The sequence below is a fragment of the Chrysoperla carnea genome, chromosome 1 (assembly GCF_905475395.1).
Source record: "Chrysoperla carnea chromosome 1, inChrCarn1.1, whole genome shotgun sequence".
Classification (NCBI taxonomy): domain Eukaryota; kingdom Metazoa; phylum Arthropoda; class Insecta; order Neuroptera; family Chrysopidae; genus Chrysoperla; species Chrysoperla carnea.
The window spans coordinates 92,182,434-92,312,410 of record NC_058337.1 but is presented as its reverse complement, the minus strand read 5'-3'; the positions used below and the strand labels follow the sequence as shown (position 1 = coordinate 92,312,410).

General features: G+C 29.4%; 4 protein-coding genes across 4 annotated transcripts; 1 reads left to right on the top strand and 3 right to left on the bottom strand.

Annotated features, from left to right (window-relative positions):
• Window positions 1-18,987: 18,987 nt before the first annotated feature.
• Window positions 18,988-29,254, bottom strand: LOC123292161. Its single transcript, XM_044872724.1, has 5 exons — window positions 29,230-29,254; window positions 22,362-22,705; window positions 19,500-19,709; window positions 19,231-19,377; window positions 18,988-19,155 (listed from the first exon to the last, which is right to left on the bottom strand). The coding sequence occupies exons 1-5, from the start codon at window positions 29,252-29,254 to the stop codon at window positions 18,988-18,990; spliced, it is 894 nt and encodes a 297-aa protein (XP_044728659.1).
• Window positions 29,255-30,869: 1,615 nt separating this feature from the next.
• LOC123305581 (carboxypeptidase N subunit 2-like) lies at window positions 30,870-36,391 on the bottom strand. The gene is made up of 7 exons (XM_044887353.1): window positions 36,230-36,391; window positions 34,652-34,805; window positions 34,276-34,419; window positions 33,589-33,914; window positions 32,310-32,703; window positions 31,944-32,069; window positions 30,870-31,511 (listed from the first exon to the last, which is right to left on the bottom strand). Exons 2-7 carry the CDS (start codon window positions 34,792-34,794, stop codon window positions 31,259-31,261), a joined length of 1,386 nt encoding a protein of 461 aa, XP_044743288.1. The 5' UTR covers window positions 34,795-34,805; window positions 36,230-36,391; the 3' UTR covers window positions 30,870-31,258.
• A 10,568-nt stretch (window positions 36,392-46,959) lies between these two features.
• Window positions 46,960-50,927, bottom strand: LOC123292151. Its single transcript, XM_044872712.1, has 5 exons — window positions 50,857-50,927; window positions 49,558-49,695; window positions 48,406-48,575; window positions 48,094-48,330; window positions 46,960-47,154 (listed from the first exon to the last, which is right to left on the bottom strand). Exons 1-5 carry the CDS (start codon window positions 50,915-50,917, stop codon window positions 46,960-46,962), a joined length of 801 nt encoding a protein of 266 aa, XP_044728647.1. The 5' UTR covers window positions 50,918-50,927.
• A 1,993-nt stretch (window positions 50,928-52,920) lies between these two features.
• Window positions 52,921-120,527, top strand: LOC123292140. Its single transcript, XM_044872700.1, has 9 exons — window positions 52,921-53,055; window positions 53,539-53,639; window positions 54,059-54,358; window positions 54,776-55,018; window positions 55,159-55,411; window positions 56,056-56,300; window positions 74,311-74,488; window positions 81,426-81,544; window positions 120,297-120,527. Exons 1-9 carry the CDS (start codon window positions 52,953-52,955, stop codon window positions 120,525-120,527), a joined length of 1,773 nt encoding a protein of 590 aa, XP_044728635.1. The 5' UTR covers window positions 52,921-52,952.
• The last annotated feature ends 9,450 nt before the right edge of the window (window positions 120,528-129,977 follow it).

Here is a 129,977-nt window from a genome sequence, read left to right as displayed (position 1 = left end):
ATATGGAAATGTTTTAATATGCAGTGTGATCATGGTGAACTTGTGAAGTAAGAATTTTTGGCATTAGTGTTACGAAGGAAACGCATTCTTTTTAAAAGTTTCCTTTCCAGAATATTTTTCCGAAATTATGAAAGGTTGAAGGTTTAATATGTTCAGACGTAGCTTCAGGTTTTAGATTTGAATATTGGTTTTAACACGCAATCGGTTTTTAAGCCCAATTGAAGTTAGTTCGACCAACCCGGTGAAAAGTGGCAGGGAATAGTAGATACTTATTGAAAGTATATGTTTTCGAAAGAGCAATAAAATTCCATCCAGATCGCATCATTTTTCTTGAATACAAGTGCTTGAAATAACGAATTAAGTGTTTTGATAATTGTGCCTAGACGAAGTTCTGAGGTCGTGAATGTATTTTTCGATATATCAAAATTATTTTTCAAGTAGCTTTATCGAGTTGTTAGAGAATCTGTTAATAATATTAGAATTAATTAATGATCGCAAATAGACTTAGTAAGTATTTTCTTGGAAACTACCTCTACCTAGAAAAATGTATATTTGATTTGCAAAATATTATATTTTTTAATGTTTATTCAAAGAATGTTAATTATTTTTCATTTTTTATAATTAATTATTATAAAACAAACCTAATTAAACATTATATGAATTAATATTTTCAAACAACAGTGATGTCTGATGAAATCACTTAATTATTATTTATATTAATCATCATTATTATTATTTATAATATGTATTAATTAACCCGTTCAATTAATTTTTAATGATATAAATCCATCATATATATCATATATAATTATATGAGCTATAAACAAACAATCATAATACATAATAATCTTTTTTTTATTAAATGAAATTGACACAAAAAATGTTATTATTTTATTGAAAAATACAAAAAAAAAATTATATCGATATAATTTTAAAAAAATACAAGAAGTAGCAAATGCTATCGGTAGTACAAAGTGATATTTTAAAATGACATCATGTGAATTTGTGCATTTTATTTTCAAGAAGTTAGATAAGTATCTTGAAGTAGCAGGTTTTTTAAAATTTCTACGTACTCTTATTCCAAACATGTAAGTTTTGGCTCTTGGTCTTAATGTATCGACGTGTATTCGTGTGGCCCTCACCTAGTGTGACTCTGGAAATAATTGTATTTTTTTGAAAACTTGCACTAACAATCTTTTTAAACCATGTATATATGTAATATATATATCAAGTTTCTAACGCTTAAAAATATTAATACAACGAACAAAATTTTGGTATAGATGTTCATAAAATCACCTTAGTAGTCCATTTCCGGCTGTTTGACTGTCTGTCTGTCGTCCGTTAGTCCGTCTGTCATCGCTTTAACTCAAAAACGAAAAGAGGTATCAAGAAATATTTATAGCGTGTTCAGGGCATCAAAAGTGAAGTCGAGTTCGTAAAGGAGCAACTTAGGTCAATTGGATTTTGGGTCTGTAGGACCTATCTTGTAAACCGTTAGAGCCTGAACAAAAGTTTAAGTGTAAAAAATGTACCTTATAATAAAATAAACAACTTTTGTACGAAACATTTTTTCGTAAACATCACTATTTACTCGTGAGGGCGCAAATTGTATGAATTATATGGGAATATCAGTTATGTTCGTGTGACATGTATGTGTGTGTAATGTAAAAGTGTAATTAACACTGTCTGTACATGGTATTTTAACAACTAACTCAGTCAATTGTTTGTTTTCACTAGATTAAATGAAGTTCAGTCTATTTGTATATTAAGTATACATGCATTTTTTACAAAGTGGTTGAGTGACAATTTGGTTTTGCAAAGAGGTTGTGAATCTTAAATCTAGGCGGTCGCTAGTTTTCTTCCAGATACTTGAAACGTCGAAAGATTGCATTAATTTTTTAGCAAACAGATTTTATTCGATGTTTTCTAAATGTTATGGGCCCTAAGCATATAAATGTGGTAGGGTAGTATTTTAAACTTCTGATTGTCTATAAAAGTTGATTTTAAGATCCGTTCGTAATATCCAACGACAATGCCATGTTGCGACTAAAATGCGAGAATATTTATTGAATCTATCTTATAGAGCTATTTTATTTGTACATCTTGTACGCAAATACAGTTATAAAAGAGAATATTTACAAATAAAAATGATGTTATCGCAAATAAATATATATATTTATAAAATACAAGTTTAATATCAAAATTTAAACAACTTACTAAATATAATAAAATAATAAATATTTGTTTAAAGTTGAAAATGTCATTAATTTAAATTGACATCAAAACACCAAAAAAAGGCAACGAAAATATCAACAACCAAAAAAACAATATTGGTACATCTATACAAGTACTAGCGACCATATGTTGTTGTTCTCATCATCTATATTTTACATTGATGATGACCTCTTGTTTTAATATTAAAATTTTAAAATTATATAGGTAGGTAATACCTTTATTTAAAATTTGACCCATACTGGTTTACTTAAGGTAGTACCTACACGAAAGTGATATTTCAAGAATTTCTCAAAACTCAGAATATAAAATATTTAATTCATAATACACATGCTGTTAAAATTAGAAGATGATTTACCATGTCATACATGAGATATTAGCAATTAAAAGTGACGCAATTTGTACGTGTACATGGGAGAAGTGTATAAAAATACACAAATTTACAAATATTATATTTATTTATCAATGAATGACGTTCACCATCTCTATGAAAAACTAATATAATGTAGAATACTATATTTAGAAAATATATAAAAAATAATAAAAATTATTTACCATATAGTTTCGATAAAAAACTTAAATAAATAACTCGTTTTAGCGATGTTTTTTTGTGGAGAGGATATAAAAACTAATGGTAAAGGTATATATCATAGTGTGTGTGTGTATACGTATAGGAGATATAATTGTGAGTAACTACAGTCTTGTGAAAATAATATATGGTATATGTATAATAGTCATAGCACAGTTAATGCATTGAATGATAGTATTAGTCCAAAACTTTTTGACTGGACTGTCGCGGAGGAACTACCTTAATCGGATTATTTATGTAATCAGTAATGTCTATATCTTATGTGTCTTTTCACTAGTCACCAATTCAGTTGAATATTAACTTTTAGGTATTTAAATATTTTTTATTGAAAAATGGTCAATACAATAGTTATATTTGGTCCATCAAACGACTTTTTTATTTTATTTTTTCGAATAGTATAGCAAAGTTACAAAAATGATATGTACAAATGGCGCTTTCGAAATTTTCTACAATGCTGAAAGTTTCAAAGTTTCAGGTTTTTGTAAGATAACCCCGTGCAAGTACATGGAACAATACCTGCTTATACTTACTTAAATTTGTTTTTCGCGCTACGCTCTAGTGGCGAAAATTATAAATCAAGAAAAAATATACATTGAAAATTTTCACCTCAAAAACTTAGGTTGGGAGAATTTTTTCCATTTAATGTATAGTTTTTGAATAAATTTAAAAAATAAACGCCAAAAACTTGGAACACTTGGAACACTCTAAACTTTTCGAAAGACTGGAAAAAATCAAAATATACAAATCGAACGGAACGCTCGACAAGTTTGAACTGACCAATTTTTTTTTTAAATTTGCATATGTAGTAGCATTGCTGCTTTTCAGATTTGTGTAAATCATATAATTCTCGGATTTATGTAAATCAGAAGTTTATAAGTACTAGTGCTTTATGGATTAACATCCAATGATGAACTATCATTCTAAACCAAAAAACCCTATGAACGTAGTATATTTTAGAATGAATTGTGCTTTAAATTTTAAAAAAAGAATTTTTTGATTAAAATGTTAAGTCTATCAAAAATTATTAACTTAATATCTTAGAAGTCTGTCTCAATCAATTTTTAACTGACAAACAATATCACATAAAGGCTACGAACTGTAATAATAAGCTGAACTTAGATGTATTAAATTAAACATTCATATCGTTGAAAGTTTAGTGTCCTTACGTTTAGATAATACAAACAAATTGTTTGTACACATATCGAAAACAAATATATTAATCACTAAATTGTAAATTCAAAGAAACAACTTATTTTAATTAAACCATTGTCTGTCTGTACGCATAGACATGGTGGTAATACTAGGTAAATCATAATACATCTAGAGTGTAAGCCACTTATTAAAAATAACACGTGAAAACAAACAATTGATAGAGTTAAATATTGAAATACCATGTATAGTACCATGTTGATTACGTATTTTATTGTTTTTTTAAGTCGTATAAGTAAGAAAGATAAACAAACAAACATATACATAATGTATGTAAATTATAAATTTACATAATAAACAATAAGTACCTGAATATACCTCCTATATAATTTTTCTTAGCTAACTTGCGCCCTCATGGGTAAACAGTGATGTTTACGAAAAAATGTTTCAAACAAAAGTTGTTTATTTTTTTATAAGGAACATTTTTTACAATTAATTATGTATGGCGGAGGGGATGGGTCAGATGTTCGGGCCATCCAGTACCTTTGTGATTGGTCACGAGGGCTAATCATGGTACTGCCACTGTCTGGTTTGTTGTTCGACGTAGATGTACCGCGACCATTGGATCGTCTCCGACACCATCGAGCGAACCATAGTTTGCATATATCTCGGTGCTATTCCCAAAGACTTCGTAATCCCATAGTTATTAGCTTACCAGGACCTGAGCGAACTAACGACAATGCATCCAATGAGATTCTGTAGCCTTTCGTGGCTGATTCAGCAGCAAGTTGGTTATATTTTTCGAACTTTTGCAGTCGAGTAAGCTCTAGAGCACCAGAAGCATCCCAAAATGGAATGCAAATGTCGATGACCTTTACTTCCTTGCTAGATTCATCAGAACGACCAGGTCAGGACGAAGAGTACTCCGTACACCGGGTACCTGTCCATTGATGTTTAAGGCAGCACCCGGTGGTAGACGCGATCCGCGTGCAAGACAGTCTTGAACGGCGTTATGCCACCGTTGCCACGCCACTAAAAGGATGGTTTATTCCCGTGCCCGAATCGCCATGTTCCATTTAATGGATAAATAATATTACAGTATTGAATAACTGCCAGAAGTATTGTGAGTATTGCCAATCAGTATGAACTGACCCAAGTAGTAAATCTACATTGTACTTTTTTAACGGCGATAAAAGCTTGAAAAATTAACTATCATTATTAGGGACTTAACCAACTCTTGGACCATTTGCGTTTATTAAATTTGTATTCTGGATGAATATTTTGCCTATGACGCAGTCAATATGAACATGATGTTTGACTCAAACTATATTATACTCTGCAGATGTATATAATAATATACATATATGTATATTATAAAATGTATGAATGAGAGATTTTATCTTTTCAAAATAATTCAACATGATGTCTTTATATTTATTATTAAATAAATTTTATTATTATTATTGTTAATATAATATGAATGTTCAATTCTAATTGTATATTATTATTATTATTAATATTATATTGAAGACATAATTGAAACATTTGGGGTTAATATATTCAAGTTAAATAATCTCTAATTTATTTACAAATTAATTTTGTTATTTTATTTATATTTCAGACAAACTTCAATTACAAATCAATTCGTTTTCATTCATTATCTATTGTTAAATTAAGGGCAATTGATTTTTTGAAATAATTTATATTGGTAATGAAAATTATACTATTTTTCAAGGGTAATTGATTGATATTTATAGCTTTTCATTTAGTTTCCTTCAAAGCGACCCACACGTATGTTTCAATTTCAGTCTACCATACAATATAATCTTCTATGAATGAAATAACTTAATTGGATTAGGGACCTGTACTCCAAAGGCATTGATTATTATAAAAAATATTTCTAGTGAAATATGTTTTTATATTATATGGGAATATCTTTATATAAAATTGGAATATGTTTTTAAAATTAATTTATTTTATACTAGTTTCATACCCGCCCGCTTCGCTGGGTTTAAAAGTAAAGATTGGTAAAAGACCACTGCGTTATAGCCTTTGTTAACCTCCTTTGCTCTCTTTTATTCCCCTTCCATTTACCTGAAAGCGTAACAATCAAACATCCTTTCTTGCACATTTATAATATATAGGGATTTTGACAATTAATTCTTAAGAGAAAGTCTGAGAAGTTTTTGGGACTGAATTAGTTTATTTCACTTTTTACATAATACTACAAAGTAAATGCTTTTGTTTATACTTATTAATATATTTGGTTTATTTTCAAAGATTCTTAAAACGTTAGATGGGATCGGCTCATAAATTGCTGGTTGCTCAGTCAGCAATGTACGGTAGTTGCTGCATGTTACGATAAACATTCGTTGAAAACCATATATTCGATGCAGTAATGAATGTATTATGTTAAATTATTACATACTTTTTGCTGAATAGTTCCTTTTGCCACCATGTAAATTTATAAACTCGCGCTTAAATTAACACGCACTAGAAGAATCGAGCGTTAAAAAAAACCCAATATTTATTAAAGCTACTTGTTTGCAAAATGTAGAGTTTGAAAAAACATACTATTGATATATTTTTTGATATTGATGAAATGTCATCTCTAATAACAAATGATATATTAATTACCTGCCGAATTCAAAAAACAAAAACTGATTGAATATTTGTTCGTTCAACCATTGTCTTTTTTTTCAATCGTAAAATCACAGAACGTTTAAACTTGGATAGAGAATATCCTATTTAGCATACATTGTCTACATTTACTAAAGGCATTCAACCCAAAGATATAAGATATCTTATATTCAGGAAATTTTATGTACAGGAAGTGTTGACTCTTCTTTTATATTCAAAATATGTTAGAATAGAAATATTAATAAGAACTAAATTTACGTGTTATGTTAATCAAAATTTGTTTGCAATATATTTTGAAAATAAAACTATTCATCAAAAGAGTAGATTTAATATCACTACCAAATTTTGAGCATGAAATTGACCAGAACAAAGAGACTATGACCGGAAGTCATATTGAAGATATTTGTTTAATGAATAGGATCACAATTTTAGCAAGACAACTTTTATTTTGTTATTGATTATTTGTCTTTTTATGTTTTATAGTCGTTGGGTGTTAGACACTTTCAATAATTTTGTACATTCCACAATTAATGGACTGTAAATTTTTTTGTATTTTTTTATATCGTCCCTGTTTCACATTCAAGCATACAAATAGTGTGTATACAATAGGCAAGAATCCAAATATTACCCTTTTTATTGGATGGGTGAGTGGCGTTTTGATGGAATATTTTACATAGATGAAATGCATCCACTATAAAACAATATTTGTGATCACGATTGATTGATTTTCCAATTTGTGAATACACTCCTATGAAAGAAAGTCAACAAATTCATGCACCTCCACGTTTACACTCAATTCCGATTTTTTGAATAAAACTTTTTAAAGCATATGAGTGGTTATCCTTAGTCCGACCAAGGCGTGCCAAGTTTAAAAAATCTTAAAAAAAGTCCTTTTTTCCATTAACTTCAAACTGACATAGCTCGATCAATTTTAAACTGAATTCAATTATTCATTTTTTATTCAAGGTGTTTTTTTATTATACGCAAATATTTTCATGCATCTGTTATCAGTGACTTTGAAATTATTTCCGGAAATCCCATTTTCATCACATTAAGATACTAAAGGGAGCTTTGTACCAAAAATCAGCGATGTACATGGAAGTAGATATAAAAAACCTTTTTTTAATAGTTTTTTAATAGTTTTCATTTATATTTATAGGATTTATATATTTTACAATGATGTCAATCAATCATTTAATAGTTAAATGGTTGATTTGAAAATTTAATTGAATAATTTAATGTGAGGACACTTCAAAAATACTGTAGTACAGTGAAATACAAAAGTAACTTTCCGTGTCGTGATTCATATAAACACGTAATGTACGCCATTCACTGGCGTGCACCATCGCCTAGTAGTTTTTCAATTTGACACATTAGCGAGTAGGCTCTCTGAGCCTAACTAATATACAATATGATTAGTTTACATCTTGACATGGGCATCTCCCACGAGGGTGATGGACTACATTCGTTAAGCAATGCTTGTAAGAAAGAGGTGTTTTAGGTGTTATATGTTCCTTGCAAGTGTTGTAGCTTCGATTCCTTTTAAGCTGTACGATGGTTTTTCTGCTGATGTGTGTGCTGTGTACAACTCAACGCGTACCGAAGCAACATTCAACACAAAACAAGAAAAAATGCCAGAACACGTCTTTTTTGTACGCATTGCTTAATGTACACATACGTACTGGTGGCTCTCATACTGGTGGGAGATGTACCATGAAAAGATGTAAATTAAACAACCAGTCAGGGTGGCCAGATGGGGCGATTTATCGCGAATTGGGCGATTTATTTCATGGATACGCTCCTTTTTTTGAGCTTGGGCGACAAGTCGCAAATTAGGCGCTTTTCATTCTGCATGAAAATCTGCTGTACTCTGTATTTTTTAGTGTGAAAAGTAATAAATTTCACTTATTTAAATAAAGATATATATCAAATTCATATTCTTGAGTTTTCCATTGACTCTGAAATTATTATATTATAAAAGAGTATACAAAAATTTATTTTAGTTCTTCTCAGCATTTTTATTTAGAAAAAATCAATTTCAAATTACCTGGTAAATTCAAGTCTGTTATGTCTAAGGTATTTTCAAACTTTTATTGGACGACTGTTCAGAATATTTTGCGACTTTCGATCACAGATGGGGCGACTTGAATGAAAACTTTCTGGCAACCCTGCAACCAGTATATACAAAATTATACATATACCTAAGTCAGTCTCCCCAGCTATGAATTAACTATCAACACTGTTTTAATTATTTTACGATTCTGAAAATCTGACTCTGACAGATCAAACGAGAATTCTTTGTGAAAAGTTCTGTTTTTTATGTTTGTTTTTTAAATGTTTTTTAAATCGGGCCAATTTGCCCGAAAACCCTGCACTTAAAACATACTTTTTTCACATAAAATATTGGCCACAGGATATGTATAATTTGTATTCTATAATTTAAAAAAAGGAATAATATGTGATTTATTTTATAATTCAAGACGAGGAGTTTTACTAAATACCATATGTATCCCAAGCTTACGGAAAAATATTGAAAGATACGTAATAATATCTTGAAAATTGAATATTCCAACATTTAAGGGCATTTGGGACTATTTGTTAAAAAATGACAATTGTCAATGAAAAACTGTGTATAAATACAAACTGCACAATTTTTTGTTAATTTTTTTTACCTCTAAAATGAGATACAAAAAGTTTTTTTTTATAATATTTTTGCAATAACGCAAATATTTGGTTCATTAAATAAAATTAAACCGTAAGATAATGACAAGTCAAGGTGCCCCATTATTTCGAAATAGTAAAATTTTTAATGGTTTTGAGTAATTGAAAGAATTTCACAAGATATTTAAACACCTAGAATTTTACATAAAAACGAATTTTTCTATAAAAATATTATTAAAAAAAACATTATTTTTCGTTTTGAGTTTCATTAAGTGCCGAGATAGAGGCAATAAAATAGGCACCATAGGTTAGTTTACAATAAACTAACAAATTGAGTACAATAAAAAAGTAAATTTAGTAGTTTCGATGAGGAATAAATAGCGTATAGAGCAACTGTTGTTGTACAGTATGACAAAGAAAAGCATAATAAATACCTTGTTTACCGTCTCGAAGAGCCTTAAATATTTAATATGCACTACGTTAATATATAGACATTCAATAAAGAAAATTCAATAAACAGGAATACACGATACGCTTCAGTTAAAATTGAAATGTATTTACTCACAAATTATTGCGACGAAGTAGAAACTTGAACTTTATCTGATCTTACTGCGGGTAGCAGCTTATGTTATCAAAGTTTCCTTTTATAATCCTTTATTAATATTTGTCTCTGTAGCTACTGATAATAATTTTCAATTTCTATATGAATGAATTTTCTATATTTTATCTTCATATTTGCCTTACATATTATGCTAATTTTCAGATATTAAGTTGCTAAATTATGCTGCCATATGTGATGAGTCATTAAAACTTATATAATCTTTTTTTTTTTAAAGAAACAATTTTACAATGCGTCATATTGATAACCCTCAGTTGCGGCCAGACAAAACACGAACAACAACGAAAATTGGCAAGTATCCGGTATATCATATCGTATAATGAATTATACTATTTGGTATTCATCTATTTTCATTGATATTGGAGTTCGCGTTAATATTTAGCATACCAAATAAGTTCTAATTCTAACAAATTTTATTACAATAGTCTTTTTTGACCAATATGTACTCTTAGGTATTTTGTTTTTGCATACATACACTCTTTACATTCGTTGTAAATAGAAAAAGATATTCTCTTGTAAAAAAGATAGCATTATCTGTTTTTGCACGGAGAGACTATTGCCTGTCTGCCTGCTTGTCTGTTTGTCTCAATATCACGTAAAATGTAAAAACTACTGGAGCTATTTTGATGAAAATGAATTTTCTTTTGGATATCAATGGCTCAATTGCCGGAGCTTGGTCCACTACTAAAATATCTTAAAATATCACACACACACACAAACACAATATAATAATATTAGTACCAAATGGTTCAAAAGTACGTTTCTTAATTGAAAGGACACACAAATGTTAGATAAAATGAATTTGAGTTAAAAAATTTGACTTTCCTCCTATTTATTATCTTTTGTCTTCAAACAAAATATTAATTAGAAAGATTTTTAAAATTTTCTATTTTTAAATTTCACATCCGAGCCAATAAATTTTCTATTCAAAATTCATTTTACTTTTACGTCAGTTTTTCGCTAGCTATCCCTGATGTATTTCATTTTGGGATCTTGGTTTATCAAAATTGAGTAAAATTTGTGTGTCATAGAGCAAAGATATTTTTTGGATTCTGGTGACGTCATAAAGTTAAAAAGTTCAATTTTTTTGACAACAAAGACAATTATTGAATTTTTTTTAAATTAAATTTGGGTCATTCTTTTTAGTTCAATCACTTTGTCCTTAATTCTAAAGCCAGAACTCCACATTCATGAAATCTATTAAAGCTAATTTAATTGTGATCACCAATTTTAAAAGTATGACCCAAATTTGAAGCATACAAAACCAGTGGAAACAATAATCAAATTTTTGGGGTGTGTGGTACCAATTACCTAGATTAAGATTATTAGTTTGGTTACTATACAGAAAATAAAAGTACCTACTTGAATTTGAGAAAATCTTTTTGTCAAAATAATATTTCATTGACCCCAGAATAGTTTGTTTTGGTTTTCGGATACAAACCATTAAACAATTAAAAATTAAGATCAGTTCTGTTTGTGATTTATTAATGAAAAAATATCCATCAAAGTCAACATTTTTTGTTATAAGAGCACCTTCATTTGGTTAATACTTTCTTTGATAGTTAATTTCTAACAAACCGTTCAGATAATCGGTATGCATGTTTTACATAAGATGTATAAACGGGTGATACTTTGATTAAAAAAAGTGTTGGATATCGTTTGAAATTTTACATGTATAACGGGTCTCGAAATATCTTAAATGTACTTAATTATAATTTTTCTACCTGTTAAATAATTGTTGACATCATTTTCGTTCTTAATCTAAAAATAAATTTCCAGTAATATTACCAAATATGTTAATAAAATATATTTAAGAAATGAAAACCGCACAAACATAATCAATTAATTAATTAGTAATCGATAGTTGCACATTATAAAAAATTTTATCCATTCAGTAGTCATCTATGAATTTCTAATTATATTGACATTAATTAAAATTCCAATCTATTATTTAAATGAATCGGAATATATACAAACAGCTAATGTTTAATTATTTATTTGTAATTAGTATGTACAGCCATTATATTAATGTAAACATTTTAAATTTAATTTAATATACTCACATCACTTAAATATCGATGTTGTGTAATTTTTTTAACATTTAGATACATATTCAAAATTTCCTCATAAAGTTAGCTAGACATAGAAAATTTCACACAGGCATACTTTTGACTAAATAGTATCTAGTCTAGATTAATTTTATGAGAGAAGATCTTTTCGAATAATACATATTCTTCTTTTGTCACGAAATAGAAAATTTGGGAAAACAGTTGCGTCAATTTATCAAAGCTAATGAATTGTTTCCATACCACAAGGGACTAGAAAACAATCAGAAACAATGAGTTTTAATTTTTACCGTGTTCCCGTGAACTTTTACACATTATATAGACCGTGAATGACAACAGTTTATGGGTCAAGGTACCACATTTTCAAGCTTCAGCCTCAGTAGAGGCTGATAAGCATTTTGCGCAAACTAGAAAGATGAAACATAAGAGTATACCGCGTGGATAACATATTGGAAAAAATTGGTTTTCATTTTTCAAAACTAGCGGGGATTGTCGGTTCTTCCATATTTACCAATTTTATTGATAATGGAAATTGATTAGCAAATAGGTTGAATCCCATTACCTCATTTCATAGATGAAAGGGAAATTAGAAGATTATATGTTTATTTCAGAATGTTTCGATTTAACTAGGAAAAGTTAAGAGGGAAAGAATGTGTGCTCCGCTCAACAAAAGTATTAAAAATAGAGAGCGTATTTTAGTTAAATATTGAGACTCAGAAGGAACAGAATGGAAAATAATTTTTAATATACTTAACAAAATTTTTATTTCTGGTAAAAAGACGACCTACAGATTATGCATGTCTACATAAATGTATTAGAGTTTTTTTCTGTGGTCGCTAAAAACCTAGTTATTAAAAGGCGTAGTTAATAATAATGATAATGGGGTTTAACCTCCGTTTCTCTGACATATACGCCTATAACAGAGGCCACCCATACCATTATTTGTAAATCTTTATTTATTAAACTACATTCAAAAATACAATGACATTTATGATATAAGTGGAGCCAGTTACTTCGTTCTTATCCAAGCGCCGACAATTTAATCAATTCGACCGCCCCATTAATTGTAATTGTTCACTCTGGCGCTGCCTGGATTCGAACCCTCAACCTAAGACTAAGTAAACAATCAGTTATAGTCTATAGCCTTAGACGCAGCTCGGCCATTGAGGCTCTAATTGCCCGATCCTAAGCTTCCGTACATAAAATAAAGAAATAAAACAGAATTAGAGTTAGTTGATCTTTGTCCCAGATAGGAGGTATAATAAATGAAATATTAGAGTTTTTCTCCAGAATGTAAATTCTCTAAATATATCATCTCTCTGTGCCATGAATGTTATAAATGGAATTGAAACCTTGCAAGTGTATTGAATTATTTGATCAGCCTGGTGGAATATCAATAAATAGATTTAATTACAACTGAAGTATAAAGTAGAATTTATAGCATAAAAATACAATTGAGAAAAAGAAACAGATTTTTTAAGAAAACCTTGCAATTCTCTGCGTTTTAGAAGTGTTCCGTCAGTTGAAAGCAAACAAGTGGATATTTAAGGCCTACGAAAGATATTGTCACAAGGTCTGGGACCAACTAAGATTAAAGGCCTAAAAAATGAAGACCAAAATTTTCGATGTGTTTTCAATGTAGAAACCTTGGAACCAACCAATGTAGAAACCGTTTTTCCATGGAATATGTTCAGTCACACTGAAATAATTTTACTTTTAACCGCTATGTGTGTGAGACTGTGTTATCCGTCTGTGGTATCGTAGCTCCTGAACGGATGAACCGATTTTAATTTTTTTTTGGTTTCATTTGAAAGGTAATTTAACGGAGAGTGTTCTTAGCTATGTTTTAAATGAGAGCTCATGTTTCTGTATCCGAAAAAACTAAAAAATTGTGCGATGATCTAAAAAATCGATTCAGTTTGGAAAAGGCATGACATATAAATAATTACTATGGAAATGAATGGTCAAATAAACCTGGTTCAATTAATTTCGAAAAGTGAAATGGTAAAATAATTAGGTAATTTAAAACAATAATTCAAAAGAACAAAGTCAACTCAATTATTTCAATTTCAATTAAAATATTTCCAAAAATTTGTCCCAAAAAATGATTGCTCTCTAAGTATCCTTTTCATCTCATCTGATGTCCTTGACCAACACTTTGATATTGATTTAGGAAGGAGTGTTATAAGTTTTAATTGCGTCTGTGTGTTTCTCAGTGGCATCGTAACACTTAATCGGTCAAACCGGCCCAATTGAGTACATTTCATAGCAAAGTTTCCAAAAATCAGTTTACAAGGAATAAATCGCTTTGTCGGGGGGTTTTTTAAATTCGGTAACTTGCACTTGTATTAAATCATATTGTAAGTTCTTATTTATTTCATTAGTTAGTTCCTCAATTCAGACAATTCATTTGATGATATAATATGAAAGTATTTTAGTAATCACACAATAATGTGATTCTTAACTTTTGGTTGCATTTTACTATGAATACACACACTACACATGAAACATTATTACAACAATACACATGATTTGCAGTATATAGTAATAAATATTGAAAATTAGATTTTCTTGCTCGCAGCAAATAAGTATAAAACTACTAATTAAATTAGATTTTACACCATTTATGATGCAATTACTTAACTACTCACCTAATAAGCGATTGTGATCAAAGCGGTTTTATATTATCACAACAAAACCAAATAATTATGTTATTATTTCAATAATTATAGTATTGATATTCCATATGGTTCTGAAAATTATTTAAATACAATTTTAATGGTGGTGTCACTTTCATCACCATGAAAAAAAAAATGATGCAAAATTCATTTTGCCAGGAACTCTATATACAAGTGAAAATTACAAAATTTAAAAAAACCCCGATAAATGTGATTTATTCCTTGTAACCGATTTTTGGAAACTTAGCTAAAAATCTAGTCAGTTCGACCGTTTAGGGGCTACGATGCCACTGAGAAACATACAGACGAACAGATAAACACTTAAAATTATAACACTCCTTCTTAAATCAATATCAAAGTGATGGTCAAGGACATCAGATGAGAAGAAAAGGAGACTAAGAGTGCTATCATTTTTTAATTGAAATTAAAATATTTGAGTTGGCCTTGTTCTTTTTAATTATTGTTTTGAATTACTTTATTAATTTACCATTTTACTTTTCGAAATGAATGGAGTCAGCTTAATTTGACCATTCATTTCCATAGTAGTTATTTATATGTTAAAGCTATAAAACATGCCTTTTCCAAACTGAATCGATCGAGATCATCGCCAATTTTTTAGTTTTTTGGGTACAAAACACTAATCTCGCACTTGAAACATAGCTAAGAACACTCTCCGCTAAAGTACCCCCTTTATATCGGCTCATCCGTTTAGGCGCTACGATGCTACAGAAAAACACACAGACAGACGCATAGCGGTCAAACTTATAACACCCCTTTTTTTAGTTCGGGGATTAAAAACAGGGTGTGCGTTAAAAATACAGCACAACGCTTACAAAATTTTCGTAGAGGATAATTCAACCATGTAAGAATTATCCTGGACTAACTATTTCTGCAACTGTGTAATTTCTATATCATAAAATTGATTTTGATTAAAATCCTAAAATATAAAAAATTCCGTATTGCCATCTTACATACGCTTTGGTTGTACATTTTGAAATTCCAATTTTTTTTAGTTAGATAAGAAATGTACACGTTCAATATTTTCCTGTTTTTCTTGGAACTGAAAAACTATGACACCTAAGGTTACTTGTCATGATTAACTGGTTACGGCGATAGTTAGCTATCGAATTGCCCTAATTGAAAAATTAATAATTATAAATTGATCATATTAAACCATATATATAACTTTTGTTTTTAACCCCCGAACTAATAAAAGGGGTGTTATAAGTTTGACCGCTTATGGTGTGTGTGTGTATGTCTGTCTGTGGCACAGTAGTGGCTAAACCGATGAACCGATTTTGACTTTTTTGGTTTCGTTTGAAAGGTAATTTAATGGAGAGTTTCAAGTGAGAGTTCAGAGTTGCGTAACCGAAAAATAATGGCGATGATCTTCAAAATGGACTAAATTTGGAAAAAGCCTTAAAAAGCCTTTAAGGAAAAAGGTAATTTAATTGAGAGTGTTCTTAGATGTGTTTCAAGTGCAAGTTCAGGGTTCCGTAACCGAAAAATTTGTTGGGGGTTTCTAAAATTTTGTAAATTTCCCTTGTATGGTGGATTGGTTATGCAAGTTTGTTAATACAGTAATGAGAAATAGTTCTGCTTTTTTTTTTCGTTTAGTTTAATCGAAAAAGTACTCTTTTAACAATTTATCAACTTGTACGTTGTATAAAGTCTGGACGTCTGTAAGCCATTTGCAAAAATAAATCACAAAATATTATATAGATAAAATGTTAAAAGTGGCTTTTTATGGGGATAAACTATGTAATAATCTCTTATCCAAATATATTTACGTATCGTATTTTCGCAATGCATAAAAAAAAAAATGCACCAACTAACTTAATCGTCACGAAAATGAGGATCAGTGTCAACCTTAAATTACACACGAAAAAATATTTTAAAAAAATTTTATTTCTGAAAACTATTTTTGCAACTGTTAAATGCAGAATTTATTTCAATTAAAAAACGAAAATAAAGCACGTTCATTAATGCATAGTTTTAATAATATTAAGAAAGAAAGTTATAACTTAATCATCATTAGACAAACATGTATGTGGAATGAGAGTAAAATCTAATTTTAGAATCAAAATTTAAAGAAAATTTATTGTATGAATTTCAATAGAAAAGGATGTATATCGTCTTTATGAAGTATAAAGATGTATGAAAACGAGATAAGTTACGTATTTTTATATCATGTGGACATAAAATATACATAAAAGTACCTATATAAAGTTGATTCTCAGGTTTTTCATTCTTGATTCTACTAACAACATTATACAGCTATCAATGGAATTGCCTAGTTTGTCCACCCATGAACAAGAAACACAAAAACGAGAAGAGTTATCGAGCTGTTATTCTTTAACCATAGATTAAGTGGGTCCGTGATAAACTACCAGTAAGGGCAAAACTTCAGTTGAAATTTATAGGTAGATTCAAATAGTAGTGTGTGTGTTTTGGGGGAGGGGGGGGGGGGTATGATGTAGAGAAAGTATAAAGAAAGTAAGAAAATAACGATAATAATATGTAGTTAAAATTGTTGTGTTTTTTGGAGTCGGTCCAAGGAAACAACTCTGACAGAGCAGTTTGCTACATTAGCTTGGCTGACACCGACTCCAAAAATAACAATAATTTAGCTACATTATATTATCGTTATTTTTTTACTTTTTAGTGCTTATTAATTTGTTTTGGAAAAGGTTTTCTTTTGAAGTCGGAAAGTTTTTTTTATTTTGTAATTTTTAGTGAATCTGAAGTACACTAACTAATTCGTCACTAAAAAAAGAATCATCGAAATCGGTTGGCGTGAGTTATTCGAATCGAGTTATTCGTCCTCTTGTCGTGCATACTTAATGCAAATTTAAGACTTTTATGGTTTTCTCATGGTTTTCAATCGGTTCACTCAGTCGAAAGTTCTGAGTTAACACACATATAAAAAAAAGCAGTCGAATTGATAACCTCCTCCTTTTTTGACTGGGTCAAAATGAAATGAGACCACACGGAAAGCACCAGCTTTCAAAGATAAAGAATCATCAAAATCGGTTCACTCAGTCGAATGTTCTGAGGTAACACACGTAAAAAAAAGCAGTCGAATTGATAACCTCCTCCTTTTTTGTTTGAAGTCGGTTAAAAACGTAATATCTAAATATCTGTAATACTTGCAAATTAAAACATCATTGTATAAATGCACAGTTTATATGTGGTTTTGTGAAATGTGCGAGAAATTGTGGTCCATAGGTCTCTTGAGAATTTATACACCCTTCAGGTTCTATTACACTTGTATAAAATATGAGAAATTTCTATGTGTATATATGATATACCGTTGGGGGTAGTGTAAAGCTAAAGACAGTAAATATCGCTTATATTAGTTTCTGTTATAGTTTATCTTTATCATACAAATTTACATATTATATTATTTATCTTTTTTTATTAGTACTATATGACAACGTTACTAATACATTTTCCATATATTATATACAAATTTAAAGATATAAATTATTTTGTATAAAATAATTATTAATTCTTTACTCATTTTAAATATTTGTTAGAAATTCCAAACTATTTTCAGTACCACTCATCAGTTTTTAGAAAGTCATTATTGGTGCATTAACACTCACTATTTTAATTTATTTTTTGAATTCATTACATTCCAGAGTTTCTATTTCTAATTTTTTTTTTTTTTAAATTACAGTTACAAAGTTTCATCATAGATACTCGACGTAACGTAAGGCGGAGAATGGTTAATATCATGGATCACTAATTGTTTGATTTTTGATAAATACAGTCCGCAGGACAGTAAGGGTGCTTTTTAAAATGATACATACATACTTGAAATTTCGTGAGTTGCTTGCCTTTGGCGATTCTATTCTCTTTTAAAAAAAAAAAAAAGCGCTGTGTTTTCAAATGAGCACGATGACGTCATATTTAAGCTATCGATTTGAAATAACGCACCAAGGAATTTGTCGGACACTATTATCACTCGATAACATTAATAATTATATTTGACAATTCAGCAAACATGAACTACGTATGTATTGAAAGGCAAAAAAACTTAATTACGGAATATTCTAGGTCGTACGTAAGCTCAGCAGTGCAGTATTTTTGTCGAACAAAATATTTTATTGCTTAATAGTTATTAAAGTTAACAGTGGTCATGATGTCCGACAAATTCCTTGCTGCGTTTTTTCAGATCGATAGTTTAAATATGACGTCATCGTGCTCATTTGAGAACGCAACACTTTCGAAAAAAGTCGTAAAAAGCACCCTTACTGTCCCACGGACTAAAAATAATAATAAATTCGCAAAGTAATAAATTCGATATCAAACGATTTATCGAAAACTCCTCACGATGTACGTTAACTATTAAGATACAGAAAATGCTTCTGGAACAATCGTCGTTACTTCAGTATCATTATTCTCTTCAATACTATTGACTGCTGTAGCGGTTAACCGTTCAAATTGTGCCACTTGTAAAGCATTCGTTATAATTAATGGTTGCGTATTGGTACTGCTTCCACTAATAAAATTATCCTAAAAATTAAAAAAAATGAAGACATATTTATTTAATTGCAAATGATATTACAATGAATTCAGTGATATAATTACATTAGTAGATCCACATCGAGCGTATAATGAAAATGTGGCAATACGTCGACCACTCACAGCCATATAACAATCCATGCGCCATCGTTGTCCTGGAATCTGTTGTGGGACGACATTTAATGGAACATAATTGACAAATTGATAGGTTCCCTGAAAAAATAAATAAAGCAATATTCAAAAATATATAACAGTTATTATAAATAACAGTTATTATTGAGAAAGAAAGAAATTTCAACTTCAATAGCCCAAATGTATGTAGGAAAATATTATACCTCTGGTAAACTGCAACCATTTTGTTGCTGTTGATATGGGGGCGATGAACAGCTTGATCGCCCTTGTATACCATAAGGTGATGAACCTCCATATTGTTGATATTGTTGATAGCCGATTAAATACTGACACAATGGTCTTCGTGGTATTTCGGATAAATATTGCGGATTACATTGCTGTTGACTTTGGCAACTATATAAGCGTACAACCAACTAAAATATTTAAAAAAATAATTATTTAAAAAGTAATTAAGTTTCAATTTTTTACAAATTTACATATATTAGAGGTTTGCTGGAACGACAGGGATGTAGATCCGTGGATTGCGATAAAAAATAATGTATAAAGTGTTTCAAAAATATACCGACACACTTCTAGAAATTGTAGTGTATATAAAAAAATATTTTAGAACAAAAATTTAGTTACCCAATTTCATCATTTTCTAGTAACAGGCACATTAATTTTTAACACAACCAGCCCCGGGTAGGGTCTTGTGCGACCCTTAAGATCGACACGATTAACTTCCCAGAGTAATAATTAGTTATACAAAATTAAAACTCGACTGACTCGAAACGGCTCGAGCGAATTTCATGAAATTCTTTTCGGATCATATTGCCGTTAATACGCTTTAATCAACACATCAACGAAGGCGATATTATTTGTTGACTGAACACACATACACACATATTTCTTCTTTTAACTGGAGTTATAATCCCTTGTTCTGACCATGATATGTTAAGATATTTTGAAAATTTCTATTTCGAAAATCGTATCCCTTACAATGACGTCTTATACTGGGATGTTAAATACATCATGATGAAAAATATGATAAAGGAATATGATGAATATGATCATATGAAGAATATGTAAAGTAAAATATTTTTCTTGGAATTCGTTACAGAAAAATAACAAAATGATGATAGAAAAATCCTATACTCAAATACTTTTTATTTTGGAACAATATGATTATAAAATTTTTTATCATATTATGGTTTTAAAACATTCATCGATAAAGAAGGACTAAAAGTATTTGTTTTGGTGTTTCCTACAATATCTAGAAGTTTCTCTGAGTGTTTTTAAAACACCTGTATAAAAAAAGAACTGTTCGTTGTAATTTCCATTAGCATTAGTAACTAGCTAAACTAGAAGTGAAACTAAAATTGGGACAGTATACCTCCTTGTGTCTAGTCGCTACTCTAGATCAAGTAGGTCAAAAAGAATTATTATTTTGATATAATTATTTTTATGTAACAGATATAAAACAATAATTATCTTATTTTACACGTTATAAAATAATTATAAAATTATTTAAATTAATTTACTAAAAAACCCAACGGCATAGAATTTATTTGCTTACAATAAAAGGTTAATATTTATTAACGTCAAAAGAGCAGATTGAATTGTAGTGAGTCATCTTTAACAAATCTTGTTTTCTATATTGTAAAATTAATTGCATTTAATAATCATTAAGAGTAATTATTTCAAACAGAAACGTGTTATACCTGAAGCAAATACTATATTACTTATATTTGCGTTATTTGCAAATATTTAATATTCTAATTTTTTTCTTTTTACTCAGACATTTTGTTTAAGGTATTTCCAGCATGGTATTTGCAGTTTCTATGTTAAAGCAATGGTACAATTTTTTTTTCGACAGAATTTAACGAAAAATTAAATTTAAGAATTTAATAATGCTTACTATTAATTCCCAAAGTTTCAGAAATTTTGACCGTTTAAAATGGGAAATAATTATGCCAACGTCCCAATTTCGATCAATTTACGTCAAAATTAATATCTCGAAAGTGAAAATTAATTTCTAAATTTTTTTTTTAGAATTTTATTGTATAAACATTTTTTTCTACTTTTTCTTCAATATATAATAATATCATAAAAAATAGTTGGAGAGACCGGACATTTTACATGCTTTAAATGGGACATGACCCTCAAAATCGCGAACTTTGTCTTTAAATATCTCGCGATCTAAACGGTCAAAAATTATGAAATTTTAGGAATTCATAAATAAAGCTATTATAAACCCGAGAAAAAAAATTCGGCCAAATCTGTCGAAAAGTGATTTCATGCTGGTACTACCTTTAATCGTATGGCATTACCAAAGAAGTATTCTATGCTTTAATATTAGACTAGGCTTACTTCACAAAATAATAAGTAGCCATTATTCAAAAAAATTCTAATAAAACTTTAAAAATCACCTCATGCCAAAATATGTGTAACAAAGAAAAAGGTAATGATGCTAAAAATTAGGAAATGGGTTAGTTAATTAAAACTAGTAATTAAACAAAGAGAAAAATATCGACTAGTGACGTCATTGCATAGCATCGCCATAGAAATTACATATAAAACTTTGTTTTTCAAAAAAGAGGCAGAGACAACAATCTCTGAATGTTTATAACTTCTTCAATTTTTAATCCATTTTAATTTAACTTTCCAATTTTGTTATGGTATCAAGTCTATTTTTGCAATTTTCTATAGCAAATTCGATATCAGGAAACCCTGTTGCGTATCTATTTTTATAAAGGTTACCTGATTCTTGCTGTATTGAACATTTGCTGAAGCCAATTTTAATAAAATAAGAAAGGTTTACAGACAAGGACAATTGTAGATATATAGTAAAATGATTTATTAAAATTTTGTTAAATAGGAATCCACGGGAAATTGTAGTTAAATCTTCTCAATGCAAGAAAATATTCGTTTTCAATTCAAAAAAATTTTCGGGTCATTAAATACATTTTGTCTGTTTAGAAAGACTATATTCTAGGCTAAGACGAAATGTAGTTTAAAAATTTCTTTATCATTGGATCATTGGATAAGTATTATTATTTGTTCTTAGCCGAAAAAAAAAGACTTACTGTTGCACCCTGTACATGCTGCCGTAAATTGAATGTTCCAACACATGCCGCCACTGTAGAATTAATTCTTTGAATTTGAAACTGAACATTATTTAAAAAATTATTATTTACATATGGAACTTCAGTACGTTCCAATACCAAGTAATATCCACCATTATTATAATTCTGATTATGTTGATGATGATGATGGTTCTGATAATGATTTGGGGGTGATGGTTGATTAATAATTACAATTGGACGGACAGTGGTTGTTGTTCCAAAAAAAGGTAAATTATCCAACGATGGTAATTGGGGTAACGAAATATTAAAGGTTCCATACACTGACACAGATTTCGCGTTTAAAACTAAAACTATTAATAAAAAATTGGTTATCATTTTGTCAAGTTGTTAAAACAAGAAAAAATTTTAGCACATATTTTTACTTCAAATCGTTATGAAAACTAAATTTGGTTACATTAAAGTTCATTAAATTTATATCATTTGATATTAGCGGAAACAGGAATCAAAGATTTTTATCAATATTAAATAATAATTTTGTTCTGAGTATTGTCAATAAAATATTATTTTTATTTTTTGTTTATATTTTTCAAACTTGAATTTATATCATGCTCACCTCTATATATTATATAGCGCTATTTCTTCGATTCGATGAATCTAATTAACTTAATAAGTTTTTTAAGATTGGTCAGAAAAGATAGAGTTTAGGTATAAATAGCTTCTTTTAGAATTTTATATTGTACAATTTAGTATTCAACCTAAGTATATTGTGAAACTCTTCTCTCAGTTATTATTCCATTATCATGGATCTTATGTTACATATTCAATTCAATTTATTCATTCAATTTTAATCAATACAATATGTAGTGAACATATCATTAATATGTGGAAATATGGAAAATATAGAAAAATTTAATGGTAATTGCTGTGCAGGCAGTTGCAATCAAAAGTTCAAATATTCAAATACGAACAAGGCGAAGTCATATACCAATATAAATAAATGTGTACTTAAGAAAGCGTGATTCATTTACTCAAAAAATAATTTCAATAAAGAAACGCAAATAGGCTGACGATTATGTATCAATTAGTCTATCGGGAAAAAATCCACAACGCTCATAGGACATGAAATTTTTTTAGCTTAAAATTTTCTGCACCATGTTGAATAAATATGGCCGAATTTTGAAATATTATAAACTCAACAGTGAAAATTCGTTGTTGACTTCAGTATTCCACTTTTAATAACTGCTGTTAGTTGTCCCTTTGTAAATGTTTTTTCGTTGTTAATAATAGGGAATATCAATGTATTTTTTTAATATTTTTAGTTCATTGTTTACACCGTTATTACTAAAAAAATATAAATACTGGTTAAAAATGGTGTAACAAAGTGTAAAAAAATATTTAAAATAGAGAATCATTTTGAGATGTTTAAACACAGTTCTTTTGGCGCTCTCTGTTGATGACGTATTAGTATGTGAGCTGTCACTTAATGACAGTTCAATGTAATGTTTAATACAGGTGTAATATCCACGGATGTAGTTACTATAGTATATATCCATGGTAATACCATAATATAAGTAAATAATAACATACAGAGTGTCAACAAGTCTGACAAGCCACATACTATGATGTCACCGACGTTTTAAAAATTTGAATTGATCTCACTGAATTTCTACTTTTATTAATTAATTTTAACTAATTAAAAATAATGGTATCAATTACTAAATGGTTTAGCTCAAATGTCCTGCCAATAAAGTTACGGAAAAAAAATATTTGAACCATATTTAAATTTCATGAATATATTGTGCTGCAAAATTGTCTGATTTCTTAAGAGAATGATATTGAGTAGATATAAAAGTTTAAAATTTCAGTTTCATTTAATATTAACGAATATTAATAATTTAAGTTGTTTAGGATATCATTTATTATTTAAGGCAATACTACGGCTATATTTATTATTTAAGGCAATACTAAGTATAATTTAAGGCAATTATATGCTACGTTTTACGTAGCTTAGTTTTCTTCTAATATTCAATAACGCACATTACCTTATATGGTGTAAAAGGCATTATAGTACAGTTAAATACTTTGTTGCATTCCAGAGATCAGCTATCTTATTCTTCTCTTACTTAAGCCCATCTTTTCTGCTATATAAGTAATATATTAATCTTAGAAATGTCATAATGTATTTGACTATAAACTATACTTTGCAAGACAGATAAATTCAAAGAAATATTATAAAAATTAATTCTTTACTTTCATTATTTGACTTAAAAAAGGAACATTGCAACAATTCTTGGAAAAAAATTATATTGTATTATTTTAGATGCCCAAAGGTGTACCTAAATATTATTACTATATGTCAATATTTATCTCTTTGTGGATATAGAAGTCAAATGAGTCTACTGCATACCTACATGATTATTTTATTGGTAAAATTAATTAATTTTGAATGATGGGGAAAATCCAACATCTATTTTATATGAAGGTTGTTATCTAAATATTTCGGGAAAGTTTTATAATTAGGGATTACCCTTATAGATTTTATTCCTAATACAAGATAACTGATAAAATTGATAATTATCTCTTAATTTAGACAATTATATTTAAATCGTCCAGAAAATTTAGAAAAGATAAAGAAATTAAAATTCGTTTATTTTATTATTTCTTAAAAATAGAAATATTTTTTCGAGTTATTTAACGATAAAGACATTTTCTTGTATTTTTCGAATTTTTTTTTTTTTTTTTTGCATTTTAATTGCAATATTTCAAAAAATATTCATCCGAAACGGCTAGAACTTCTTGAGCCTGTTGCCAGTACCTAAATAAAGTTAATCCCGTGGTAAATTCATCAGTTTTTGTACTGAATTAAACAAAAAAAGAAAGGTTCCATAAACTGTTTTCATCATAACTCCGTCAATTTTTATACAAATGACTTAAAACTCTTTTCATTTTCAAGGCTTTTATAGTATTTTAAAAAGTGTACGAAATACTTTTTTCAAAAAACGTCAAATTCTTCTATTATTTGACATTAAATACTCCGAATTTCATTCGTCAATAACTCGGAAAGTATTGACTTTTCGAAATATGTTTTAATGACACTTTTTGCTTAGAATTCATTTCTTTATCGATTTCCGTTGTCATTCTTTGCATAAACTCACCGAGAAGGGGTGACCCCCACTCCATGAGCAAGGTCACACAAATTTTTGTTTTTAACTTCTTTAAGTTAGCTTTAAACAATACAGTCGCACAGTTTTCATAAAGATTCATTGACTTTCCCTGGATTCCGAAATGTTAAGATATTTATACCTTCCGGCTTTCTGTTATAGCCTATAAATTATAAAAAAAACTCAAATCTATTTTACTTATACTCTTTATTACCTTGAGCTTTGAAACTTGCTTGTTTTTGTAATATTTACTTGTCGTTACTGCTTTAAACTTTTTTTGAGCGTGCAAACTGCAATTAATTAATGATAATCATATCATAACTTCTTGAGTACATTCTATAAGTAAATATAGTGTGAAAAAAGGATCCCTGACCTGTAATAACATTTACAAAGTAGATATGGGTTATGATGTCAATATAATGGAATATAAATATAATATTACCAATAATAATTATGGTAACAATGTATTTTTATACATCATAAATATATTTTTGTAATTGATATAAAAATTGATAAAAATATTGTTATTACACCATTTTTTTTTTATATATCCTAGTAATTAAATATTAGTAATCACTATCGATTGACGTAATAACATTATACGTTTAATAAGAGAAGTAAAAAAGGATATTACAAAATATTTTTATGTTTAATAAAATGGACAATTTGTATTTAAATAAAATAATTATTGATTTAATTTATGGATTAGTTAAGTGTTGTGAATCATGAACTTTGCCATTATTTGCATATTTGATTAGATTTTCAATTTCAATCAGAGAAGTCTTAACTGGGGCAGTGTGACTCACGAAGCACACATGTAGCCTAATACGCGTAATCTAATAGTTTTGAAAATAATCTGATAACTTCGGTTTTATCAATTGCGAATTTCGTTGTACAAGCCAATTTAAGTCTCATTTCTACAAGAATTCAATTGATTTTCCAACAAAAACGCACGGAAAAGCTGAAACGAGCGTGATTTCGCACGCACCTTTTGACAAACGACGCCCACTCTTTATTTTTTAGACACATCGCCACCCGTTTGGAGCTTGTATCTAGTCACTAACACAATAAATATAAACGACTGAATTAATTTTTCGACAGCTGTGTCTTTTTTACTTCAAGCATTTTCAACCAGTGAAAAGAATATGTTTAATGGTCTATTTTACTTTAAGGGCCATATCGTTTATTTGTATACCTACACTATTTATTAGCGATTTTCCGAAGGAAATGGAGCTATTGTTTTTGTACTGATGATGGTTCAAATGTTCATCGATCGAGTCTATCTAATAAATGTCAAAAATGACCATCGATAAAATTTTATAATTATATATATATATATATATATATATATATATATATATATATATATATATATATATATATCTGTACACTCTCTAGCGGTCGCAATTTAAGTCCGATTTGAATAAAAGTTGGTATCAAGAAGGGGGTTGGTATTTGAAAGGTCAAGTTCGTTAATGAAAAAAATCGACCGATAAACAAAAGGTGGAGGGATGCGCATAGTACAAAATTTTGAATTTTTCAAAATAAAAAATATTTTTGTATTTTTTTATCAGTTTTAAGAAAAAAAATTACTCCTGTGATTTTTTCCCTAAACGCTCAGTTTTCAAAACAACAATCCTTGATCAATTAAAAATGCAATATTCGTTTTTAAGAAAAATGTGTTATGTTTTCAGTCTCTGAACAAATTCGCTTATCTAACGCAGGTCCTTCGATACTAATTTTTTTATATTGAAAGGAAGGTAAATAACGTGTAGTAAAATGCTAATTTTATGCAAGCAGTTTGTGTAAAATTGTTGTTTATTTATGAGTTGGAATTGCTGTCTTTACTTTTCATAAATAAAGACAACTCCTTTCGATGTATTTAATTATATTTATTCGATGTATTTCATTATACATTTTGATGTCTGCTAATGTTTCAAGATTCTTACGCATACATTTCTTCCAGTGATAGTAGCAAATGCGAAAGGTCTTTTTCGAAATTGAAAATTAAAAAAAAGGTAAATTCATAAATTTAGCAATAATAAGTACTGAATTCTACAAATAATTTCAAAGTAGATGAAATCATTAAAAAGTTTCTCATCTTAACAGGCAAAAAGAGTTAAATTCGATGTTTGAAAATATACATAACTTTATTTTAGGGTAGTAATTCAGATATTATTAACTTTTCACTATAGGATGTTATTGTTATGGGTTCGATTTTCGAAATGTTCAACATATCTGTAAGTTTCATGGTTAAGACGAGACATTAACATAATTTGGAGAAAAAGTATCTGTGTGCGTGTGTTTGTTGTATTTTTTTTTGTCATCGATATCGCAAAAGATGATATCGACTTCTTAGAGGTGTCGATCGAAGCATAATATCAGAAATATGATCCGAAAGGAATTTCATAGCATTCGGTCGATTCTTATCGATTCGGAGGAGTTTTCTTTTAAAATTCTTTCCTAATCGATATCGCGCGAACAAAAAATGATATCGACTTTGTTGAAGTGCCGATCGAAATGTATTAGCGGCAATATGATCCGAAAATTATTTTTTAACATTCGGTCGCATAGTTTCGAGTCGGTCGAGTTTTTATTTTTTAGAACTTTTTATTATGCTGGGAAATTATTTGTGTGAACCTCAAGGGCGCACCAAACTCTATCCACGACTTATTTATTTTTTACTGGCATAGGATGCGCAGACTGATTTTGAAAATCTAGCGTCCAATATAGTTATGACAGCCCAAACCAAAAACCGTGAAAAATAAACCGTGATTATGAAGAGAAAGTTCTATGATTCGTTTTACTTTTCTTTTGGCGAATTTTTATGTGTAAGCTTGGTAATAAAAAAGGAGGTTTTAACCAGGACGTCGGTGCTAAATTTATGTTTCTGTTTTTCTAGTAATTTTCTTGTCTGTTGTTTTACGGTAAGATGTCGTACCTTAGGGACAATGTTATTGGAATCATTTTCGGCTTCTTGCAAGAGAAATCAACTATAGAAAGACCAAAAAAGCAAGCAGTACAGAGATTGATTGTTAAATATAATTTAAAATGTTCAGGAGCTAAAGTTTAAATTTCATCATCCTATGCCTTGAATCGAAGAAGTAAAATTTTCGCAAATATCATTTTGAAATTGTTTTAATGTGCTTAAGACTTTTTCCTTATAACTGAATCGAGGTTTACTAATACTTGCATTTAAAAACGTACATACATAGATTTTATTGAACTGTTGAGCATAATGATAAATATTTATGTTATTTATTATTTTTCAAATATAATAAATTACTGAATACAAATATAAATAATTTACATTTCACATTTATAATAATAATTATAATAACCAACATGTCATAGAATATTATTGCACTCAATATATTCTAATAGTTGAAAATAGAAATGCAATTATTAAAAGAGTTTTATGATCTTTTAATTATTGCATTTGTTCATATTGCGTCATTAAAGATAACAGTACTTTTGATACATTCAACAATTACATCATTGATGGCTATCACCACATCCTGACTTCTTGGATACCCTGTATTAAATCATTAAGTTGGGTTGATGATCAAAACACGCAGTCTTATCTTCGAGAACCATATGATATCGCAATCGCATCAATAATCTGTCTTAATCTCCGTTGCAATCTAATGTGAGAGCATTAATTTTTTTACATCTGCTATTGCGTTTTCTTTATAACTCGGTATTACCTTTAGCAATTTTATCGGGAGTCATTATGTTCTTCAATTAACTTATTTCCCCATTTACCTATTACGTTATATGTTGACACTGACTCCACAAAGCTTGGTTGGTTGACGAAATCAAGGATAAGATTTCCGGGATTGCCACAGTTCTAGGTACGAGCCGTTTTAATTTAGTAAAGATCTCTCTATTTATTTCTTTATTCAAGGCTCTACTTTCTTAAGAAATATAACGTACCTTAATAAGGCTATAATAACCGTAAGAAAATTGTAAAGAGCTTTAAATTTCTTACTACCTCTGTGTATCTATATAAATAATATTGTATTTTCACGTAATGTTTTACACTCAATGATCGTGCAAAACTATCTTACGATAAAAAAAGTTCTATAGCAAAAATACTCGGAAAAAAAAATATTTTTGCAAAACGAAAAAAACTAATGCTTTGTTTTAAAGAAAGGAAAACAATTATAAACAACTTATGAAGATGTCAAGCAATTAAAAGTAAATTGATTGATCTAGTAACGGAATCACGAATTGGCAAATATTTTTGAGACAAGAATATGCTGCTATGAGGAAAATCTCAAAGTCAATTATAAATTTCATACGATACCGTTTCAATCAACACTATTATTGTACCTCAAATTATGACTAAAACATACTGTATAATTTTTTAAGGTGTATACACGGACATGTTTTTTGACCCAATAATTTAATGTATAAATGCAATTGACATAATAATTACTGCAATTAATAAGCCTATAGCTGTTCCTTCAAAAATAATATCTGTGGTGCATTTGAATGTGAGTTTATACCGATTTAAACAAATTACTTTAATTTATTTTCAATTTAATGTCCTTTTATTTTGCTATTATGTAACAATTTATCAATCATTAAGTTTTTACTTATTCTAAATTATATAAATGCCTTTGTAAATTTTTTACTGGATCAAAACACTTCACTTACTATATTAAAACACAAACAATGTATTTTTTTTTTTTTTTGTATTAAATTAAATTAATTTCTTAATACCTACCTCGATCTCTTCTTTCCAAATGTTTTTGGACGAGCCTCGTCAAGGCACTCACTCCAAACTTTAAGAAGTAATTAAAATATGAGCGCATTTTAAACTTAAAAAAAGATAAAAGATATAGAATATAAAGATAGTGAAGAAACGATAGAGGATTAATTGTAATATAGAACTTTCATTTCTAAAAATAAATATGGTATTCTATCTATGCAGTGTGATATACCTCAAGAAGGGCTATGGGTGGAGGAGGATACTTCGGCCTCTGATGCAGCTTCGGATCACAGGTTCTGATCCAGCTTCAAGAATTTGTGTTGACAAAACAAATATATTGTGTGGAATTTTTACTTGAATCGGTCAAGTCTTTCAAAAGTTACATGCTTAGAAACAGACATATTAACAATTTTATATACACTGGTGATTTTTTAAAAAGTTGTTATTTACATGCAATATACAATCTGTATATTTTCAGCTTTAATAAATTCATTTCAATACCACGACAATCATAACTGAATCTTATTTATTTAATGCACAAATATAAGGGCTGACTGACCAGCCCTGTTCTTACATTAAACTGACTGACAGTCATAACTGTTATTTAAATACAATATACAATCTCTATAACAATTTTCAACTTTAGTAAAGTCGTTTAAATTCAACGGAAATGACACGCGTTTCTATAGCAAATAGCTGAAGGAGATGATACTTGAAATCGTGTGGATGCCTCGTGTTTTCTTTGATTCGAGCACAAAAAACTGAGGTTTTATTGAAGTCAGGCAAGGCACTCTACTTCGTTCTATTTTGCGAAAGTGTCGAAAGCAAAAGGAAATTTATTATAACTTGAAATATTTATATAAATCATTTTTAAATAAACTTGACAACATAATAACAAATGTACCTCTGTGTCACAAAAAACGCAGGGATTTACGTAAATACTTTATGTAAATCCGTGCGTTTTTTGTGATACAAAGTATACCTAATAATAGTAATTAACACAAAAAATATAAATTATCTTATATTGTTTCTACTTTGTCTTTAGTTTGTTCCATACTGCTAAAAATATTTGACCCGTTCAAAGTTTTATTTACACTTGGAGGGTATAAACTTTGTATTGGAATACGTGGTGACAGTCGAACCATACTAGCCCATTGTCCATCACATAGATCATCAAAGGTCATAATTTCCAGTGTTTTGCCACCTAAATCACCAGGACCGCGGCATGTTGGTGCTGTATCCCAAATTTTTGGTTTGTTATTTTGTATCCACCTGAAAAATAAAATACAACATTTAAAATAAATTTTTCAAAGGAACCTCTCCATTATGTAAAATCGAGTTTGGTCAAACATTCTGCAATTTAGGGAAAATTTGGGGAAGATTAGAAGAACAAAGACGTAAAACAGACACTCATACAGCTCCCGCAAGGCAGCCGGGACGCGCTGGAGTACGTTTTTTCAAATGGAACGGAGGGTTAAGTTATGGCTCATTTGAAAAGACTCTCTTTGACTTTTTTCAGGACCGTATGATATTTTAAAAGCAGTTGGTGTTTGTAGTTTATGTGACATCAAGCACAAAAATTAATTACGCAGAAAATATTCGAATATATTCCCAAATCTTAAGAATGTTTGATTTTTTTGCCAGTTTTGCATATGGATTACAAAAGTTTATTTTTCCTAATTTAATAATATTCGTAATACTTACGCTGCTAAGTAAGAAACTGCACAATCACAATGCCATGGATTTTTCGCTAGTTTAATTGAAATTAATTTTTCTAGACAATCAAAACATTTTGCTGGTAAATATTGAAACTTATTACTGTCCAAATGTCTAGAAAAAAATTTTATTTTATTAAAACAAATTTTAATTAATAATCCTGAAATATAAGGCAAATTGCTTATAGCTACATACTTTGAACAATGAATTAACTTCATACACTTGTAATCAGAAATGTGTCCCTATGTCCCGATCTTTTATTAAAACTTCGAGAGAATTCATTTAAGAGCAACATATGAACACTATAAACAATTTTTCCTTGAAAAAAAGTTATTTTTCAATTCTAAGACTTACAATTTTTCAATATTTGGCGTATCTACAAACACATATTCATTAATTTGTTTCAATAAATTGTTATTTAAAAGTAAGAATGTTAATTTTGTTAATCCTTCAAATACACCAGCATCTAATTGTTCTAGATTATTCGCAAATAAATATAATTTATCTAAATTAAGTAATGATTTGAATGTACCCGCTGGTATATGTGTTATTAAATTTAATCCTAAGTGTAATTCTTTTAAATTTAATAAATTTGTAAAATTTGTTGGTGATAATGTCATTAATTTATTTGCTGTTAGCTCTAATACTTTTAACTGTGTTAAGTTCGAGAATAAATGAGCTGGAATATCGTACAATAAATTACGCCGTAATTTTAATATATTTAATTTGTGTAGATTTCTAAAAATTCCTGAAAATATTAATATATTTAAAGAAGTCAATAATATGTTGTATATTATAAAATTAAGTAAAATTGAATCAATCTCTATTTAAATTTAGAATGTTTTCAGAATATTACGGAAAACTTGACTATGTGATGATTATGGAAGCCTGAATGCCTCACTGTCAATATATGAGAAAGTGGCGCTACACTAGCTTATTTTTTAAATGTGGAATACCCACAAGTATAAAATCAACTTTTAAAAAAGTCACTAGTTCACTTTCAACAAGTGCACTTGTGACTTGAGGCATTATAGAAACGAGCCCTTTTGAAGATGTTGGTATTTTTTCATGTGCAGATTTCTAATTATAACGTCATAGTAAACATTTAATAATACTTTTAAAGGTTAGAAATTAGAAATGTGCAGTTACAAAAGAAAAACATCGACATTTAAAGCATTATATTTTTCAAATAATAATAAAGAAAATTTTGAACTAACTTCATAAGACAAATTTTAAACATTAACATATTATTATTAAATCCGGACATATAATTACTAATAATTCCAGACAGTTTCGGTGGTGTCTAATTAAAGGATAATCATCACCGACTGACATCTTCAAAAAGGTTCGTTTCCATAATACCACAAGCCACAAATGCACTTGTTGAAAGTGACTTTTAAAACTAATGACTTTTTTTAAAGTTGGGTTTATACTTGTGGGTAGTACACATTTAAAAAATAAGCTAGTGCAGCGCATCTAACGAAAATTATCTTGTAAATTCTTACAAGATCGTTTTCACTGCTACTAAATATGCGTACCGCACTAATATATCTTTAGATGAATTTGCTATTTCTGTATAAAATTGTTCATTTTCAGATCGATTCAATTTTCAATATCGGAAAAGTAGTTATACCTTGAGGTAAAATTTCTAAACTGTTTTCACTCAGCTTCAATTTTTTCAAGCCAGTCAAATGATCAAATAAATTATGTGGTAAAAAGTTTAATTTATTATCACTTAAATCAAGTTCTTCTAAACTATGTAATTGCCAAAAAATATCGTCGGGTAAATCACGCAAGTGATTACCAGATAATTGTAAGAATTTCATATGTGAATTTCCTCGAAATAATCGTGATTCTAAGTATTTTAAATCGTTGTATGAAATATCTAGTGTTTGTAAGCTTATAAGTTTTAAAAATATATCTTCATCTAGCTCTTCGAGATTATTGCGATGTAAACGTCTAAAAAATATAAAAGGATTTTTAATTTATAGAATCAACGAACAGTTTTATTTCTAAATTATTTTACGCTGTTTGCCACTATTAATGTATGAGATTAATATTTTATTTATAAATGTTTATAAAGGGCCTTTATGCCCGACAACAGTTCATTTTAAAAAAAACCCAATACTATTTAGCTAAAATTAGCTCTAGCCTTAAGGGTCATAGGCAGCCGAAAATAAAACTTTAAAGGAAAATTGTATCTGTAGGCACATTTTGTTAAACCACGTATTTTTTTAAATTATGTATTTTTAAAATTTTATTATACTGCATCTCAAAATATTTTAAGATTAAAAAATATAAACACTTTTTTATTACTTACAGACTGGTTAGGCTTTCTAGGTTATCGAAAATTGTTGGTGGCAAAAAATCAATTTGGTTATCGAACAAATCAATTTCTTGTAAATGCGGTAATATTTGAAAAGTATCTTTGTGTAACGTACTTAAGTGATTAACACCTAAATCACTGAAAAATAAAAGTTATCCAAGTATTAATTGAATTAATCATTATTGCAAAATCTCTTTCCAATTTGCTCTTTCAGGGTCATAATATATTTTGCTCGAGACGACTATGTCCGGTCTCAGTAATGTAGTATTAGTATTCAACTAACACCATTAAAGATTGTCGTAATAAACGTCCCGGGCAAAACTTACCATAAATCTGAAGAGTTGATAGCTCAATAAAAACAAATATTTACATTGATTTAATATTATTTGGTATCACTTGTGATGCTGGTATCTTATTAATTCCAGATTTCCAACAAGTTAAACTCAATGTTTCTGGTCGACATTTACATGGTCCGTGTGAACAACCTTCGAAACTTCTGGAGGATGTTCGCATTATTGTCCATACTAAAAATGAAATACAAACTGGCATTACATACAGGTAAGTAGATGTAAACAACAGTCTGCTCTTAAAAAGCGGGAGGTATGAGGGCTTTTATAAAGTACACAAAAAGAAATTGAAACAAATATATAACAATTTGTTTATTTGTCTTCCTTTCTACTCTACTAGGGAGCATCTAATGTACATGATTTATGGTATAGAATTAGTTAAAAGTCCCGAAAGTAACCAGTAATGAGTTAACGCATAGCCTAAACTTCAATAGTTTATCTTTATCTTACACATTTAGCCTTATACTCAAGCTTTGCTTGCATGCTTACACACTTAAGAATTTGATCACTTGCAAGATTAAGATCTAGGTGTATCTATTTTTGTGTAAGACAATATGTTTTGTATTAATGTTGGTCTTGCTCTTGCTCATCACGGTACTATTCCTATTGCTCTCAAGACGCAAGAATCTGCCCCTAAACGGAGAGTGTTCCAATTTTAATTCTCACTGTTAGACTCCAGCACAATTTGACGCACAATTTATACTTTTCCTAAAGCTCAAGCAAATATCTCTTTACTACCCAAGAATTACCTACTTCTAAATATAAAATACATTATATACCCAGTTTTTGGTAATATATGCATTAAAAATTAGAAAACCCTAATAATATGTGTTTTTAACATGGGTTCTTCACGTTATTTTTCACGACAGCGCAATTGATCTCCTTAAAAAAAACTATTTGCTAATTTAAATACTCGACTATTATATAATGTAACGCTTCAAAGGCTTCTGCTCCGCTTCTAACGTCAGTCAGAAGACGTTTAGATACTAAAAAACTCGGCTCGACAAAACCATTAGTATAGTCAAAACAAAACATTACCCTCATTATATCAGGTATAAATAGCAACACAAATTTTAAGACTTGAGAATGTCTTAAAGAATGATCTGAGTTTGTTTACTAGTACCAAACCAAAGACCCTGCCTGTGTGGTTTTTTGTGTGGGTCTGTATCAAATTTTTGTCACGTAGTACCTAACAATCGAAAGAATTATTGAATCTACTTGAAGTTTTTACTCATGGTGGAGCTCTGCATGAAATTCATCTTGGTAGATTTGCTGTAAAATTTGGGGCAAACAATATTTGGTATTTCACATTTTGCACTACGCGAGAAATTTCTAAATTTTCGTCACAAATGTGTTCTTAGATTTACCAAAAAAAGTAACCTGAAGTACCTATACAGGAATACAGAGATTTGTAGATTAAGAAGGATTTTTCCCCGAGTGGGCTATATAGACAGAATTGTTTTTCCAAAAATGGAATGCGAATGCGATATTGTTTAGAGGAATCTCTTATAAAGTAGTATTAAAAAACAAAAGAAAATAAAAGGGTGAATAAAATTAAAAAATTGAATAATAAATAAATAAAATGAAAATATTATGCATACATGGTTGTTCAACAGCACGTAAACGCCTATCAATATTTCGTAATCGTATAGCGAGCGTTTCTAAATCGGTTTCGGCAGCAATTTTATTTTTAATATCATCAATATCCTCTGTGCATATTTGTAATGCATCACAAGCATTTATTGAACATAAATTAACATATTTTAATAATAGTATTAATATCACGAATAATATTTTAAATATTATTAACATATTATTATTTAAATATATTTTTTAATATTTTTATTTTGTACTTTTTATAAATAGAATAATTATGATTTATACAATATTTAAAAATAAAATATTTATTTATACCCGTTTTTATTTATTGTTTGTTTTATTAATTGTGTCTTCAATACATTATGTTTGAATGAATTTGTATTTTGTTTGTTTTATTCTATGAATAAATTAATTCTTTGCGTTAAATAAAAAACACATAGAACTTATTGTTGTTGATTGTAAAGTACAATTTATATTAATATAAAATGGATTATAAATTTGCAAGGCTCAAAAATGTAGGCACACAATGGTTCTACAAAAAGCTAGGAGACCGATTTACTGATTTTCAAACTTTATTCGTCATACCTATAGATAATAGTGTTTCACGAGGTACGAGGCGAGGCGAGGTTTTGACGAGGCGCGGGCAGTGAACATTCTCCCGAGGCCGAGACGAGGCGAGGTTCATGATGAAAAAAGAGAGGCGAGGTGATACCAAAACCTCGCCTCGTCTCGGCCTCGGGAGAATGTTCACTGCCCGCGCCTCGTCAAGACCTCTGCCGAGGTAGAGTATTGACTAGCCTTTTTTTATATTATTTATAATTTATTTAGTATCTTCTATTTAATTCTTAATAAATAAATATTTTTCTTAAAATATTAACTAAAATTTAGACTCGCCGCACCTCAGTTTTTGGAACAATATGCATCGCTTCGCATCGATTAGTAACAAAGCTTAAAATTTTGAGCCTCCCCTCGTGTTTCGGTTGCGAGGCACCTAGGTGAGGTGGGGCTCTCTCGTAGCCTCGTACTTGAAACATTCATAAGGTGGACTGGACCGAGAAACACGACGGGTTTTTTTAAATGATAAAGACATACTTGAAACTTTGTGAGTGGCTAAGATTACTGCGGATCCTTAGTCTTCCGGCGGGAATTTAGTTCGCCAATAGCCCCAAAAGACTTTACCACATTAATTAAATTGGAAAATCAAATATCATGACACTTTTACAGTTAATGGACCTTCATTTTTTCTTCATGTTGGAATTTTCGAATACATCAAAAGTAAATAAGGGCGGTGTCTACAATCACTCGCGAACCGAACTTTCTACTGCAGGAATATCGCGTATGTAATTAACTTCACGTTTACCAACTGAGCCACTTAGATTGCCTTAGTTATATAAAATCGGTAATGTTTTATTTACATTATGAATATTATCAATAAAGAGGAACACAGGAACACTAACTTAGACTGTTTATAAATAGAAAATCATGCCTTACTTAATATTTTGATGGTACGATGAACATAAATATACGTCATGTTAATGTAAACTGCGTTTTATATAAGTATGTAATTATATTTGATTAATATAAATTGAATAATTTGATAAAATTAGCTCGCGGTTTTTTTGTATTAATTCTTTTTATTTTAAATTAAACCATCCTTCTTAATAGTAATTTATTTTTTGCATATATACAGGTGTGGATTAATAGTACTTAGTTTTTATTTCATATATAGAGAGGCAGTTAAAAACAGAAATTTTGGATTTCATCTAAATGATTGGGTATATATTTACTAGTTTAAACTCAAACTTTAACAAATATAAAATTAATGTAATATATATCTAAATATTAAAGATTTTACGGTTTAAAATGATCAATATTTGAAAAATGCAAAGCTTGTGACTTAAAGGGTTTTGGTTCTTCGCGGATTCCATGACACGAAAACGTAAAACTTAACTCTAATAAAGAATTTATTTCTTAATTACTTCAGTAAGTTAAGGACGTTCATGCGTCAACGATATTAGTAGAGAAATTAAAAACAATATGATAAAGCGATAGTTTAAATGATTTTCTATGATTTAAAACAGGAAAAATATCCTGTTATCGAATTAATTTCAATAAATTTTAAGTTTAAAAAGTGACTAAAAATAAGGTTTAACATGAGACTAAATGGAAAATATAAATCGATATTTTTCAAAAATTATATCGATAACCACACTTGAAACTTTTACCAGTTAACTATTATTTAAACTTTTAATAGAATTTCAAAAAAAAATTCTATTTTCTACTAATTTAAAATTCTTTAAAATTTACATTCTGTTTCCCTATGAACGCACATAGCAAAACAGATACACGCATGAACGTCCTTAAATTTATGTACAAAGAAAAATCATTTTCTAGGCTATAAAGAAAACAAAATTTGCTTTAGACAAGAAAATAATTTCAAATTTTTTTTGCCACACGTAAATTTCTCCTAGCAGCAAGAATTTTTTTGCTTCTTTTTAAAAGCTAATTTCAAGACAAGTTTTTGCTTCAAAAAAAGGTGTTTTTGAGTATTTATATTTTGTAATTAACATAAACAACGCTGTAACAATATTTCTTGTTGTGCTCATTTTGCGCCAAATTTTATGCAAATTCAGTCAATTTTTTCAAATTCAAACATCGAAATCGCTCCTAGAACGGGTAAATTATCAGGATTAAAAAACTTGTATTAATAATTCTAACGTGCTAAAACTTAATAATACTAAAACTTTACGTAGTAAAGTTTTTTTAATAGATCGATGGGATAATATACTTACCACTTATATCGATCGATGGGGTGTTATACCTACTCCAATCTAGATGACACAGCTGTGTCATCTCCTTTCTTATTTAACTTACTAAACCTCTAATATCAATTATATGCAGTGAATCGTTAACTATCTAAACTGAGACAGGAAAGTAAAAACTTTTTTAATTTTCATTTCCACTTGCCGACAGATTGAACTTAAAAAAAAATTAACACCCCCTACTTTGGGGCAATCACCCGAGGTCCTTTCCTTATTAATCTTGAGTAACACTGCCTAAGATGCATAGCAAAAGTATTGAGCATTTTTCTAGTCAATAATAGTTTTTCTAGTCAATAATAAATTTTTTCATTGTTACTACTTTTAGAATTATGGCTCTCCTAAAATCTGTAACTTGCTCGGCCTACCGGTAAATCCAACACTGCTAGATACCGTATTTTTTTTAATATTATTTATTGTTGGTCCAATTTTTAATACCTAGGTATTAAAAAAACTTTCAATTGGGATTCTTGTTAAGACTCTGGTAGAGTATAGACGCATTTGTTTTTCGTCTACAACAATATCAAGAATTTTATTTTTTTCAAATCAAAAACAACAATATTTCACTTATTAATTGTTTACGACAGTTTTGTTTGTGTTTAAATTGTTACCTTTTTTTTACCTGGTGAGTACATACAATAGCTGTTTACTTAGTAGTTAGTTAATTTTTGTTTTGTTTTGTTTTGTTTTTTTTTAAATTTTTTTGTATATAAATTCTTTTAAAAATATAATTTTTCAATATTTTTTTTACTATTATAAACTATTAGGAGGTGGCTGGAAATGAATCTCCACCAGACCCTTCTCGGATGGGTCTGGAAAACCCTACTCCTAATATACCAAAGAATGATATGCCATTAGTCCTACCTGATAATTCCACAATACCTACCAAAGAAAAACCCATTTTTAAATACCAAAAAAATGCACTCGGGCCTTTTAAGGTATTTGTTGAATCCAAGGATCAAAATATAGGACGCTTACATCCTTTAGCCGTTGGTCGTATTTTATACACAAATAAAATACCGAATATAGCCAAGATAGAGAATTTGGGTCGCAATAGGATTTGCGTCCAATTTAAAACATGTACATCAGCAAATGAATTTCTCGACAATCCTATCCTAAAAACCGAAAAACTCCATGCGTATGTTCCCACCCATTGCGTAACTCGGGTAGGTGTTGTTAGAGATATTGATATAAACATTGATGAACAAACTATTTTAGAAAATATGCAAAATAACAAGCAAGTAAAAATCTTGAAAGTACATCGTATATCTCGAAAAACAACATCTCCCGAGGGCGCCCTGTCCTATAAACCTACCACCACTGTACTTATCACATTCGAAGGTACCTTTATTCCCGATTACGTAACAATGTTTTACTGTTCCCGCCCCGTTGAAACATACATCTTCCCAGTGACCCAATGCTACAATTGTTGTAGATTTGGTCACATTACCAAAAACTGTAAAAGCTCTCCCCGCTGTGCCATCTGTTCCGATTCCCACAAATCCTCCGAATGTGATAAAGATGATTCCCTACTAAAATCATGCATAAATTGTAATGGGGCTCATTCAGCCACATATAAAAACTGCCCTGAATACAAACGGCAAATTGCAATAAAGAAAATTATGGCCTCTAATGGGGTTTCTTATTTTGAAGCTTGTGGTGAAGTCCCCAAAATCCTGAGTAATGATACCCTTCCGAATCCAACAATAAACGTTAGCTCAACTCCCCAACAATTTCCCGCACTATCCTATTCTACTTCTCCACTACCCACAACAAAACCTATTATCAGAAGAACATACGCTAAAATAACATCCCCAACCTCTGCTCCCTCGAATCCCAAAAAACGTAAAGATTCCTCTTCTCCTTCAAATTCTATTGCGGCTCAAATTGATAATATTTTGTTAAACCCAAATGGTAGATCCAATACCCCTATTAATTATAATTTTCCTTCTTCATCTACTGGACCCTCTCCAACTGACCCATTCTTTACTATTCTCATTTCCGTTTTAAATTCTGTTAATCTCGACCCAGCTATCAAAAAAAATATCTTACAAACTTCAATTAATTTATTAAATCATGGATCAGTTGGCTTCACAGCTGAACCTGCTTCAGTGGAACATCCGCAGTCTAAATCAAAATAAAGTTAACCTTTCCCTTATTTTATTCTCTTATCCTATTGACATTGTACTTCTAAGTGAAACTTGGTTAAAAGAAAATTCAACAACAAAAATTCGTGGTTATCAAATTTTCCGAAATGATAGATATGACGGTTATGGTGGAACTGCGATTCTTGTAAGAAGGGGTCTTTCTGCTCAAATCATTCCTGTTGAGTCGAATGACCGCTTTTTCCAGGTAATCGCGGTTAAAGTTGCTGGCATATCGATAGTTTCCATCTACAATAACTCCTCTCAAAACATTGTACCCTTAGATCAACTTAGCCTTATGTTTCGTAATGTACCTGAACCCATACTAATTGCTGGTGATTTAAATTACCATCATCCTTTATGGGGTTGCCATGCATCCGATAGAGGAGGTGATATACTGACGGAATTCATGGATTCCAAAAATTTGGTTTGCATGAATGACGGATCACCAACAATTATTCCTTCACCTCAACATAGATCATCTGCTGTTGACATCACCTTTTGTTCCCCCCAACTCAGTTTAATTTCCCATTGGAATATCCTCAATGATAGTTATGGTAGCGATCATTTTCCTATTTTAATAACCCTAAATCATCGTCACAGCCTATCCCAACCCAAACATTCACCTCGTAGACAGTGCGAGAGAGCAAATTGGGATTTGTACTCTCGTAGTGTAGACGATTCCCTTCCAACCTTCATATCCGTAGACAATCCCTTGGAATGGTATTCCGTCTTTCAACAAACTATCACCTCTGCTGGTGATCGGGCCATTCCATATTCCAAACCTCCTAAAAAGTCAATTTCTCCTACACCCTGGTGGGATAACGAGTGCAGTATACAAATAAAAACAAGAAAAGAGGCCTTGAAATCTCTCAGGAATAATTTTACCCCTGAAAGATTCTGTACCTTTAAAAGGCTTCAAGCACTAACCAGGCGCCTATTTAAGGAGAAAAAGCGAAATTCCTGGAAGATTTTCTGTGAAAGTCTATCCAGGAATACGCCTATCAAAGAGATTTGGAATAAAGTCAAGATGTATAGCAGGTCTATTAACCCCTATCCTCAGACTCCTGTAAACCAAAACTGGCCGTTATCTTTCTTAGAAAACCTGACTCCGGATTTTGCTTCAATACCTATACAAATCCCGTTTGTCCAGAACGATCATCCACTGGATTGTCCGTTCGAAACTTATGAATTGGAGGGAGTTTTGTCTGGTCTGGCGGATTCGTCCCCTGGTCCAGATAATATTTCCTATAGCATGTTGAAAAACTTGTCTGACAACGCTAAAAGATCTTTTTTGTCAGCATTAAATCAACTCTTTATACATTCATCTGTTCCGAACGAATGGAAACATACGACGATCGTTCCAATACTTAAACCTAATAAGGATCCTAATTCACATCAATCCTATCGTCCAATTGCGTTAGCCTCGTGCGTATCTAAAGTTATGGAACACCTGATAAAAAACAGGTTGGAATGGTGGTGTGAACACAACAATATTATCCCACCGTACTCGCGAGGCTTTCGCAAGAAATCCTCTACCCTTGATAACCTGTCTATACTCATGACCGATGTTCAGATTGCTCTCTCCGAAAATGGATACCTGGTTTGTTGCTTTATAGACGTGAAAGGAGCATTTGACAATGTTGATATTAACACCTTAATCAACATCCTCACGTCTTTGTCTGCTCCTCCTAGACTAATATCGTTCATTTATAACTTTCTGAAAGCTCGTTATCTCACTGTAAAGTACCAAAATCATTTATCTGGCCCTAGAACTGCATTCTTAGGCTTGCCGCAGGGTGCAGTTTTAAGTCCCCTCCTTTTCAATATCTACACCACTGGTCTACAAATCGTAAATCAGCCTCCTATCCAGCTCCTGCAATACGCAGATGATTTTGTCCTATATTCGTCCTCCAAATCTTTACAAACAGCTGTCGATAATGTTTCAAACGCTTTGTCCACATTACAAAACCATTTAATTTCTATCAATTTGGAAATATCCGTTACAAAAAGTTCAGCCATGGTTTTCACTAGGCACAGATGCAATGTCGAATCCATTCCCTTTCTCAATACATCCATTTCCTGTCAAACGAACGTAAAATTCCTAGGAGTCATTTTTGATAAAAAATTGAATTGGAATTCGCATGTCGACTATATTATAAGTAAATGTACCCCACGAATCAACATCATACGTGCTCTCACCAAAGTTTGGTGGGGGGCCGATCAGAGTACTTTGCTTATGATATATAGACAAATTATTCGAAGTTTTATCGATTATGGTTCCTTCCTTTTGTCTCCACTTTCTAACCAACGATCTTTAAGGTTAGATAGAGTCCAATTCCAAACTTTACGCATTGCTCTTGGACAAATGCGCTCCTGTCCCACTAACTCCTTACTGATTGAGGCAGCGGATGCTCCACTAACTGTCCGTCGTCTGTATTTAGCTAAAAAGTTCTTCCTCAACCAATATTCTTCCTTATCCCACCCCTTAATTCCGAAACTTATCCGATTCAACAACCACTGTACAAACTCCCCCTATTGGAGAAATAAAGAACTTCCTCTCCTTGTGGTGGCTTATCGTGTCTTTGGTATAATTCCCATTTACCAATCCTTATTACCACCCTTTTTTTCCTTTGAGTTTGTATCCCGTTATTCAAAAATCCCGGTGTTTGTTGATTGTGGCCTTGACAAGAACGATGCCGTTTATGGTTCTTTTTTTGTCAATTCCACATTTAATAATTACCTGGACTCCATTCTTCCTAATTATACCTTCATCTTTACAGACGCCTCCAAGTTGGACGCAGACTCGCGTGTGGGAGTTGCGTATCATTGTTCCTCTAGCGCACATTCTGCCTCTTTAAGCATATCAAAATTTTTTTCCATCTTTTCAGCAGAATGTGTAGCTATTTTGGAAGCACTCTCATACGTGGAGTCTGAGGGTATCAGAAAAGCAGCTATTGTATCTGACTCACTAAGCTCCCTTTCCCTTCTCAAACAAAATTCCATCTCTTCCAAAACTCCATTTCTTATAGTATTGATAAAAAACACCGTACTAAAACTAATTCAAAATCGTTTCTCCGTTGCCTTTGTGTGGTGTCCATCACACATTGGTATACGCGGAAACGAGTTTGTTGATATGTTGGCTAGGGACGCAGTTCAAAATGGTGCAGAAGATAACTCACCACCACCAGCACAAGATCTTTGGGCCGTCTGCAGAAAGTCTATGTTGAATGATTGGAACCAAATATGGAGAAATTCAACAAAAGGTCGTAAACTATATGCACTACAGCCTGCTCCAGCACTTCAAACATGGTTCCATGAATGGGATGTGGGCAGGAAAAATATTACAATGATTGGCCGCCTCAGAACGGGGCACAACAGTTTACCCGCTCATCTACATAAAATAAACGTTGTCCCCGACACAAATTGTAGATGTGGCTACCCATACTGCGACATAAATCACGTCATCTTCGCCTGCCCACTCTTTAATCAACATAGACCAATGCTCCTAAGCTCCTTAGCCCGTATGGGTGTTTTTGGTCCTTACTTTATACCCCATCTCCTATCCTTAAATAATTATGATATCCTCTCTACAATTTGCAGCTTCCTTAATAAGACCCAACTCCCAATTTAAACATAAATAAAGTGTTCTTTGTGTATCTTATGTAAAAACCCTACATACTTTCTCTACTGTAAACCTTTCCGTGGCCCCCAACCTATGTTATTATTGTCAACCACCTTTGTTAAAAGTCTCGATGGGCCCCGACGACGAACATCCTTCTAATCTCCTTTGTGTCCCCGTCTCTATAATTACTTATAATTTCTTGTTATTACTCTATAATTATTTCCTCAATTAATAAGAATTTCCCTTTTTGTTTTCAAATTCCAAAGTCCTAATTAAGAATATATATTATTATTTGTTTGATTTTTTTTTTATTCTTGAATTTTTTTTTTTTTTCGAATTAAATTTTTTTTTTTTTTTTTTAGGACTTAGTAGAATATTATATATTGTTTCATTTTATTTTATGACTTAGTAGAATATTACATATTGTTTCAATTTTTCTTTTAAGTTTTGAATTGTATTTTAATTGTACTTTGTTAATGGCTGTATGGCAATTGCTGAAGCCAGTTTTTAAATAAAAAAAAAAAAAAAAAAAAAAAAAACTTTCAATTGACATGGTGGTTTGTAAATAGAAACGTAGGGAAAAATAAAAGCATGAGTCATTTAAAAAGTCTGAGAGGGTCAGTACGACTAGCTTTCCTTTTATCGTAAAAACTCATTTAACGTTAGAAATATTTAGTTTTTATCTGAAAATCCTAAACGGGTGGAAAATATAATTATTCACAAAACAAATTTTTCCATTTCACAATTTTTAACTCCAGGGAACTTTTTTAACAAAAAATGCAATGCACATACTCTTCTGGTAATAAAACAAAAATTAATAATTGATTTTAACTAATAATATATGATATGAATATTGAATTCATTAGATATTGATTTGTGAAATCTATTAATCTAAACAATTAGCTATAGGTATACCTAAACATAATTCAACGTAAATAATTAGCATATTTATATGAATACAAACCTGAAAGTATGTACTTATTTCAATAACTTATAATTATATGCATTACACATTCAATATAATCTTAAAGTAGAAGTGTTTCAAATTTTTAATAATATGATAGCGTAAAATATTCAAACAATGACATAATAAATAGTGAAATAGGTATATTAAAATTAAAAATTAGTTAATTTTATATTCATAGTTATTTTTTTACTCTTATTTTACAAAATGTAGGTGTACATAAAATAATTTAAATATTAATATAATATTTTATTTTTTATGATTCACTTGTGAATAGTAATAAGGGTTTATGTCTATGTATAGTAGAATAAATGTCTCATAGATGTCACTACCAATGTTAAAAGAAATTATGCATCGTAAAAAGAATAATTGAAACGATTATTAAAACTAACACGGAATCTGAAAAACAAATCATCAATCATTTATCAGTATAGGGTTCATCTGGCATTAGCGATTGATACAAAAATGCGGCATATAAATTACTGACAAAAAAGTAACATATATCCCTTAAGCCCACATGAAAGAAATGCAGGGGAACATTTTGCTACTGGTTGCTGCATCCAGCAACCTGACTTCCACCAAAAATCCCAAGCAGAAGCCGAAATTCATAAATCATAAAAGTTCTGCAGTTCCCTTTAATGAGAAAACTACTGCAGCTTAGAGAATCTACTAAGGAAAATGTTTAATGAAACTCATAATTTCTATAATTTAATTTTGTATTAATTATGAATGTAACCTCTGATTATCCGATTACCCGATACCCACGAAATGAGTGCCAATAAAGGTCCCATTAAACGAATAGGAGCCAATTCAAATTGTTATAGGCTCCAGGAATAAAAAAGTTTTGCGATGGGACAATGAGAGCTCCATGCAGCTCTCATTACTGGCTTTAAAATTTCAATAGCCAAATTAACGAACGTTTATTTACACAATAACGAGCATTAGAGACTTTTAGTGTGGCCGTAAGTTTACATATCTTGCATTTTAATTTGCCATACAGAAATTTGGTTCCATTGCTGGTGTGAATCCATCGTTTATTAAAGTAACCTTTTAAGATTTAGGTTGTACTTCATCCCTTCCTGATTTCAACAAGGAATAAAATATCCGAAATTAAATATTTCTAAAGTTAAATTTTTAAAAAGTTGCCAGCTCTCGTACCATTAGAAAAACCATTTTTGATCTAACCTTCATAATACCGCATACCAGACGAAGTAATTGAAGTAATATCATAATCATTGTTATAATAGATTCTTTCAGTTCTTTGATTGGAATAATTCACGGTAGTGAAATACCGAATATCTTCTTCGAAAACTGGAATAATTACAATAGTTGCACGCTCCTTAATATGTTGATTGCCAAAGGCATCTGGCTCATCCTGAAAATTAGTAATTTAAAATTTTGCATAAGACATTCACAAATTATAGCGATGTTAAATTGAACATTATTACTTTTTCTTCCCAAACCCTACTCTACAGCGGTAAGTTAATATGAATGAAGGTTTATACTTCAGTTGTACTTTTTAACTTTGAACATACTATATAAAAATTACGGTGAGGATGTATCTCCCGTTCAAAAACATGGACAATTTATCAAAAATCCACCATTCACTCATAGTGTAGAGTATTATAGTGGACATTACTTTACACTAAACCCGAATTTTGTAATATAAATTTTAAAAGATTATTTCGAATTCATAATGGCTCTTGATACAATAACGTTAAAAAAACATTTAGCTTTTTTATTATTTTTTCAAAACTAAAAGCCTTGATAGACCTGTTAATACCAAATCAAATTTTAAATCGATGAAAAAATTATACCCAAGAAACATGAAAAAATATTTATGTGCCATATTCTGCAAATAACGACGAGTAAAAATTTTGAAAAGTACTAAAAGATTAGAAAAACTCTATTTCGATAGTGTGTAAATGAATTTTATTATTGCTAGTTCGCTATATAATTAACCAAAACTATTTATTTTAAGTTATAAAGAGCCTATTGTATTCAAATTCCATCGTAAATTATCGAAATCGATTTTTAAAGATTCATTTTTTATTTTGTATCAATTATTAGAATAGGAAAATACATGAGGCCTTGTAGCTCTTAGTCCTTGCAGTTTTTATGAATACTTTTTCATCGGATACTCATATATTAACCTCCAGTTTATAAACACAATCCCTCATACAATGTGCATAATAAAGTGTGTGAGCAACCTTTTAATTTTGCTGGTAAAAAACGATAAACAACTACTTACTGTTGCAAAAATATTAAATTCATGTTGAGAAACAAACATTAAATCCTGTTTTAATTTAATTGCAGCCTCATAAGTTTTTTCCATTAAATTTTTTGATTTTAATTCAATTGTAAAATAATTGTTTGGAACTATGTCAAATTGAATGTGACGATTTGAGAAATCTAAATCAGTTACAACAATATTTTGAAGTAATGTTAAATCCATTAATTTTGGCCATGGCATTTGTAGATCAAATACATATCGCTTTTGTGAAAACCTCGGTTTGTATGTGTTTATATCTTGAATTCTTTGATTGAATACCTAAAAAAAAATATTGTAAAAGTTTATACTTAAAATAAAAGCAGTAATTTCTATATGCAATGCATAACAATTTACCACTGTTCTCGACATATTATTTCGACAATAGAAGTTAATAATTAAAGTTGTTGTATTTGATATTTCATTTCGATCATACATTCGCATTGCACGTTTTGTAAATATTGTTAATTTAGTTATATCATTGTTTAATACTGCTCCTAAATATTTATTACTTTTAACTCGAACACCTGAAAATAGATAAATAGTTATCAGAAGCAATCCAAGACCTTATCACCAAATTAGCGACTTAAACGGCACATTCATGACTCAATTTTGTCTGCCATTTAGTAAATACATTTGGAGCTTTATGTTTAGCCATATGTATACGACGAATTTCTTAGATAAAAAGATCTGGATAAATCTTTTAAAAAAGTTACTTGTTTGGAGTCTACGGTAAGTTTGGTCCCAAGTTTGTAACGTTTGTAACCATCTTAAAATATTGGTGCTGCGAAATTTTTGTTTCCAATTTCGATAAAACTCTGTGTGTAAGGTAATTTTGACCCAAAAAATACAAAAATCTGGTTTTTGTATCGATTGGATGCATAGTTTCTGAGCAAATCGCTCTTTGTGACCAATTTTGGATTATATCTCAAAAGCCACAAATCCAACCATTAATAAATCCGATTTTTAGATTTTTTAGGTCAAAATTACCTTATATAATGAATTTTATCGATATTGGAAACAAAAAAAATTTACGATTTTTTGCAATTTTCTTAAGGGGTACCCTTAGAAAAAATCGGGAAAAATTTGTATTTCCGATTTCGATAAAACTTTGTATATAAGGTAATTTTGACCTAAAAACTACAAAAATCGGGTTTATGTATCGATAGGATGCATAGTTTCTGAGCAAAAAATAATCATTCTTCGTACTTGCTTAAACTATTAAGATTGAATGTGATTTAAAACACAAATGTCAGTTTTTAAACATTCTATACCTGAAACATTAAAAAATGTTTTTTTTTTAAATTAATTTGAAAACATAATACACAGCGATTGATTCTCCCGGTTGCTTCTAGTCAGCAAACTTTGTCTTCATATCGTTGTTATTTTATAAATAGCCAATATCTGACGAGAATCGATATAGTCATTCAAGATAAATTAATTGAATCCAGGGTATGTACTACAACTTTATAATACCTCTTATTTAATATTATTAAGTTAAAAACTTACTTAACACATTTTCCACTTTAAAAGTTTTTAAATTACCACGGAACGTATCATTTATTATTCGATTATAATAATATCCATTCTTGGCAATACCATCAATCTTACAATCTTCGGAATCATTGTCACCAATATTACCTAAAACTATATTAACTATTTTTAAAAAATGATTTGTCAGAAAAAAGTTCTCAAAGACCTAAACTAAACAAAATATGATTGAATTCAAGATTTGAATATGTATTAAAGCCCACAAATTTGGCAAAGTTAAAGTTATTTTCAGCAGATTTTTTCCCTTAAAATCTTTTTCATGAATCTATTTGAACTAATAGGTTAGAGATTATTCACCAGCGAGCTAATTTTGAAATCCAATTATTCATTTACTGTGCCCTAAAAATTTCTACAACTCTCAACCAGGTAAAACACAACTCAAAATAAACCAATTTTTGGTTGAACCCTAAAGTTAAGTATCAGAAAGTTTTTTATTAAATTAATTGAAAACAGTGTCTTTGATTTTGCGATTTTTATTTATAGGTACACCAAAATCATGGTTAATATTAATTCAAGAAAGAACTACCCTCTCCCCTAATTTCTATGGCGATTGAAGCAAAGTATAAAATGTAGATTCAGGTTATTTACTACAAAAAAAGGACTCGTCTGGTACAAAAATAACAAAAGGATTACCTGGTATATGAATACCTGACCATCTTTATATTTTCTGTTTACTAAAAGACGACAGCCGCCTTAGCCTCAGCTCCCCCACCCCGTGTACCTAATGTAACTAAACCCAAAATTGCTGTTATGTGTCACTGTGTCTCATACCAGTTTCTAGATAAAACCAAGCTTGAATATTATAAGGCCTTAAAAGTTTTAATTTTACTATATAAAATATAACGGGAAATATGCACGATTTATTAAAAAAATTCACCGCAAATGAAAAGATTTCTCAAAAAAAGATACACTTTTTGTGAAAATTCATCCGAATTCATAAATCTACGTTTTAACAACAATCAAACAACAAGTTATCAACAGAAAAAGTGAAAAGTGTACTAAAACCACGACAAGTTCACTTACTAATTCTGTGTTATATTCATTCCGAAATATTCTTAATAAGATTAAATTTTTTAAATGTTTCACTATACCCCAACTTCCCTTCCTCAAAACGTTAAGATATCTTATTGTTTTAAATTTTGATTTTCGAAGAGAAAAGCATAAATCTCGAATCCAAAAGTTAAAAAAACACTATTTTTCAAGAAGTCACACTAAAGGAAAATATATTTTTAAGAAATTTAGTAAAAATATAAGTACCTTTTTGATTTTTCAAAACTATTGAAAACACAATAAATATATGTAATAAACACTTGGACATGATTATCGAACATGATTTGGAACATGAATAAAGGTTATTCAAAATAAAAATATTTTAAATTGTAACATGAACTTGTTATTCTTATCAGACATATTTTATAAATATGATAAATTATGTTCACATATTTGATAAATGTTGATAAATATTGGGTGCGTTGTCTTGCAACCTTATGAATTTAGAGAAAGTTTCATTAGTGAAATTCCCTTTAACAATATTATACTCTTCCAGGAACTTTGAAACGGCACTCAAGTATTCAGTATTCTTCGACTCCAGTATAATACTAGCCGTCGTGCATGTTTAAAAAACCAGGTGCATTTTCCATAACGTCAGTCTCTGAAAACTTGTGTAAACATAATTATTCAAATGAGAGTAAATGGAGTAAATATTTTTAGTAAATATTAAAAATGACCTAAGAATTGATAAATGAAATTCATCATAAAATTTCTTTGTCCGAAAAGAGCAATATTAACTTCGGAAGCATTATTATTGTTAAATACGTCATGAAGAATTTCAACTTGCTTACTCGAATTTAGAACCTAAAGGTACATTGAAAATTTCAATTTTAATAATACCAGTTTATACGAATAAATGATCAATAATCAACAGACTGGTAGAATACGTCGAAACCAGCATTTTAGTATTAGATCAGAAGTTGTTGGTATTTCAATGAGAAATATTTGTGTAAATTTAGATAATGAAAATGGCTTTATTTACACCTTTTTAATTAAAACCATGATGTACTACGTAGCTTTAATTAAAGCTTTTCGCTGTCTTTCCTTTGTTAAGCAAAATAAAGTTTTACTTTTAAACTGCTAAGTAAAACTGTTTAAGATGGAGCAAACCCTTTCGAAAACTGTAGATAGAGTAAAATATTTAGAACTTCTGATCGAAATTTTTTTTTTTTAAACCCAACGTTTGTTTTGCAAATCTGAAACTATATGCAGTGTTTCTGACGACTGTAGATTTATGGTAGGCGTTTTCTGACGCATAATCCTTATACCCAAATAGTTCATTCCCTGCCACCTCCTTGATTGTTGACAAGTATCTCGCCCGGTATATTCTAAATCCTACTTTATTATTTGTGCAATAAATCACCCAAGGGAATTTTACTATTTTATTTTACCAATGTTATTTTATTTGTTGGCTACAAGATTTGAAACAAATAAATATATAAACGCAAAATACAGGATGCATTCATATATATGGTCTTTACAACACTCTAGCTGAGTGAGTCTAGCAGGTAAAGCGCAGCTAAAAATAAATCGATTAAGCTAAACTTATTGCATTGCTTTTAATCCAACAAAAGAATGTTTAATAGCAATTTCATTGCCAAAGGAACTAAAGAATTTTGATAGTAAATTTTTTGGAGGACGAGGCTAATTCTAAGACCTTCTATATTCTATGTTTGTGAACTCATATTAATAAATTTTTTGCTGGATTTTGTAAGTCTGATAAATCAACGTCGCCACATCTATCATTTTTAAAATCGCCTAGCACCCAAACGAAGTAATTTTGTACTGACGAAAATTTAGTTATGTCGGCTTATTTTAAGTTGAACCAATTAGATCGTTGTCAAAACATTTTGGAGTTACTGCGAAATAGAATAAAAGCGCAAAAAAAATCGAGTCAATTCATTCATATAAACCTATTTTTGGCCTATGGAATTTATTTTAATGCATTTTACTTTCTTTTTTGAATCTCAATCTATATGTAATGTTAATAGATATTAATTAGTTTATAATTTGTTAAATATTATGATTATTTAATTAGATAACATTTTATATAAATTTTGATTTTAAACCTTATTACAATAATAATAGAATTTTTTCCCAACTATACATACAATATGCAGACTTCTTGTTTGCTTTCTATTTAATTGTGAGCATAAACCATGGAAACCAACTTCACCCCAAATGACATTCACTCTTTTCGCTCAAGTTTACAAGAGAGAATTATAAACATTTCACTATTTACTTTAAAATAATGTTGAATAGTACATCAAATATAGGTCAATTATTCATATTTGCAACTAAACATGTACAATTTAACCAAGAGTCACCAAAGTAATAAAATTTTGTCATCCACTCCATGTTGGGTGGCACCAAACACATATGACGTTGAAGAAATTCGTGACTCAAGTAAGTTGTCGATACAAAACATTATGAATAAGAATAATATTCAAAGTTGCCTACCATTTAATAAATCTTCGTCGTAATATAGCGAAAAACACAGCCTATTATTTTAATTTAAATAAATATCTACTAGTTACGCGGGTTGAATATATATCCCTGCAATAGGGTCGACTATCACGGGCTTGGATTTTCCTTTACGTTAACCTTTTAATTTAAATGCTCAGGCAATATTATCAATGCAGATATTAAAGTAAAATAAATGGTTTTGGTAAAATTCAAAAGTACTTCCAACTCCCGCAATGTCTCTGAAATTTTATCCCGAAAATAATTGTATCATCATTTTTCGTAAAAATATATCAATTTCACAAAAATTCCCAATTTGATTATGATTTGCTTTTTCTGTAAGGTTTTGTTTTATATAATATAATAATAAAACTGTTTCTAATTTTCAAATGAATTTTATCCAATAAAACTATTTCTTATTTTCAGATGAATCTTATCATCCATTTTTATCATCGAAACCCAGATTCGAAACTAAAAAACCATTTTGTAATACTTTTTACAATGTGAAAAATACTGACAAAATAAAGGTAAATTATTTAAGATTGTTGAGGCGAGAGTTGTTTTTAAACATGTTGAGAAGTCACAATCAATTTTTTTAAAAGATTGTTTGAAAATTATGCAAGTTTGCAAGTTGCCATAAAAAATAACATTAAATTTTATAACATTAACTTTTGAACACGATTTAAGGTTTTTTAAGTTGTTTAATTTTAGTCAAAATCACTCGCAAGTCATAAAACAATAGCTCAAATGATGAAGTATTCAGTAGTTTTTGAAAAACGCACACATACACACGTCGCGGCATAATTTTTACATCCTTATGGCGAAAATATTCTATTTTAATCGCATACTTTCTATTGGTACATTTCAAATCATATATATTATCTTTATGCATTAAAGTAGGTAATCTTGACAATATAAATAAATTTAGTATTTTAATTTCTTTAAGGGTGGAAAATTTTTGAAGGGTTTACGGTTCGAAATAGAGTGTAAGCGTGAAGTTGGGCCTTGCAATTTTGACTATAGCGATCGACGATCTTCATCAGATGTTTCAAGCCATTCTGATTCGGTCAAACCACAAAAACGTTTACCAAAATTGTATGTTAATAGACCAAAGCTTACATCGGGCGTAAGTCCACCATCAGTACCAACAAAAATTGATGAATATGGATATGATTTTGATGAAAATGGGAACTTAATAAAAAATACTTTGAGTATGGTGGATATATGCGGTTGTAAGGAGAAGGAGGTTAGTAACTTTTGATCTTTTGAGAGACAAAAGAGTGGAAAAACGAATCTGTAAATTGTGTGAATGTTCCTTAACCTTAAGAATTTCGTGAATTTTAGCTCATTTAAACTAAATGATGATAATAATCCCCTAAGCACGGTTTATGAGGCCGTATGGGATGGATGCTATAAAAGTTTTTTTAGCAATGTGATGGTAATTACCTGTCAATTTTATGGATACGCAGCCTCTCAAAACTCAACTTGAGAGTTGAAAATTGATATGCAGGCTGGGGTAATATCAAGGAGTTATCTGACCAATAAACCAGTTTAAAATATTAACTAAAGAGATTTTTTTTAAATAAAATATAGGTAACAGTGGGATCTACTCATACTGGTTGGTAGGATAAATTTATAAAATTACTATTAAATCTGTCTTTAGGGAACACTAAAAAAATCTAAATGTGAACCATGTAAACCTTGCAATGAATGGAGAAAACCAACAAAAGAACGAATAGAAGAACAATACCAAGTGAATGATGTTCCATCCCCTGGAGCTTATGATCCTGTCGATTTAAACAAGCTTTGTACAATGAAACCCGACTACGCAGCACAACAAAAAAATAAAAAGTGTGCTCCTATTATTCGATATACAGACGACATCTATAGAGATGCTTACCGTAACGTAAGTCTATTTCATATTACCATTTCACATTGTTAATAGTGGTTTGAACCTTGACTATGGCACTATGTAGTTATTAGCGTTTCACCACAGAGTGCAGCACTTTAACAATCATATTAACGAACCTTTTATTTGAATTGTAGAATTATCCAGCTCCATGTGATTACAGTCCAAAAATAAAACCAAGAAATAAAATTCAACGACTTGTACCATTCGGTATTTCAAGTTCTGAAAGAAGAAATACATTATTCGGTGCTACCAATTTGGAATCACCAGCTCCAAATCTTTATGTTATAACGGATAGAGTTGCTTGCGGTTATCAACATCTGAAATGTGATCTAACATTTGGGCATGAGGAAAGATTTAGAGGAATTGTTGTAGATAATGATGTTCCACGTAATATTTGAAATTTTTTCAAATGCCAATTAGATTTTATAAAATTAAAAAGTGCTCTAAGTTGCTTTTGAAACTGATTAATTAGAAAACAGATTTTCTATTTTCATTTCAAAAAATCGAAAATTTAAGTTAAAAAAAAGGAACCAAAAAGAGTTTGAATCCTTTAGGAATTTAAAAACTCAAAGACATAAGTTTTTACAGAAGAGTACTTTTTACACGCAATAGGTACTTTTTCTTTTACCTCTGAAATTCTTCAATCTGGTGGATAATATATTTCCCTTACTCAGTTGCTTTTGAAGAAAATAGAAAAGTACATAGAAGTTATTCAATCCCTTGGACTATTACCTAATTAAATTTAGGCAACCATGCCATAGTTTAATCTTTAATTAAAGAACAAATAGTTATCTAAAGGAAAAAATAGGTAAAAGTTTGGGTTAATGAAAATAACCACGAAGAAGTAACTTAGAAACAAAGTAAATTAAAAACAAAGGACCTTTGAATTAGTGAAAATTAACTTCGGCTTTGTTTTAGCAACTTTAAAATTTATAATACGAATTCAGGCAAATAGCTCTGAACCTAATTTCTAGTTTTTGTGTGTCAACGTTTATTCTCATAAAAATAATGTAACTTTTTTTTCATTGTAGCACCGGGAACATATACTCCGAAAGTTACTATTCAAGACACTTTATTGAGTGAAATTCGACGAACACGGTATTTAAAAGGTGGTTTTGGTGTCACCTCTCCTTTACATCCATGTGAACATCCTGATGCCTCACCAGCCCCAAATCAATATTGTACACAGGAACCAAAGGACACTTGTTGTTACTCCAAGAATATACCAACATCAAAATTCATTTCCAAAACTAAACGATTTGCTTGTAACCATTTAGTAAGTCTATTAAAAAATTTTCTGAAAATAGTATATAGAATAACATAAATTAAAAACTGGTAGGGGATTGCTCTATCATAAACGTGCCCTGTTATACGTGATTTACTTATTAATTTCACCGTTTCCGAGATATTGACAATTGAATGTTACATGATTAAATCATGAATATCATTCTCAATTTTGGATATAGCAGGTGTATTTGAAAAAATGGTCAATATTCAAGAGTTTAATTGGGCATTGATAACTGGGAGTTGTAACCCCGTCAACTGGCGGTAATAATTCGTACTGATTAAATCAGGAAGTGGTGGTAAATAAGGCCAGAACTTTTTGAAATAAAATACTGTGATATACATTTAAAAACCTGTAACAAGCTACGAAGTTTTTGGTTTTAAGCAAACAGTTCGATTCTAGCTGTTTACTCCTTGTGCTTCTAGCACAAGCAAAAATTATACTATTTATGATGGTACAAGCTATATTATTTATTACATAAACATATATTTTTTGCCTATACAAAGAAATAATTTAATATTTTATTAGTGAATATAAAAGTAATATTTTATAGAAGGCGTTATAAAAGGTGTATATAGTAAACTGTCTGTTGTGCGATTATTATTACTCATTTGAGTCAGTAAATTGTGCGTTGGGTATTTCGTGAATAATGTATTTTAATTTCCGATTCATTTATTTAGTGTATTATAAAATATGTACCTACCTTTATTACATACATTATTTTATTCGTACGTATACGTATTTATTATCTGTATATATTTCTTATTGTTTCTATTATTATTTGCATAAAATCAAATGATAAATAAGCCTTGTTTGAGGAATAATATTAGTCCAGTAAACTTTTATATTTATCCACTTCAAAATTGTTTCTTATGCTGTCTGTTTTAGTAAAATCTTGATACTTCGATATTCAGAATAGATCGTGAATAACTAAACATAAAAATTTATCATTAAATGATTTTTTTTAAAATACTTGCTACGACGTTATACAGTAGAATCTCGATAACTTAAACCTCGGTAACATAAAAACCTCTGTTACTTCAAAAAATACTATGTTCCCTTCCCATCAGAGCCCAAAACCTCTATAACTTAAAATACGCAACCTCTATAACTTAAATAAATAATCTCTGTATAGGCCCTCAGTAACTACATAGAAACATGTACATACCTCTATATTAACTAGCGTACATAGAAACATGTACATACCTCTATATTAACCTTTACCTAACATAGACACTTGATAACTTAAAACCTCTATAACTTAAAATATTTTGTGTTTCCCTTGGACTTTAACTTATCGAGATTCTACTGTATTACCATTAGACTGTCAAAATTATTTGCTGAGAAGCCGCAAGTCCTGATTATAACCACCAAGCAAAGTATGTAGGTGCACCAAGGCCATCGAGAGAAATTCCGGTTCTAGGGGATGAATAATTTCGGTCGACTACCAAGAATCCTTTTGAAAAACATTATGTAATATTTGTTTATTTTATGAGGGACAAGGTTATCAAAATTTGTAGATTTTATATTTTTATTGAATCATTGAAATAGTCATTAGTTACAATGTATATGAATTTTTGTAAAACTATTCGTCAACTTCGTCTGTTTAATCCGAACCCTGGAACAATAAATCATTAAATATTAAATAATTTTTTCTCATTCATATTCAAACTCGTTCACTTTAGAGATGCACTTTTCTTGCTTTCTGGGCTGCAAAATTTTTTACGCAATACCAAGAAAATAAGGCGAAAATCTTGAAAAGAAATAACGACGATTTTAACACGGTCTCTTATTTTAGAAACTCATGCTTGAAAAAATTGGTCAAACCACTCGTTTTTTTAGTAAAAACGTACTCGGAGTTTTTCTCCCTTCGCCCTCGCTGGAAAGAGAGGAAAGCGGAGGAACTTTTTTCAGCTCTATTATGTTCAACAGAAGACTGTGGACATTATTGTTGAAACAAAGACATAATAATGATACATTTTTGGCTTTAGATGAATTTTATAAGTTTTCTGGGAAGGAAAACGAATTTTTTCGATTATTATCTACACAGTTCACTAACAAGTCTCGCTTCGAGTAAATTAATATTTAAATACTCATCGATATAAATACGATTTCGTTCCAACGTGTCGATCCATATAAAATGACTGCAAACTTCTGTTTTGAGAAATGAATAAGTGTTGAGCATCTATACAGTGTTTGGTGTTTAATTACCCATGATGGCTGTACGCTTTCATAATATTATACAACATGGCTTTTAAATATCATGAATTATATAATATATATCGAATTAATTAATGTATAGATTTTTATCTTGAACTCCATAATAATATTCCATGTTTTTTAATGACATTGTATCATGTAGGCAATTTGTAACATTTATATGCAATACAAGTTGCCATACATACAAACGTATGATCATTCTATTACCTCTATACAGACAATATCACTAACAAGTTTCCAATTGTTTAAAATTTATAAAATAGATTTAAAAAAATGGTACAAACATATTTCTTCTAAAAGTTTGACAAGAAAGAGTTTTGCTAAGTCTTTGGTCGAAAATTTCGTAATGAAAGACGTCATGTTAACATAAAAATTCTTAAAAAAATATATCATTAAAAAATATACCTCGCTTAAATAAATTACTATTGTACTAAATATTATTAAATGATACCTGTAAGGGGAGTTTTCCTAAAATAATTTCTTGAAGGGTAATTGTAGTTAATATTATTTTATTCAACTAAAAGCTAAATAAAAAAAAAATTGAAATTATAAAATTTCAATTTGAATTATATTTATTGCGAAATTTTCAACATTAGAAGCGACAAATAACGAAAGCGTATTTTACTATTAGTGTATTGGGACTGTAAAGTAATTTTTGGGTGGATTTTCGATATAGTACTTATATTTTTTTATCTTATTATCTCAGACACCCTGTATAAAGATCAAATATGCCACCTTTAGCCTATCTTTGACTTCGTTAAGGTTTCACCTTTCAGTGCTCGCTTCGAAATTTGTGAAGCTTTCGGGTTTTGGGTACGGATTTCGCTGCGCGAATCATGTTACGCTCAACGATAAAATATGGCACAGGCCAACGTTTACTAACGTTAACCAAGAAATTTAAGTTTTCCTTGAAATTTCAATTTCTTAGCCTCATATTATTGACGCCAATTTTACTGATTAATTACGAACTTATCTTCCAAATACTAAAAGCATTTAAAATTCCAATTAAAGATTTTTCAGTATATAGTAGTTGTGTGGCGTTCGTATAAGGTTTTTTTTTCAGAAAATTTTAATATTTATGTTTTTCTGATTTTAACAATAAGATAATAATTGAACATTTGTAATTTGTTCTTTCTCCCTTTTATATTGTTATCATTATTGTTGTGTGTTAACAGGCGGCAAAGAATCTTTACAATCACTTTTTTATTACATAATTTATTTACTCTTTTTTGTTGTTTAAATATTGCGTGTTAATTCAAATTAAATAATATTCACTGCGTGATTGATAATCATTTGTTTTTTGAAGGGGTTGGTTGGTTGGTTGTATAGATTATAGACAAGACTGTCAAGGATGGAGAACATTACTTCTTAGGTACTGTTAGTCGTACTTCAGGTTGTAGGCCTAGGGTAACAGATTCAATTCCCGCATCACAACAAAAATTATGGAGGAAAAAATTGTAGTTACCCTCTCAAAATAATTGAGGAACTGAAATAATTTGAATAAAACGTGGTAAAACACATAAGGTAGCTCACTGGCCCTCAGGCCTTCGAGTGTGTGTCTGCATTGTCCTTGCAACTTATCTACTACCCAATCTAAAGTACCTAGCTATTATAAACATTTGTTATTTAATGTTCTTTAAATTACTTATAAGCAATACTTTATCTTTATTTAAAAATAATTTTGATTGGTAATGCGAAGAAGACCTTGCGTTCCGTATTCCTCCGTCACTTCCATTTCGCACTGTTGTCGCACCTTATTCATTAACTGCCTAGCTATTTCGAGTTTTTTATTCTTACATTACTCTGTATGTGGATTAGCCAGGTCATAATACCGTTCTCCTACCATTCAACATTGTCATCAGCATCTGTTTTACGACTATGTAGTTTCCATGTTTTTACATTTTATTATTCGATATGAAATTTATATAATATTTTAAATACAAAATCATCAGTATATTTATGAGGATAAATTTTCTATAAATTCATAGTTATAAATATTTTAAAAGTTGCCAAAACTTTTATTTTTATTTGATAAAATTTATTGGCATTGTATATTATAAATATTTTATCACTTTTAGTTATAGTGAAATAAACAGAGTGCAGATTTCAAATTAGGAAAATTCAAGAAAGCCATAACTTTATAGAACACATGACCGACCACGTTAGGAGAAGAATACTACAAGTTATAAGCAACAGTCCTTCTGAGCCATTTTCTAGCCGTTTCTTTTGTTAGCCGCTGACCGTTTTTTGTTATTTGTCTCTTATGATAATTTTTTCTGAAAAAAATAGCTCCATTTGAATTTGCTGGTAATTTTACATAAAAAATATATATGTAAAGATTTTTCTTCATTGTAGAATTGTTCATAGTTTTTAAAGGCAAGAGAATGGAATTCAATGACACACATGTACACTGAATAGAGATAAAAAGGTCTCAGGTCCGCTTTACTAAATGTGTTGTCACTTTTAAATTTATCATATTTTGCTAAACTGTCTTAATGAAAGAAAAAATTGGTCAAAAGATGTTTTCCTTAACTATTCCGAAATATTGCATACTTTTGTCGCTACTTTTTCTCATGTGTGTTATGGTCAAAAGCATTTTTTAATGATAGTGAAATTTATGGAGAAATGCAGTATAGTTTATGTATAATATATTCTTGGCAACAATATATAATTAAACATATCTATATTATAATAATTTGAAACAATATAACAACACTAACAATATCATAAATCACAACAGAATTATTGTTATTATAATCTGTTCTTGATATACCGAATGTTTCATTTAGAGGGTACAAAGTGGGTAAGAAATTTTAGTCATCCAAATTTTTTAAACTAAATTTTTGGAATTATCTAAAACTAGCGACCCAATCCGGGCAACGAAAATTGCGCAGTTATAGGATACTCGTCTTATTGAGTGTTTGAACAAAATGATTTTGATTTTTGATTTACCTCCTTATATAGGAATAGAAAAAGATAGATATATATTAATTTTAGCCTTGCGACGTAACTAAAAGGGTTCGGGAATGGCCTATTATTTTAAAAGCACGGCATTCTCAATAACCTCGTTTACAGTCGATACTTAAGAATAACACCTGAATTTTTGATTTTTTTAAAAATATTTCCAAATCAGTTGCTAGTCTTATACCAAATATCTACAGATATCTATCTGTTCAATAGGCCGTTTTATCCAAAAAATTTTTCACTTCAGAGTTTTACACTAAAGAGTTTAGAATTCAAGTCGATAAAACAGCTAGCTGAGTCAATCTACCCATTCCAGAAATTCTTACCCAGTCTTATCACAAGTCATTTAAGCTAATGCTTTCTGTTAAGGGAATTTGTATCGTTTTTATATTTATCTAGGAGAAGGAAAGTCTTTGTGGCGTATTTAAAATTATTAAAGAAAAGATCGTATTAGAAAATAACAGTTACTAAAAAGTACTTAAAATTATGCTAATTACGGATTCTTTTTCAGTATTCACACTGTATAAATGCTGAATATTGAATAATGTGGGATGGTAATACATAATATTATAATGAAAATCGTTGACGTTAGTCATTGCATTTCCATCTTATATCACACAGGGTGGCCAGTCATATAATATTTTTTACTGTTTTTAAGGAGTTTATATTGCATTTAAAGTATAGTAAAAATTTAAATAAAATATGTTAAACAGGGTTTTTAATTTGATTCGATTTAAATTTGTTTGTTCTTTTTCACGTCAAAATAAAACTTATTATTAATTCTGTATAGCTTATTATATGTTGCTCATATACGAACTCGACCTCACTTCTTACGACCTCCTTTTTTGAGTAATCGTGATGACAGACAACCGAAAATGGACTAATTAAGTGAGTTAAGGAGATATGCAAGGATTGGAAAATACTAGGGATTTCAACAAAACTTTATAAATACATTTTTTGATTAACAAAGTTTCCAAAAATCACAAGAAATTCCTAGGTCACCGGGCTTTTTATTATTATTTTATTGTTTACTGTTGGCTGAAAAAATGATGAATCATATAGGTTATTCTTTTCAATTGGATATTTCTATATCAAAAAATCTAGATAATGTGATAAAAAACTATCTAAAATATTTAGACAATCTTGTAGGTTATAATAATACCATAAAAATATAAGGTTGTCGATGATATTACAACAAAATTTTAATTTAATTATGAGTTCATTGAAGATCTATCATTTGATGAACTTTTAATTATCTTATTGTCTATAGTTAGAGTATTGATGATTGAAGAGCGATATCTATATTATATAAATTTATAAGCATCACTTGCACACAATATAATATATATTTTTGTAGTTGCGTGGTATTGTAAATCCAAAAATAACTCATTACTTGACTACAAGTATTTGATTTATATGTATGTACCGTGCGATATACCAAAACTTTTTTACAATACTGCAGGTTTACAATCATCTTATATATAGTGTGTAACTTCAGTTGTTTTTGAGTTTTTAACGAACAGAAGAAAACTTATACGATTTTGTTTCAAAAGATTTACAAATTTATTATATTTATTTTTTGAGCGGTCTATCCTGTATTATTATAATAAGATATGAACGGACTATTATATTATTATAATGCAATAACGCGGTATATCTTGTAATGTTACAATTGTTGTTATATATTTAGTTTACTTCGTGGTGTGATGTGTTGACTTATATTAATAATAAATAAATTTCTCGTTGATTTATTATTACTTGAATAATACGATTGTGCTTATTGTTAAATGATCTATAACAAATACGCGTAAAAACATTGTTTTAAATATTATCATTTGTAACTCACGCTGTATGCTTTTTGTTGGATACTGGTCAAATTAGCTGAGAATCCAACCAGTTTGTGGTTTTCTTATGTTAATAATATAAAGGGAATTCGAAAAATAAAGGGAATTTTTTCTCCATTTCCGGGTATGCAAGTACAAGTATATACTAATTTGTATGTGCGTCTTCAGTGCAGCATCTACCTGTAAAGGTAGTAGTCGTTTCTAACGCCACTTAAAAGGTACTGGTGATTTTCTAAACATTTCCGTTGTCATTGGTTTGAATTTCACAAATGATTGGTGAGTTACTATGAGCATTGTTGTATAGTGACCAAGGCACTATCAGTTCAAACCTAAATCTAAAAAATTTTATTTTAGAAAAACTACTACTCAAAATAAAAAAAATAAAAATACATAAGTATGTTGTAAAAAAAAAACGTCTGTCCTGTCTAATTGATCACCCTGTATGAAATTCAGTTTCTTTTACATCTTTAATTTGCATGTACCTTCTGCCAAAAAAACCTCTGAGTATTAAGGATTTAGATCTCGAAAATTCTACAATCGGGCATCATCAGGTTTAACTAGAACCCTCCTCATCTAGCAAACGGCAGCTATATAGCAGCCTGGTAGCAACGCTTTGCTACAATCTCAATCAGCACAACTTCAATTCTTTTTACATTGAACACAAATCAAACAGAAAATATCTTCATGGCTACAGGATGCCACCACTGAAGGAATCTAATGCGCTCAGCAAGCAGCATTCTTCCCATTCCTTATGTGAGAGTCTCGAACAAAGAAGTGTTTAAACATTGTACCCTTCTAAATTCAATGCCTAGCAACTAATTTCTCTTGTTACTTAATTCGTTTGTATGATTTTGTCCTTATCTTCCCAAATCATTTCATTATATTCGCTTCCAATGTTTTCCTATACTGTTTATTGGTCTTTCTGCTTAGTCTTTGACATATAGGTAGTTCTGATAAATCTTGATAATTTTATTTACTGTTACTCACCGAATTTGATGTACGTTATCCTACCTGCAACCTAGGAGTCGCTCAGAAGAAGATAAGAGAAAATTAATTCGTAACAGTACAAAAAACATTAATGATCCATATCAATCCAAAGTGCCAACTACACTTAGAATCGATGAAATTTTTATTTTCAACTTTTCAAAGAGATTGTTGCATAAAATTCAAATGATTATTTTCCTTCAACTAGATCATTATCTTTTATTATTATTAAATCTATTACAAATACAATGACTTCGTAGTAATATCATTACAACTAGAAAATATAACAAAGAAAATCTTCACATTGTGATAGCACACAAAGTAATAACAATTTTCCAATCGAAAACCATATATGTAAGTAGAAAATGAAACTCAAAAATTTATGACGTACTTGGACGATGATATTTTCCTTAAAATGTAAATAATAAAATTCATTTGATTATTTATTATTTGCAAGGAGACAGGATAATAAATATAACATCTCTAAATATTTACAAATAGTGAATATACATAATATAATATAAATAAAAGGATATTTTGTATTAAATATCACAACAGGATACCAAAAACAATAGAAATCATTGCTGCATAGCTAAGTCAAGTTATTATATGGTATACTACAAGTATGTATGGGTACAATGTATGTACATGTATGTATGAGATGTATGTTACATGATTACTTTCAGTATGTTGAGTATATTTGCAATACCACACCAAAAGTCGGGGTATATCATAGATAATTCCATAGAATTATGAAAATGTATCAAATATGGTAGGTAAAAATATTATTTTCTCACCTCCGTGCAAAAAGTGTCAACTATAAAAAAACTGTCAACTGTCAAAAAATGTCAACTGTCGCCCCGCTGTGCAAAACGAAATTGCCGCTTTCTGTTTCCACCTGCAGGGGAGAAAAAAAGATCGAGAGGTGTCGTGAAATGCCCGGTACGAATTATATTACTTACGTAGCTTGGTACATCATTAATGTAGTGCTTACTTTTCTTATTTACAAGATATTTTTCTGAAAATTTAAGGTATTAATTTTATTAGTCAAATACTTGTTGTAGTATTAGTTTAAAAAAGACATACTTCTGACATAGTAGTCAACCCAATATGTGGGATTCATTACGTTTGGTTTGATTAGGATATTTATTATGACATAACATAAAAATTGTATTGTACTTACTTTAAAGATAAAGAACCTGAACCAGTTTTTTCACGTATAACGTAAAATAAGTGACGATATCTACTTCGAATAGACTTTTTCTTCAAGATTCTTTATAGTCATTCATAGACCATTATAAGCACTATAAAATGACAATATCCAGATCTAAAAACAGAAAGGATTTTTTTCCTATTCAATAATACCGCAAGTTATATATACTTTAAATGGTCAATCAAAGTGAAAGAGAATCAACTAATTTTAATAAACTAATAATGATAGTTACTACCCAACTCGCTCTAAAATGAAATGGACTAATTAGATCCTTCCAACATGGACGGTAGAAAAATCAGAAAAAGACCTCTTAAAACAAAAGGAGAGAAAATGGAATCAAATCTTTAACATATTTCGATTGTAACTTGGCTGCCGAATTTGCCAAAGGTTGGACTGAGGGTAAAGCATTACTCGAAAATTTAATGTTAAAAAAAGCCCTAATCGGCCGTGAGCCGTCGTTCATTATTCTCTGGGAAATGATTTCTATAGGGACGTTTTTCTTATTTTTTTGTTTCACTAATAGTTTGGATAAAATTTCGGATTATTTCTTGTCAATTCATTTAAGAAATAAATTTCGATTTTTGCCTCAATTTCCTAGATCAGTTTTTTGTATTTTATAAATACGTATTTCGACTACCAAGTAGTCATCACCAGTAAGAATTAGCTAGTCGCGATTACTCTTATTATGAATGGTACTCTTTGCTAATTTGGTGGCGGATGTGTACGACTAGATAATTCTTACTGATGATGACTACTTGGTAGTTTAAATACGTATTTATAAAATACAAAAAACTGATCTAGGAAATTGGGGCAAAAATTGAAATTTATTTCGAAATATCCTAGAGTTCTCATTTATTATCTTCGATAATATTTATAATTCATTTAAGATATAATTTTTCGTTTATACCTAGGAACCTAGGAAGTTAGCTAATATTTTGGTTAAACAAGCTATAGTTATGATTGGGAGTATTTGAGTTATTGATAGAAGTAGAAATTTCAGTCAGATTTTATTTGATTTTGACTAGTATCAAAATATTTTATAAGTTGGTAGATTTGTATACATCTGAATTAATAGTATTTACTCATACAATAAGTAACAATTGTTAATACATTGTTGTTGCTACAATTCAAGTATTATGATATATTTAATACCAACTGCTGTGATGACAACAATGTAACTAACATATTAAATGTAGATTGTTACTTTATAGGATGTTAATCAAATGATGAGTCAAGAAAATTATTTACTTTAGAAAGCCTTGTTTGTAAAACAAATGACAGTAAACCAGACCAAATGCTGCTAACGTGCTTTGATCAAGGAATGTGAATACTGGAAAAGTTCAGCATTTTTATACTCCTAAATTTGAAAAGCAAGCTTTTAAAAAATTGGCAATTGCATCCCTTTCCTTGATTTTGATCAAACTCTATGAGCAAAATAAAATATGTTCAAGTTCGTCTTTTTTTAACCGAATGTCCAAAAAATTGATTTGTATAAATCTTAGTGTAACGTACACTTCCTGGCTGATAACATGATGAGTCCATTGCACTGTCTTAAAAATCATATTTCGATAGATATTCATCAAACGAAATAGTCGTTTTTCTTATTTTCAGAAGGTTCCGCCAATCTTTTAGTTTAAAAAATGAACCGGAAAATAAAAAATTTATTGTTGTGAAGCAAAATATGTTCGTGCACCCTCTTTAAATTTATTGGATTATTATGGTAACAATTTTTGCTATAAAATGTGCAATGTATGTTAGGTCAGTTTACTTATTATCAGTTTTCAGTTCGCAAGTTCAACATTGACACTCTGTATGAACTTAGTGCGATGATACACAAAACTGTATTAGGGATATGCATAGATGTGTATTGTAAATTGCATCCGTCTATTGAAATAAATCAATTTCAAAATATTAAATCAAGCACACATATCATATTATATTAGATTTGCGAAGGCAAATATCTAGAAAAAGTTAAAATAAATTGTATCTATTTATTAAAAACTTAATTCATTATTTTCTAACCATAAAGCGATCGAGTAGGTAGGAAATAAATTTTTGCATTTCATCTAGAAATAATTGTGTTAGATTGTATCTTGATAATTATACCATGTATATATGAAATATATCAAGATATACTAAGTTTAGTCCCAAGTTTGTAACGCTTAAAAATATTGATGTAACGAACAAAATTTTGGTACAAGTGTTCATATAATCAGGTAATTATTTCATTTTCGGTTGTCTGTCTGTGAACACGATAGTTCAGAAACGAAAAGAGATATCAAGCTGAAATTTGTATAACGTGCTTGGGGCGTAAGAAGTGAGGTCGAGTTTTTGGGTAAATGTGCAACGTAGGTGAATTGGATTTTGGGTCCTAATTTAGCTACCCATCTTGTAGATCGTTAGAGATAGAACAAAAAAAATTAAATGAAAAAAATGTTTCTTATAAAAAAGTAAACAACTTTCTTGTGAAATATTTTTTCGTAAACATCACCGTTTATCCGCGGGGGTGCAAATTTGGTGCAAATTTTATAGTATGTATTATAAAGGAATATCAGTTATGTGTGTGTATCTATCTTAGTGTGGATATTTTTCTTTACTTACGTAAAACACTCTCTATACATGGTATTTCTACAATTAACTCAGTCAATTGTTTGTTTTCATTTTTTTTCCTTTTCAATTTAAATTTATTGGTTAGAAGACAAAATTTTGTTAGATAAATACTTTTAATGAGGCTATAATGGATCAAATCAAATGTAGTAGTACCTTGCGGAAACATGTGCATATTATGACGATTACAACTCTTCAACTTTTTGAATCATTATATCTTAGGAAAAAAGATATTGAGACATTTTTTATATTTGATAATCTGATCTAAAAATTTTGTTAATTTTATGATAAAACTTAACGGCTCGCTGGAAAATCGCGAAAATCCCGCTTTGGTGACCTTCTCTTATGATGGTGTTTTGAACAATCCAACCAAATTTGAGCTTGTGCTAATATTTGTACCTTCACTCCTATTTTTAACCCCCGAAATAAAAAAAGGGGTGTTACAAGTTTGACCGCTATGTGTGTGTGTCTGTCTGTGGCATCGTACATCGTAATTTAAAGGACAGTGTTCTTAGCTATGTTTCAAGTGTGAGCTTAGGGTTCCGTACCCTAAATAAATTGGCGACCGACTTATTATTTTAACATATTAATAATAATTACTATGGAAGTGAATTGTCAGATAAACCTGGCTTAATTCATTTCGAAAAATAAAATGGTAAAATAATAAGGTAATTCAAAACAATAATTCAAAAGAACAAGGTCAGCTCAAATATTTCAATTTCAATTAAAATATTTCTAAAAATTTGTTCCAAAACATGATAGCTCTCTAAGTATCCTTATTTGTCGGGTATTTTAAATTTTGTAAATTTAACTTGTATGGTTCAATTTGACCGGATGATAAATTACAAACATATTTTACTATCGAAATATATCTCCATCAATAATATTCTCATTTTATAACTTTATAAATCACCTTAAAATGGAACACCTTATATATGCATAAAATTAGAAATGTATATATATATATAAGAGAAACAAATTCCACCCAAAATAATGATGAGTAAATATTGATATAACATGAGTGTTATTATTGTGCATAGAAAATTTGACTATATTTCAAAATGTGTTAAACAAGTGGTATAAGAACAGAACTTAACTAACTTTGCATAAACTAACTAACATATTGTTATTGTATTTACAATTATGTTTGAAAATTTTCACACTGTTATCTTAATATTTAAAATAACAGTTCGAACAATATTTGAAAAGACTTATGTGTTCCATACATGTACAGAGTATGAGATCTATATTATTTGCCTTTAAACAAAAAGGTATTGTTTGGATTTCTCATTTATGCGATTTTACTATGAAAAATTAATTAAAAACAAGTTAAAACAAACAATTGACTGAGTTAACTGTTGAAATTCCATGTATAGACAGTGTTGATTACTCAATCACATTACTGATACATGCATGACACATATAACTGATATACCCATATAATACATACTATACAATTTGCGCCCTCACGGGTAAACAGTGATGTTTACGAAAAAATGTTTCAATCAACAGTTGTTTTTTTTATAAGGAACATTTTTTACATTTAAAATTTTGTTCTATCTCTAACGGTTTACAAGATGGTTCCTACGGATCCAAGACTTAATTGACCTATGATGCTTATTTACGAACTCGACCTCACATTTACGTCCTGAGTACGCAGTAAAAATTTCAGCTTGATATCTATTTCCGTTTTTGAGTTATTGTGTTCACAGACGGAGGAACGGACGGACAATCGAAAATCGACTAATTAGGTGATTTTATGAACACCTATACCAAAATTTTGTTCATAGCATCATTATTTTTAAGCGTTACAAACTTTGGACTAAACTTAATATACCTTAATATATATTACATATACTGGGTGTTCCAAACCACCCGTCCAGGCTGATTATTCTGAATAGTTTTTAAAAAAAATTGAAACGAAAAAACACGTATCAAATATTTTTTGAAACTCTATCTAACCATACCAAAAACACCCTCCGCCCTCAACCCCTGTTAGGGGTAGGGGGTGTAACTTGAAAAAATCAAATGGAAACCCCTATTTTTTTCTGCAGATTTGGATTCTTCAGAAGAAAAAACAAACATTTTGTCTAAGAAATTTTTCCCGATTTTCGGTAGATCGCGCTACAATCGACAAAAATCGTTCTTTTAAATTTGGCATAAGAATTGCGCCGTTCAATGACAAAAATCAAAACGAAAAAGTAAAACAAAAAATAAAAACACAAACACACAGAACCAAAACAAAAACAAAACAAAAGCAACACAAAAGTTAGAAATTCAACGAAAATAAAAGAGAAGCGAAAATGTCGAATTGCGGTAATTGAGGTAAACCACTAGACAATTGGGAGGATGCTAAATAAAGCTCTTAGAAAGAATTAGATATGAATCATTTTAGATTTAATTTTTTTTCAGACTTTCCAAAATAAAAAAAAACATTTTTACAAAAATAATTTTTCTAAATCATAATAAAATATGAAAAACAAAAACAGAATAGTCTTTTCTTCAAAAAAACAAAATTGAAAATAACTATTCTCGACTCAAAAAACTTTTCTCGCCTTCACTTGAACTGCAATTCTAATGCCAAATCTAAAAGAACGATTTTTGTCGATTGTAGCGTGATCTTCCGAAAATCGGGAAAAATTTCTTAGACAAAATGTTTGTCTTTTCTTCTGAAGAATCCAAATCTGCAGAAAAAAATAGGGGTTTCCATTTGATTTTTTCAAGTTACACCCCCTACCCCTAACAGGGGTTGAGGGTGGAGGGTGTTTTTGGTATGGTTAGATAGAGTTTCAAAAAATATTTGATACGTGTTTTTTCGTTTCAATTTTTTTTGAAAACTATTCAGAATAATCAGCCTGGACGGGTGGTTTGGAACACCCCGTATACATAGTATAATTAATTAAGAATTTAACTGTTCAGAACTATACTTTCCGTACAGTATATTTATTTTAGAGTGAACTAACCTTACAATGAAATCAAAGCAGTAACCGAGCAAATTAAGGAGTCTTACCTTGCTTTGGCTACTTGGCTGGGAGGTTGCTTTTTATTTGTTGCATTTTTTTTCTGTTTTACCCCCCAACCAGCAACGTGTCATGCAATAAGGAACATAGTTCTAATAAAATTCACGTGTGCGAAGTTGTTGATGCCAGCTATTAATAAATAAAAGCCTAAGTAACTAAAGCATAATGTTATATACAAGCTCATCGTTCATAATATCCTTACCTGAATCATATTCATTTATGAGGAAAAAAAACTGATTAATTAACATGCTGACATGTGTTCATGTGTGTATGTATACCTATAAAAATAACATGTAAATATAAAGGGTTAATGTATTTGACATGATATAAGGGCATATAAGTAAGCACTAAGCACATGTTAAAGGCACATTAATTTTATTATATTATTATTATAAAATGCATGTATTATTTGTATGAACTCATATGCAGATATGTAAACAGTAGTGAATCAGTTGAACACAAGTTACGACACGAGTGTAGACTTTGAGACAAATATGTAAATGCTAATCAACATTTTAATTTAATATATAAATTACCTGTCTCAATAATATCTATTTTAGTCGACGGTAAATATTAAAAAAATCTCACCAAAAATATAAATGTATAATAAGCCGTAGTTGTCACAGAATCCTAATAAACTCAATTACGTCAGCCTAAAAAAGTTGTGAAATCTCGTAAAAAGAAAACTCTTGAAAAAAAATAATTAGGATGATTTAATAATAATAATGGGGTTTAACCTCCGTTTCTCTGACATATACGCCTATAACAGATGTCACCCACATCATTATTTGTTAATATTTATTTTCATTTACAAAAATATTTTACAATTACATTTTGATGAGGGTGGAGTCGGTTACTACGTTCTTATCCAAGCGATGACAATGTGATCAATTCTACCGCCCCCATCTATCTTCTATATATATATAGGAGACTTTCTATAGATCTATATAGATAGTCACTCATCACGATATCTCTGGAACTATAAGACCTAGAGACTTGAAATTTGGCAGGAGTATTCCTTTTGCCAAGTAGAGGTCAGCTAAGAACGGATTTTACGAAATTCCACCCACAAGGGGGTTTGCGGGGGTGTTCATGAATAAAAAATTCATATTTTTCAATTATGGCTTTTAATAGTTCAAAACTTGGTCAGAATGTTTTAAATTACATTTAGAAATTTTTTTAACCTTCGGAGGGTAGAAAAGTGTAGCGAGAAAGTGGGAAGGAAATATCGAATATTTACAAATATACCTAAGTGGGGTATCAAATAAAAGAGCATGACGTGTACATTACAAAAATGTTATCCAACGCGAGGAAATGTGGAGGGAGGGGTGCAAGTGGGGATGTTGCCCAGCAAAGCGGGTATATTTTACGCCACGCAAAGCGGGCGGGTAACAGCTAGTTAATTATATATTGTTCACACTGCCGCTGCCTGGATTCGAGCCCGAAACCTAAGTCTAAGTGGCCAAACGATCGGAGACTAGCGCCTTAGACCGCTCGCCCACTTAGGCTCTCATTAGGATGATTTAAACTAATTTAGTAAATTTTCCGTAGAAGGGAGAACTAACCCACCTCTATAGGAGAAAATCTTTAACCACTTACACCCTCCCTCCTTTTATTTAGACATCATAATATTTAACAAATCAAAGTATTTTTAAGGTTAAAGTCAAGCACCTACTTAATAAAGGTCTAATTTTTTTTAGTAAAGTTCGAAAATGATTGCTATAACTTTCTTGCGCAAGTTTCTTCTTAGTATTTATTATATATATTTAATATTTGACTGGGCAAGTTTTTATTTTTTTTTATTTACAATTAGGGCTTTTAGTGATGCCGAAAATTTCGAATATTTTGCATAACTTAAAAATCACTATGGTAATGAGTGTTGAAACTATGATGTTAAGACTGTTATAACATCTATTTGTGCACTCTTCTTGTATAATTTTTTTGTAATTATCGGAAACGAAAATTTTCGATGTCTCACATATCTTAAAAACCATTAGCCGTTGGATGTTAGCACATTTTAAATATCTAGTTTTTAGATCAATTTAAAATTTGCCAACATGCCAACATGACATTTCCCGTCTAATTATATAGCACAATTTCCAAAGTTTTGATAAATAAAAATGTTGTAGGTCACGAAGTTTCATGAGTTTGTTAGTCACGAAATCATACCCTCCTCTGCACTGTAGACTATTATTACTTCTTTTTTATTACTGAGATTGATTCAACCTTAAATAAAATTTCAAATTAGTGCTTATAAAAGTAATTCACGTTCAGTTTACTGACTGTATTCATGTAACGAAATTCATTTTTCATTCACTTATGGCAATCACTGTATTTCCAGAATAGCATGTAAGGGAAAATTATATATTAAAGGTCATATTATAGTCTAGATAGATGCACAATTAGAAAGAATTTTGAAAAATTCAATCACGTTTTCATCAAAGAGCGATCCATTTAGGATCATTTTCCTAAAATATTTTGAGATTATGACAGTAGTAGTCATAATAAAATTTTGCGTTGAAGTAAAAAAAACTCCTTTAAAAACCTTTTGTAATAATTATGTTTGATAATTTTTTATTCATATCTGCAGGCGACTACAGAGTACATAAATTTGTAGATGTCGGTTTACGTTATGAGGGAATATGATGTAAATATATAATTTAGAATTAGCCACGTGTTGTTTGAATAAATACGTAATACTTGTTTAGCGTATGTTAGAAAATATTCTGCATTTCTTCAATATCATTAAGATTCCAGGATAACTATCGTTGAGCTGGAGTTAAGAAAATAAAAAAAAAACGTCAAAAAATGATATTACTTTTTTTTTCAATTGTCACTGAAAGAAGCTGCAGCTCAAAGTTTCAAAAATCAAAATAAAGAATTTATGTTTTTTCAAAGACTATTTTTTTAGTACCCACTGGGGTGATTATTTTCAATAGTTATCCAGTTAAACAAAGATTTTTATGAAACATTAAGAGAAACTATCTAACCAAATGCGTAAACAAGTTCCTACCGAAAAGATAAAAAGAACAATTTAATTTTTAGTCAATTGTCACAATTCGATTAGTTAATCAAATAAATTATTACTTGCTTGACTTTTTTGGTATAACTTGTTCGTTTTGTATTTTGACAATGAAATTTTTTTTTAGGATACACCAAATCCATTCACATATGATACACAATCATCGTTTAAAGCTACACAAGACAAAAAATCTTTTTTAAAAGTTAAGAAACGAAAAAAGCAAGGATTTTTAGTTGGACTACCGTCACGATTTCATCCGTTTTTTGGATTAGCATCACCATTTAGAGATTTTAACAAAAATCTAGGTAAGTATTTAGCTAGTAACCGTAATCTTAATTTATAGAAAAATTGTTGGTTAATCTTGTCTATATACAATTTGAAAAACCCATTTTTGATAAGTTGAGGCAAAACGGAGCACATTAAAACAATCGTCTTAATATTTGAAGTATCCATCTCTCTTGTAAAGAAAATTTTACGAGTTATTAAATTTATAATTGTACTATAATAATTTTCTAGAAAAAGCGATCTTTATATACCTACATGAAAACAAATCAAAAAAGTGTATTGTTCGAGGCTGTTAATGCAGAACACTGTACCATTATCGCTTGGCGCCGGCTGTAAATATTTTCGCGCTAAAATTACCGTACACAATATCTATCAAATGCAAAGAATAATGCAAAAAAACCAACGACAGTGAAAAAAATCATACTTGGGAGAAAATGAAAAAAATTGTTAAATGGCATAGCAGAATAACAAAATATAATGAATTGAACGGATGAAATTTAGTCATCCTCCCTCCCATGGTGTTGTGTGTGAATTTTATACAGCTGTTATAAGGTAGTTTTCTTTTAACAAAGAAAATGTGTCTAACATTCAGAGAGAAACTTAGAGTGTTGGTATTTTATAACTTATACATACAGGCGTACAAAAAACTTGTCAGATTTCGAATAGTTAAAGAGTGACATGAACTGCAGAGCTTACTATTGAAGTTCCGAGATACTTAAGCAATTATGTGTGTACAGCTCTGCTACATATATTTATTCAATGTCAAAGAGTAACTGGTTTTACTAAGAAATAAAATTTTCACTTGCTGGTGTCATTTTTTTTTTCAAATTAAAATATCAATTTTTAGAAAGTACATAGTTTTGCAATGAAATTCCTCAAATTTTGTAATTTACTTTCTATAATATTTTTAATCCGATAAGGAACTGGCAATTGGAGACAGAATACAGGCTTGATCTCAATTGTTTTTATTGGCTAATGAAGGCGTCCAATATATCTAGTATAAAAAAATCTATTAGCAATATGTTTACATTACACAATTTGTTTAGTAAATGTTCAATCAAGCTTGACGATATAATCGATGTTAGGACAGTATCAGTTCGCCAAGATTTGGCTTGCCAATCCTTACTCAAGTGTACTAATCGGTTTTTTGACGTACATGATTAGTAAATAAAAGGTTTGGTTAACTATCCTAGGACAAAAAGGCTCACGAACCAAGTTTATTGGTTATTCATACTTATACTTTTTGCTGATATGATAGGAGAGTGCAAACTTCCAGTAAACACATGCATTGATCTAAGCATCGATTGTGGAAAAGTTGTTTATTAGAGATACTACCTAATATGTACTACAAATTGTAGTACACATATTCATTAAATACCAAGCGACCAACGACAAAATACCAAACATAACAATAATTATGTTTTTTTCTAGCACTCAAGCTTGGGTGAAGGGCGAAAATTCCCTTAAGTACCCCGAAAGTTTCGAGATTACGGCCGATATACCGCCATATAGCCAAGTGTTAAGATTTTTAAATGTGTTCCTATTTGGAAGAGATTATTTGAATCAATATTAATTTTAGCAGATTCAATTTGGTCATATTATAAAATCGATTAAAAAATTACTCTACTAATGCCGAAACTTTCGGAGGTATTCTTCTACACTCAACACTTTCAAACCTAACGGCCTCTGCATACATGGTTTGCTTTAATCGAAAACGGTATTTTTTTTGGTAAAGAATTTTAACTTCATTTTTAAATTACAGACGATTAATACCGTTATTATATATCTCTAAAATATAGCCGTTACTTGGTTCATACTGTATATGAAATAAAAAATAACAAACATTTTCCGCCGCTTATGAAGTATGAGTAACTACAGTATTTGTTCACTGGTTGAATGAGCATTACATTTAAAATGTCACTAACAGATGATCAGAAGAAGTATTTTTCGCTATTTTTCCTGTGCGCCACGTCTCCATTGTCGCGCGTCATCATTAGAATGTTTTTCTCAAAATAATATTTAACAATTTTTTTTCGCATTAAATTTCTACATTGTTGTTGCCATTTTTTCAGCGCAATATATTATTTCTTTTATGGTAATGTTTCACTGTACTCCTCAATATTTGGTAATAAATTATTCTGTTTTTTTTTTTTTTTTTTTTTTCTATATAACAATTCAGTTGCAAAATCTCTATAAATTATAAGAAGAAGAAACTTTGAACTGATATAATCTGCCATAGACGATGCAAGCTAGCTCGCACACTTCAGTTTTTAAGCTGCTTGCACTTTTCTACAAAATACGGACATGGCTTCAGATCCTTTTTACTGTTATTTAGAATAAATTTCAGACACTACACAATGATTTCAACACATGAAATTTATAAGCGCTTAATGCCTACCTAGAACATTACCCCAATAACTTTTTTCAATTACCTATATACTTTAAAAAACAAGTTTTTGGCAATTGTGGTTAGAACTTAGAATACATTCAGATAATTTTAATAATTGTACCCGGCAGTCAATACATCAGTACATCAGAATTTAATAAAAGAAGTTACCAACATATACACTGGCCGTTATAGAAAAATCTGTTGCGATTTTCTTTTTCGCGTTTAGCATTCAGTATCAATAACCATAGCAATACCACCAATCCATCATTTTCATAAGTACAATCATCAAATTGTTTCTTCGAGGCCCACTTCTATATACATTAATTCCACCAAGGCACTTCTAGCATCCAGGGAGCCTGTTTCTGTTTATTACATTTGGGAAGGGATTCCGACAATCTTTGCATCATATTCCATATTGGCGTAAAAAGCTTCCATTTTTATTATAAAATATAAACATTTACGTGAATATTTTTATTCAATATAATACGAAAACAGCTCAGATTGTATATTGCATCGGTTCATTTCATTTCTTTATAATAGCTTATATGGAACACTTAACGAAGGTAGATAGTTTCATACTTGACCGACTTTTCCATGAACAAGGTAATCTTTTTTATAAAAAGTTTCAGATACTATCATAATTGGGTTTTATTTCTCATGCTGCTTCACAAGTAGTCTCTTTTTTCAATGCTTTTTACTACTCATCCATCTTTATTTAGTAAAATGTAGGTATAATTAATTGAGATTATTCTTTTTGAGACAATGTACAAATTTATATCTATAGTTTTTGAATCAAAGAACGAGCATAGGAAAGAAATGATGATATGTATAATAAAACTTTTGAAAAATGATCTTGAATCTTTTCTATAGTGTAAGAAAATTTATTACAATATGAAGACGTTAGTGTACTGTGACCATATTTAAATAGGATAATGTAAAACGAAGGATAAATAAAAATAAAATTTTTTTTTTAAATAACAATGTTGATGTTAATGATCCTTAAAACAAAAGATGACTATTGTTTTTAAAGATTTAATTACCCTTTGAAAATGTTGTAAAAATTCATTTTGTTCATTTTTTTTTTTTTTTTTTTGAGAAAAGTAATTATTATCAATTTTTGAAAGAAAATTTTTTTATCTAAATGTTTACAAAACAAGTGAAAACAATCAATTGACTGAGTTAATTGTTGAACTACCATTTATAGATAGTGTTGATTACTCTGTCACATTACACATACATACATGTCAAAGATATATAACTGATATACCCATATAACACTACAATTTGCACATAATATGCGCTCTCACGGGTAAACAGTGATGTTTACGAAAAAATGTTTCAAATAAAAGTTGTTTATTTGTTTACAAGAAAGATTTTTTACTTTTAAACTTTTGTTCTACCTCTAACGGTTTACAAGACCCAATTAACCTATGTTGATTATTTACGAACTCGACCTCATTTTTTACGTCCTCAGAACGCTTAAAAATTTTGATTTCACTTTTCGTTTTTGAGTAATCGTGATGACAGACGGGCAGACGACAGACGACAGACAGACAACCGAAAACGGACTAATTAGGTGATTTTATGAACACCTATACCAAAATGTTGTTCATAGCATCAATATTTTTAATATGTTTCAAACTTGGGACTTAACTTAGTAAACCTTGGTATGTTTCATATGCATGGTATAAAAATTGTCATTATTTTAACGTTATCTGCCGTTTGATGAAATCAAGGTGTTATATCTCGGTATAAAATCTAGAAAACAACGCTTCTCTAGCTCTAAGGATATTAAAAAATTGTCATTACTTTAATGTTATTTGCCGTTTGATGTAGACAAGCTGTTATAGCTTGAACCATCCTGTACCGTATCATACAAATCGATAAAAAAAAATCCAGGTTACACCATTTGACACCGGATTATCGGTAAAATACGGAATACCAATTCAAATTGTTTGTAACGTCATTGTTGTATTTACACTATCATTAGTATTGATACAATATTATAGGTATTGGTATGTATATAAATATAGGGTGGTAAAAATGATAGAAACGATGATGTTCAAATTGGTAGCAGGGTTGAAAATATCACGTATCGTGTTAAAGCACTCATTTGTCTTGTTGTCATCATCAACTAAGAGCTTTTTTCTCTTTACTGTGAGCTTGTTGTTCACTTATTTGTATACGTATATGTAAGCTTGTATGTATGCACGTTATAAAGATGGTTTTAACTTTAATGCCACCATCATAACAAAACGAAAGGTCTATATAATATTATACGTTGAATTTAAGTATTTTGCCTTAGTAAAATCCGATATATATATTAGCTATCATAAATTGTCGTGTTATATGTTTAATACATTGTTGAAGTGATATTCACTTGCCTTTACGTTAACAGTTTTTTTTTACAATTGCTAATCCAACTAGATTCTTGTACGCAACTTTCTCTATCCAGAATAAGTATCATATATATATAGAGGGTAAGGCAAGGTGTGCACAATTTTGGAAACACTGTAAAAACAAACCACATCCATTTTTCAGATCATTTTTTCATCACCTTAAATTACGAAAAAGTATATTTAAAAAAATTAAATACTAAAGAAAATTAATTATGTTTTAAAGGATATTGTACTTTTTTTTAAGTACTTTTCAGTAAAAAATGTAGTAAAAATCTGTATAACATTTTGAAACAACATTAAATATCTCACTAAAAAGATAAATATATAAAAATAGCGACCCGCCCCGGCTTCGCACGGGTGCAATGCTGATACTAAATACACTACAGAAAAACTGTGAACGTCGTGTATAAAAACATAGCGGCCCGCTCTGGCTTCGCAAGGGTATAAAATATATAGCCTATGTGATTAAAATCGATCCAGTAGTTTTGATTTATTCATTACTGCCCGTGGCCCGCACGCGTTAAATTTGGAGTAAAACAATCCCCCTTTCCCTATACCATGAAGATTTCCTGCTGAAAATGTATGCGGAAAAAATGAAATTATTTACCACATCACATTAGAAACCTCAAAAATAGCAGTACTTCTCCACTATTTAATGGATGTTATTATACATATAAACCTTCCTCTTGAATCACTCTATCTATTAAAAAAACTCGCATCAAAATCCGTTGCGTAGTTTCAAAGATTTAAGCATACAAAGGGACATAGGGACAGAGAAAGCGACTTTGTTTTATACTATGTAGTGATGCCGTCGTATTTCTCATATAATCCTAATAATCTCAATTACGCCAGCCCAAGAAGTTGTGAAATCCCGTCGATAGAAAATTATTCGAAAAAAATTAATACGAATGATATAAATTTGTTAAGTTTTCCGTAAGGAAGCATTTAAGTATTACGTTACCAAATTTTCGATGACTTCAGACCCGCATCCCACCTCTTTAGGAGAAAATAAGAAAATCGTTAGCCCCTTGCCTCCCATCCTGAAATGATGAATGACCTTGGAGGTCATTGTTAAAAACATATTTGGACGTAAAACATTGTGCTCTTTCCAAATTCGCAATAAAAAATTGAGGATAATATTATGAAAATCGATTTTCGGTTTGCTGTAGCTTTAAGGTTATGTTCAAGGTCAAATCTCCATTGGATATCCAGTTAAAAATTAAGTCGGGTATGGTATTTTTCATTTTTTCTCGGCTGACTCTGCGTTATCTGCAGGTTTTCCATACTTTTGGGACATCATGTATACACTCTTGCTTCCATCAAACTTCACTTCAAACGACTATGATAGATGTCGTTCTCTTTAAGTTTTCATTTTAAGTTGTACAGGAGTGCTTAGAGCATAGTGTGCAGATTTAACAAAGGAATAACTGTGCATGAAATAAATCTGCTATTTGATTAATAAAACAAAATGACTTTATTTGTTCAAAATTTTTAAATGATCTTATCAATGATTTTACTGAAGAACCAACTTACATAATGAAAAGTTAAAAGCCACCCAATTTGAACCAACTTAAACCAAGTGCACTCACCCCAAGATTACTTAAGCTGTTTACCTTGTTCGTAGTGGTCAGGTTACCATTCGTTCTCTGAGCTGTTTCTTCTTCTTCTACTATCTACCATTTCTCTCTTAGCTTAAAAATAATAAAATAAACTTGTTTGAAAACTTTCTTTTATGATGTTATAGTCAGATGAATATAATTTATACCATAATTCTAAAACAAAATGTAAATTCCTTGTAGGTTTCGTTTTTTTGCCTGTATTTATTATTTTTGACATTTTCTTCTATAAACTTATTTATTTACCTATTAAACTGTAAATTATAAAAAGATCAAAATATTAGTCATTTATGGTTCCACATGTTTCAGACAAAAAATTTGTTATTTTAAAATATAAAGATTTTAAATTCAAGTGTTTAAGAATTTTTTTATTTTGTTTATATCAACATAAGAAATATATATAAATGAATAATTTTGATATACGTAATTGAAATTGAAAGCAAAAAAATAAACACTTTTAGTGAAACCTTCGAAACATTTTTTCAAAGAGAGAAAATTGGAAATAAAATGAACTTAGTATGCTGTGGTTCAATTAGTTTAATTTGTTTTACAGGTCCTGGTTCGTATGACTATGAAGACTGTTTGAAGAGTACTATCGATGGATATTATTTACCAGTAGTGGATCGATGGCTGGAACCATCATTCCGAAAACCACCACCAGGTTCATATGAGGTAACTTTTTTAGTTTTACCATAATTAGTACAATAAATATTCAATGATAATTAATTATCGTCAGATCTCATTGATTTCATATAATAACAAGTGGCTAGTACTCCGATATTCTTTTATACCAGGTTCTTCTTGGAAGTATTATAATTAATTAAAATTAATTTTTAATAATTATTTTACATTATTAATTGCAATGCTACCAACCAAATGTTGTCCTTTCGAATATTTTGAGTTGCAGAGAATAAACAATCAAAAATTGATTATTTAATTTCTAACGCCATATCTGGAAGCCAGATCCATTACATCAAAATATCGCTCCTATAATTGTTTTTAATCGCGTGATATAGTTTGTCTACGGTAAATGTAAAAGTAAACTTATTAATACCTACTAATCAAGAAGCTAGTAGCCACCAGTTCCTAATTCTCATAACTTGCACTTCCAAACATATTAACAGTAGGTATATCTGATTTTTAGCGTTCTGAATACAATTTTTGATTATCTTTCCGTGCTATCAAATATCATTTCGAGTGATTATTGATAAAAGATCCTAGGCATTGGTAAGTGTATACATTTTTAAAATAAACAATTGTGGCTCATGTATTAAAGAAAGTCAAGCATTGTTATTAAGGATGGAGAAGTATACATTCTCGTTAATTTTAAGCCCAACAAAGAGTAATTCTTTTTGAAATATACCTATGATCACTTAGTTCCCTACAGTTTAACAGATTTCAATAATTCAGATGACGTTAGAATCGCGGTTTAAGTAAATTAAGATGGTTTGAATTTGACTATGACTAGTGATGAAATAAAATAAATAATTAAAAAAATAAGTAACCTGGCTGCGTCAAATAAAATCTTGAAAGAAAGAAACAAGTCCAGTAGTTTACATAACGACTTTAACAGTCGGGGCCCATTAATGGGAAATTTTGAGTCGGTCTAAATTTTAATGGGTCCCGACTGTAAAAGTTGTTTCGTAAACCACTGGACTTTATTTAACGCAGTCATGTTTTTTATTTTTTTTATTATTTATGTTATTTTTAGACTTTTTAGTGTTCCAGAGCTAAAAAAACTCTCTTATTATATATAATATGTATATCCCAACTTTTAAACCAATTTATTATTCGTAATTAAATTTAAACATATTTATAATTTTGTAATCCCCTTTTAATTTCAATAGGTTTGGGTAATTTATTTATGCATGTATTACTATTTCGCTCTAAACTCTAACTCATTTTAATAAAGAGAAGTTCTAACTCATCTTAATATATAATACATACGTAGGAAATAGGTACTGCTATTGAATGGCCGCATCATATGTGAAATTTTATACGCATCATATGTTATGTTATAATAGTAACACTTAGAATGTTTTAAAACGAGCATTTTTTGTGACATTGAGATACGTAACTTCAAAAAAGAACATGGTAATTTTCAAAAACAATTGCCGGACATAGTACGCTATGTTGTATAATTGCAAGCTACCTAGGCTAAAAGTAGTGTGTGCTCAGAATGGACATTTCGCAATACTTGAGATCTACACCTGTTTTAACAATTTGACCGTAATCAAATTTGTTTTCAATGAATAGTTGATAATTTTTTGGTAGAATATTAATGTAATTAATTTTCATATAAATTTAGGTAATAGTTTTTCGTACCACTTTTCCCATTTAATATCAAATATGAATAACAATAATAAATAACTTAACATAACTCATTAACACTATTGTTATATAGTTATACCTATTATTTATACTTGTGATTTTAATTTGTAATAAATTTATTATCCTATGATGATGATGATCGTCACAACAATATATTAGTGTAGAGGACAATGGTTCAACTTTATTATAAACTATCCAGGGTGCCAAGCTTAGCCTATTCTAGCCAGTGTGTAGTGTCTAGGTGGTACTTAGTGTTTGTTGTTGTTGTTGTTGTTGTTGTTGATGATGGTATCTAGAATATTCTAAGAGGATGTTTGTGTTTTGTTCTTGTTGTTGTTGTTATTGTTTTGTTTTAGTGGACAAATTTATGTATAGAGGATGTATTTTAAGAGGAACTTAACTTTAAGGTAGTGATAGTGGTTTACTTGTTTGGTCGTTTGTTGTATGTATGAGTGCTTTTGGTTGGTATTAATGTGAATTATTATGTGTGTAAAGTGTTTTAAAAATATTAATGGTAGACACTGTTTGTTGAAGAACCAATTGATTATTATGTATATCATATGAAAGAAAAAGGAGTCTAGATGGCTATCTCGTTGAAGGGACATGGTAAGGTTAGGTTAGGTTAGAGTGGTTGTCCTGGGGTGGGACACACTTAGACCATAGGGTCCATTGTGATACCGAAAAAGGGCTGGCCCACCCCCGGTCACTACTCCATGAATCATTTGTAGCTGTTTAAGAACAGCAGAAGAGCTTTGACCCCGACGGACTTTAGGTCGGAGAGGCCGTCAAAGAGAGGCTGGCTCAAGTAAGTTTTCCTTATGACAAGAGTTGGGCAGTGACATAGAGGATGAGACATTATCTCCTTCTCCTCTCCACTGTGACAGCTCCTGCAGTAGTCGTGATACATTGCCAGGCCCGTTCAGCATGCCTGCCGTCCAACTTGCTTTGAAAGCTAATTTCTTTGTTAAAAATGTTTGTACTCGAATATTATATAGCGCATTTTGTTAGAAAAAAACAAGCTTCCGATTGGTTTAATTACATTTATTGTAAAACAACCATCAAGTTTTAAACTTGTTATGAAGTAACATTGCTCACTCTTTCAATTCCTGGTACTCCAAAGTGACATTGGATGATTATGATATGATAATGCAAAGCAGTGTAATGAAAAACTTGGAAGTACAATGTTTGGAAGAAGCTTATGAAGATCCAAATTCTATTTTTTGCAGAAACACGGCTGTTTTGCTGAGTATATTTATCACAAGCAGTGGTGTATTATGTATCTGATAATCATAAAGAAATGAAGGTAGAGAACGCTAGCCTGTAAGGTGCGATATGCGAAGCGAGAGAGAAGACTGCCAGAAAGTTCCCCTGTGTCCTTGTCTAATACATATACTTATACTTACTAATACATATAATAAGTATATTTGTATATACATATGATTAAGACAAATGCACAGGGGACCTCACTGACAGTTTTTTCTCTCATTCATCATATCGCATCCACTCACAAGCTAGCAGATCCCTTGCGTTCTCTATGTATAATATTCTATATCCATCTTTTGATGTTTTAAAATTCCCTGTAAACGTGTATTAATGTTTTGCACCTTGTTTATTTATAGGTTAACATCATAAAACAATGTTTGTTGTATTTTGTTTGTATATTATAATAATTTTATCGTATTAAAATAAGTTTTTAACACTATAAAATATATTGTTTGTGCGCTGCTCCTGCCTACACTGTCAAAACTTAAATAATTATTGTTATTATAAAATTATTATGAGTGAAATTTATTTATAATAATTGTCCTTTGTATAAACTAGAATTCATGTTAGAAAAATTTTCAAAGGAAGATTGTCTATTGTTGATTGTTTACGGGTAGTTTTTGATTAAATATTATCTCCCAACCTAAAAAAAGAGATGTTATAAGTTTGACCGCTATGCGTGTGTGTGTCTGTCTGTCTGTGACATCGTAACACCTAAACGAATGAACCGATTTTAATTTTTTTTGTTTCTTTTGAAAGGTAATTTATTGGAGAGGGTTCCTAGCTATGCTTTTACTAAGATTTTAGGGTTCCATACCCGAAAAAACTAAAAAAATTGACGATGTTGTTAAAAATCTTTTCAGTTGGGATAAGGCTTTAAGGAAAAAAGAAATTTAATGGAAAGTGTTCTTAGATATGTTTCAAGTGCAAGTTTAGGGTTCCATAACCGAGAAATTTCTCGGTCTTTTTTTAAATTTGTAAATTTCACTTGCTGATCACTTGAAAACGGACTTTCTTTTTGAAACGTTTTTTTGTGACTGACTACAATACAAAATTGAAAATATCTTATTAGTGTTAATAAAGGCTTTTCGCTTTATTTATGCTATTCGGGCTTATATTTAAATTCAATAAATATCAAAATTTCGATTATTTCAATAATAATATTTATTTTAATGAAACAAATTTAGAAAAAATACCTGAAGAAATCGTCTTGTTTAAAAATGGATAGTTGTATGTATGAAAGAATAATTGTTTTTTTTGTGGCTTCTTCTTTAGATAAACTTTCTCGTATCATTATTTTTTGACTGTCATACTTATATTTATTTAATTTTTATTTGGATAAATATGACTTGTTCAAGGCTTTTACTAAAATATTAAATACGGAAATTCAAACTGAACAAGATGAATCAAAAAATAAAATTAATGTTTACCTTCTTCGTATAGACTCTTTATCATAACAATTATAATTTATTAAACTACTTCTCTTATTCCATTCCATGATTATAAAATTGTTTTTCATACATAAATAAAACTTTTTAATTGTAGTGTTTTGTTATATAGGAACTATCTATATAATGTAATACATTGTTGTAACACTCTATTATTATAAATTTATACTATAGAAATAATAATATATTGCAGTCACTAGTTTTTAGTCACTACTTACTTATTTCACTTCGCATCGTTCTAGCTCGATTCTAACATAATAATAACAATAATCATTTTAATTCTGAGACACAAGTAACTTTAAACAATACAGTGGCGATTTAAAGTCAACAAATAACACGAGATGAGATAAAATATCATCGAATCAATATACACGCGCTAGCGTTATTGTAAAAATTCTCATTGGAAAATTTGATTACGAGAGATTTGAGACACTTAACTGTTAGAGAGACTATATATAACTCAAGCTGCTATAAGATGTTCAAACCACTCAAATTCTGTAGAAGTAGAATCGTTAAGAGGTTGAATCGTTATGTTATCCTACGTTGATATTCTCGGCCCTCATTAATTAGAAGCTTTCATTTTTTTTCTGTAGGTGTTTTTCCATTAAAATAAAGTTATAGTGGTTAGAGAATTATAAAATAAACTAAGCATGTTTTTGAAATTTGTTACGAATGACAGTAAAAAATAATGACAGATTTAAGTTACGCAAAAGTGTTTAACTTTGTGTTAACCTTGAATCACTTTCTTATTACTATTTTCCCTTCATATTTTCTTGTCTAATCAAATCCAATGCTATATGTAAAATTATAGAAGGGTTGATAATCTTATTTGAAAACAAAACACTGGACACTCGTAACTAGAGAAAATATTTGAAGAGAAATTACTAAGGGAAAAAACTTCATTTATGAAAATTTATCGAAGATTGATGTATAAAACCAAACAGAATCATATGTATCGCATGTACTTTCAATTTATATCAAAAACTTGAGTAATTTTAAGCGCATTTCTTTCTTACTTGCCTTTACTAGCCCACTTTTGAGTTACCTATATGCAAATAATATGATTAGATTATCTATGTAAACCAATCCTTTGTTCGGAAAATGCGTTGAAGGCAAATTTTTGAACTGTTGTTGATCGATTTTTAAGATTAATAGCAATACTCATTTCACGTTCTGTTTTTTTCTCTGACTACTTTTTCTAGGAAACTTTGGCAGCCCTAATTGTCGTTAGCATATTAAACGTCTATGTTGTTTAAGACCTGTAACTTATTTGTTAATTTATTTCTTACTTAAAACGCTTGATTTCCCTAGTTTTGATAAACTTAACTTTTTATTTAATCATCTATATGGAACAACCATGACCTATTGACCGGTTGACATAAGCCATACTGAAATACTGCTTCGGTTATTTATCTACTATCTAAATCAGGGAGCGGATTGTCTAGGTTTTTTGCTTGAATGGGCCGAATATTCAGAAAAAGTTTGCTAAAGAATTTAATTGATTTATCCACACACTAAAAATTTCTGTCTTTTTATATTAAAACAGTTATGCATAAGCATAAGCATCATTTGCTTTTTTTACAAGGTAATTCTTATTTCTTATCCATTATGTGCAGATACTTGTTTACTGAATGTTTGATTTTTTTCTCAATTTTGTAACTTGAAAAAACTTTTGAATGTCTCTATAAAACATATATCGGGACTCTGATAACGGCCACTCTCATCAATCGAAGAAATCCCTTTAAAACACATGCCTAGCGTACTTCAATAATTGTGAGTAGTGTTTAGTTCGAAAAATTACGATTTATATTTTTCTGAATTGTGATGCTGTTGTTGGTGATTTTTGGATAAGTGAGAGAAATAAATAATAGTGTTTTCATTGAATTGTTATTTGTAAAAAAAATTCAATATTACGATAAACATAAAAGGTCGATAAAACTATTATTCCAAGTTGGACCTTTGAAGGAGATCAAATAATCAAAAAATGAACTGTTATCAAACTATATTTGCGTGAGAGAAACTTCCAAAAAATAAAAAGTAGCGTGTAAGTAGGTACGGTGATAAAACATATAGTGTTTGAATTGTTAACTAATGTTACGAGTTAAACTTTAACTTTTTACTTTAGTTCCATTCTATTCTACTACTCTAGTGGAAGTTCATTCATTTGACTGTTTTTTTGAAAAAGTTTTTCATCATGAAATGTTTGTTTTTGTATTACCTCTGATGCTCCTATGCTGCTTTGCTATTTTACTGTAGAAATCTTTGTTAGATAAGAACGATAGATTTATGTGTTCTTTTTAAAATGAATTTTCTTTAAAATTAAAAAGTTTTTATTATCGAGGATTTATATTTGAGTTTGTGTACAAAACTATATCAGGATTTGTTTCTTTTGTATTTGTGTTGTGAATTTTTTACGATACTCCATCTTATACTTCTATTTAGCGTGATTAATTTGAATGAAATAAAATTAAAACATGGTTTAGGGTCAAAAATTAACTTTTTCAGATTTTGAATCGTATTTCTAAATAATTTGACAATTTTCTAAAATGCCATACTTTTATTTTCAAGTTATTTTTTTATATTTTCAATAACATTTCTTTATTTCGTCCGGTAATTCGGTCTTCAAAAATAATTTGGTTATTTTTGCGACGTATTATATCTTAACAACATCGCCGTATATTCTCCAATAATAATTTTAGTCAGCCATTGGTTCTCAATTTATATTTTCAAAATTGACAGTTTCGTCATTGCATTTTCTCACCATCTCTTTACAATCCATCTTTAGGCGAAAATCTGCAAACTTTTTATACTTGGACACCTTTTTCACGTTTTAACTTAGATCACTGAGCCAATCTTGTTTAACTACATATTAACTCCTTAAATTTGTGATCCATTTCGAAAACTGAAAGAATGAATACTTTCGTTAATGGATCTCGAGAGTATTTTGTTAAAGTGGATATATCGGAGAGTGACTACGAATTTATTACAAAAATTAATTTTGAAAAGTATTCCCCTCAAGTGAACTCCCGTAATAATTATTGGGCGTGCTATAAGTTCATTTGAAAAATCTTTTTTATACGGGGGCGGTTCAAAAGAAATATATAGCCATACTTTCTAGTAATAGTTTCTTTATTGTTATCTATTGATTGTAACCTGAGTATGTATAATTATTGATTTTCACGATAGTATCAATATCTCAATTCAATCGCAGTTGACGAAAAGTTAATCTGATTAATCTAAATACTTAGTTTCACGATGAACGATTGAAATTAATTATTCGTGAATAATCGTATGATAATCAATAATTATTAATCGTGAAAACAATGTATTTATGGCATATTAAAACTAAAATTTGCTATGTTAACTTAGATTTAAGTACTTAATGTTGGTATGTAGTGAATGTTATTTGATAAATATAGCGGGTATATCAATAGCTATCTTGTATTATCATATGTATCTAGTGTCCCTGCTATTCGCTGTAGCTGTTGGGACTTATATAAGGAAATAAAATAAAATATTATGAGATTCATTAATGTGATCTATTATACCTAAATATGAGATCTGTTAACGCATATAAGTGAAATATCATAAATAATCGTATCTGGATAAAATTGATCAAATTAAAAAATCGACTGAAAAATGTCGAATTATGCCAACACAGATTTCAATACATTATGGGTATGTTTCTTAAATTGATATTTTTGTAAGTAGTTTAAAATTAAAGGTATGATCTGTATACAGGTTCCTTACTTTTTTGTTATGTTACGTAAAAATGTTATTTTTACTAATTATTATTACAAAAAATGGTTGATGTGTTTTCGCAGAACTTTAAACAAATATTATTATTGTTTTTTATGTTATAAATGAATGATTATACTAACTAATAAGCAAAAGTTTCAAATATTTGATGAATTGAAAATTTCAAAACGTTATACCTACCTAGTTTGGTTTGTGAAAACAATATAATGTGATTAAAAAAATTTTATTATAAAAGTTTTATTTAGTTTTAGTGATTATTAATTATACAAATAAACAAAATAATTTGAAATTTACTTTCAATTTGGCAAAAAATAATAATGTTTACCCTAAACAAATGTATCTATTTTGAAGTATTTAGGTACTACTCTAACGTCTTAAACGTTTAAAATGCACCTATTCTATGTACAAGAATAATATTTTCCGTGATACTTTTAGGGTATTTTTGGTTTTGTACCCATAAACTTATATTATTTTTAACTTCCAAAATATTATAATGTATAATTATAAATTTTCTTTTTAATATTTAGAGCGTATTCCAGACGCATTAAATAATACAAAATGCAACAAAACAAATCGATTTAAAATCGGAAAAGATCCTTTCTCATTTTACAAACACCTTAACTTCAGCCATATACTTGACATCTAGTATTAAAACGATGTTACCATTCAATATTGACTCAAAACTGAGACAGTTTTTTTTCCAAAATTGATCCATTGCACAATAATCTCCTCCCGGATGGAAGCCCAAATGCCATGTCCTCTATAATATATATTGACATTTCAGTTAAACTCTACATCCATGAGCGATAGTAAAACATTTTCAATTATAGTTATTGTTTTGAGTAGATTTTATCCTCCAAATAAAACTACTTAAAACATCATTAAGACAAAAAGTAACATGACCAAAATTTATAACAAACGCTTAAATAAATGACTCGGATAGTTTGAAAATTACAAAACCAAAGTAGTAAAAAAAGAATGAAGTGATAAATCAAAGTTAACTAACAGCTATACCACTGACTGAAATTTTATGTGGACATTCTTCATCACTCAAATAAACTATTACTAGGGATATTAAATAAAAGTTGCGTAACTTTCTACATCACTTAACAAATGCAATGAAAGAACGCTCTGTACAATGATGATACATGTTTCTAAAGTAAAAATCATTTATAGCGAAATTCTCTAGCCTAATACTTAATCAAAAATCGTTATAATCAGTGTGTTAATATATTCTTTACAAGTGTAACTGAAATAGAAACAAGGAAAAGTTGGATAATATTTAATTTGTGGATGAGTCTTTTTTAAATACTATTAAGTGGAACATGAATACCACGGTCATATTTACTAAAATAAACTAAAACGTAGCCATGTTCACTAAACGTAGCCAAATCATTGACTCCCCAAAATTATAAAATGTGAAACTTTTTTTGAAATCGTTCGAAGATACAGGTTTTTAAATAAGAACGTACTATTATCAAGAAACAAGAATAACCTCTATATTGTCCTAATGAATTAGCATAATAAATTTGTAAAAACCATGGAATTTGTTCCGTGTTTACAATAACTTTTCACCGATACACCTAAATGTATTGAAATTAGTTGATTTTTCTATAAAAACTTGTCTTTGGGCATTTGAACTGCAAAGCGGTGGGTTTCAATATTTTTGGCGTTTCACCTTCTAATTTTTCGACCATGTATGTGATTGAAATTTACTTAATGGTGCCCGGTCTAGTGAAATGACGCTGTATAAAAGTATTAAAACTACCATTTTCTATGCGAAACCTCAGAGGTAATTTTTTTAAATTTTTGTCATTTTTTTTGCAACGACATTATGAATAAATAAATAAATATGCATTAAAACAATAAAACAATTTCGTCTCTACTATGCACTTTGGCAAAAAAGGGAACCAAGAGTTTAATGTGTGTTTAGTGAACAGTCTTTACCTGTTTTCATTCTTTATGTAAACATGAGCATAGAAAAGCTTTAGGTAAAAAGCGAAAAACATAATTTTTTTCGAGAAAAATTTTAGAATTTGATTTATTTTATAAATAAAAACAAGTGAAAACAAACAACTGACTAAGTTAATTGTTGAAATACCATTTATAGACATTATTGATTACTCTATCATATTACACATATACCTATATATGTCACACATACATAACTGAAAAACCCCATATTAAAACATACTATAAAATTTGCACTCAATGTGTGCCCTCGTGAGTAACCAGTGATGTTTACAAAAAAATGTTTCAAACAAAAGCTGTTTGTTTTTGGATAAGGAAAATTTTTTGAATTTAAAATTTTGTACTATCTCTAACGGTTTACAAGATGGGTCCTACGGACCAACGACCTAATTGACCAATGTTGCTCATTTACGAACTCGACCCCACTTGATATCTTTTTTCGTTTTTGAGTTATCGTGTTCACAGACGGATGGACGGGCGAAAGGACAACCAAAAATTGACTAATTAAATGATTCTATGAACATCCTTTCCAAATTTTTTTTCGTAGCATCAATATTTTTATGCGTTTCAAATTTGGGACTAAACTTAATATACTTTGAATATTTCATATATACATGGTATAAAAAATGGAATTTTAACGCTCGTGAATCGTTCAAACTTCATATTGTGTTAAAATACTCAATACACGTGGACACTCAAATAAACGTATTAAAAAATGATGTCACTATAAAGAAAATCATCTGTACCCATCTACTATCTTTGTCATTGTTACTATACAAAAATATAAACTTATCTTATTCCATATCATTTTCTATCCTCCCTATTTTCACAACATAATTTTCTTTGAATTACAAGGGAGTTAAATCCAAAAAAAGAAAAAAGGAAAACAACTTAACAACTCAAGTATATGATAATGTTTTTCATTTGTATCTTATAAAACTATTAATGGATACAGATATATATATATATATATATGTATATATTCTGCCTCTTCTTTTTTCTTCTGCGTTACCAAATAATTTTCTAATGCCATCAATAAAAATTTATTTATGAGAGTACAATAAGAAAGTTATGTTTTTGTGTGTACGGGGAGAGGACTCAAGGAAGTAAAACTATTATTTTATTTGAATAGAGACAGTAAAAAGTTTTGAATTGTAGTTGATAGGAAAATTTTTTGTGTAATATTGTTTTGGGGAGAAGTTATGGATTTTTTATGCATAAAAATATAATTTGAGTGTATTCTTAATCAAGTTCAATGTACTGTCTTTTCTACGCTAATAAAATAAAGTAGACAAAAAAAAAAACCTACTAGAAAAGAGACTGGTTAGATTTGAGTATACAAAAATAATTAATCGAAATTTGTCTTAATATAAGTACTATTCGCTTGGAAGAGTCTTCTAATTAAAGGAAAACACAGGTTTTGTATGGGGGAGGGGCTTCCATCTAATAATTTTAGTTAATGCAAAACATCCTTCATCTCATAAAATGTAATCTTTTTTACTGTTAAAGGCTCGATTATTATAACCGCACTACGGTTTGGGGATGCAATAATATTGTTAAATATAGTATAAAAACTTTTGACTTGGTTTTCGAGTAATTGTTGAATTTGAGTATGAAAAAATCATAAACTGTAATTTGTCTTAGGTACTATTCGATTGGAAGAGTCGGTTAATTAAAGAAAAACACATGTTTAGTTGGGGGAAGGAGTGTCCTTCTAACAAAATAAGGTGATACAAAAACATCGTCTCATCAAATGTAATCTTTGTTACTGTTAAATAAACGATTAGCTATATTGCTCAACAGTTGATCTATGTTGCTCATTTAAGAACTCGACTTCCCTTTTTACGCTCTAAACACGCTATAAAAATTTCACCCTGATATGTTTTAACGTTTTTGAGTTATCGTGTCGATAGACGTACGGACAACCAAAAATAGACTAAGCATACCTTGATATATTTCTAAACTTAGCTTACCTTGGCAATAGGTATATGGCATTGGAAATATATGAAAATAAGAATTTTTCATTTTTGATTGTTTTGCTATGTTTAACAAACTCTCTATTTTGAATTATGTCGAAAGTAACGGGCATTAGGAACTTAAGATCGATTAATGTTAATTTTGTAAATCTCGCTAAACGTTCGCCCGTAGGCAAACAGACACAATCGTACATAGAGTCATACACTTTCTGATCATAAAAATATCATAGAACTTTTGGGGTTAAAAGATGCTATTCATCTTAATACAACATATTTATTAGAAAGTTAAATATTTCGGACTAACTAATACAAACAATATGAAACTAATTACACTAAACAAGTGAAAACTAACAATTGACTGAGTTAATTGTTGAAATACCTTATATAGACAGTGTTGATGACTCTATCAAATTACACATACATACATGTCACAAATACATAACTGATATTCCCTCACGGGTAAACAGTAATGTTTACGAAAAAAAGTGTCAAACAAAAGTTGTTTTTTTTATTCTCTAACAGTTTACAAGATGGGTCCTAGGGACCCAAGACCCAATTGATCTATGTTGCTCATTTACGAACTCGACCTCACTTTTTACGTCCTGAGTACGCTGTAGAAATTTCAGTATGATATCTTTTTTCGTTTTTGAGTTATTGTGTTCACAGACGGACGGGCGGACAACCGAAAATGGACTAATTAGGTGATTTTATGAACACCTATACCAAAATTTGGTTGATAGCATCATTATTTTTAAGCCTTACAAAATTGGGGCTAACCTTAGTATACCTGGTATATTACATATATACATGGTATAAAAATATTACAGCCGTAAGATGCTTAGTTTTAAATGCTTGGTATGAAACCTAAAAAGATGAATTACATAAAACTAAATATGAAAATGTGCTATTTAAGAACACGATTTTATTGCCGTAACAAAACCATTGTTGTAAGCAAATTTAACATTTGGATAAAACTTTATTTATTTTATCGTTTTCAATGTTTATTATTTTTTTCCGTTTGGAGTTTTACTTTTCGTCTAATGCAAATTTAATTGACAAAATATAAAAAAAGAAAGATTGAAGTTGTAAAAAGGATTTCTTAAAGAAGATAATGGCATAGAGTGGTGGTCATTTTTATATCAGGAAACGGATGTTACAATAAATACTACTATACAAATTTCAATGTTGTGTTGTGTTGTTTGTATCAAGCCATTTGTAAATGTACTGCCCTGTTCACAAAAAACAAGCACCAAGTGTTAACTAAGTGTCAAAAACAAGTGAAATTTACAAAATTTTAAAAACTCCCGACAAATGCGATTTATTCCTTGTAAACCGATTTTTGGAAACTTTGCTGTAAAATGTTTTCAATTGAGTCGGTTCGACCGTTTAGGGGCTACGATGCCACTGAGAAACACACAAACGCACAGATAAACACTTTAAACTTATAACACTCCTTCTTAAATCAATATCAAAGTGATGGTTAAGGACATCAGATGAGATGAAAACGATAGCTAGAGAGCTTTTTCCAAACTGAATCGATTTTGAAAAATCATCGCCAATTTTTTAGTTTTTTCGGGTTCGAAAACCTAAGCTCGCACTTAAGACATAGCACATACCACAGACAATCACTAATTGGTGAAAAAATAAGTTCAGTAGATTATATAGCGATTTTAACAATCAGAACCCATTATTGAGAAAATTTGAGCGGGTCTAGATTTTAATGAGTCCCGAACTTTTCAGATCATTTTTAATTCGAATAGCTTCCGAACCTTTTATATAATTGTATAGAATCATATTTAATCGGTATAGTTTTATAAACGATTATATTTGTTTGTTAGACAAATTCTATGACTTTCTATATTATTTCTACTATTATGTATCTGTAATAATAAATGTTTCAACAATAAATACGACAAACTTCTTTACTAGACGACCACTATCCTCATCTATTCTATGTATATATATAGTATTTGCTATTTTAATACAACAGTTAGTTAGACTGACGCCAACAATTTTGATGATAAAAATTTTCTCTCTCAACTGACCAATTTGATTCCATTTATTTTATTCAACACAAACAGATATACATCGTCGTGTACTTTTTTTGTTTCTTTTTTTTTTACAATTCATTTTCGTTGCAAATTTTTATCTACAAAAAATATTTTATAATAAATTATCAAAAACATTTATTATGGAATGTTGTGTTCTTAACTGCCATGCCTTTGAATATAACTAATAAAAATAGAATTGCCATTTGATAGATCATTTTAATTTATCTTAAAACTACTTTTTGTTTAAACATTTTCAATGCGACTTACTTGTAAATTTTTCTCGGACCTTAGTAAACTTTGATACTTTTTCTCTTTTACATGATCTTACGGTGAAAAAAAGAAAAAAAATTGTTTTATTGGTGATACATTTATTAGGTAGGTACATATTTTGAAGCTATTCGAAACATTATAGAGATCACTGAATTTTTATAATGGTGTTGATATCTGCGAATTAACCTTAATACTCCAATTAATTATCTGAGGGTTTTACCTCGGAATCTGAGGGAATAAGCTGAATTTTTGTACAAACCTTTATTTTGATAGTAAAAATGTTGTCTCAAAAGTCACATATAGTCACGCGTACACGTCCTTAGATATTTAGGTTAAAGGTCTCGAAAATAAGTTTTTTGTGAATTTCTCGTTTCTTTTGCCTTCAATCGTATTCACATTCATTCTAAAAGTTGTAAAAGATAAAATTGTCTACAAATTTTGTGTGTGTTAAACCGTTTTTAAAATAGAAGGCGCAGAAGATGGTGCGTCCAAAATTATGAATATTGGAGACAGTTATTTGTAATTTCAAAGACCCATTATAAAAATGGTGGAATATATTAATAATTAACCCGAAAAGAAACACTAATCAAAGTCTTAATCAACCCTTGTGGTAATAGCCCCCCCCCCAAATGCGAATTATCATAAAATAATGATTAGATTCGTTTTTCCATCATTTTTGCGTATTTTCATAAAATGCTGATTGGATTCGTTTGTCCAAAATTTGTTACATCAGCAACCCAGATTTTAATAAAATGTAGATAGTCTACCTAAACTGTTTATTTGGCCACCATATTAAATTTTAAATTTAAGAGGAAATTAAAATTTGACATCAGCACCCCCAAAAGCGATTTTTTACAAACTGTATATACCATTCGTTTGGCAACGGTTTGTCCACGTTTGTCTACCCAACATTTTTATTTGCCAATTCTTCAAAATAAAGTTATGGCGGAGCGAAAAGATTACTCCATACCAGGTAACAGTTGAACATTTATTCCGCCTTTTTCAGAGATTCAAAACGGTTTTATTTAACGTGAGAAAATGCATAGAATTTTTCTATTCCAATTTTCTAGTTTCATTTTCCGGTTATTTCACTTGCAATATCTATTAGTTTAGATGACCAGATTATCTCTATAGGAATTTATAATCAAATATATGGGTTTAATGTAAAAATAAAACTATCATAGCAATTATACTCTACTAGAAAAATAAAAATGAATAACATAAAGCAGAAAAAACGAAAGAAAATTGAAAACAAAACACTAAATAATAATAAAAAAACTGGAGAATGTTGTAGTCGGTAATAAAAGATAGTTGCCAGTAATTGTAGCAAAATCAAATGAAAAACACATACAGTGATATTTTGAAATAATTTGTAGCCTGTCGCGAAATGTTCAATGTTCTGTGATGCAATTTTTTTTATCTTGATGGAAAGTAAATATTTTCTATTTCTGAAAAGTTGTTGAGTTGTAATTGCCTAAAGGCCTATCAATTTTATTTTTATATCCTTTATTTAGTTTTCACTCAATTTTTAACCTTTGGAAACATTGGTGCTACAAACAAAATGATAATATACTTAGTTAAGCTATCCATCCATCCATTATCACAATAAACCAAAAACAAAATAAAGAAGGAAAAGGGAAATCGTGTTGAAATTATTAAAGTGTATTCAGGACATAAAAAGTAAATTTAATTGAGCAACGTAGGTCAATTGGGTTATGGATCTGTGGGACACAACTTTTAAACCTTACAAGAAAAAAGAAAAGTTTAAACATCCCTTACAAAAAAATTAAACAACTTTGTTGGAGACATTTTCTCAAACATAGAAACTTAGTTACACTTTTAGGAAAACACTCTGAGAAAACAGTTTTTGTACAGACCACCGTTTTACGAAAAATAATTTTCTTCTTTTAAACAAGGCTTTCAATAATACTGCACTAGAGTTTTCAACAAAAATTTGAGCATATTGTGTAATATCTATATTTTTGAACAACTTAGTATACTTTTTCATACTATATGGTCACACTGTTGTGAAAAATAATTTGAGGTAATTGCAAAATGATGTATACTGTTGTCCTTGTTTTTTTATTGTATGCATTTTTTTTAGAACAGTAATATGAAACTTTCTATAACAATAAAAACAATAATGAAATAAACACATAGTTTTCATGAAAATAAAGTACCTACACCAAAATTTATATGTACTAACTAATAAATTTTCTTATATAAACCTTTTTTATGTGCATAATAATCGTATAAAACTTAATTTTATGGTAAATTACTTCATTAAATTTAATTTCTTGGATTGTTTTCGAAATCTTAATCGTTTTTTTCTTAAGAATTTATTTTGTAGCTCTATGTCTTACGTCCATCAATAGAATTAATTTAAAATAAAACTTGTTCGAATAATATATTTTAACGATCAATCAAAGATTGCGGATATAGGAGATCAACTGTAATTTATTTTTGGTTATCTGTAACAGTGGGGATAAATTGCCAGAGTACGAGACTATAAATTAAAGCCTGAAGTTGTTCGGGACAAAGTTTTCAGAAAATCTCATTAGTGAACCAATTTTTATAAATATTGTGTCGTTGAATTCTTCTCACTATCAAGAGTGTGATACGTATAGAAGAAGGTGGTTTATAATGATCCCTCAAGGTAAAATGACCCCTCGATGTTTCAAATGAACCATAAAAGCCATATAGTATATTTATCGATAGATGGCTTCCACGTAATCAAATTAATCGTTCAACAGAGACTTATGGCGGATATATACGTTATTTTGTGTGTCATAGAAAAAATATAAAGTTTAGTGCTTATGATCTATGGTAAGTCAAATTTAAACGTAAAATTTCTTTTTTTGTGTCAGTTTTCGTCGGCTGGTTGTTTTACTTTTGATTTGAGTTGGCTTTGAATAATATTATTAACACATTTTAATGGGCGTATAATAAGTTTTAAGGCCTGCAGTTTTTATGACGATATTAAAATATGTCGTTACAAGTAAAATGATCCCCTTTATATACATTTAAATGATCCCTATTTTGTGTGTAAAACAACAATAGATAAAACGATACCCCATCGTGTGGCGGGGGCCTTGTGTGTTGATTTATATGTTTTTATCACTTTTAGTTTTCATGCTACTCGTTGATGTAATTTATAAGAACAATTAATATTTTATGTGAAAATGCAATGGGATCATTTTTCCCGCTATTCTTACAAGGTCAGTAAAACGATCCCTATTGAGAAATATTGAATAGTTCTAAATGTCTGAGCATATCACAAGAAATTTGTATGCCAATATTGCACACTTGAATAAAGAAGCCAAAAATATTTCGTTGTTATACCTATCTCGAATAGTTTGGCTATAAATTACATTTTTTCTTAGAGGGGTCATTATAGACCACAGTGTTTCGAAAATTTAAACATCTATAGATATAAATTGAAAGAAAGTACTAACGGCTGTCTCTAATATTAATAAAAAGTATTAATCGAAAATAAGGTTTCTAAATTTCATATCGTGTATGTGTAAAATAGTTCAACTGATTTTCATTGATGCTATAATAAATTGTAAGTGAAAAAAAGTTCTCAATTTTATTTTCTTCATCCTCAATCCTAGTGTAAGTTATACGTTAATTTTCGATTATTTACAATGTAATGCTGACAATACTTTAACGTAGTGATGCGTATACATATACTTACGAATAGGGCACAGATGATGTACTAAATGAAGGGACATAAATAAAATATTATATGGTCTTAAACAATAAGTAAGGGGATAGAAAACTAGGTCTAGTTTTCAATATTAAACTTTTGTTAACAAGAATGAGAAAACACAGGGTGTATTTTGTTTGATAGAAGCTAAGTAGTAAAGTACATTTAAGCTTTCGCTGTTCAAGTTCTTATAGGACACTTATCAATTTTAATTTATAACTAACAAATATATATATATATATATATATATATATATATATATATATATATATATACTTTTTGATTTGTATTATTATATTACTAGCATGATACTCGTACACTTCGCTGGGCTTAAAAGTAAAAACCACAGCGTTATAGCCTCCACCTCTCTTGTTGTCGCTTACCCCCCCCCCCCCCTAACACTTGAAATAGGGGTAGGAATTATTTTACAATATATGCACGAAATTCAATTTTTTTTTTAATTTTATTAATTTTATGATATTGATTCATTTAGTGTATCAGAACAGGTTCAAAATGATGATCATAGATGGCGTAGTGAAATGTCATCGACTAAATTTTATTTTTCAATTTCTTATGATATAAGTATCTTTATAAATTATAGCTCATGTGTGAGTTTGATGTATGAGCTATATTATTGTACAGTTTCATGCAAATCTATTCGCTAGTTTTTGTATCTTTACTCTCACATTTATAATATATAGGGATAAATTTTTAATATACAGGGATAATTTATAATATATAAAGTTTCCTGCCAAGTATTTTTTACAAATACTTTGTGTGACCAAGTTTTGTGCAGATAGCTGTTTGAATTCTAGGAAAATTTAGGTAGGATGTGTCAAGGAAGGGACCACTTTGATAGAAATAATAATACGGCTGCGATCATGATATCAGATAGTTATAACCCCCAAACATTTTATAGAATCGCCCAAAGATTTAGAAACACTCTTTTAATAAAGATTGGATTCATTGGTAAGCTAATTTAATTCTATTTGTGTTTAGATGTGATTACAGTACTAAGAGTCCCGAGGCTGACTCCCATTAGTATAACCGAGAATTTGTATGTTTGACCTTATTATCGAGCACTTAAGGGCGTATATCAGCAATGTCATGGTCAATGTTGGACTATAATTAATTTTATGTGTGTGGATTATCGACATAATTTACACGTATCCCCACAGAAAATTATACGAATGTGGAATCATACGAATGGTGGTTTTCCTGCCTCCCATTAAAAATAAACAAGGTATAGCTTTAGTAGCATGCGCAATTTACGTTTTATTCAAGCTAGACATGATGTCCACCGATCCAAAGTAATGTTTTTACCGAATTTTTATGGATTTAATTTCGACTTAAAATTTATTCCTTTTAAAAATGACACCCTTTACATATTTTAGTATTGAATATTATGATTCACTGTTTATAATGTTTTCAAATCATTAAACCATATACATTACGAGACAATCACTGTGTTTTATGCTGGAATGAACTAGAAGAATAAGATATAGTCAAAGAAAACCATTCCTTTATATATGAAATACTTATTATACTTAGTCATTATCCTTTGTTTGTCCATATATAGACAGACATCAATAATACATAAATTACTAATGTACTTACTCTATTGGTTTTACTTAAATTAAATGAGGAAAATTTAAAAATTGATTGCTTGGATCTCTATAAGGAAAGCAATGCTTATACTCAATCATGCTAGATGAAAATTTGTAGAACAAGTTATTCTTATTCTCTATTAACTTTGTAATAAAAAAACGCTCTGGTAAGCAAATCATAAAAATAGATTTTAGATGCCTATTTTCCAACCTAATGGCAGCAGCATATTACCCATAAAAATATAAAACAAGACTTGATACCAGGAAAAAATTTGAAAGCGAAATTAAAATTGATCAAAAAACGAAAAAGTTATAAGTAAGCAATCAAATGTTGCATTCAAAGATTTATATGTAATCTCTATGGGGATACCCACTTAGACGTCACGAGTGGGTATCTTCCTCTTTGCATACTAGTAAAAATTTTTAAAAGCCAACTTCACTTTGTTTTTTATGAAGTGAGAATTATTCATCTAAAGTAATCAAAAAATTTAGTCCGATCTCCTATTAAATACCCATAATTGAAATGCGTTTACATTTGAATTCCATCAAACGTTCCATCCACATATTTTGTCTAAAAATGATTCAATTTATAAGATTATGAAATGATTTTAAATTAGTGTTTGTATTCAAGATTTAACTGACTACTATTTTTACACATTGTAACGCCCTTTGATTTGTTCTGTACGTATTATATTGATACTATAAATGTGTGTCCTTATTATCGGTTCACTTAACGATGAGTATAGTTTACGATTACAATATATAATATATGTGGGGTAAGAATATCGTAAATATATATCATTTGCCTGTCTATAACATATACCATATATACTATATATAATACAGATACACCAATAGAGAAAGTACAATATAATGATGCATTTCGAAAATTAATCGGTTTTCTCTTCGACGATCGTAATTCTATATATGAAATTTCTTATTTATAGTATCGAGTTTAATGAGTAAACTAATTGTCTTTAATAATATGTTTACAGATTATAAATTAAATTAAATTTTTATCAACAGAGTAGAAAACATAAAACAACTTCCATGAATGTATCTAATTATTTTTTATATTTTAGACTTTATACAAATTTAACTGTCAGTTTTAAGCTGTTGTTTTTCTATTTATCGCAAACTTTTTTATTTATCGCAAAGTTGTCTTTCTTTGGCAAATCAAACTCAAGATGAACCAGACAATGAAATTATTGTGAAAATAACGAAATCTTAATCAGATTCAAAACTTACTGTTGACTTAATTTTTCTCATACTCTTGAGACAATGTAATGTAACTTCAATAGTTACATTCTGCGATATTGTTAGTTTTCCGAGATCAATATCTATTAAAACGCTAGCAAATCTAACATTAATTTTTTTAATGTAATCACATAAATCATGAAAATACGATAATAACTACCAAAATCGTGGTGAAAATAATCTATAAAGACTGATTAATTTCGCTTGTAAAAGCGTTCAGTTAACATTTGGTAGAACTATTTGCCAAAAAGTATCTCATTAACATATTAAAGTAAGTAAATTCTTTACAGTGATTGTACTCAAATCTAAATTGTTTAAAGACAGCTTTTTAGAAAAAATGTTTATCCTGATTTTCAGCTTTCATATACTTCTCACATAATTTCTGCATTCTTTATCTTTTTTCCAGCAATCACACAAGACAGAAGAATGACTTTAAAAAGACTGAAATTTCTGAAAGTGTAGGATCTATTACAAAATTTTAACTGAACTTAAAATACGATTAAACATTAGTATATTACAATTCAAAGGTTTTTTTTTACAAAATGTATTCTCCGTTTTTTTTAAGTCTTGGGTGATAAGGAACACCCCGTTATATCGCGAAATATTTAAAATAGTTTAACATAATGATGCCATAGCTGCAAAATATTTTTTTCGTTCAATGAAGTCTGGTTGTATGTTATGAAATTTATCGAATACAGTATATAAAATAAGCCCCTCGAAAAATATATTTCTAAAACTAATTGCATATCATTCAAAAAGTGATAAATGGAAAATCTGTATGTGACATAATATACTAAAAATTATTAATACTTATATAGTATGTAGTACACAGGAAAACTATTTTTTGGTGTATATAATGACAATAAAATACACACATAAACACGTAGCAAAGCTGTGAATATGTATAGTAAAACCGCCCAAGAGTGCAAGAGTCGATTTTTTTAATTTTCCGTTTCAGTATTTTTATGTAAAAGTGTACTTTAATTCAGAAGACTCTGAATAAGCCTACCAAATTTTAATCAACAATATTTCATATTACATTGCGTACTGACTTTAATTGATATGTTGGGTTTCTGGTTCCGAAAATTTTATTGGCCTCAACAATAATTCATGGGTTGTTTGTCACATTTTCTGTATGTATGCCTAGGGTAGCGGGGTCGATTCCCGCGGTCATCACAAAAAATAATTTAATTAATAGTTGTGATGGGCTGGTGTAGTGCATGGTATTTGGATGAAGGAGGTACACTCAGTCTCTGAAAATAATTGAGGAACTGATAAATGAAACTATTAGCGGAAAGGTGGTAAAACACATATATGGTATCACGATGGGTTCTATAGCCTAAGCGTGTTCTTCGTGGACAACAAATATAACCTAACCTAACCTTGGAGATCAAGCAGCTTTCTTTTGATCAAACGAGCTGAAAATCGGTAAGGAGGATTTATTAATAGGCAGATCGATGATATTAAATCAGAACTGAAGATTGGACGGGATTCTAAAGAAAGAAATTGTTTTTTTCAAAGTTTTTAAGAATTTGTGCACTTGTGCTTCAAGTTGAGCTAGAGTTGAGCAAGTTGTGGTAGAGAATTGGAACGCAAGTTGTCTAAATTTTAAAACAAGTGCGTTTTGGTGGTAGTAACTTCCCAACACTCTTTCTCCATTTTAATAGCCCCGCGTAATTGAGTTAATGTTAAAAAAATGATTTTAGGTAGCGTAAAATTACTGACTTAATTTTCAGCTCTTTTATTTGATATTTCACATATTCATGAACTCTTCTCACGCGCCTTTGTTTAATCTCAATTTCAAAAAACCCGTTTAAAAAAAAAATTGGACTTACAATAAAAATGGAGTTCTGTTGTTTATGTTAGAAATTAATTTTTTATAAATGTAATATTAGTTATTATTAGTACCTATACTTTCCATGTATTTGTTTAACTTTCATAAAATTACGTCCATCTTCACTACCACGTCTTCTTCTCTACGTATACCTTAATATAGTTTAAGGTAGTACCTACACGAAAGTGATATTTCAAGAATTTCTCAAAACTCAGAATATAAAATATTTAATTCATAATACACATGCTGTTAAAATTAGAAGATGATTTACCATGCCATACATGAGATATTAGCAATTAAAAGTGACGCAATTTGTACGTGTACATGGGAGAAGCGTATAAAAATACACAAATTTACAAATATTATATTTATTTATCAATGAATGACGTTCACCATCTCTATGAAAAACTAATATAATGTAGAATACTATATTTAGAAAATATATAAAAAAAAATAAAAATTATTTACCATATAGTTTCGATAAAAAACTTAAATAAATAACTCGTTTTAGCGATGTTTTTTGTGGAGAGGATATAGAAACTAATGGTAAACGTATATATCATAGTGTGTGTCTGTATACGTATAGGAGATAAATTAGTGTGTAACTACAGTCTTGTGAAAATAATATATGGTATATGTATAATAGTCATAGCACAGTTAATGCACTGAATGATAGTATTAGTCCAAAACTTTTTGACTGGACTGTCGCGGAGGAACTACCTTAACCAATAAAGGAAATGATAAAACACTGATAAACTAATTGTTGTTGAAAAAATACAAACATAATACAAACCATGCAGTCTTGATCACTTTTACCCTACGCATTTCACTTCGAAATCAAAACTACCGATAATGTTATGTTTCATCTTTGTCGTTTTTGGCTTATATTGATATATTAACTGTGTATGCGATCATTTACATTTTTTTTTTTTGCAAACACTATGCTTCATATGCAAAAATTACAATATTTAAATGAAAATTCACTAATGCGTGTAGAGGTATTATCGCGATAGAAAATATATTTATATAAAATCGGTAATTAAATATATGCCTTGAAGCTTTAAAAACTATTTACTTCTATATATTCAATTTTGGAACATTGTTAAATTATAGATAAACGCGAATAACATCCCGTAGAAATAAAATAACTAGGCAGAAATGGCTATATAAAAAACTATCAAATCGTAAACATTTTTCGTAAAATCTAGAGAGAATGATTGAGAATTACCTACTTCGTATTAAAAATATTTCGTAGAATCGTACGTTATAAAATTAATTCATTATTTCTTTCAAACAGAGACGGGTGGGCATATTAAGACAGCAAAGATAGAAAATTAAAAACTATATTCGTACATTGCATGAGGTTTCCTGCTGCCGTTTTCTATGGTAATGATTCACTACTTTATTAATATAATTGTATGGATGAGCATATAACTCTTTAGTTTGCATATACGGTTTACATTACAAATTTAATAATATTTTCTATCAATTTGAAATAAGTAATTATGTTAGTTTACATTTAAAAAATATTATTTGTGTAATTTCGTTTCTTATTTTCAGAATTTCTAATATAAAAATTAGTTTTATTATTCTTTATTTTTCAATAATTTTAATTTGACTTTTGCTGTACAATTTACATGTAATAAAATGAAAATTAATCATAACAGCCACCTTTTAGGCCAATATTATTCACTGGAAGCACTCGCGTCGATTTGATTGTCCCACCATGACTACGAACCCAACGAATATTAGGAATTATTTACTTCAGTACATAAGTATAAGGCGTTTGGAAGGAGGGGCAGAGGATTTTATCTGTCAGCAGTAGGTAACGCTTGTACGATCGATAGGGAGTTTCTTCTTTCCCTCTATTTCAAAAATGTCCGCTCTGAAGTATGTCCTCCGAGAGAAAATGCTCCTCATCGACTCAGTAGCTTATATAAAACGCGGCAGAAAATTAGGGTTCATGGATTTTTTTATGTGCCACTATCTACCTTGAAAATATCGTTTTTGATATTAATTAAACTTAAAATTAACAAACTATTTTTGTTCCTTTAAAATAGTTTAAAATGTCTGCAGTGAATCGATCGATATAATAATTTGTGAGAGCTTGGTATATACTCCCCAAGCAATCCAATATAGTTTGTTTCGGTAAATAAAATCCAGAAAATAACTATTTGTTGAAAATAAAATTGATGTGCACTTAAAATACGTATGAAAGTGAGTCACCTTTTTTCTTTAAGTTAATAATAATATACATCTAAGTAACTATATACATTTTCGATCGTTAAATAACCGTTATAAACAATACTTTATAGGGTTTATTACAACAGGTATGACGTCATTGTACTATAGTTTTCGCCAATAAACTTAAATGGAACTCCTTAGAACACTTTACTACAAATAAAAATGTATACGTAATAATTCTAAACTTAATAATTGTAATTAAGCTTTATTTTCGTACAATAAGGGAGGAAAGGTGGAGGAAAAAAATAACTTTTAAATAATTTTAAATAAATTCTTTTTCACACAAACACATCTTTTACAATAAATCGCCACATTGACATGTTTATAGTGTTGCTAGGTTTGGAAATCTTATAGCTATGTTTAAAAATCTCATTGGGTGTGTTCGAAAAACTGTGGACTAACGAACGCACACACATGCTTACATACAGGCATCAATCTAAAAGTGGTGCTCATACAATGTCCTGACTATTAAACGTAAAGATATGTTGAAAATCTATATTTGGATTTTAGAACTTGTAATACGCTTCCCGCCTTATTTCAAAATTATGATGGTTATAGCTAATGCATTGACGTTTGAGTTATATAGATGAGTTATAGTGTCAAACGATTTTAAGCGTTCCAACATCTGAGGTAATTGCTTAGGTCCAACCATTGTAGATTCGTAAGAAAAGATGTAAAGTCTTACGTGATAAGTATTTTTTACAAATCAAAAAGCGAAAAAGTTAAGCGAGATCACGATGTTTTACGTAAAACATTTTGTGAAATGCAAATTTGACATTCAATGTATGCGTATTTGATAAATGTCCCTATATTCAATGTATATTTTTTTGATAAATGTTCCTATATTCTTTTTATAAATGTATTTTTTTTTAAATAAATATCCCTTGCTGACCTAAGCAATTACCTCAGATGTTGACACGTGTCTCACTTGCACTGTGTGGAAAGATAGGCGATGCTTAGTGATGAAAGCCAATGAGCTAATGTGAGTGGGTAGCAACAATAATAAATAGAAACAAAAATTGAATCTTCTCTATAGAAAAAAATTTTGTGGTTAAATTTTCGCATTACATGAAAATTGAGCCAGATATACATATCGCTTCCAAAGTTGAAAAAATATTATTATCAGAGTGTTAAACACTTGAAAGAAGGGTCGTCGGTTGCATCGTTTACATTTAATTATCAATTAAACTATATTTTTTCTCTTCACTGAAAATGATATAAGGGGTTGTAATTTTACTTTTGTTTTGTATCAAGTGGTGGTAATTATTTACGTAACCCTCGTTCTAAAAAATAAAATAGGTGTGTTACTTACCAACTTATTACTATTTTAAGTTTAATAGAAAATATATCCGCTTATACTAACTACTGTTTTTTTTTATTAAAGTATTGAGAAAAAAAGTATGGCAGATGTGAAACTTGAAACAACTTAAAAATATACATGGAAAAGTTTTTTATTTGTGTTTTTGGGGATTAGATACAGTTTAAAATGAATATTGATGTTAAGAACTTAATATAAACTTTACGATTATGCATGCAGGGATAATTTGTTATGCTTATAAGCGTTTGTATGTAAGTAATTCTCGCTTGAATGCATTCACTTTTCATAACAATAGACAGCAAAATTAAATTCATAATTTTCACAGAATGTAAACTTATTATTTTCAATATTTTAGGAAAAATTGAAGTTAAATCATAGATTTAAATCTTAGATTAAAAATAATCTATCTTGGAAAGTCTGACCTTTTACTTTTGGTTTTTGGTGATTTCATTAAAATTTTTCTACTAATTGTATCGAACTTTCAGACAAAAACTAGTCTCTATCTAGTCGTATATAGAGGTAAAAACAACAACTTATACGTAGTAAAATGAATACAGTTTTTATTTTAAAAATTTTAAGTCATTAACATGAAATATGAAGAAAGTAATGCGGGGTTCAAAAATAAATAATAACCTTTTAGATTTCTCCAATTTGCGATTTAAAAGGGTTTCACTTTTAGGACCATAAGTATCAAGATGATAAGCTTTTTATTTTCAGCCGATAAGCTCATACAGTGGTTGATTCAAATGTCATCTTTAATAACCTTATAAAATTAATTTATTAACAAAGCGTTCAATTTTGTTACAAATTCAGCTCCGTATATTGTCGTATGCCAATAAATTATTTATATTAATAAGATTTATCCTTTCGATTTTTATTTTAATTTTAATTTGACACTCGATTGATTTGCCAATATGGCTGGCTGAATATATTTTTCAGCGCGGAAATATCGGAAAATGCAACATACGGTACAAGTACACATCTCGTACTTATTGTGCTATAGCTTCACCCTGTTTGTTGACTGAATAAGTTATTCTTTTCAACAAAACTAATAATTTCAATAACCAATATTATAAAACTAACTGCCAATCCTAAAGCTAATACTAAAAATGCCACCTCCAAATGACTAAACGATAATGGTATTGCATGACTGACAATTGTATTTCGTTTTAACTTAACCATAAATTTACTACGTAGTTCAAAGTATAATTTTTTGAATATACCGCTTTGATGAAGAAATAAAATACATGAATTAAACTTGTCGATAGCTGGATGACCCTTTTGATACAGCATTGCTAAATGGTATGATAAAAATTCTTTATTCAATCGATAAAACTTTTGACGTTTAGATACTTCGTTTAAAGTTAGCTCATAGTAGTAATAGTAAGTTGTACTCGTCACAATTGTTGCTACATTGCCATTGCGAACAGCTTCTTTTAAATCATCTTTGGAACGTTCATTACGACTGATTATGCTACGATTTTTTAATTTATCACTTAGTTTTTTGTATGCGTACGCAGGAGCAATGATCTTTAATGGTGATTTTATGAGTTCTTTAACAGATGAGATTCTTTTGACGGTATGTGGTTGTGTTAAAATACTCATAAGGTTTCCTTGAAAAGCAGAATCTAAATGCAATGCTGAAATCAGCCATAATAAAAATAAAATACGTAGTATTGGTAATTTCGGTTGGTACTGAGTTGGCAGTCCTAAAAATTTAATTAAAGAAAATAAAATGTTATTGAAAAAAGAGTGTATTTTTTATGAATAAATAGATTAATCCTAATTAAATTTATGCACGTAACTTAACTCTTTAGGTTTGAGCTGCCGTGGAGGTATTGACCTTGACAACACACTAAGTTATAAGTATCAAAAATGTTAGATTGGCTGGTCCCATTCAAAGGAATAGTTGGTATGCCTAAATAATAGCGGTCTTGAATTTTGGAATTCTTACTAATTACAAATGATATAGAGAGGTATGACAACCCAAAAATTGCAATAACGTAGCAGTTCGGTTAATGGCAAAGGAGTGTCTATTAGATCAAAGTTCACATTGGCCTCAACTTAAACATTTTATGCCAACTGGAAGCATGTTTAAATTAAATTTCTGATTGATCTGACTGAACGAGAACTTGCCTAATGATAGCTTTTTTTCATAGCACCGCATCGAAGCATTAATTTATAGCGCTGGTTCTCAGGGCTAAAATTAGATTTTTCCAAAAGAGTGATCTATGTTTTATTTATGGCAAACCTTTTAGTAAGCGAACGGTAGAGCAATTTTTCTTTCATTTTTAAAACAATTTCCACTATGAATACACGAAATTGGAGCTTAAGCTTTCTTCACTTCCACCGCCTTCCTCCATATTTTTAATTATTTTTTATATACGTTTCCCTAACCACACGATATACAAATTTTTGTTTTATCATTTCAAATAATTCAAGAATTATTCTAAAATAATCGAACGCAAACATTTCAGAATGTTTCCAAAGTTTAAATTAGTAAGTTTATTAAACTATTTCAAGTAAGTTTTTAATACATCTCTTTTAGTTCCATCAAAACAAAAGTTTAAGAAATACAGCTCAATGGCTAATTGTATTTTACTTTAAGGTCAACAACATCTCCACAATTTTTGATTAACAGTCTTTTCGATATCTCGCTTAAAACTAAGCCTATTTGCTGAAAATTACTTACCTAAAATCATTTGAAACTGGATTAAAAATATATTAAAAAACGATTTTTGCAGTATATTTCGATAAAATATCCAAATAAAAAACGATTTCATTGATAAAACAATGAAAATCAAACACCAAGATTTCCAACCAAAAACAAAAGCAATACTTTTCCATTTTGCGTATTCTGCTGGAACTGGTATAATCCACAATAATGCATCAGATAACATGTAGTAGGTTTGTACCAAATTGTATGGTAGATTTTGAGCTAAGGATCCGGTACAAAGTACATATCCAAGTGTTCGTAAGTTATTCATTTTTAGTTGAAGCCACTCGGCTACTGCTTCACTTGCAATACCCAAATTTTTTGTTTTTGGAAAATTTGTCTGAATATGAGTCGCTTTGGAAAGTGCTTTAATAAATGTTACTCCAACACCTGTAAAAAATGATGATGTTTCTCAAATCTATTCGAAATACAATTTATTCGAAATAAATAGTTCCAATTTTTATGTATAAAGTCGCTTAGTTTACAGAATTTTCTTTTGAAAAGTTTTTGTTGAATTTTAGTTCGAAAATTTTTAAACCCTATGAAAAAATATATCATAGTAGATAAAATTTTGTCACAAGTTTGTCACGCTTAGCAATTTTGATGTTAAAAACAAAATTTTGGTCTTATTAGTCCATTTTCGTTTATCTACTCATTCATCCATCCGTGAGCACGATTACTAAGAAACGTTCAGAGTTATCGAACTGAAATTTAAAATGTGTTCAGGACGTAAAAAGTGGCCTTGAGCCCGAAAACGAGCAATAATAGTTTTCCTACATGATTATTTTTGTTTTTACTCCCTTTCTTTTAACTTGTAGTGTCTGTGTGTCTGGTTGTCTGCCGAAAAAATTTTGGATCGATTTTAAACCCTTTTTCGTTAGTTTAGGTGAAATTTAAGGTATCTGAGGGATGACCCACATCAAACTGAACAACTTTTACTACAAGATACTTTTTCCAAAAACCCATTGTTGAATAAATTTTCATTTAAACTTTTTAAAATACATCCAAATACGCCCGATACATCCAAAATTAAAATTTTTCAGAGATATTTTGAGCTACAAAGTAGTGTTCTCAATGCTCCGGTGTAACTTTTGTTAGTTATCTAACAATATTAAAAAATTATGCCATTCATTCCGATAAATTATTAAAGGACTATAGACACTATTTCAATGAATCTTTAAACAACGAAAGGTGTCTGGACAGCACGAAATGGTGTCCTTTTACTATTAAACTATTATTACTAGCCTTCTTTTACCAATTAGTTATATTTTTTACCTGGATCATGATTGTTGGATGCATTAAACACAAGTGGCTCACATTTAATAGTTAAAATATCAAAAATACAATTTCGTAAAAATTTATTTGGTTCATATTGGTAGAATACCAATTCTTGTAGATCATCTGAATCACCATTACAAGATCCAATATTTTCGATATAAGGTTCTGCCCCACATTTCGATATCATGTTATAAAAACTGGCCCGATATAAGGTTAATAAATTTTTATTATCGTAAAATAAAATTACAAAATTTGATACTAAAGCCTGCCATAGTACTTCGACCGTTCTCTTTAAATGATACTGTTCCATATTGCGTATGACAACGATAAACATCGATTGTGGATTCCAATCCAACATCAATTTTAATTGTTCCAAACGGTCATGCAGATGATCATTATTGACTGGTACGATTATATAATTTGGATATATATTATTGTTGTCAATATTTCCACCATTTGCAAAACGTACTGAAAAATTTAAACGGATCTGCTTTAAAATTGTATTCGCAATATCATTGTTTTCATTATTATCTGCGTAAACGATGAATGAACTTTCAAAAAAATGATTTGCAATTTTTGTTACACATTTTGCAATTTCGTTAATTTCTTTAGAATTATTATTTATTTCAGTTATTAAATCACATTTTATTTCAGTTAAAAACAACATAAAACATTTTAATATTATGCAATTAAATAGCTTATGCTTATGATATGCATAAATCATATTTTTTAACTGTTTTTTGTGGAAAACATTTTACATTAATATGATTGTGAAGCGACAATTTATAGCAAAGCTTTATAGTACAATTGAGGGCAAAAAATTGTTTTTAAACCTCATTCATTTTTTAAGATTTCAAGAACTAGATATAATTGTTTTAAAACTGGTCAAACTTGGTATTTTGAAATACAATGTACTTACATGCAAAAATGAAAAGGGTACCAAAATTTAAAAGTTTTCTTTATAAATTAATCATAATTTATCAAAATTCATATGGATTTTCTGTGATTAATAGATATAGGTATTAAAAAAACTTTGAACTTTTTTCTGTGCTATTATGAACTTTTTTCTGCCTAGATCGGAAATTTCGTCAAATTTTCCAAGCTTCAAAAAAGTTATACTATTATCTTAAAGGGCCTTAAATTCTGTATAAGAATGTACCAAAAGTAATGTCCGTATTTTGCACAAAACCGAGATAAACGCGATTGAAGAGTGGAATACGTTTTTGAATGTTTATGCATGCCATTTTACAGGATTAAATACATTTGTGCATTGATTTTTAACAAAATTTTACGGCACAATGTAGCCCCAGAACGGATAAACCGATTTTGATTTCTTTTTTTAAAATGGTAATTTGGTAGAGAGTGTCAATATTTATGCTAGCTTATGGGCAAAATGCTTTTTTCAATAAGCCTTATATCGGATTATTTTAACAGAATCGAAAATCAATCGAGTCTTTTTGTTATTTAATTACAGTGTTTACAGTGATATCATTCTGGTTTGCTTCCTGCATATCTATATATATTAATATAAAAAATAATACTTACCGAAAAATGTTGCTTCTTTCCGCCAATTTTTGATGTTAAAAAGTAAAATAAATACGAAAATATGTCGAATTACGTCAGGAAAAACTTTTGTACTAAAGTGTTTTTTCCTCAGTTAAAGCATTCTTTCATTTTATTTGACAAAAATTTTCATTCAGATGCCGTGACTCGAACTCAGATACTCTAGATATCCGGTCTAGGACGTAATCAACTCTTTCATTCTTGTTCTATGTGAGTGAACCAAATTATATATATCTTCTTGTCTATATTATTTTTGTTCATTTGTACACACGTCAGCCCTAGTAGCTCAGTTGGTCAAAGCGTAACCGATTCCGTTCGCGGTATGCCTAGGGTTGTAGGTTCGATTTCCGCTGCCACAACCAAAATTAATTTAATTAAGAGTTGTGATTGGCTTGTTTAGTTCATGGTATATGCATGAAGGAGTTGTACTTAGACTCTCCAAATAATTGAGAAGCTGATAAATGAAATGATCAGCGGAAAAGATGGTAAAACTCATATATGGTATCACAATGAGTTCTATAGCCTAAGTGTGTCCTTCGTGGACAGCCAATATAGTCTAACCTAACCTATACAGAACACACACAAATTTTTATTATGAAACCAAAATTTTAAAAGTATCAATATCATGAATAGCAAAAACTATTAAAAATATCATGTATGAGGGACTTTGACTTATATAAAGTACACAAAAATTTAAAACAAATACAAAAATTTGGTTTCATAATAAAAATATGTTGAATATTTATATGTTATGACCAATCAAAAATCGTTTTATATTGAAAATTTTGTTGTTACTTTATTAAAACGAATAGAATTTATGTATTTAAATTGACATTGTTATTACATACAAATTAATTATTGATGTTTCAAGATAAAGTCATATAATAAATGCATTTGTTAGTATCTAGAATGTGATAAAACAATTTTGATAAAACAACTAAATGCCACGTAGAGCTTTTATGTATAGACAGAAGGTTTGTGTTTAGGGTAATCGTTTTAGGAAAATTTTTGGAACTGTACTTTTACGTAGCCAAAAACTGTCGTTAGTTTAATAATACTATCTAAACGAACAATTTTGGAAATTCTATTAGTTTTAATTTGGCATAACTTCCTCTTAGAGTTCAAATTGCTTATTTCCAATTTTCCATAAAACTATTATCCCTAATATAATTAATAGTTTGGAAAAAAATGTTTGCGTCGAAATCACTACCGTGCTATAGTAAAGCGTTGTAGGGATTTTTAAAATTTTATACAAAGTGTTGGTCATAAAAAGATTTGTATAACTTTCCTTCTTGGGCGAATTATAAGTCCTTATTAATATTTTATTACTAAGACAGGAGTCTTTCTGTGACAACTATCCACGTGGCCTGCATAATAATACTAAACTACATTTATAATAAATTATCGTTTCTCGTGACTGTACATAAGCATAAGGTTTGTTGTTGCTCCAAAAGATTAAAAATAAAAAATGGCTACATGGTTAAGGTAGTACTATCGGTAATAGACTTTGCATTCAGAATTTAATGAAACTTGGCATAGTTGTCCATTATTATATCATAATTAACCAGTTAAATTTTTAGGGGCCTTCAGAGAACTGAAAAAAAGATATTTTAAAGATATGATAACTTTGATCCTTATGAGAAATCACAGATTTTATTTCTTTCACAAAACTGGATGTTCAGATTTTCAGTTCTCTGGAGGCCCCTAAAAATTTTTACTGGTTACTTATGATATAATAATGGACAACTATGCCAAGTTTCATTAAATTCTGAATGCAAAGTCCATTACCGATAGTACTACCTTAAGTGTAATCGTCAGCCTTTAATTATAAAAAAAGGCTTAACTGTAATACAGTCATTTTTCAATCACTGGAAATTCATGCCGTTTAATTTGTTAAGTTTATTCAGTACATTTTGAATTTACTTGCTGAATTTATGACTTTTCCTTTTTAAGTAAAAAAGGCATGTTATACATAATATATACATAACTAAAAACGGTGGAAGATCAAAAAATGTTTCGAGGCATTTTTCAAATAATTATACGTCTTTATTTTAAAAAAATGTAAAGATTGAACTATGCATTTCTAAGATTACAACGGCCAAATAACTTGAATCTTTAAAAATGGTTCACGATAAGATTTACTTTTTTATACGAGTGCACCGGTTTACTCTATATGCCTATTTAATGGGGATGATTCGAAGAGAATGAAACAAAACTGTACCTGGTGTACATAAAATAATTTCTGTAAAATAATTATTTTTTTAGTTCATATACTGTTCCGGTACTTTTCTAACACAATGTATACATTTCAAGTGAAAATGAGCTTAGAAACAACAAATGAATAGTAAAAAATATGATATTTAAATAATTTTCCTCTGCTATTGTTGACTATAATTATTGTATATGAATTTTTATATTTTTTTTCTGCATTGTTATATAAATGAGTAGTATTATAACTATGTATAATATTATGAGTTATAATATATAAAATGCATGTTGTGTACTATTTTTTTTTTACGTAAAATGTAATGAAGAATTGTGAATTTTATAGTACAAACCGTGTATGTGTATAAAATTGTATACTTATCGCCCATTGAATTATTAACACTTCGAAAATATTGTTTCTATTTGATAGCAAACCGTACCTTCGATGTTTGTCCGTAGCAATTACAATCTTTCTTAAACTGTTTGATATTGAGATAAAAACACGATGTTAATCGTACAAATAAACATGTTTATTTCGAACTAAAAACATAAGATATGCTTCTAAATCTTAAAAATATTTGCAGCAAGTTCTAAATATTTTCTATCTTAATTTTTGAGATAATTATTAAAGAAATAGCACAGAGAAAAAGTTTTTCTAAGTATCTTATAAGGTAAAAATGATAAGACACAAAAATTTCTTACAATATGCCAAAATATGGCATATTGTAGAGAAACCTGGCTTAATTCATTTCGAAAAGTGAAATGGTAAAATAATTAGGTAATTCAAAACAATAATTCAAAAGAACAAAGTCAACTCAAATATTTCAAATACAATTAAAATATTTCCAAAAATTTTTCCCAAAACATGATAGCACTCTAAGTATCCTTTTCTTCTCATCTGATGTCCTTGACCATCATTTTGATATTGATTTATGAAGGAGTGTTATAAGTTTAAAGTGTTTATCTGTGCGTCTGTGTGTTTCTCAGTGGCATTTTATAGCTAAGTTTCCAAAAATCGGTTTACAAAGAATAAATCGCATTTGTCGGGGGTTTTTTAAAATTTTGTAAATTTCACTTGTACCATTACAATAGGGGAACATTTCTGTTATCCACAATGCATGTTAGGAATAGATAAAATATGAATGTTATGTATTTGTTGGTTGTCAACGTGCAGTATATTTTCTATTCACTAAGTTCGAAAGCAATTTTATTTTGCTTTTGGCACTTTGTGTTTTATATATACAAAATACAACAACAAACCATTCACTTGTCTCACTTTTTCACATTCATTTATTCAACTTATTTATATGTTATTTCATTCTTGTGTATAAATATTACGGTTACATGTTTATTATTGTAACCATTATGTAACGATTATGTTACTATCTTCATCCTATATTAACACACATATACAGGGATTTTTAATGTTATATTTAAATAGCTTACTTTAGTCGTACCTGTAATTTCGCATTACACGATATTTCAAGGATCCTTTTTTCCACCTTTCTTAGGATTTGAGGAAGGTAAAATTCTTGGTAATAAATAAACTTAGGCTTTAATTGTGGCTTAAATATTACGAAATGGAAATCGATTTCGAAATTCTTTGATTTAGGTACATGTTATTTGGCGATTTGTTTCTCTCTGTTTTGTACATTAAGAGAAAGTTATTGTCTACATAATCAGTTACAAAATTTAAGAAACCCCCGACAAATGTGAATTATTTTTTGTAAACCGATTTTTGGAAAATTATCTATAAAATGTTCTCAATCAAGTCGGTTCGACCGTTTGCGGGCTACAATATCACTGAGAAACACACGGACGCACAGATAAACACTTTAAACTTATAACACTCCTTCTTTAATCGATATCAAAGTGACGGTCAAGGACATCAGATGAGATGAAATGGATACTTAGAGAGCTATCATTTTTTCGGGCCAAATTTTTGGAAATATTTTAATTGAAATTGAAATATTTGAGTTGACTTTGTTCTTTTAAATTATTTTTTTTTGAATTACCTAACTATTTTACCATTTCACTTTTCGAAATGAATTGAGCCATGTTTATTTGACCATTCATTTACATAGTAATTATTTATATGTTTAAATTATATGTCACGCCTTTTCCAAACTGAATCGATTTTGAAGATCATTTTTACTAAGAACACTCTCCGTTAAATAACCTTTCAAATGACTTCATTTTTCTGAAAACTGTGTTTTTTAAACTTTCCTACATCAAAACTCGAGAACAATTCAAGCAATTCACTTGGAATTTATAAGGTAGCACATTTAAACGCACCAAATGAACTAGCATCATCCAAAAGTTTCAAGTTTTTACTATTTATTTCGTAACGAAAACATAAAATAATAAAAAATTGACAGAAAATGCTTAAAAAAGGGGCGGTCGCACAACGTTACCCTCTTAAATTTTGGAATTGATTTGCCAAGATCATGAGAAGAAACGTGGGGTGATTTGTATGGCTTATTTATTTGTATTAATAAACACCGTCGGTGGCAAGTTTCGATTTAGCTTCACTTGTTTTTACATGAAATAAAATGAGATTAGATTATTAACTAAATACACAATCAGAAACATATAACCAATTAGAGTGCAATAAATCTTTGGTTAGAAAACAATTAAAAATATTCCAAATGCATTAGACGTTGAACACTTCAATCTTCAAGTACTATGAATCGCTATGGAATTTTATTCACAAAGATATTTTTATCTGTAGCTTAATTCTTATGTATAGAGATAGCTTCGAATGGTCTAAGATAAAGTAAAGAATTTATGTAACAGAATATATTATATAAGATTGTAATACATTTCACCTGTACAACAAAACTTTAATACATTATAGCCTTAGGATGAAATTCTATATGTTATTCTTTACATAAGAACTATTCCTATGTAGCGTAATAAGAAGAGAACCATCATACAAACATAGAAACACAACTACACCTACCAAGTTTAAGGACACAGTTTTAGTTTATTTATTTACAAGTTTTATCCATGTAAGTATAATAAAGAAACATTGCAATTGTAACCAGAGTATCTAAATATAGGCGGCTTTTCCACAGTTGTTCTGTCACGTCGAAGATAGTAAATTGAAAGTGTATTCGAGAATAACTTTGACACACAGCTAGATTACAACGTGGAATATTCTCCATGATATAAGAATATTTTGCTCCACAGAAGTGAGATAAGTACATTCTGCACTGTGTTACGTACGATAAATAGGCAATCCCCTTCTGCGGAACCCTAAACTCGTATTTGAAACATATCTAAGAACACCCTCCATTAAATTGCCTTTTTCTTAAAATCTTTTCCAAACTAAGCCGATTTGGAAGATAACCAGCTTATAGTTTTTTCGAGTACGGAACCCTGAATTTGCACTTGAAACATAGCTTAGAACACTGTCCATTAAATTACCTTTCAAACAAAACCAAAAAATGTACAATTGGCTCAATTGTTTAGGCGCTACGATGCCACAAACAGACATACAGGCAGACACACATACATTTCGGTCAAACTTTTAACACCCCTTTTCTTTATTTCGGGGGTTAAAAAAGGTTACAACCAGAGTGGTAACTTATTCCAGTCCTGCGTGGGACACAATTTGCACTTGTTGCTCAATACTATTATATGACTAGTAAATCAATTCTATTTCAGTTCGTTGTACATATTGATCCAAAGTTTATGAAAATGATGTTTCATCGGAAAAAAATCACACTCCAGGTTTTGGTATCAATGTTTTGTGACTTTAATAATAATGATGGAGTTCCGACCACCGTTTCTCAGACATACCCATTAAAATAGTGCTATCTACAATTATTATAATTTATTCTTCTATGCTAGCTAAAAGTAAGCTGTGCTACAGCCACTTTGGGTATAAATACCAGAAAAATAAAAAAATTTGCAAAAGAAACAAATTCTTTATAATTTTATTCTAATAGGGCTTCATTCTGAGATATAAGAGATTAAATAGCTTCTTTTCTCCTGTTATTTCAAAACCACAAGAACGTACAAAATTTACATACTTGCACGAATGGCCTTTGTACATTATTACCAAAAAGTTGGTCAATGAAAGATATTAGCATTCAAAAAATTACAAATTGATCTACTATCTGGACTCTATAACAAATATTATGGGCTTTCGGATGAATTTTGTCCTTGTTTTAATTGAATATTATTAAAAATAAAGGATTAATCAAACAATTCCCACAATGAAACTTTGTCCCGGATATTATAATACTAACATGAGTTGAATCTTTAAAGATCATAAAAGTAAATGTCGAACTTGAGGCGTCTGTGAGATATCCTCCTACGAGTAGATCTAGTTTTACTTTTTTTTTGTGTGTTTACGAGTTTATTTATTTGTGAGTGTTTGAGTGGATCCCAGGGCTCAGTATATGTTAGTGGAATAGGTGACAGTTTTTTTTACGCAGATTAGAATATCTAAAACACGTTTGATGAACCCACTCACAGTACTTAATTCAACGTTCGGCCAGGACAACATCTTCTAAGTCCGCTAGTATTATTTTTAATATTCATTTCATTTCAAGAAACTAACTTTGTACGAAAACCAATTATAATAATTATTTTGACAAAGTATTTATTATTTCAGATAACTAAAGATGGCAATATTTATACAGATAGTATGAGCAGAGCCAAACATTCATTCAATAGAGAAGTGAAAAATGAAATTTCAAATGCAAATGGAAAACGATCAAAATCAGAGGTAAATTCGGCCAAAACAAGCTTATTCCTAAACAGGGTTACAAAAACAAAACTATTACGATCATTTAATCGACCACGTTTAACTGCATCTGAAATAAAAAGTGGTGTGAAACGTTAAATTTAATCAAAAAAAAAAAAAAAAAAACTTTATATTTATTTATTTATATTATTTTTATAGACTAAAAAATTTTACATATTTTATTTGTATGCATGTTAAAATATTTTTTGAAATAAATATTTTTAGAAAAAGTATTTGTTGTACTTTGAATATTTTTAAACAATAGCGCACATAATTTCATTTTTACATTCTTCGTAGAAGAGAATTTCTATATTTAAAGGTATTTCTCGTATAGGATATCCAAAATATTTTTCAGTTGAACGAGAATATGTTATTTTTTATACTTAAGATTTTGCAATTTTATGTTTTTAAATTTTCATTCTTAGAATTGAAACAAAAAAATCTTAAAAAACACATATTTTTGTCATATAGTAAATGAATTACATAATTGAACATTATGCAAATATTTTCCTTCGTTGTGTGCGTAGTCATGGTAGGGACAATAAAAACGATGCCAGCGCTTCCAGTGAAAAATTTTGGCAATAAAAGAGTCTGTTATGACTAATTTGCAATTTCTTTACATGTTATTGTTATAGAAAATGTCAAATTAAAATTAATGAAAAACACTAATTTATTAAACATAATGCATTAAAAATTGTGAAAATAAGAAATCAAATTGCACAAATATTATTTTTCAAATGTAAATTATCATAATATTAAATTTCCAATGTAAGTCAAAAATGCAATGTTTATAATTATATCTGTATCCATACAATTCTATAATTAAAATAGTGTATCGTTACCATGGATGCATCCAATAAAACTCACGCACGGTACGAATAGCTCATTTTCTACTTGCTGTATAAATTTAAACTGTTAAAATATTTTTGTTAAATATCTTATTTTTTTCTCCGATAATATACATCCGGACTAATATAAAACGAGTTTACAATTATGCTGCAGATCCCTGCGGAATGGCAACATCAGGCTATAGTTCCTGCTATGGCTCACAAATTCTCAAATTTGGTTTTTTCTTCGTGTTCGATGTAAGTATGGTCTTTAAAATTATTTATACCATTCCAGTTTGTATTTTAAATTTTTAAACAAACTGTTTAATTTATTAATTAGTATCAATTATAAATAAATAATAAAATGTGGACATTTTATTGTATTATATTCCATTTATATACTCAATGTTTGAGTGAGTGTATATGAATATGATTGTATTTTGTTGTAAGTATAAAGTGTCGCGTAAGTAATGAGATATCTATGAAGTCAACTTCAAATTTCAAATAAAACCGCAATTTGTTTGTCTCCAATTCATGTGGAAGAAAAAGAAAAAACTCCAATAAATAATATCGAAAATTCGTCAGATTGAACTCTCATCGCAAATCCTCCTATACTGTTTGACTGTTTTTTTAACACGCTTATATTACGGTCACCTTTATGTATGTATGTATGTTTGTATTTTTGTATGTATCTCTTTATTATCATGCCCATGCATAGGACATCATCAGTTATATATATTTATTATACTACCGATAACCACACTATACATATGTACTTAGAACAAGCAACAAGCGTGATTTTTAGTTTTTATACCATGCATATATGAAATATACATAGTATATTAAGTTTAGTCCCAAGTTTGTAATGCTTAAAAATAATGATGCTAGGAAAAAAAATTTGTCATAGGTGTTCATAGAATCACCTAATTAATCCATTTCCGGTTGTCCGTCCGTCCGTCCGTCCGTCTGTGGACACGATAACTCAAAAACGAAAAAAAATATCGAGCTGAAATTTTTACAGCGTACTCAGGACGTAAAAAGTGAAGTCAAGTTCGTAAATGAGCATCATAGGTCAATTGGGTCTTGGGTCCGTAGGACCCATCTTGTAAACCGTTAGAGATAGAACAAAAGTTTAAATGTAAAAAATGTTCCTTATCAAAAATTAGACAACTTTTGTTTGAAACATTTTTTCGTAAACATCACTGTTTACCCGTGAGGGCGCCAATTAGGCAGAAATTTTATAATATGTGTACAAACTATACACTAAATGTCGGTCGGTAATGCAGAAACCTATAAAGTCATTTACATATGTACTATACTTTATTAGTTATGTGTGTGTCACATGTTTGTATGTGTTATGTGATAAAGAAATTAACACTGACTACGCATGGTATTTCAACAATTAACTCAGTCAATTGTTTGTTTTCACATGTTTAAACTATATTCTTATTGAACCTTTGTAGGATTATTTAAAGAATTGACGAAAATTTGGTATTTATTTATTTATGGGGCAAATCAAGTGAGCTAGGTTATACAATTTTTCAATTACTTAGGTTATTTTTCAAATGCTTTTCATGAACTTACAAGAACGTAGTTGAATGCAAATAAATGGCTGAGCTCCGTTGCCACTTAATAGATTAAATCATTTTTTGAAAATATTATTGAAAAATAACTGCAATTCTTGAAAAAAATCCATCAAGATAGCGAAATTGTATTAAATTATTTCTAAGAGATAATTTAATAAATTTTTCGATGTAGTAATTTGGTGTTTAAAAATGTGATCACCGATCCTAAAAAATGGTTTTTATTTACATAAATAGTTAAAAAACTGCAGGTAGTATACTGTTTCGTGTGTGCGAGTTTCACATTTAATTCTAGGTATCTGAAGGAACACTTAGATGAATTCGTCTTTTGTGGTAGAATATTATGGGGCTATTACAATTATTCAGTGTTCATGTTACTTAATCTGTACAATTTTGGATTCGATTTTCGAATAAATAATGTTTAATCAGACAAATAAACATTAAAAATGAGAGATATAAATCGATTTTTTGGCCTTGGAAGCAAGTTTATAATAATATGAGTTTCGTTCTTAATGTGACATCTTGTATATTATTTAATTCATGATATTTGTATGAATGTTTATACATAATATAATTATCCTAGGACACGTATTGTTAGTAAATTACATAATTTTTATTAATTATTAATTTACATAAATTAGTTATCATTGATAATAATAATTATAATTAATTTAGTTATGTAAAAATAGTTTACAGTTTATTGACAATTTGTTTGGAATAAAACACAATAGTACCTAATTAATGTACTATATATAATGGCTATTGCTCACAGGAGCAAGAGTACATTTTCTAGTTAAAATTAGTGTGGAACTGCAATTAGTCCTAAGATAAGTTATAAAATGCGTGTTACTGTTTCTATCAAGAATAAGTATAACGCCCAGCGCTCGTTTATTTGCATTTTTTTTAATACTCCAGACTATATCCATAAGATCCAAATGTACATTATACTTGAATTTGGGAGACCCTTCATGTTTAAGTTTTTTTTTAAATTGTTTAAGTGGGTAATAAGCTTTATTAAAGCTAATATGAATCCTACTAATCTTATTATAAATATATATGTTTACTAACTGACCCGGCAAACGTTGTTTTGCCATGTATATTATTTCTAGGAAACATTTTTTTAGTTCACTAAAAATAACTATCTACTATAAGTGATCGGATATATACATATAATCGAAAGCGTTATAAACAATAAATTTATGCTTTATTTAGGGTAAACATAATGCTTCGAGCAATGCTGCTACGATCGATAGACAAATAAAACCAAAAGAAAACGGCCGAAAACTGTATAGTAAGTAAGACAGGAGATCGGCTTCGTTCTCATCCTTACTCCGTGATGTTTGCTGGATCAGAGGTGACAACGGAAGACATCTAGCGGGGATGACTGATAGATTGGTAGTTTATCGGTTATAGACCGACGAAGGCGGAAGATCAAATTAAATTGAGAAAAAAATCATAATTGAAGGAAATTATTAAGAATAAAAATCGCGATGGAAAAATAGGGGTTGATCGGAGAGGGTTGAAAATTCATCGTTGTATGTATTTTCTAATGTTGTATCATAAAATATAAAAATTTATCTAGAATTAAAAAAAAATAGGGGTGGACTACCCTTAACATTTAGGGGGATGAAAAATAGATATTGTCCGATTCTCAGACCTACCGAATATGCACACAATATTTCATGAGAATCTGTAAAGCCGTTTCGGAGGAGTACGCTAACTAACATTGTGACATGGAAATTTAATATATTAGATAATCTTTCCTATGTTACTCAAGATTTTCAGAGCAAATTTTACTTGGAGATGCATAACAAATATTCGGAGCCAAGTTAATGAATGTGACGTCCATATCAAATATGAAAGGACAAAAATTCACAAATAAAGTCATATTGTCCAATAAGCCTAACATACTCTCTAGAAAAACTTTGGAAAAATTATTGCAGATGGAGTGTTTCTACAAAATAAATAACAATATATTTACACAAACGCAAAATCCACACCCACTGGCGTATCTCGATACCTCAAAAGTCAAAACCAATTTAGAAAATATTTTAAACTTACTTTACGTATAGAATCCGGTATTGCGAAGTTCTCTACGTATGTTTGTAACATCCTGTACAGAGGTAAAAAAGTGTAATAAATAAAATAAGATAATGATATTAAATTATAATGACATATTCATTCTGAGACGATCATCCATGATGTAAAAAAAAATGTACATAAATTTTAATATAACGAGTAAATATTATTGAAGCATAAAATATATATACTTTCGATTTTTACATTATTATATAAATAATATGCGTATTAAAAATATGTCAAAATATCAATATATGACCTTTCACGTTTTATAACGTTTTATATATATTGACGACATTTGACATTTTCATTTATACTTGTTATGTTATGTTAACGTGAACTTGTTACGAATAAAGCAATTGACATTGTTATTATGTTTACCTACCAACTACCTACTATACCTAGTGCTAGTACCTACTACGTTGTGTTGTTATTGTTATTATTATTTGTTAACTCTTCTTCCTAGGTGATATATATATATATATATATACTTTACTCACTGTACGTTTACTATGGATGCTTGTTATGAGATAGGTTTGAGGACGAATCTCCCATGCTAGCCCTATTTATTTATTTATGAAGAGATAGAAGAATGGAAATCAGTTCATCATGTTTGTGTCTCATGTCTCATCAGTATACAATAAGAGGAAATATTAACATATTCCATAACTAGCTTGATACCCGCCCGCTTTCACTAGACTTAAAAGTAAAAACCATCAGTTTATAGTCTCCACGTCTTTTGATCTCACTTATCAACGTTCCACAACACTTGAAGGGATTGTTTTACACAGCTAAAAGACATGCACAGTTTTCAATTTTTTAAATTGTTAAGTAGTCATAGTTCATTGAGTATACCAGAAAAGATAGCCATAAATAGACCTTTTTCATGAAAAACAGAAATGCTTTATGTTAATTTTTTATGAAAATATAGATCGAGTAGAGCCTGTAACTCCAAAATTACGCATTTTTATCAATACAAACACTATCAAAAAAATTGTTAAAAAGTCACAATATTTGAAATAACTTATAACGATTTTTTTTGGCTCCACCGCACACGTAATCTGTGATGTCAATCCGACAAGCAATGACAATAAAACAGTGTCAACAGTCGTATTAATATATCATTAGTATTAACTTAAAATGACGTCAAACAGACCTTTGTGTAACTTCGTGTGTTTCCGTATCGTTTTCGCCAATTTGTATTTTAATGATTTTCATTGTCTGTTTTCTCGGTCACATGGCTTCAAAAAATCGGGGGAAAAAATTAGCCCTTTTATCAAGACTTTTACTTTCATTTAAAAAATTAATGTGAAAAAGGTCTATTGTGACATCTACTATTTTAAATTTTTACAGAAATCTTTAATTTATGGTTCAAAATGATGATCAAAACTCTGCTTCATCTGTGATCATCATTTTGAACCATAAATTAAAGATTTTTGAAAAAATTTAAAATAGTAAGAATTTTTTTAGTATATATTTCTTTTTAATTTAAAGCTCATGTGTTATTCTGATGTATGAGCTATATTGCTGTACAGTTTCATAATGTTAAAAACCATTCGCTAGTTTTTGCGTGAAAGCGTAACGTAAACAACCAACAAACAAACATCCTTACTTCACATTTATAATATATAGGGATTTGGCAATGAAGTTTAGAATCAATATAAAGTACAAATTACGTAATGTCAAATTATTGTACATGAAAAAGTGAAACTATCTTTAATCACTAGCTAGAGTTATTAAAAATTAGAACAACAGAATGTAAACATACGCTCAAGATTGATTTGTTGTTATCGGTGTTTTAAAATTTTGAAATAGAATAAAATGAATGTTTGACGCAGTAGTTTTTCAGTTTTCTAAACGGTACTTCCAATATCATTGTCACCTTCAAATTATGATCCCATTAATCTTTCGTAGCATTACACTATACCAAATCTGAAGTCAAATTATTAAAGTGCATTCACTGTTCTAATTTAAAAAAGGTTGATAACTTTTAAAACTCCGTGTATAATCAACATGGTTATACCAACATAACACGAAAAACAGTTTTACTTGATACCGGTAATTATGCCGTTTATACATATTTCAGTGAAAAGTTGTACAATCTCGCATGTATACTGTCGAAGACATTGACAATGCTTGATGTTTTGCCTAGGTACTAGTCAAAAAAACTAATTTCAATAGAGCTATTCAGACATATATACACAAATTTTTAAAAAAAATTTCAATTTTCCACGTTGTACGTTGTACTATAACCCCTAAAAAATAACTACGCGTTATAATGTTGCCAACGTGATAAAATTTTATATAATCGTAGTCAGTAACCAATTTTTGATATACTCGACATCAATGAATTATTTTGGTTCAACAGTTATTATGTGATTTTTTTATTTGATCGAAGTTTTCTATTTTATTGTAGTTTTGTTTGTTCAAAGATTAATAGTGACAAAGGAAAATCTAAACAAAATAAGAAATATTTAGAACTTTCTTTAAAATAAATAATTTTTGCTATCGTTATTCTTATATATTATAAAAATGTGAAAGTAAGGTTGTTTTTTGGTTGCGCTTTCACGGAAAAACTACTTAATGAATTTGAATGAAACTTGACAATAATATAGCTCATACATCAGAACACATGAGCCATAAAAATTAAAAATGCCCTAAATCTTTATATATTTACACCGTACAGAATTACATATAATATAGTATACAGTAGCATCCTAGAATAATATTTTGTTTTGATCTAACTTTTAAAAATTCCATTCAATTAAATTTAAATCTAACTAAAAAAAGTTTTGAAAAAGTATTAGCTTGGGGAATCAAAAATTGGTTTTCTAAGAGTTATGAATTTAGTAGCCATATTAACTTGCCGCCTAGCCTACGGTCTTTCTTCTGTATGATTTCAAATTGATATTGTCGACAATCATACAAATACCATACACGCTCAGGACATCTATTATTTGACGATGTGTTTAGGCTTTTAACAACTTATAAATATTGACATATAATTTATGGATACAAAATATATTTTTAAACAAAGCAAGAAGAATACAAAAAAACTAGGTTTCTAAATATGAAAATATCCAACAACCATACAATTTTTTCCCATATACAACTGTCGTAAAAATGGGAAAACTAGCAGATCAACACCATTTTTTCTTTTTGCAGGATAAATCGTAATAATGAAAATTGCTAAATTTGCTATGTGTGTATTAACAATATTATCACCTTGAAGTGTTTGAATATACATTCTCGCAGCTTTTGCAGGATATATTTTTAGTAGAACAAATTTCGGTTTCATAGAATAGCGATTTGTTATTTGTTTTTTTAGAAATTGAAACATCCAGCGTCCATCGGTCTTTTCACATCCTTAAAACAACAAGATGGGAATTGGTTAGATAGACATTTTGGCCGTTGCACAAAGTTGAATATCTTCGCCATAAACGTCAACGTTTGTCTTAAACCAAGTCAAGATAACTATTGAATAAATACTGCGGAAATCAAATTATTAAAATTCATTCACCGTGAAAAGTTGGACCATTTTAAAATTGGTCGTTGACTTTTGAAACATTCAATTCTTTTGAATATGTCCATTGTAAGAAATATATTTTTGTCGATTTTTCTTAATTGATATAACTTAAAATTATTTGAATTTGAACTGTCATTTTTATTTTCACTGACAAATTTCTAAATGATCCTTATGGTTTAATGTGTATTATCCTTCGAATTGCTTTTCTTCGGCCAGCTCTTATAACATGTAGCATGTCCAAAATCACATACTTTACGTAACAGGCACGCTCATTTTTTTAAAACTAAAAAAAAAAACAGTTTAATACCCATTTGAGTTGAGCTTTTTGTGACTCTTAAATAAGTTGATATTAAAGTGTCAAAGCCTGTACTAAATTGGTCGAAACCGAATGTTCTTGCTTATAATAATTTGTATGGTATATTTTGATGTCAAGACACTTTCAACAACTTAAAGACTTCTAAGTTTTATCCGGTGAGCATTTCATTTGATTTGCGTCATCTAGTTATTAAAGACAGGTGGGGGCAGCTTTAAAATTTGTTCTAGCAAAAGTGTTAAAATATATCGCGCATAACTTTATTATTTTGTGTTTTTATAAGTATATGTTGACAAAAGTTATAAAATTATTTTGAAACATGTTGTATATTTGTATCAACTCAGACATTTTGCAAAGAAAACAAAATTTGATATTTATAGAAAATAAGTTTTCACTTTCAATACCACCTAAATATTTACTTATGTATACACCAAATATTTGTTATTGATAATCGATAAATTTATAAAAACTTTCAATTTTTAGAGAATAACAAAAAAAAATGTAACATCTATTGAAAATATTCAATGAATGTATCGATATGTTATTGAAAATATACAATAATAGCTGTGTGTGCAGTCATGTCGTCTAGTCATCGAAATATTCGATATGCGGAAACATATGATTGATATTTAGTTTACGCAATATATATGTGTATCAACATCCGGTTGGTTTTGATCGAACCGTTTGATATTCGTATTAAAATATAGTTGAGTGCTAAGTTTAATTTGAATTTGTTTCACAATACATAAATTTTCATATTACAACAAATTTTTCAAGAAAATCATATCAAATAAAATTTGAATAATTTACATTGACCAACAAAAATCGATATTTTTTGAAAACAGCCAACTAAACGATTTTTAAAAGCAGCATAATAAGATTGGTCTCACATTGAAAGATTTTAGAAACAACCTTGGCTACATTAATAGAACTTTGATTCTGTAAATTCAGTTGGTTAATTTACACCCTGCAAGCAACATAATCGTTCAGTATATCCAAATCAAATTATTTATAGAATAAATTATTATTTTTAAATAACTGATTCATTATAAAAAGCTTTGGATATCTTACTTTTGATGGGAAATGATAGCTGTCATTGGATGCCCGGCTCAAAATTGATGTATTTACCAATAAGATACCATTATTAAAAATAATAATTTAAGGATCGTAGAATTAAATTATTATGGGATCCATATTGGTTAATGACCAACTATTTTCATA

What these genes read in the sequence shown, in the direction of transcription:
- LOC123305581 (XM_044887353.1), bottom strand. Translation starts at nt 34,794, where the DNA reads ATGCGAACATCCTCCAGAAGTTTCGAAGGTTGTTCACACGGACCATGT. An exon ending in CCAAATAATATTAAATCAAT is followed by an intron (nt 34,420 to 34,651) that starts GTAAATATTTGT and finishes TTTATTTTTCAG; the next exon opens with TGATTTAGGTGTTAATCACT. An exon ending in ACGCCAAATATTGAAAAATT is followed by an intron (nt 32,070 to 32,309) that starts GTAAGTCTTAGA and finishes ATTTTTTTCTAG; the next exon opens with ACATTTGGACAGTAATAAGT.
- LOC123292161 (XM_044872724.1), bottom strand. Translation starts at nt 29,254, where the DNA reads ATGACTCCCGATAAAATTGCTAAAG. An exon ending in TCCCGATAAAATTGCTAAAG is followed by an intron (nt 22,706 to 29,229) that starts GTAATACCGAGT and finishes TAATAGTTTTAG; the next exon opens with TTTTAAACGCGAAATCTGTG. An exon ending in ATGGTTGCAGTTTACCAGAG is followed by an intron (nt 19,378 to 19,499) that starts GTATAATATTTT and finishes TTATTTTTTCAG; the next exon opens with GGAACCTATCAATTTGTCAA.
- LOC123292151 (XM_044872712.1), bottom strand. Translation starts at nt 50,917, where the DNA reads ATGTCCAAGTGTTTATTACATATATTTATTGTGTTTTCAATAGTTTTG. An exon ending in TAAAGTGGAAAATGTGTTAA is followed by an intron (nt 48,576 to 49,557) that starts GTAAGTTTTTAA and finishes ATCTATTTTCAG; the next exon opens with GTGTTCGAGTTAAAAGTAAT. An exon ending in TGGAAAAAACTTATGAGGCT is followed by an intron (nt 47,155 to 48,093) that starts GCAATTAAATTA and finishes ACTAATTTTCAG; the next exon opens with GATGAGCCAGATGCCTTTGG.
- LOC123292140 (XM_044872700.1), top strand. Translation starts at nt 52,953, where the DNA reads ATGTACAATTTAACCAAGAGTCACCAAAGTAATAAAATTTTGTCATCC. An exon ending in GATTTGCTTGTAACCATTTA is followed by an intron (nt 56,301 to 74,310) that starts GTAAGTCTATTA and finishes ATTTTTTTTTAG; the next exon opens with GATACACCAAATCCATTCAC. An exon ending in AGATTTTAACAAAAATCTAG is followed by an intron (nt 74,489 to 81,425) that starts GTAAGTATTTAG and finishes TTTGTTTTACAG; the next exon opens with GTCCTGGTTCGTATGACTAT.